The sequence below is a fragment of the Anopheles funestus genome, chromosome X (genome assembly GCF_943734845.2).
Source record: "Anopheles funestus chromosome X, idAnoFuneDA-416_04, whole genome shotgun sequence".
Classification (NCBI taxonomy): Eukaryota; Metazoa; Arthropoda; class Insecta; order Diptera; family Culicidae; genus Anopheles; species Anopheles funestus.
This window is the reverse complement of record NC_064597.1, coordinates 13,393,346-13,496,622: the sequence shown is the minus strand read 5'-3', so window position 1 is coordinate 13,496,622 and position 103,277 is coordinate 13,393,346. Positions and strand designations below refer to the sequence as shown.

General features: G+C 43.6%; 9 protein-coding genes across 24 annotated transcripts; 7 read left to right on the top strand and 2 right to left on the bottom strand.

Moving 5' to 3' along the window:
- Positions 1-2,321: 2,321 nt before the first annotated feature.
- On the bottom strand, positions 2,322-32,934 carry LOC125766404 (uncharacterized). 7 transcript variants are annotated; one of them, XM_049432341.1, is made up of 6 exons: positions 32,230-32,934; positions 19,676-20,863; positions 12,593-12,807; positions 11,841-12,515; positions 5,562-5,700; positions 2,322-4,946 (listed from the first exon to the last, which is right to left on the bottom strand). In XM_049432341.1, the coding sequence occupies exons 2-6, from the start codon at positions 19,731-19,733 to the stop codon at positions 4,702-4,704; spliced, it is 1,332 nt and encodes a 443-aa protein (XP_049288298.1). In that variant the 5' UTR covers positions 19,734-20,863; positions 32,230-32,934; the 3' UTR covers positions 2,322-4,701. The 7 variants fall into 7 exon arrangements, with proteins under 7 accessions (XP_049288298.1, XP_049288317.1, XP_049288309.1 ...); XM_049432360.1 differs by having other exon boundaries at positions 32,343-32,934; XM_049432352.1 differs by having other exon boundaries at positions 32,380-32,933.
- A 12,187-nt stretch (positions 32,935-45,121) lies between these two features.
- On the top strand, positions 45,122-48,111 carry LOC125766461 (ATP synthase lipid-binding protein, mitochondrial). Its single transcript, XM_049432445.1, has 4 exons — positions 45,122-45,275; positions 45,930-46,022; positions 46,346-46,550; positions 46,695-48,111. The coding sequence occupies exons 1-4, from the start codon at positions 45,141-45,143 to the stop codon at positions 46,856-46,858; spliced, it is 597 nt and encodes a 198-aa protein (XP_049288402.1). The 5' UTR covers positions 45,122-45,140; the 3' UTR covers positions 46,859-48,111.
- A 1,176-nt stretch (positions 48,112-49,287) lies between these two features.
- LOC125766366 (eukaryotic translation initiation factor 4B) lies at positions 49,288-55,855 on the top strand. Of its 5 annotated transcripts, none has more exons than XM_049432247.1 (5): positions 49,288-49,417; positions 50,518-51,927; positions 53,464-53,542; positions 54,455-54,635; positions 54,724-55,855. In XM_049432247.1, the coding sequence occupies exons 1-5, from the start codon at positions 49,402-49,404 to the stop codon at positions 54,778-54,780; spliced, it is 1,743 nt and encodes a 580-aa protein (XP_049288204.1). In that variant the 5' UTR covers positions 49,288-49,401; the 3' UTR covers positions 54,781-55,855. The 5 variants fall into 5 exon arrangements, with proteins under 5 accessions (XP_049288204.1, XP_049288196.1, XP_049288231.1 ...); XM_049432239.1 differs by having other exon boundaries at positions 53,461-53,542; XM_049432264.1 differs by having other exon boundaries at positions 49,289-49,417; positions 50,518-51,843.
- Positions 55,856-57,040: 1,185 nt separating this feature from the next.
- On the top strand, positions 57,041-62,903 carry LOC125766324 (serine-rich adhesin for platelets-like). Of its 2 annotated transcripts, none has more exons than XM_049432180.1 (4): positions 57,041-57,357; positions 58,994-59,076; positions 59,220-61,601; positions 61,692-62,903. In XM_049432180.1, exons 3-4 carry the CDS (start codon positions 59,541-59,543, stop codon positions 62,358-62,360), a joined length of 2,730 nt encoding a protein of 909 aa, XP_049288137.1. In that variant the 5' UTR covers positions 57,041-57,357; positions 58,994-59,076; positions 59,220-59,540; the 3' UTR covers positions 62,361-62,903. The 2 variants fall into 2 exon arrangements, with proteins under 2 accessions (XP_049288137.1, XP_049288129.1); XM_049432172.1 differs by having other exon boundaries at positions 57,041-57,361.
- Positions 62,904-63,359: 456 nt separating this feature from the next.
- On the bottom strand, positions 63,360-67,489 carry LOC125766337 (vacuolar protein sorting-associated protein 16 homolog). Its single transcript, XM_049432193.1, has 8 exons — positions 67,029-67,489; positions 66,754-66,949; positions 66,400-66,667; positions 65,517-66,336; positions 65,269-65,417; positions 65,066-65,190; positions 64,239-64,990; positions 63,360-64,161 (listed from the first exon to the last, which is right to left on the bottom strand). Exons 1-8 carry the CDS (start codon positions 67,085-67,087, stop codon positions 64,023-64,025), a joined length of 2,508 nt encoding a protein of 835 aa, XP_049288150.1. The 5' UTR covers positions 67,088-67,489; the 3' UTR covers positions 63,360-64,022.
- A 5-nt stretch (positions 67,490-67,494) lies between these two features.
- LOC125766434 (Werner Syndrome-like exonuclease) lies at positions 67,495-68,877 on the top strand. Its single transcript, XM_049432408.1, has 3 exons — positions 67,495-67,609; positions 67,674-68,489; positions 68,689-68,877. Exons 2-3 carry the CDS (start codon positions 67,737-67,739, stop codon positions 68,875-68,877), a joined length of 942 nt encoding a protein of 313 aa, XP_049288365.1. The 5' UTR covers positions 67,495-67,609; positions 67,674-67,736.
- A 21-nt stretch (positions 68,878-68,898) lies between these two features.
- LOC125766453 (putative lipoyltransferase 2, mitochondrial) lies at positions 68,899-69,731 on the top strand. The gene has a single exon (XM_049432431.1). It carries the CDS (start codon positions 68,899-68,901, stop codon positions 69,619-69,621), a length of 723 nt encoding a protein of 240 aa, XP_049288388.1. The 3' UTR covers positions 69,622-69,731.
- A 148-nt stretch (positions 69,732-69,879) lies between these two features.
- LOC125766308 (histone deacetylase 6) lies at positions 69,880-79,015 on the top strand. Of its 4 annotated transcripts, none has more exons than XM_049432149.1 (10): positions 69,880-70,433; positions 70,626-70,963; positions 72,042-72,623; positions 72,709-72,980; positions 73,073-73,265; positions 73,525-73,584; positions 74,325-74,602; positions 74,673-76,203; positions 76,283-76,370; positions 76,456-79,015. In XM_049432149.1, the coding sequence occupies exons 3-10, from the start codon at positions 72,183-72,185 to the stop codon at positions 76,797-76,799; spliced, it is 3,207 nt and encodes a 1,068-aa protein (XP_049288106.1). In that variant the 5' UTR covers positions 69,880-70,433; positions 70,626-70,963; positions 72,042-72,182; the 3' UTR covers positions 76,800-79,015. The 4 variants fall into 4 exon arrangements, with proteins under 4 accessions (XP_049288106.1, XP_049288097.1, XP_049288088.1 ...); XM_049432140.1 differs by lacking the exon at positions 73,525-73,584 and adding an exon at positions 73,733-73,792 and having other exon boundaries at positions 69,894-70,433; positions 72,063-72,623; XM_049432131.1 differs by having other exon boundaries at positions 69,897-70,433; positions 72,063-72,623.
- A 504-nt stretch (positions 79,016-79,519) lies between these two features.
- LOC125766350 (homeobox protein Wariai-like) lies at positions 79,520-101,459 on the top strand. Of its 2 annotated transcripts, XM_049432227.1 has the most exons (3): positions 79,520-82,783; positions 90,775-92,047; positions 92,306-101,459. In XM_049432227.1, exons 2-3 carry the CDS (start codon positions 90,982-90,984, stop codon positions 92,809-92,811), a joined length of 1,572 nt encoding a protein of 523 aa, XP_049288184.1. In that variant the 5' UTR covers positions 79,520-82,783; positions 90,775-90,981; the 3' UTR covers positions 92,812-101,459. The 2 variants fall into 2 exon arrangements, with proteins under 2 accessions (XP_049288184.1, XP_049288175.1); XM_049432218.1 differs by having other exon boundaries at positions 90,775-101,459.
- The last annotated feature ends 1,818 nt before the right edge of the window (positions 101,460-103,277 follow it).

The window sequence follows — 103,277 nt, the reverse complement described above, 5'->3', positions numbered from 1 at the left end:
TGAATATTCCACCAGCTTTTTGCTCGCCTGTCCGACGTTCGGGCCGTTTGCTCAGTTGAATGAGCTTGAGTAGGGTCGTCGCAAAGTCATTGTTCGACCTGCTACCGCTTTACCGTCCGGAGGATGAGCTCAATATTCCGAAAGGTGCTCCGGCCTTTTTTGCGGGACAGCGGCCGGTGAGTGTGTGGGCTATACAAAAATTTCGACATCCATATTCACCCCGCTCCGCATCCTTAAGCGGACGGAACGGACTGTTAAAGTTTTTTTTCTTTTCTTTTACTTCTTCATTCCACCGGGCGATATTCTTCTGCGGGAGCAGTCAGCAAGCAACCTTCCGTTTCGGATGGTCCGGTGTAGATCTTCTGATGGAAACCAATTTTGAGGATTAGTATCAGCATGCTCTGAATTGGAAATTTATCTCCCGAAAAAAGGATCCGCCCCTATACCGGCAGCTCCCGGAAACTCCACCATTTTACGGGAAGATTGGGTTACCCCAACTCAACTCTCACTTCATGCACCACTTAGACTTTACATATATTCTCAATTTTCGCTACACTTCACACACACGGCGTCCCTCTTCCAACCATTTGGAACGTTGGACACATTCCAATCCTACCCCGAGCTTGGACACTGTTTTCGTACAAAACTTCACCAGACGCAACCAGGCAGTGACAAACATCAAACTAGCTGGCGTTGATATTCCTTCTTTTTTTTTTAAATGTCACCCCGTAAATTTGATTTAGAAAGTTTTACCCACGGCACAGACAGTCACCGACTGGGTACGAACGTCCGGGCCGGGTCAGGCAGGTCGGAAGCACGGGTGCGGGGTGTGACCGTGTCAGTTACTTCTCGGAATCTCAAAATGACAATGGGACTTTTTGGAGAAGTTAAAAGGCAGCGCGCAACAGGACCTTCGGTTCATACCCAGCGCAACCACTTGCAATGAATGCGAAAGTTTCGCAACACCACAGACTACCGCAAAACTTTACCCTAACGTCTCACAGGCAATGTCATCTTGGGCAGCATCTTCGACACAGAGAACGTTCGGTATGCGCCCCCATAAAAAAAAAAAACAGTATGATGATTGCGCGAAGTGGTTTGTGTGTGAAGAGTGAAGTCATTTCGTAACAGCATCCTGCGGTCAGGTTACGGGCGTTGATGGATTGGCAAAAGGCTATGACATTTGCTTATGGAATAAATTTTACCCCTCCTTCCCACCGCCCCCCCACCACCCACCTTACCAAATCTGCTAAGCTCGTTGGTTTGGCTTGCCAGGCTGCCATTAATTCACCGTTCGCGTCAAATCACGGTCACCACGGGTGACGTATGTTTATTTTTTCTTTGGAGAGAGAAACCGCCTCGTGCCGCGGCAACGAAACGGACCCACATAAATTTACTCGCCGACTATATATCTTCCAATCCGACCTGAACAAAACAACAACAAAAAAGCCCCGAGGCACCATCCTTCATGAACCGTCGTCTGTGTGACGTCCGATGAGGTTGCCACTTTAGCAAAACTGCCCCCCAAAAACCTCCGTCCACACACCACAAAACACCCTTTTTCCCCGGGAAAAATCGTTAGCGCTTGTATCGATAGTACGGTTGAGCAAATACGCCCACACACACACACACGCAAACCTCCCAATACCGGGAATACTCCCAGACCGACAGGAGAAACAGTATCGAAGGCGCAAAAGTCCCGCCAGGCGATGGTGAAGATAGGCGACCGACGAAGAAGCTGTTGTGCGAATAAGGACGCAATAAGGAAACCATCTTCCAGTGCCGGTGCTACTCCACCAGCCGGTTGCCGGAATGAAGTGGATTCGATAGCTCACCCACACACCAATCGACAGTGAGCATCCCCTAGGCAAGCCTCAAGCAAGGGGTGGGTGAACGAATTTCATTGATTTCGATATTGCCGGATGTCCATTTGCTGTCATCGGTATTCGTTTCCGTCGCGGGTTACGTACGACACACCCGCAAGCTCCTGTTCTCGTGTCGTACGAAAACCCACCGGATGTCTAGCGTATCGTGCCGTCTTCGGCACGGGGCGTTAGGAATGCACTTTTAATGTGTCGTTTATCCTCTCTCGAAATGAAACGCTCGGCGAAACTTGGAACACACTTTTGATTCGATTTTGGGCACCAAAGAAACAAAACAAGAAAGAAGTATCATCCTCTGTGAGCTTGGTATGCAAACTAGATTATTCAGTATGTCAAACTATGAACAAACCCTTTATACTTACTGTTTCTACTTCAAAAGTTTCCTAAAGAACTTTTTTCTTTCTTTCCATATTCCAACAATTTGCAGCTACAATGTGGTTTTGTTTTATAGAAAACATAATAGCCTTATCATGGCTCGATTTTTATTTGTAGTTTTTTTTGTTGTTGTCTTTGGATAGGACACGCACAAATACGCACGCACTTCTCACTTGTGCGTGATTTGGTGGTTTAAGGGAAAGGGAATGAACTGGGTGGGAGCAGTAGCTCTTTAGTTCTTCTATATATGTGTGTGTGTGTTTTTGGGGTTTTTTTACTTCCTTTGTCTTTACATGTAAACTCTTAACGCTTCGCTTTGTTTGAGTGTGTGATTTTTGTTTTCTTCTTGCATCTTACATTCTATTCCTCCTTCCTAACTACTGCTTACCGAATCCTTTGGATCCTCTCGCTCTCGCTCTCATCCTTGAAATACACCGTTTCAGCTGCACCTCAATCTTCCTTACTATCTTAATTTTTCTTTTAATTTATTCTAATTTACTATACTACAGTATGTGGCACCATTACAACAGAAAAAAACGAACGGAGTTTTGTATTAAATTCGACTCTCAAGTGTGTATCTTGCCAGGAATTCAAAAGATGCTTTTGTAGTTTGTGAATCGCATGCATCACAGTAGCCGAAGAGTGTGCTTTACCCACAAAACTCATATACGGCCGAAGGTATGCAATATTGAATGTCCAGCCAACATTCTCCCGACAGGTAGAATCTCGAACAAACAAAAAAGCCGCTTTCAAATGACTGTTGCATAGTTTCAGGCGTCATAACTCTGTGGGATACAAATGCAGAGCAAATTCTTCCGCTCAGCTTGGGAACAAATATGCACTGTATGATTTCAGCCCGACGGTATGCAAACACGCATAACAGAACTTACTTTCTAAACCCTTCTGAACTGCAACATTCGCCCCGCACAGCATGTGTGCCCCCTAAACTTATACATGTGATTGATTTTAGAAAAAAGAAAAACAAAATCTTCTCTTCGTGCGAAGATCGTTCAGCTATGTATGTGGAATGAATCGGTATTTAAGTGCCACACACTGTACCTGTTACCTTCCTCTGCTTCGTTGCTTATTTTACTTCGTTTGTTTTTCTGCCAGATTGGGAAAATCACGGTAGGGAATCCGCTTTATACAATGCAGCACCCAAACCCTCCCAAAAGAAACAGAGGACAAGGGGACATGGAGTGAGAGAGTTATAGGGAAGGGAAGGTGGATCGACAGGAGAATGAGCATGGGGTAGAGCGATTTAGTTGCATTTGCTAACATTATTTAAATTACAACATGATTTAAACAGGGAGCATTCCTTCTAACACGAAACGTGCGTGTCTTACTCCCATCCCCTCCCTCCCTTCTCCCCTACTCGGGCTTGCAACACACATCCTAGCACACAGATACACTCACTCATACTCGACAAAAACAAAATCCAACACACTCACTCAGTCGTTTGAGTTTGGGGGAGGGGGTGGGGACAGAAGGTTATGCTAGTGGAGGGTTGAAAGCGGGCAATATGAATTTAATTTATGCTCTTCTCCGTTCATTTCGTTCGCTTCCCTATTGGAAGCGGTTTGGAAAAGCTTTAGCTTGCTTGCTTGCTTTATCGCTCGATTTAATATTTTACCTCCGGAGCATTTTGCTGTGTCACGCTAGGTGTGGGAGGGATGTGGAAGGAAAGGTGAAGGAAGTGGAGCATGTTGGGAAAAAAGGGCGGAAGGGAAGGGGGAGCAGGAATCGGACGAACAAACTCGGCCTTCTCCGGTACCCGGAACTAATTGCTTCGAACCGAGCCGTCGAAACGTCGAACATGAATCACACACAACCAAACCAGTCGATAACGAGTAGTATACACACTAAATAATGTTTGCCAGAGACCTGAACTAGCGTCTTCCGTTGCCTTCGAAAACGCTGCTTTGATTGCTCCCCCCCCCCCCCCCCCTTGTCTCGTACCGTTTCACTCATACACGTTTCTACCTATTCGTTTGTCACATAACCGGGATTAGGTAACTATTTAACCAGACAAGAATTTCTGTGAATCGCTTTTCACTTCGATGCTGTTTTTTTTTTTTGTCATTTATGTTTGGTGAGGCATGGAATGGGAAGGGAAGGAATGCGGAAAAGTGACGGATCGTACCCGATCAAACAGTAAGAAGTGGTTTGAAGCTGTGACATGACCTACTACATAGCTATACAGTAGCATTACACACTGTTGCACGTCCAAGGCGTACGCGTTGGGTGCGAATAAATTCGTTTAGCAATTCGTTGGCAAACTTTGGAATGATTTCGTTTCTGCTGGATTGGAAGGGATAGGAATGGAGCGGACCGTTGTGTGAGGGTGGAAGAATGAAAGCATAAACGTACAACACGGGACGTACTGGACGTTTGCAACGTTGCTTCGTGCAGTGTCTACCCGTGGTGCCTAGTGAAGAACTGCCTAAAAGAACTGCCACAGCGAACTGAACCAGCCAACGCCCATCAGCAGCGCATACGGAATGATGCCACCGATTGGATCGAATCCAGCCATCTGTCCAGTGTCCACAATCGCTATCGCGTCACCGTGCATCGTCGTGGTGTATAGTGGTAACGTTCCAAATAACCATCTACCGGCAGCATCGAACAGACGTACCAGCTTCCCAGGATGAAACGCCAACAGCGAAGGTGGAGAAGCCGAAGATGATGCTATAAATAACACATAGAAAGCGAGAGAGAGAGAGAGAGAGATGGAGTGGAAACACAAATATTAGACGTGCACCGTACACTTATTGAATCTTGTTTGCCAAAAATGGAGAAGCTCGTTCCAACAACTTGGTTTTACCGATCGAAGGTTGTGTGCTCGAGAAAGAAACACTTTCAATGCTAATGAGATAAACGGAGGGACATTGATGAGACTCGTAAGCATCCGGGGTCGGGTTACACATTCCACCTGATGCCAGACCGGACGAACGACTCGGCCAAATCCATCCAAATCCATGCACTCCATCCATTATAGCCATTCACGATTGGTGTATGGTCGTGCGCCTGAAAGGTAGGCACAACGCACCCGCACCAGACACTCTCCACGTCCTTTTGTTTTGTGGTGGCGATGTTGGTTGTGGTTGTTCGCCGCTTCAGGTGGGAATTCGTCAGCTGAGAAACCGGCATCCCGTTGCAAACCAATCGAACCCAACCCAAGCTCAAAAACCCTCCACATACAAACACACACACACACATGTAGGTGTTATTGCAGGGCGCAGAAGGATAATAATAACATCCTCGATGATGGATGATGGAAAACCGCACCGCGCACCGGCTTACCTTCGTCCTTGTCGCTCATGAAGGAAAAGTGTACACCATTATCGCTGTTGGAAAGCACGCGCACCTGGGGATAGTTCTCGTCCGCCATCGCTACCGTCGAGTGCCGGTACAGGTCGAAGATATGGGCAGCACACTCCACCTAAAATCACACAAACGTACATACACACACACACACACACACAAAGAGAAAACAAACACGTTAGTATGAAGGTGAAATGTACGGCACACTTTAAACAGCGTCTTGAATAGGGGAACGATACCAGTTTGAGGCCGATCGTACACTGGCCGCTTAGTGGTGCGGTATGGAATAAGTGCCACCAATTATCGATATATCGATGGGCTTATTGCTCTCCTGTGTGCGCTTCCATCGTACCGGTATCGTGTTAGTTAGCCGGAAGACGTGATTAGCAATCCATCAAATCAATAATGTACATCCCATACAGACACCAGACGGTGCGGCCCTATTGAAGGTGTTATAAACTCTTCACATTCTCTTAGCATAAGAGAAATGTAACACTAGATCGTAGTGTTGGTTACTATTTTCTGCTTTAGTTAACTACTTTATATTTATTATTTCAATGCATTTCAAATCAATTCAAATTTATTGTTCACCACAAGGGTTTTACTTACTTATAACTAACCTAACTACTAAAAATAATGCAAATTTTTATCATTGCATACATCTAGGCGATACGTTTACCTATTTACAACTAACCTAACTTAATGTATAACTAAAAACATTGAAGTGGAGACGATCACTTGAGAAAAGTAAAAAAAATAGGAACTAATAAAGATCAAGTTGTGAGCATTGCATACATCTAGGCGGTTTTGTAGCTACTTGTCAGGCTACATATCAGGCGCTACAACTTGCTTTGCGGTCTTGGTCTACTACAGGAGTCCTCTAATCCGCTTACGGACGAGCGCTATCGTGATTCAATCTATTATCCTGGCCTTTCTGGCAGATGTATCAAACTCAGGCCTATCACGTCTCCTTTGTCCATATGGACGACCTAAAAGGGCTTCTGTACAAAGGACGAGTTGGGTCGTCCGGTGTCATTCGAATGGCATCATAGACAACATCATAGAGGAGACACAATGGAGGAGATTGTCATTTCATACATATGGGGTGAAAAATCCTTCTGAGTATCTTCCTTTCGAAAGCGGCTAAGGTTTCGTCAGTTTTAAACAACGTCCACATCTCAGAGGCGTATGTGAGTACTCGAACTATGTAGGTTCTAAACACTCACACCTTCAGTTTTTATAGTGAAGAAGTTTCCTCATTCTTGCAACCAGCACCCATCTAGATTGCTACTTTTGAGTTATATTCAACAAAGAAATCGATCCATTTACTATCTGTTTCAAAACAAATTTCTCTTGATTTTTTTCTACAACAAGCAATACCCTTTCGTCGCTATTTCAGTCCAACCAACAAGAAAACACAATTTAATCTCGTCGCTGCAGCGATCGAAGCGATCCAATACAGTACGTGCATACGGCGCCGGTAAGAGCTTCTGCCGCTTCGCATATGGTTTGTAATAAATTCAAACCCAAATCCTAGCCCCGTTTTTTGACAGCAAAATCGAATACCGACCTTCATCGGCAGCGATGGTTCAAAGTGCTTTGCCAAACCCCTTTTACATTCACCCGGTGTTTTTCCATTTATATCTTGTCGGAAGTGGATCTCGGGCAGAGCAAGCAGAAATGTTGCGCCAACTGGCCAACTGGCGGGAAAGTGAGAAAAAGCAACATCACCACTTAGTGTACTGGAACTTTCACCGCCCCCCCGGGCCCCAATTGTAGAGCCCAGTGTGGTAAGATGACGCAAGGCGAGTGAATGAAATGTGTGCCGAATGAAACTGGCAGCCTCGCGGCTCGTCATCTGCGATACAATTGACAGTAATTTCCGGTGCGGTGGTTCAGGGGCACGGTGCGGGATTTTGCGGAACCGTATCGAACCGTTGCAAAATCAACTCACGCCAAAAATTCAAATCGCACCCTTCCAGCCACATTTCCGATCGTCACGCTTGTACCGGCCTCCCCGTGTCGCCCCAGGTACGGAACGGCGTTTGTATCAACCTTTTCGCGAAAAAGAAGCTTCCGTCCGGTGGGCTTCATTATCAAAACGTCACTTGTCGTTTCCCGATATTCACCGTTGTTCGATTTTTCTCTTGCTTTTTTTAAACTTTATTCCTCCCCAGCCATTTCCTCCCATTTCCCAAATGCAGTTTTGTGCTGCGGTGAACCTTCTTCCGCCGGTACGACAAAGCAATGTGCGGTGTATGCATACATGCAGGCGGCATGAAGGAAACGGTGACGAAAATAAAAAAAGCTTTTCCGTGTTCCCGACACCCCGAAGTACGACGATTCCAATAACAAAAACCCACCCATGAGTTGCGATGGTTTTGTGTGTAAAAACTCGAATCGATCAAAATGTGTGACCTACAGTCGTCAACCTTTTCTCCCACCTTCTTTGCTACTACTGTTTATTTTTGTGTGTGTTTTTTTTTGCTCCCTTTTAGCCTTACCGTGACCGCACGGTGGCATTCAGCGCCTGCATCTCTGCAACGCGCTAGGGGCTTCCGTGCCCGAGTGCACGGACTTGTTGATGGAAGAACCGTTCTTGCTCAGCTCAACCAATCACCCATCCTTCACTTCTCCCACGACTGCATCACTTCCTCCTCCCCTCTCCCCGGCTTTGCACACCATCCCTGCCTTCCCCCTTCTCCTCACTCCTCCGCCACCCTTTTGGTAACACGACGAATGCAGCTATGCTTCGACATGCTTGTTTTGCGTCCCTCCCGCTTTCGTTCTTCATCAAAAACCCACCCGCCCCTATCACCGGAAACGTGCACCTGCATAAAGCCAGATCTCGTCGACAGCACGATTCCCGCGCGCCCATACACCTTCCGTCCCGCATTCATTTATTGTTATGTTTGCCCTTTGTTTGCCCTCCCTTGTCTAGCAACTTTTCACCCCCTCGTCCCATCCGTCCGCTTGCCCACGATTCTTGTTTACTAGTCACATTTTCTCCCTTCTGCTCTAAACACGGAACTGCACGGTAAGCGGACGGCTGCACTATGGCTTAAGCTGAAAGCAAAATCCATCCCCAAACCTCACCCCGGAGGTAACGCCAGGATTGGAAACTTTTATTTTGTACTATTCCCCCATCGCTTCCACAACCGTTTCACCGTGGCCGTGCCATCGTATCGAAATCGAAAACTCGAAACAATTCTGATTGATCGATCCGCCACAATCCTCACCGCCTCTGCATCCACGCTGGCTTTGGGTGTGCGCCTGGCTGGGTAGGCAATGCGCACCGCTACGGCTGAATAAAGGGAACGCACATCGTGTGATCGGGCCGAACAGCGAAAACAGTGAGAGAGGAAAAAAAAACCTTCGGTACGCATTTTGCTGAATGATTTTCAAATAAAATTCCAATAATTCATTTCCTGTTGATCAACCACACGGCACAGAAGGAGCCGTGGCTGGAAAAAAGGGGGAAATAGAGGAGTTTCTTTCCACTTTTTTTTCGTGTTTGTTGCTTTGTTTCTTCCCCTACACATTCCCCTAACATCCCATATCTGTATGGTCAGGCCGTGTGGCCGCAGGATAAAAAAGCAAACAGTAGGAACAGTTTTGTGAAAATGTTTGCAACTCGCTTCGGTGCACATTTATAGAAATAAATTTTCATCCCACGCTTCCTACCCGCTTCTCGCAACATTCCCCGCATCGGATAGCACCGGCAGCACCGCAGGAGGAACAAAAGGTAGAAGAATGAAAATAAAAACGGGAGAGAAGAAACGAAAAATGTGGCACCACGGGAAAACTAGCCGTGGAAAAGCTTAGCTCAGGTGGGCTGGAATGAAGAGAATTTTTTCTTTTTTTTTTTGCTACAGAACAGAACTGCTAACCGCCCGTCCATTCCTCGTCTTTTACCCTGTGCTGTCGCTTCCGGGACCGCTTCACGCACACGGATCTAACTTTATTCGCTTTTCGCCTCCCGTGTACTGTTTCGCTTTTTTCTCTCTCTCTCTTTCTCTCTCTCTCTTTCCCCGTTTTTCTTCTTCTTCTATTTCAAAATTTCATTTCTACTTTCCCGCCATGTTTATGCTCACTTTTCCAATCAAAGAAAACATACCACTCACACTGCACCCCAACGGCGAAACGAAGGGTGGCTGGTGGAAAGGGAAGAGAAGCTGAAGGGAGGAAGCGCTTTCGGCTCATAAATCATTCATGCGTCCGATGTTGCTTGAGTGCGCGTTATTCTTCTTCACATTGCTGCGCTACGGGAAATTTTCTTCATTTTCCTGGTTCGGTTTTTTAGAACGAAGTATTTTATGTTTCTCTTTTCCTTGATGTTGTTTTTTTTTGTTTTCAGTTTTGGTTCCCTTTTTATTTTGTGATTTAATTTACTTTTAGAGCGGGTGCTCCATTTTATTGTACCACACTACTCCGGCAATGAGTCAGACACGAGCACATTCACCCATGTGACAATTTTTTTTTTATCACAGATTAGAAAGATGTCGACAACGTATCAGAACGGAGTAGTTTTGTCTGGTGAATTGCATAGCTACAGGCGCTCTGTCACACCATTTGCTTGAAGCGACTTTGTCAATCAGAACAGCAAACACGCCCTTAACTTATACGATGCGCATGGAGACGCAAAAAACAAAACAAAACAAAAAAACTTAACACAACGCTCTTCATATCCTTGTCAACAGCTTGTTTATCACTTTTGGCACGAGTGTTTGCCTATGCCATTTCCCACCATTTACCCTAGCCGGTATGTTGCGCTTTCCATCAGCGCACGGTGTCATCTGGTCGTGCTGCCCGGGCACCGCGAAATCACGAACGTGCTAAACATGATAATTTTCCGGAAACCCGGGACGGCTGAACCCGGAGCTGGGACGCCCGGCGACCGGTTCGAACGGCCGCGGGAAAGTTAGTGATGAAATTAATGCATTTAATTTTCGGATAACAAGACATCAATCAGCCCACCGGGACACCGGATGGTGGGCTTCGTGATCGTGGGTGGCCTTAATCGTGCGAACGAGCGAACAAAACCAGTACCGGGCCGGTTCCAAACAAAAAAAATAACGCGACTAGCATAAAAAAAACCAGCACTGGCCAACCAGCCCTACAAGTACGCATCCAACGGTGCAGGCTAGTAAATAAAGCATTCGCTTTAATCAAGGAAAAATCTTGCACCGAGCGTACCGAGGGGTCGGGTGGTGTCGCGGGTGGCGAAAGGCAAAATGTTTAGTTTTTCGATGAAAAATATCCAATTAGTGAATGCGAAAACATTCAATTAGCCAGAGAGGGAGAAAGATAAATCGAACGCGTAACTTCATACCTGCCATATGCCATACAGATGGCATACATTTAGGCGCTTCAGTTAAGATGAAAGATTTTTTTTCTCCGTATGTTACACTTTCTTCGTTGTTTGTGATGTGAGTGTGGAGGTAGATGAGGCCATTTTTCGGCTGGAAAGTTTTCATGTTTCTGTTTTTAGGTTTTATTTTAAATTCGACAGTGACATCCCCAAAATATGTCACCAGAAGGACTGAAGTTCGGCATTTTCCAGACCTCTGCATATGTTTATTCTTTGTAAGCTCTCGCCATACATCGCCCATTCCGTTCTGTAACTGTTCTTTGCATTGCTAATGAGCTGTTCGACGAGCATAATGATGCCTGCCGGCAAAAACAAAAGCAAACCAAGGGGAAACTGCTCGACTTTACACAGACGCGAGTGTATCAATGTCTTTAAAAAAAACTATTTTCTTCTCCTAACTCGCGCGTGTAGTTTATCCGCACTATACGCCGCCGTGTTATTCGAATCAATTTGAAGTAGTTTTTTTTTATATTTAGAAGAACCCCTAAAAGCGACGTTAAAATCTTGTGAACCATGTACACAAGCATCCGCTTCCGTTTTAGTAAACCACCATCGACGACGGTGACGCAGGGGCAAAATAAAATAAAAGAAAGTTAATAATGATGATCCCCATAAGAAGGGAAAAACCATAACAACGGAAAGAGCGGCATGGCACAAAAAAAACTTGCACCGGAACTTGCCAGTAACAGAGACACGAAGAAAATCCAAACCAAACAACAACTAAACACAAACAAAGACAGAACAAAAACGAAGCATCACAAAATTTCCACTTCCGGCTGCGCCGAGCCGCTGAAAAGAATGCGCGCCCGGAAAAATACAACCTCTCACCCTACTTCCCCCCCCCCCCTCCCGCTTCCTCCTTCCTTCCTCTTCCCTTCCCTTCTTACCTTTAGCTTGCCGTTGCGGAAGTGTCCGTGCTCGAGCAGCAACTTCAACCGGGACACGGATAGCTCGTAGCGACTGTTGGTGGCGCCTTTCCGGTGTTCAGCGGATGTACTACTGTTGGCCGTTGGTTCCTGGACGATGCTAACGGCCGCCGGTAGTGGCCGACTGGTAGACGCACCCGTTCCAGTGCGCACCGTTCCCTCCTCTAGGTCGTTTTCGCGCGACTCCAGTTCGGAGATCGTCGGTACCGTCGGTGCGTACAAGGAAGACTTGGCTGATTGTTTTTTCCTACTGCTACTGCGGTCGCTAGGTTTGCTACTGCTAGTGCTGGCGAAGCTGGCAGTACCGGGAAGGACGGGTTGGGCCGCATACTCCAACCGTGACGGTAGCTGCAGCGGTTGGCGTAGTGGCAGATCGTTCACGTACCATTCCAGCTTCGGTGCCGGTAGGGACGGTCCGGCACGGCACTCAACCTCCAGGAACTCCTCCGCACCGTAGAACGACTTCATGTCCACGATCTGCGGTTCACCGATCGGCAGAGCGACCACGTTCATGGTGCGCGTGGCTATCTTCGTGTGGAAGGATGGTGCCGCCTCCGTAATTTCGCAACTATACTTGCCACTGCTCTGCGGTTCCAGGTTCATCAGCACCAGATGGCTCGCGTTCGATAGATTCACCTGGCGGATGAAAGTAGCATGCGTCGTAGCATCATCTCTAACGCAATAAACTCACCGGAGAATAAAAAAATACTTACATTTACACTGATGCCCGCCTTTGGGAAGATTTTAATCGACGGTATCTCTTTGGAGGTGTAGCGAAAAAACTCGTGCTTGCCTTTGTACCACTTGACCGAGTAGAGATCCTCGTCCGGCAGATCGCACTCACAGATGAGCGTTGCACTCGTACCGACCAGTACCGCAACCGGTACCTGTATGTGAACACTCTCCAGCCCGAGCACGCTGTGGGACACTGTGTGAACGATAGAAGAAGCAGTACAGAGCGTTAAGGCGTTACGGTTGGAATAATGGCAAAAGTGATACGATTAGTATCCATCTAACCTTCCCCAATCTACAACGCAACGCAAGCAGCTCGATTACGATTTAACTCAGGATGGGTTTTTTTTTTGTTGTTGCGGGCTTAAACAAGAACCTTATTTGATTAGCATAAACAATGGGGCCCCATACGATGGTTTGCAAGCGATTTGGACACTCCCTTTCTTAACGCAAACCACACTGTGTAGCAGCTCAGGAAATCGTACCGGATCTTAACAACCCCCGGGGGGAGAAACACAATTGCGAAATATTTGATCTCTGCACTGATGTGCTTCAGCTAGCGGTTTACCCAGTATATCCCCGAAAGCACAGTGTATACGGACCGGGCGAAGCGTAACGTACGCCTTCGTACATCTTCATTGTTAAATATTAACCAATACACCACACGCCCCGCACCCGAATGGTAGACAAATGTTACCGTCTCACATTTGCCAACAACCCGGGAAACCACTTCTGATAATCTAATTCTCCTTCCTACCAACCCCCCCCCCCCTCTCCCCCCAAAAAAAACGGTACGGTACAACACCCTTCAAGTCTCGCATTCGGAGTCCATTTTTAATCAATAACGTAACAGCTACCATGTACGTTAGCGCCTATGAGTTGCAATTTTCTACCACTCTCGCCTATTGTCTGTCCGGTTGTGTTGTGGTGCCGTATTTTAAGGGTGTGCTGGTAAGTATTGATGTTAAGCATTTCTGGTCGATGGTGTTGGCAAACTTTATTAATGTTTTCATTAGTTGTTTGCCACTTGATGTCTCTTTCGACAGCGCAACCATTATGCGCCTAAAGTTAGACTCCTAACTTCTTTAGAACCTCCTAAATGTCTACTTCCCGCACAACACAAGTGACTTTTTTATCTTTGCTAATGGTATAAAAGATGGTTCAGCAACAGGAAACCTGAAATTTATATTCTGAATAAATTAAAGTAAGCTAACCAAAAAAAAAGATAAATAAAATGTTAAAACTATCATCGTAAGAACACGCTGGACATGCATATACTTTCCAATACACCCTCTAGCTATCTTTACCATCGACTTCAGCTAGCAGACAGCATCTGGCAGACAGCCTACAGCATAGCAAACCATCACCAAGCGCCATGACCGGAATGATTTTCTAACTCCAACATAATCCAGCACAGCACAGTTATGAAGCATCGAGCAGGAGAGGAGAATGGTAACGCGCGTCACCACCCTTCCCACCTTCCCTTCAGTTTGCCGGTTTGCCTAGACCGGTCATCAGAGCATCACGAGATGTCTCGCACCGTGGGGGGATGATATACGAAATAATCCGCACAAAAATCAATCATCCACCAAGCAAAACTAACAGCTTCACGGGGATGAGTTTGTCCATTTTTGGCGGGGTTCATTAAAACAAGTGCACGCCGGCGTGCCGGTGTTGCAAAACTGTTACATCATCATCGCGCACGTTGATTGTTAATTACGTTACAATTAATTTTAATATAAGCCTACCGGATCGGTTCGCCGTAACCTGGGACCGGTACGCTCTAACCCGGTGGCCGGTGAATATCCCTTCATTAGCACGCCACACTGCCCAAGGTTTGGTCGGCGATGGTTGATAGGAAGGCAGCATTGAAGTTCCGAGACAAGCTAGCGGGCATAGTTCAACAAAAATTCCAGGTAAAGGTGTGGAATTAAAGCAGGGCAGCCTTTTAGCGTGCCGCTGGTACCACGAATAGTCTAATAAGCCTCATTAGCGTACTCGCACCGCGTACGGTTTGCAACCGTCGTCCGAAGGTAAATCGAGTGCACTTTCCAGTGACTAGTGGTACCCACTACCGCCACTTCAGTGCGCACAAGTACGGCAGCTGTCCAGCAGTCATTCACGGCAATTCGCACGCTCGCGGTTATCTGTCTGACGAACGGGGCCACCACGGGGTGATGTAGTTTTTTTTTTTCTTGCCGCGCACTATCTCTCGCGTGAGTATCCTCTCGAGTGAAGATTCTCCTTAGCTACGACCACGAACCAGTGCGCCAAACCATTTTATCCCATTTGATGTACGACCGTTTTACCAAGAAGCGGGTTTTGTGAAGTAAACCACCAACAGGCCAACATTCCCGACCGCTAAATATGTCTCCGCCTGGCAATGCAATGGAACGTGTGCAGCCGAACGAACGTGTACATTGCCGCTAACGACGTCGAAACGATGATAGGCATGTAACATCAACACCTCGCAGGGTGGTAAAAACCTGGGAATGCCGTGCCCGGCGAGCGCTTCTTTTATTCAGCGCCACACTGTTATACCCGCGAGTCACAACAGCCGGCATACGGCGGCAGCAGTTCGACGGCCATTTGCCCGAGCCCGGGGGGGGTGCTCGGGGTGAGAAAAATAATACTCTCAATGACAGCTTCTTGCCGGAAGCCACAAAGGCTCACGGATAACGAGGCATCGCCCATACACCACCAACGTCCAATTCGGTGGGTTTGTTGTCTTTATAGCCTGGTGTTTTGTTTTTTTTTTTGAAAACCTCGCGTACGGCTACAATATGGAAACATGGTGGGAACGCAGAATGTTTAATTCGGTATATTATTACAATATATCCTCCCCACCCTCAAAAAACCCATCCTTGCAACTGAAACGCAAGCACGATACTTTCTTTTGCAGTTTTGCTAACCTTGTTTTCCTTCCCCTGTGTATCCTTTTTTCTCCTAATATGCTTCACGCTCTGCCCGTTTCCCACACTCGCACACACACACACATACAAGTCAGCAAACTGTCGAAATGGTATGGGCAAATGCAAACAACACGGCCATATTCGTTCCATCCCACACCTTTCATCCCTCGCTTCATTACTTACAAGGCAACTTACATTGGCAAACATAGCCGACTCAGCAGGGAACATTCTACCATCGCTCAGCGCTCTGTTTGGGAAGCAAATACGGACCCAACCAGCAGCAGTAACAACAAAATATACGCACACACACACACATACAGGGAAATATGGAGAACACGTACTGCTGCCGGGTGACTGTGCCTGCTGGTTTGTCTGCATGGTTTCGTACACGGGAAGGACGTGATTGCACCACTCGTACCTACCCCGCCGCCATGGGTGAAGTGGGCGTCATGAGTCAAACTTTTTCCCGGTAAGTTATATTACTATTGAAGCTTGTGCAGGGAGATGTTATTCAATTACGATCTAATTACTGTGCTTTAGATTTGTTTTCTGCCGTACCGTCCAAAAAATGGCCCCGTGTGTGCTTGTGAAAACTGAGAAAGAAGAGTGTGGTGTGCATATATATGTACAATTTAAATACTTCTGGGTTTTAAAATTGATCAGTAAGTGTGTTTTAAAGTATGCCTTGCCTTCTTATTTAATATTTTTTACTAAAATTTGAGATGAAATGAAATGAACCTAAAACACGTTTCTTCTCAGGCAATGGAGACGCCCAGTACTTTATAGGTGCTGGGCAACGAGCGCTGACAAAAAGGTGAAAAATTTGTCAAAACGGAGCTTTTGTCACTTTTTTGAGCTTTTGACAAAATTTTATTTTGTGGAAAATTCACGAAAAATGTTGACAAGAATGGTGACAAAAAGTTGACAAAATTTTGACGTTCGCTCAAAACGTAAACAAGCGCGCTTTAAAGATAGTATATCGTGAATTGCTGACCATTGCGGTGTTTTCATTTGTTGAATTAACTGTATTTCATCCCTGCAAGGACACAGACCATCCTAATTAATATATTTAAAGCCTAAATTACTGTAAAACTGCTTCCATCGCGTTGAATTTTCGTGTACATTGAAGATGATGAAGATTTTGTCAATCATGGGTTGCTATGTTTTGACAAAGTGTACAAATGTGTGCACGGCCACGAAAAAAACTATTTTTCGCAGTTGACAAGCTGTTTTTGTCACTTGAAAAATTTGTCATCTTTTTGTCAGCGCTCGTTGCCCAGCACCTTATGAAAATATTTCAAATTACAGTTGATGTGGAAAAAACTAGAAACATTGAATGTTATCCTCTTTTATTCCTGTAGAACAGCCATTGACATTGATCGGACACTGACAAATGTTATCCTTTTGATATTATTTAATAATAAGTTCCACTCTCACCCTCATAATTCAAGGAATCAATTTTTTTAGCATTAAAAAGTTAACGCCTAATGTTAGTAATTATTTCCCTAACCAACGTGAGAAGGGTTTCATTCGCTTCTGATTGGATTACTGTAAAGAACTTCTTTTGACAGCCCTAGCTTGTCATACCTTAGTATCAATGGCCGCGGGGTCCATGACGGTTTAGGGTTGTTTCAGAACTCTAATTCTCAGGCTTTGCAGAAAGCCTGCCACATCGACAAAAATATGTTTTAATAACGAAAATCATAAATTCTGCAAGTAAAATACATTTTACGGTTAGTTCCAAAACTCTACTACACTTTTAATTCAAAATCTTGATGAAAACTTCACAGGCAAGCAAAACGATCATGAACACACTCATTTAATGGGCTTTATATTTTCAGTACAACAGCACAACAGATGGTAGATATTATCACTACTTAGTCTATAATTTTCTCAAGAACAAGGAAGCACAATACACAGTATTGTACAGCATTCTGTACAGTTAGATCCCTTTCTAACAAAACGTTAGATATCTTCCCTTTGATCACTATCCTTTCCACTGCATGATGAGCTACGTCTTGAAGCTTTGCATTGGCTTGCATTTACTGATGAATTCATCTCGTAGTGAAGCCATTTTCTTTAAAGTCGTTATGCAACCTTAGGAAAGCAGGTGTTCTTGAAGGCTTCATAAGTATTCACATATTGAGACTTGGAAAATCCATTGTCTATAAAATCGTGCTAACCGCTTCTTTAGCAACAACAGTTGATTAATTTACATCAAAAGCATTCAAAAGAAGTTTAGGCAGTTGCCAATTTATTTTTCAATCTCAATCAAAATCCATTGAAAGAAATAATTTCATATGGAGACGCCTAGTACTTTATGAAACTGTTTCAAGTGAGAGTTTTTTTTGCTCGCTTAGAACGGCCTGGCCGTATCAAGACTTATTTTACCACGTAGCAGGATAGTCAGTCCTTGCTACGGGGAGACGGTTCGGATGGGATTTGTACCCCAGTCCTGCCGCGTGGGTCGGTGCCGTTTATCACGTACACCACCGGGCCGCCCCAAATCAAGTAACAGTTGATTTAAAACAACATGAACAAAAAACACGTTTGCAATCATTCACAAAATCTGTTGTCATTACAGGATAGTAAGGATAGTAGGAATCTCAATCAAAATCCATTTCAGATAAAAACAATTTGCTATGGAGACGCCTAGCACTTTATGAAACTGTTTTAACTGAGAGTTGATGTGTAAAAAAAATCTAAATAAAAATCAAGTTCGCAATCATTCGCCACACCCGTATCAATAATAAGATAGTAAGAACAGTAGAAATCTCAATCGCAATCCACTTCAAATAAAAACAATCTGTTATGGAGACGCCTAGTACTTTATGAAACTGTTTCAAGCGAGAGTTGATGTGAAAAAAACACTTGAACAAAAGACACGTTCGCAATCATTCGCAACTCCTGTTGCCATAGTAAGGATAGTAAGAATAGTAGAAATCTCAATCGAAATCTGTTTCAAATAAAAACAATTTATAAATGGAGACGCCTAGTACTTTATGAATCTACATATATCAAATAATAATTGATGTGAAAAAACTTGAATAAAAAATACGTTCGTGATCTTTCGCAAATCCTGTTTTCATAGAAGGATAATACATACGTTGCAGTATTATGTAATACATATAAGACGACGCCACTCTACGTCTCTTCCATTATGACTATCCTGAATTTCACAGCTGCAATCTTCGCAACCAGCTGAAATGCGGACTCAATATTTTGAAAATTCGACTTCACACCAAGAACATTTAGAAAGTGGTTACCTTATAGAGGTTCAGTCTGATGAGTTTCTGAATAATGAAAACAAACGATTCTTCCATATTTAACATCATAAAACTCAATGTGCAAAACAATAAAAAAAAACTCTAGAACTCACCAAACGTTTAGCAACAAAATCAAACCACACCGGTCAGCAAATAAGCTTCAAAGCGCACAACCAATCATACACCACCATAATGAATAGCCATTCCTGTTCGTATCATTGTCAGACAAAACTATTTGCACCATTGCTAAAGGATTGAGTGAAAAACAAAACTTTCCCCCACGGGCAAGATCTGTTTCACCGTACAATCGGGTAATGTACACACAGGGCAGGGAAACATTTCTCTTTTCCATTTGAACCCTCTCAGTTTGCCGGGGTTGAATCGTGCAGGGAAAGTTAAATTCACGAAAAACTTCTCATCCGTAAAGTTTTGTGCCCGTAACTTCAGAAGCAGCAGCATCATCCCAAGGCAAAGCACACACACACACACACAATCAAACCAAAGATGCAACAAAAAACAACGATCTGATGCACTCGAAATCGAGAAGTGACACTCGGGTGCTTTTTTTTTTGGAGGGAGAATTTTTCTTCCTAAAGTGTTGTACGGCACGGTTGAAAAGACGTCGGTACCAGTCGTCCAAAAAAAAGGAAGGTAAAAAAAAACAACCGAATGGGTCCGAAAACGATGGCCTAATAAATCGAAAACGATGTGCAGTGTGTGCAGGCTGCAACAAAAAGCTACCCCGGTGCAACCGATTTGCGTCAGTCATAGCCTATGCGCCGCCGGTATGGCAGAAGCAAATCGTAACATTCCGCAAGACGGGGGGGGGGGGGGGGGTGAACGGAATGGAACCATTGCTGGTCAACCTTTTGCCAGCTCAACTTACCTTTCATTGCCAGCAGCTGTATAAGGCAAAGGATGATTTTAAACCGAGCACATAACATTTTCACTTCTGCTCACGTCGCTCCGTGTCGCCCGTGTAATAGGAATTGTGCCCTCCCAAAATGTACGGAATTATGATGGGTTGGGGGTTTCGTTTTTCTTTACGTCTCCTGCTGTTGGCTGTTGCTTGCTGGATCGTTTCACTGCTACTGGGTTTTTCACGTGCCTTAGATTTCAATCACTTGCCACCAGAGTCGATCCAGCGCGTGTGCGCTTACGGTATGGTACCAGTTTCACAGCACCACACCACTTAATGCATGTTCACTGTAGATTGCTTGCTGGGGTAAGTTTTCGTTCTTTTTTTTCTTCCTCCAGTCCGTTTCGTTGCTTCGTGATCGACACGCTGACCCTTAGCCGAGTCGCCCGTCGCCCGGGCATGGTGAGCGTCGGGTCAGGAGGACGTTTTTTTTTTTGTTTTAACTCAAACCAGGGTTGGATTGTACGTGCCGGTACTGGAAGCACGACCGTGGCAAACTGTTTCCGCTTTTGGGTGCGAGATCCGGTGCGAGAACGCCCGAATTGCTGCAACCCGCCCAGCCCCGGATGCTTTACGCTACGAAACACAAACGCACACACACACACACACACTAAAGCGCACGAGGTCGCTGGCGAAGGGTAAATATTTGTTCTTGTCCTCTAGATGATAGAAACACTTTCACCACCATCACCATCACATACGTCGATTTGCCACCCACTAACTGTACGGTTCGGCAAGGGCAATGCGTCGTATGGGATGGCACTCATTGCCCCCTTCCCCCAAACCCGTTGCACATCTACATCGAGAGCGTACACGACAACTGGACAGTACGGCACTTTTGGAACGCCGTTTCCCAAACAGCAAGCCAACTCAACGACTCAACAGTTTACCACCGATTTTCCGAACCGAACTACACCGTACCTAGCACCGTACACATGTTTATGGTGGTGTGTATGTGAGAGATTTTACTCTTTCTTTTTGTTTTTTTTCTTCTTGCCTTGTTTTTTGCCACTTCAGTTTGTCGTTCAATTTTCGTGCTGGGCCAGGATCACGGCAGGCCTTTACCGATCGGAGGTCATAACAGACGGCCGTGTCACACCGTAGCCAATGTGACCTTTACCCCTCTTTGGTGCAGCGAAACGTCAGGCTTTGATCCTGCAAAGTAGAACACAAACAGTAGCCGAAGGCGTATGTAAGTAACGTACTGTGCAGACAGAGCTATACCGGTGCACTCATCATGCACCGACACCTTCATCTCGTTTGGTTTATGAATAAAATCAAAGGCTTTATAAATAATGAATCCCATGAATCACTCGTCGTACACAAACACACACACACACCGATGGAAGCTGTCTGTACACATCGATGTCGCTTTTAACACACAAAATGGAGAAAATTTTGTTTCCACTGGTAGATGGAAAAATTAAATGCTCACATCTATCATTGTTTGTATCACTAATAATAAAAGTTCACCTTTCGCAACCGACAAAAACCCCCTTTTGTGAGCGGTGACCTTTTTCTTTTTCGTTCGGTTTTATGAAGCAACGCTTAACTTAAACACTAGACAAAGACAGAGCGGGTAACAAAAACGGCTCCGTTGGGCCAGTGTTTTGCCAGCAGTTGGCATGAATAATGAATTGAACAAGAGTGGAAGAGAACAAAACATAAAAAAAACGCACCCACACACACACAGACACATCCCATGCATTCCCACAAACTGTAGAATCAAATGAAACTCTTGATAATTAATTTGATCTTAATTGAACTACCAGCTCGCCCAGGGAGGGTTGGTCGATTGTGTTTTTATTGGATTGGAGCCAACCGTTTTGTGTGCTCCTGGGTGGAGCGTGGAAAGGGAGCGTGAGTGTGGAAGTGGTAAATATGAATGTAAGGTGAGTAAGTGGAGAATAAACATGTGCCAAGCGAGAAACAAAAACACAATACAAAAATGAAACGATTAATTGGCTAGTTGTTGAACCAAACGGATTTTTTTTGTCTGATGTTTTACTGTCAACTCTATGCATGTGTGTGTGTGTGTTAAAACGATGTTTTAAGCTTTGATCTGAATGAAATTGAAGCTGATAGGTTGTAATTAAGTTTCTTTTCTTTTTTTGTAGTTGTTGTAACCACCCCACACACGCTCGTTACAATATCTAATTTCAATATTTTAATTAATGTAAATAAAGAAGCCCTATGGAAGTCAATGCTATCTACTGGTATTCCCCGATATACGCCATATTCGATATACGCGATTTTTTCGAAACTGACATTTAACTTCGTTTACTGCAACTGGTTGAATTCTTCCTGACGACGTTTGTCATACTTCCATGTATGAGTTTGCAAATCATGAAGTATTCAACATGCTGGTGTAAATTTGAATAATCGAACACCACTTGAACATACAAAGAAACAAATTCAAGGAATATTTCTTCAAAGCCTGTCGTAAAGAGTTTCATTCTAGCAGTAACAACAACTTTACAGTTACAGTGTTGCGCCGATCATCCGGGTATGTTGGGACTCAATGGTGGCCGGATAATCGTTTAAAATAATCGAACACGGATAAAAGGTTCACAAGGTTTAGTTGACAGGTATGCGTTTATATAGTACATTTTAATATTTGCTCTTATTTTTCCTACGTTTAAATACCTGTCCTTGCTGTCCATGATTTCTAACAACTCATCAGCATACGATTTTGCAGAGTTGAAATCTATCGGGTTTTTCAGTCACTCATCTTCTGATTCTGAATTAGATTCATCGTCCGTATTGCATCTTGGTTCTATAACAATAACTGTGTCGCTTTTTAATTCGTATCCAGGATAATTAGTATCCACTTCTCTGCGCTTTTATCGCCCACACGCTACAAACATGATAGTTTTTAAAGATGCTTCCGATCTTTAGTTTATACAATCCTTCAATTTCTGAAGTTTCCAGACTAAAAACAAAAAACATGGCTGGATTCGATATGAAGCTGTCATTTAAGAAACTGCACGGAGAATGAGACAGCCGGATAAAACGTACCCGGATAATCGGCGCTCCACTGTATATGGAAAGAAGAAAGGTTCAGTAATGTAAGTCATAATATCCGCAAAGAGATGGCGGATTTAATTCATAATTCATTTAAAATTAAATTCATTTAAATTATGAATTAAAATGTTTTTTGTTCCTATGCTATTGATTCGACTCTGAAACATTTAGCTATAAACGAAAGGTAACCAAGAATTCGAAATACGCAATTGATTCCAGTCCGCATTGATAGCGTATATCGGAGAATACCTGTACTCAGTATTTAACATTTGACAGCTAGTAGAGGTCCCCCCAAAAAATACTTAAAATAGTGCAACATTTAGACACAAATATTAGCTACAGAAACTTTTCTCTTTCCATATGCTAAACTGAACTATTTTTAGGCACAAAAATCACAACAAATCACTTTTCCCTCGGACACTGGAGGAAATGCTTCCATAATGGCTTTTTATTGCGGAACTTTGCGTAAGGTAGAAAGACATTCATTTAATCCGTAAATGCATGCCGGACTACATTGCACTCGAGACTTTTTTACTTCTCCAAAATGAAAACCAAAAACCGAGAAAAAAAAACGAACAAAGCATCCTCAAAACCAAGAGGATGTATTGTCAAGACTCGAGCAGAGACCAATGAACAATGTTGAAACATCCGACACATACACACGTCACGGTGCTACGGTGTGATACAGACGCTACCGGCTCAGAAATACAGACATTACTCAGAAACCCTATTAGTTGACCATCGTTAGATGGCCACCAGTGGTGTCTTTGTCGTGGCCATACCGAACACACAAGCGCACATCGATACGTTTCCAAGAATCATTTGTCCCATTTCGTTGCCGTTTAGCTTATGGTTCTGTTTCGGCATTCGGTTTTTTTTTCTTCATCTTCCCCTTCTTCCTTCCCCCTCCCTCACCCCCTCCCACTCATTAATGCGCGTCTTGCGTCCGTACCGGGTCCGGGGTGGTGACTTCTGCCACCATCACCATCACCATTGCCCCGGGAGTGATCCAATTAAGAGCTGCAAAAAGTCCCGCACAGCTCTTTCCATTAGCTCTAATTTAACAATTTGAGCAGTTTATGTGCTCGCTTAAGCGCAGGTTAAGTGGTGACCGAGTTTCCGGTTCACCGTTCCACACCGGCCTTTTCGGTCGCGCGAATTTTCCGTGTTTTTTTTCGGACGTCTCAATTTCGGCAATACTTTGTGTGGCCGTGCTTGAGGGCTGGACAAGTTGTGACCGTCTGATCTAATGTGGTTTTTCGGGGAGGGGGAGTGATTTAATTTACCCACGCCCCACGACCCGGCAATCGGTGTTGCGCTCGGTGCTAAAACAGTGAACCAATTTGAATGCGATACGAATGGCCTACAGTGGGGGGGGGGGAGGTTGTTAGATTTTTATTCTAATGTCACCATTTTTATGTGACGGTGTGTTTTGTCAATCCACTGACTTCCACACGCGGTTTTGCGACAGTGCTGAAAACCCCGTTTGCATAAAGGGGACACGAAATGGGAAAAAACCCGTCGGCACCATTTTCTTCGAATCCGCTTCATACATATGCGAGCGAAAGATGGAAAACCATTATTACACTCTAGTCTATATTTGTCGGCAAATGTCTGGCATGGTTGCGAATCGCTTTTCCGATACGATATTTGCATTACAACAACTTGCGTCCGTGCACCCACACCGAAAACAAAACCTCCACCCACCCCCCGGTTTTTGCAAAAACGGAAGGGAAAAACTGCCCGCAGTGGTTGCCCGTAGGGATGGCTGCCAAGCCCAAGCAGGGCAAAGTAGATGAATTTCCATCGGAATGGCACAGCGAATGCATACATCAACGAGCAGCAGCCTGCCGGCAGTATGTAGCGAGTATCTTCTCAGTACCCCGGAGGGGGTGGGGGGAGGGGGGGGGGCGTACCCGTTCTATCCCCTCCCCCCTTCTCCCTTCCCCCGCATACCCCTGCAATCTCTCATTCCTTCGCTTTGTTCTTTATTTCTCCAGCATCTACTTTCTGCGAGCGCAGCGAAAACCAGCATCCAGCACCGTCGTCCATTGAAATGGATGAATAAATAAAAGCGTGCAGGAGACAAAAGCCGGAGCGACTGACAGGCAGCGATACAATTTGCCCTAAGTGAATTATTGATGTGCCCGTACCATCTGAAGTTCGTAAACATGTCGGCAGAGGTCGGCCATCTTCTTGCAGTTGCACACCGCACACGCTTCAAAACCTTCCCCCCACTCCCCCCCCCCCCCCCTCCTCAACACCCCTTTTTTCTTCCACCCTTTCCTCTTTTTTCTCTTGAGACCGTGTGCTTGATCTGCATACATACTGGAAGTGTCTGGCGAAGGGAAAAGGGGCAGGTGAGGGTGAGGGTACCAAACATGATGACAACCGAACGAGAGGCAGGGAAAAAACGGAACGGTGTCCGGAGACCGATCCCAAAACTGGTCATCCATCAAATGGACTCGTTTGACAGTTATTGAAATCATTTTGCACAAATCAACATCCCGTAACGCCCACGCCCACCATACTTCTATTCCCCCACCCTTCCCGCTGTCCGCCACAATCGTATCGATCGTATCGGCCGGTTTTTGCCTTACTGCCATTTTCGATTTGCTCGAGAAATCTCCACCTCCCCCACGGCCCTGGGGCCGTTCGCTTCATTTGACAAATATATGGATGGCATCCAGCAGGGGGCATCCGTTTTCTCCCTTCCCTTTCTTCCACACGCACCTGCCACCAACCTGGTGGCTTGGGTTTACACTAACTCAGCCTACAAATCAATCATCCACAGACGATACGACGAATACCTGGCGGAGGTGAGGAGGGCGAAGTTCGAAGGGGGAGATGCTTTTCCTGGGAAGAATTTTTTTTTCTATTGATGCTGCAGAGCTTCTGAATGTGTGGGTGCCACGCGGGTATTTGACTCGGAATATTTCGCACAAAAGCTTAATAGGCAAATCAATCAATGCTGCCCCGTTGCTGGAAGGCAATCACGGCGCACAAGAGAGAGAGAGAGAGATATTGCACGATTCATCGTTGCAGCCCTGAAATCGAATCGGTTAGACAGTAAATCCGCTAACTAGCAGTCATTTTTATCTTGCCAGTTACTGACAGATCGTTTTGTTTGCCAGACACCTGTCTGGGTGTGTTTAATATCTGTTGCATGTTTTCCTAAGGAAATGGAGGGGAGGAAAACAGATGGAAAACACCTTTTCCAGGTAAAAGCGTTCCGTTCAATTTGTCTCCTTAGGGGCAAGAGAGGAGTGGGGGGGGGGGGGTAATGATTTAAAAAAAAAACAATCGAAATTTCTACAATCTTTTGTTGTTAAGATGGTTGTGGAAACTTTTTAAATTCTAAGAAAGCAAACTTCCATACATTAAGCGTGGTTGATTCTTCATCAATGTTAGCACACAAAGTCTTCTAAGAACCGCTGGCGACCAGACCGGACCATGAGCTTTTTCTTGAGCTTACCTTCAGCATTGCTGTTACACGGATTGATGCTTCCCTTTCTGGTTGGAGGTGTGCGTGTGCTGCTTTTTGCTATATTACCAGCACTCCTTTCTTTTTACTACATCAACCCGTTTTTCCAACTACTTCTTCTCCACCTCCTCCTCGTCCTTTCTACCTTTCCTTCTCTAGAGTCTTTGCTACCATATCTTTTCTACCATAAAATACCGCAAACCATCTCAGGGGAACTGTACCGTCCACTCCAAACCACTGCTTTCATCTCCTCACCTTGTCCCTACCCCCCCCCCCCATCCTCCTCCCACTTGCTTCCTTCGGTGTGGGGGAACGTTTTTCCGGCTGACAGCGGTACAGGTTAGAAGCACTCGGTAGGGTTCCCTATAATTGGCGACGGGCTGCTTTTTGGCTGGGGTTTTTTTTTTTGCTGGTCACAGTGTTTTTACGACCGTGTGTAATCGATAAATCGATCCACTGAGTAGCTTAGTAACATCTCCGAGATTGTCAGCCGAGGGTCAAACCGAACACGGTAGGAACAGCCGGTATGGATGTGGTTTTTTTCTTTTTTCTTTTTTTTTTCGGGGAAGCTTTTCCTCTCCTTTTTCCTCTTGCCGCCCACCAGCTTCAGCTGCTGCGCTTCCCGGTGCGACACGGTACGACATCTATGGTTCGGTTCGGCATAACTTCCCGACCACTTGTTTGCCATTATCGCCGTTGGGGAGAGAAAAAAAAATCGGCTCGTTCCCAATATAAAGCACATCCGGGGCAATTAGGGGGCCGAACCTCGAGTCCTCGAGGCAGACTGGATCGAATATCCGGAGTCGCTTTACCTTTTTTTTTTTGTTGCCCAAAATGCTTTCCCTCCCAAATCATGTTGTTTTTGCCTTGCGTTCAATTTTTACCTTTCCTTTTGGTTCCCCCCCCCCCCCCCATCCCCCTCCTCCTTCCCCTTCTTTCTCCTATTTTTCTCCAACGATTGCATCACGCCCTTTTTCGGGCCGATTAGATCATGCCCTTGCCTCTTAAGATTTTATCGCTCCATCGAACACGTGTACGTATGTGCAGTACGTGCTTCCCATTCCGTTGTATCGCACTGTACTTGGTTTGGAATTTCGCTTCGGCAGGATTTCCCAATTGTCTCCTTCTCCAACTCCCCGTCCCCACAAAGCGTTCCACATCGGTAGCAAGACATTTCCAAGCTTCCGGGCGGTGCCGCGTGCCACAACCGGGTCCGCATGACCGAAAAAAACCCCCCTGAACAATAAAAAAGCGATGCAATAAAGCAGCTCAGCTCAAGCTTACGACGATGGAGCGGATTTCGCTAAGCCGTAGCAGTGCGTCTACCGGTAGGCACCGTGCAATGATGCAGGTAAGCATTTAAAAGCCAGCCAACCGCCGCCACAGGACCAGCCCAGTTGTAGAATGTGTAAAGCAAAACCGCGTTAGGATTCCGCCCACGCTCCAACGGTTTTCGGTTCCGTTTTCTTTACGCCCACACCGCGGCACAGCACACCGGATTGTGGTTTGCCGGTCGGGGGTTGACTTCAAACGCGACTACACATACACGGTTGCCCGGAAGCTTCGAAATGTTGCTAATGGCAGCATTATTAATCCCATTTCTTTTCGGGCATTAATCATTATCAATTCCGATTGGTACACCCGGGGCCCCACGGATGGAAAGGTTAATGCTTTTCGCTGTTGGCAAAATTCTCATTCTCAAATCGACAAACGGTGGCAAAGCACACGGTACGTTTGTTGGTTGGGTGTTTTGCGGTAGAAAACGCCACTGGATTTCGATTATAGATGGATTAGCAAATGAATTCTCACCTTGTTTGAGTGTGTGCGTGTGTGTGTGTGTATAGTGAATGTAAAAAATACGCACAAAAAATTAATAAAGATAAAAATACTTTTAACAAGAAGATACGGCTATTGCCGTAATAATAAAAGATTGAGTTACGCTTGAAATGAATGGATAAGCGCCTGTAAGTATGCAATCCACATGACATAATAGGCTAATACAATTTTCCTTTGTAACGTTTTAATTTGTACTGTATTTTCAGAAAAGCAGATCAAATAATCTCTTCTCTACAAATTTATGGAAAAATAATTATATTTTATAAAAAAAATCCTGCAATAAAAGTCCATTGTTGAGCACCATTTGCATTACGCTTTGTTCAAATTATTACCAAAAAAAATTTTTTTTTTTATTTCACCCTATCTCATCAAAACTTTATCGTACACCTAACAACTTCCATTTTCACGGTTTCTTCCTTTCGAAATCAGCATGTCGATCAGCAATCGTATTGGTAGATTTTTCACATCACTACCAAGTTGCGGTTTGCAGCACCTCGTAATACTGTTTCTGCCAAAACCTGCCGCCTCTCCCCTTTCCTTTCAAATGAAAATCCATGCCCCCCCCCCTCCACTCCCCCCAGGGGTTTTCCTTTTGTTGTGCTTTTGGTAGACTTCAATTTTGTACCTCGTAAAAGCAGAAAAAGAAAAAGAAAACCTCCGTTGATGATGATTAGTTTCCATTTGAATAAAAATTTAGGAGACTATAAAAGCATCAAAATGGAAGATTGATGATTTCTCTGCGTGGGGTTTTGTTCTTGCACGGTGGTGTGTGAGTTTTTTGTTCTGTTTTTTTTTTGTTTTTCTTACCAGGCAAATACGCACCCAGCAAATCGGTCAATCGAACATTTATGACGCTGGCGAATAGCGTTTCGGTACGCTAGCCCGTTGTTTTTTTTTGGGACGAGGTTCGCTCTGATTGCTGCAACGAACAAATCAAATCAAACCATCGTGCGGTGGGAGGTTTTTACTGATATGTCTCAACGATTTTTTTACGGCATTTCACACAGTAAAAGGGCACCGTTTTTTTTTTTGCTTGGTTTCATTTCTTTACCATAATCTAGCAGGTTTTTGGGTGTAAAATATGTTGACGAGACTTTCACTCGCTGCCTTTTTTGTTGCCTTTTCCCCGTAATCCATCAAATCAGCCATTTTGCTTGTTAACATGTATGATTTGTACGGAAACGGATCTATTCATTGGCGTGGTGATAATTTTATGGAAATTATTTACCCTGTGTGCGAAGGGGAGGAAGTGCGAGAGGAAACAACAATAAAAAAAAACAATTCCCCATCCAATTTGTGGTAAAACAAGTTATTCTAATGATTCACCTCCTACATCAAAGTAAACACTGCCAACGGTTGTTATCGGTTGTTTAAAAACAATTATCAAACAACCCACCCCAGCAGAAAACAACTTTCCCGCAAAGAACAAAAAAAAAGAAGGGAAATAAAGTAGACACATTTATAGCTCAATTCCGATGATTGAACGGTCACACCGATACATTAAGTTATTTTATTCATTAAAACAGTGCCCCATTTTGCATTTTTATCTACCCATTTTCCTAGAGCGCTTGTGGTCGTTACGCTCGCTGCTTTACGATGTGCCCGATCGGTTGTAGCCGTTCATCCACGTGAGATGGGAAACGCGCATCAAATGGATCATTTCAAACCTGTGCAATGGAATGTGCACAACCATTGCATATTAATATAATCCTCCTAATAGTATGCCATTTTGCTAGACCATCATTATTTATCTCTGTTTCACCCACCGTATTAACCGGTTGCATGGTGAAGCTGTATCGGGGTTTTTTTTTGTTCATCCTCGCATTAAAATGATTGAAAAAAAACGTGTTGCATGATGAGATGTACCATATTTGTTGCCCTCCAGACAATACGATGTTCAATTTGTTCGACACACAGAAGAAAAAAAAACAATCAATAATTGTATTAACCAGAGGTGATAATAAAAACCACACTACCACACTGTAAACGATCCCATGTGACAGTTATGGTATTTTTGCTATGCAAAATTGCATAATTAGACAAACTCTAGCAAAGCTGTACGTCAAAAAGTTCAAACATTATACACTAGCCACGATAAGTACACATTGTAAACAAAAACTGATCCAAACAGCTCTGAAAAAACGCCTAAAGTTATGCAATGCGCATAGCATAATCGGCTAATGGGTATTGTTTTATGTCTATTTACACTAAATACTTCATTTTGTAAAGGTCTAACTATTATTTAAGATTTAACGTTTAACTATTGTTTATTATTTCTATTTAAGAATTTTTCTATATTTTTTTTCTAACTAAAAAAATCTCTTCCTGAAAGATTGTAAGCATCGTTGCGAGTTGGACAACATCCAGCTTCATTACAATCACGTTGCTTTTTTTTGTATGCTTGTATGGTTTGCTTGTGATGACATGCAGCCACGCAATCTCGTAGCCACGGTGTTTCAACCGTGGCACCAGTGTATCATCCATCGACGAACGTATCGTTTTTTTTTTTTTGCTACAGCGAAAGCGCATGCAGGAAGAAAACATGTTCCATCGAACGCTTCATCCTAATAACGTCATTTAGATTCGGCAATCAAACCCCATCCGCAGGAAACCGGGAAACGACTAGCAGCTGACGCACCGAAACACGGCAACTATACGATGAAAAAAAAATCATACCAACCGAGCAAACTGTGTCAAGTAACACGACACGCTGTCTAACCGCACACATTCGGTTTTGCTACGGTTTTTGATTCATAATTAAAGTTTGCTTTGAATTTGTAGTGCTCAGCGAGAGCTCTTACGTGCAATTAAGAAAGCTGAAAGTGGAGTGATAAAATAAATGTGCATTAATTAGCAAACTACGAGAAATACACATCTGTGCTAGTGGTATGACATACTTTACCATTCGAGATGTGATGTTCTTAATTACGACAGCAACAAAAATTAAAAAATAATAATTAAAATATTTATAAATACATGTTACATCGTCAAGAAAGTGCACGATACACGAAGGATGAAAACCACAAAAAGCTAATGAAATCACATGAGCTTAAAGTGTGAAGTCATCTGAATAATAATAATTGCAATCTATAGACAAACTTCTACGTGTAAGTGAAATACCGATATAACTAATAATCGTAAATAACTGAATGCTGGTGATTAAAGTTTTACACGCTTCAAGTGGCAAAGTATTGGTTGGATAAGGTTCACATCACATGGTCTCATTCCACCAGCTTCACGGAACACTCGTAGCAACGTTGGTAAAGGTAAAGTGATACTCGGTATTAATCAGCCAGCTTACAGACGGATACACGATAAACCCGATCCCGGACGAAACGAATGCGACTGCTCGCAAGGAGCAAACTGTTACACGACCCCGAAGGCATCTTGGGCGCTTCACCACCATCAAGCATTCCGTTACGCTCCGTTTGGAACTCCTTTATATATGTGTGTGTGTGTGTGTGTGTGTGTGTGCGTTTTTTTTGGAAAATGGTTTGAAAACGGCGATGCAATCAAGCGGTGCTCGGAACAGAACTAAACCCTTCTTCACCACAAGGGGTAAACGGCAAAAAAAGGGGATTCACCGTTTACCACGGTTGATTGCAGGCTTGATTTGATTGATTGCGGAACCGTGTAAGTCGTGTCTCGATTCAATCCGCACCCAATGCTTCCAATGGATACGGCGGTGCGTAGGTTACTACAGTTTTCGCTGTTGTTTGCTCCGTTTCTGCTGAAGCGCCTAGCGCAACGACGAACCTTGTAGACTGGAAGGCGCAGAACGCAGAGGTACCGTGTGGGTGGATTGCAAATATTCAATCAGATCCAGCTGGTGAAATGTAGTTACGCTGTGTAACTGCACTGTGAGAAAGTTGCTAGACGCCAGTACGGTAATAGTTATCTCCCTTGTTTGGTAAGAATTTTCAACTAAAAACACTTCAACTAGAAGGGAGATGTCTGTTTTCGACATGAAACTGAGCACATTCACACAAACACATTTTAGAGATATTTTTTGTTTCGCCGAATAAACTATTGATTGTTGCTTATCTTCAAGACACATAAAGCTAGTAACTCAATTTCTGAGGATCTTCTTGATTCGTTCGTGTCGGCGAAACGCATATCTGCACACTGCAAGCCGAGTTAAGCTTGCTTGATCACAGCTAGATCATGATCGACTCACGCTCAACTTCGTTCCACAGGACGGTAATATTCACAAACGTATCACAAAACACTCCCGACAACACACAACAAGACCCTTACATGCCGAACCACAAGTCTTTTGTGACCACCCACCAAACAGGCTAATATGCATGGAAGAATGCGGACGTACAATATCAACCGAATGGCAGTGGAAAACAAACAACCAACCACTAACGGTACGCGACAGCAAACCGAAACTACTTGCCAAACCGTCGTTGGCGACCGTCGGAAATCGACTGACGGGTACGCGTCAGCTTCGTCTCGTGCGTTCTTTATTTTTTTCCGGGCAGCAAAGCAAAACGAAACAGCAGTCGCAACCGTTCTGTACGAGCCGCCGGAGCACTATGCTGCCAGTGCACTTGTGTACCGTTACAGACTCCATGCATGCACTGCCAGTCCGATGTTGGATGGTGACGCATGCGCCCATCAGTAAAACCGAACAGTCGCCAGCGTCAAGCCGTTGTTTGGCGGGAGAATTGCACGATGAGGTACTTTGCGCGTTGAGACACAGTGTCCCGTTTGGTGTTTTTGAAGCTTTTTGCTGAAAAACAAGCCTGCTGATTGAGGAAGAATGAGGAAGGGTGAGAATATGCAGAAGTTCTTGAGATGATTCCCGATTCTTGACCTTGCCTCCTCGGCAAATCCAAACTTCGTGGAAGGCGAACCCATGGGTAATGTTATGTGTTTTGGGAAGGGTAAAGCATATGAAGATGCATCTTGTCCCTCGTGGCATTACGTACTGTTGTTACGATCTCCAACTGTCTTCCACTTCCAAATTATGTTGGTCGTCTAACAGAACCAGTATGAAGTTATTGCATGGATGTAATAAACATTTCCAGAACTTCCTCTCAATAACAATTGTTGCTCGCAGCTGCATTCTGTGATGTATTCCATTTATTTCTGCTTCAAGCTTCATGCTACAAGTGAATATCTTAGAGTCCCGGAGATCTCAGTGCCGAAGACTTAGAATGCCGGATACTCAGGATATCAATATAAGTACTCTTACCAACAATTCTGATTGTTTTTTATCAGCATCCTTTACAGCCAAACAATATCTTTACGGGTCAACCGTAAAACCCACTACTACGGAAAGGTTTCCCACATTGCCCAATGTTTCATCAATCAAAGCCAAAACGCCAAACGAAAACGAAATGGCACGATTAGACATTCGCATATGAACGTCAAATAACCTTTCCACCAAACTGCTTCAAAAAGCTAGAACACATCCGTGCACCGGTAAGACAATTATACTTAGCATACCAATTCAAGTTTGGTCAATCAAATCGACCAAGCTCCAATCGACGACCTGCCGCACTGTCATCCCTTGTCACACAAAACGCCTAGACACTAGCCGGTCCCTAGTAGCCGATATTTGCCGTTTGTGCAGTTATCCGTGTTGTAACTCTTCCCCTTCCCGGGGGAGAGTCCCCACCCTTTTTTTTATTCCTTCGTTCAAATCAATTTGATTTTTCCCCCCACCGTCTACCCACTCGCACTGGTTCCCCCTATCCCACCAACATTCCTGGCGCATATGTAGCAAGAGGCGTACCGTCGCTCGTACAAGAAACGTGCAGCAAAAGGACAAACCAATTGCTTGCTGGCCAGGCAACCAGTATCCCGCTGCGTTACCTCTGATCTCTGGCAACCAAAATGGCTCGTCCACTAAGAAGAAAGCGATAAGTTGCGAGAAGGAGGTGGCAACGGGAGGAAGGGGAAAATTGATTCCCGCCCGAGTTTCCCGAGACTCGCCTTTTTAGCTTTCGCACGCTGCACTGTAAAACCCACTGTTCGGTCCCAAAAACCTGGAGCACACCAATTGAAACGAGTTGTTCTTTCATTTGCTTGTATTTTGGTTCCTTCTTTCTCAACGTTGCCTTCCCTTACGTTATACACTCGGGAAACCATACATACCGTCCTGTTTGTTCGTTGTCAATTTGCCAATGGCGAATGATTCCAGCTGCAATGGAATTTATCTACATGTGTGTGTGTGTGTGTGTGTGTCTCTAGTATTTCTACTACAGCTACTGCTAGCAGCATAAAACCGGATTCAAAATGGGGAACGTTTGCGGTCTCAATGTGTTCCAGACGCTGGCCACCAGGCCAGAAGGATTATTGCCCACCCGGCTCACCATCCCTTACCCACCTAAAAGAAACCGATATCGAACCGTGCCAGATTTGCTGATCCACAAATTTTGCACCCGACGGGGGGGGGGGGGGGGGGGGGGGGTAGCGGGTCCGCTTTCCTCCTGTCCCACCCATTGTTCGCAACATGGCTGCCGTACGGGTCGTCTAAGGTTCCTTCACCCTTTTCCACCAGAAGTATATGTATGGTAAACGACTTTACCCCCCAAAACCCCCCTCGTTTTTCCATTCGGTACCACTACACGATAAAAAGTGGCAATAAAGGTCCTTGTGTCCATTCTATTCTTTGGTTCATTAATGGGCTTTCACCGGGTGGACAGCGCCATGGCAAGGGCATGGCGAATGGTAGTTGTGGTCCCAGCTGGCCCAATCCTGCCGGATTGCAATAGCCGGCGTACCCGAAGCACTCAACCTACCGGAAGTAAAACACTCAAACCACTGGGTGGGTGAACTGAAATGAGGATTAAAACGACACCCCGTGTACTTGTTTTTGGGGGGGGGGGGGGGGCGCAATGGATGCATTGATCTGAAAATGTGTCCCCTCGGGCGTAAGGTGAAAGCACAAAGACACCCAGAAGTTTGGCCGAGAAAAGCATCTGGTTGGGCCGTTGGGCAAAGGCTTATCTTACACCATCCATGTATGGACGCTCAACATTGGACCAAGGATTAACAATTAAATCTCACCGTGTGTATGCGCCCGGAACCTAACCAAATGGTGGTTTTCGTTTGTAATCTTTTGGTTAGATTTTTTTTTATACAGTACCGTACCACGTAGCAGGTAGGTTGGAAAAGATTTGCTTTAAATGGAAGGTAAAATTGCAAACGCAACAGTTTTTCACACAATGCTGTTCAATAAAATGACGTGCCACGGCGTTGGAAGGTTAGTATAAGCCATCAAAGCAAAAATAAGCGTTACCGGTAACGCTTAACGTAACGCACGTCACGTACTGTCAACACATCTGCTAAGAAAAGAACTAGAAATAGCGATAGCGAGAGAGAGGGAGAGAGAAAGTGCAAAAGATGAAAAGAAAAGGAGGAAAAAAAGGTACAGAAAGAGAATACAATGAGAATACAACATTATAGCTGTGGTACTTATCGCTGCCACTATCTCACTAAGTGTGATAACTACCTGTGTTAGTAGTTATCACCGTTACCGGTTCCCCTTTTGTAACCACCGTATCGCTGTGACTCATACGAGCCGACACGTAAAAAGTAAATGCAAAAAGCAAAAAGGCATGGCCACAGCACATTGTTCGACACATTCGAGCCTAACCCTATCTGGCGATAAGTTGCCGTCTGTCAGTTTTATCTGTTTCTTTTGGATGAGATAGGTGAGATCTCGAAAGCGGAACCGGACACTTACTATTTTGAGGTTAGAATTGTATCAATGAAGTAGATGCCGAGGAGGGGGAGGGGGAGCAAACATTCCATCGCTTAAATCTCGCCCCTGTCTGACCCAGTTACGGTCATTCCGGGTGTGAATGTTCAGGTTGTACCAGGCAGACGGGTCAAGATACCGGACGTCCTAGGGTGTGTACGCTACGTATCGATAATGGCGGTATCGACAGTTCTGCTAGTTTCGGTTACTCGGAACACTCATATGAAATGTACCCCCGGGGGTTGGGAAAAAAACTCCAAAAAAAAAACGAAGCAAAGTTAAAAAAAGAAAAAAAAGAACCAAACGGAACCCGTCCGAGAATCACACAAATCCGCAAACGTCATCCGTGGCTTCACTCGCCTATTACCTTTTTACCTTTCTTTTCTTCCTTTTCTCTTCGCCCTTTATGCACACACACACACACGTACGTGCACATATGTGTGTTTAACCGACATTTGCCACCAAACAAGCCTCCGAACCGCCGGCGGGCGTAAATGGAACGTGAAAGTTTTTCAATTTCCCTTGATAGGAAAATAATATCCACATAACCCACCCAACGAAAAATCCCGCCGCGTCCATCGGTACGTCCGTGTCCGCCACCATACAGTTTGATCCCGTGCGGATGTGTGGGTCGGTGGCCCGTTTCTGTCGATATGCTTTTTTTTTGTTTGCAATCGGTTCGATTGATGACCATACTTCCCAACCACCCCTCTCTCTCCCTGGCATTCCACTATTCCGCGACTTTCCCACCTTACCCACCATGCCCTACACCCTTTTCGGTGGGTGACTTTCATTTCAAAAGGCTCACCAAAAATTACCCCCGCCAAAAAAAAACCTGCTGCAGAAGGCGCTGCCGCTGGGTCCGAAACGAAACCGGAAAGGGATTGAACTTTTCGTCCGCAACACACAAAACCCGTCCCGTCCCATCCACCGGTCCAATTCTGGTCAACAATATGCGGCCCCGCCGCTCGCTACTATGTAGTTTTCGGTGCTCGTATTTCAAACAAATAGCATCGATTCTATCGCAGTCCAATAAAAGTACTAAATATATATTCTTTTTTTTTTGCAATCTTTCAACATGCGAACATTAAATCGCTTGCGGGCTAAAGGAGTAGGGCAATAAGGGGACGAAGAAGGGAAAGGGCTAGAGATTTAAGGAGGAGGATTGGGGCACTTGCTTTACCTTCTTCCCTTTACGCTACTGTTTAAAACTCTTCCTCCAGTTCTAATCATCTGAAGTGAAGTACTGAACAACGGGTTATAGTGTCGGGGTAGTGAACGTTAGTGTGAAAAATGTCAAAAATTCCACACACATACATACACATACATATATATGTATGTACACCACCAGACCAGTGCCGGTAAACGTCCGGCAGCACACTGTTCGACTTTAGTTTGATTGGGCTGAGCATCGGTTTCACCCGCGTAAGAAAGGTACCTCCGTTGGGGTTCCGTTTTTGCTGCTTGAGGTTTGGTTCGTTTCCAACCAAGCAGGAATTGTGAGCAGCAGCCACCACCGCACACAAAGTGCCCGGTGGTTTTGTTTGCTCTCTTCGCTAGGATAATATGATACCAGGTCAAACCGACCCGACCCAGGGCCAGAAGACGTCACGGAAAAATCAAACATGCGGTTTGGCTAATAAAAAAAAACAGTCCCCCCCAACACCACCCACAGTGCTTCCGTCCATCTTCCAACAGCAACCGCAACCAATTCCGTTGCATGAGTGTAATTTCGAAAGTTAGTCTTCTACGCTCGATGATCGAAACACTGGTTTTGCGTGATTCGAAACCCCCTTCCCTCTCGTGTGCCAAAACACTGCGCGGCCATATTGATTGCACCGGTTTGTGTATCGACCGGCTACAGACTACACCGGCCGGGCGAATGCTACTCAATGGTTCTCTGCTTGGAAAAAGGGGCAAACTAATAAGCTCTCAAATTTAGCGAACATTTATCGAAAACATATGAGTTTTGATTTTCTTTGCAGCAGGCACGTAAATTAGACGAGAGCCCGTAACACCCGTGGAAGCAGACGTTCGTATGGGTTTAATAACATTACATGCACGGTACATTACACGGATCCTTACTGAGGGAATGCTAATTTTATCGCTTAATCCTGTTATGGATACATTGAAGTTCCGGGAACATCACAAGCTCAAATATTGAAACATTCTATCAAACAGCAATTAGTTTCATTTATTGCTCCCCTTTCCGTTTGTTGGAATTCTTGAGAAGCTACATCTTCAATGTTCACTTTACTTGATGTTTGCTGGTAACATTAGTTTAACGTTTTAACGAGAACGGAACGCTATCCAAGTGAACATAAACTTACAGGAAGTAATTCATGGTTAGTAAATATTTCATCTATGGGTATCTTCATCTATATAGACTGTACAGTTTCTAAAGCCTGTTCGACTCTCGGTTTTTTGAAGCGCGTAGCACGTGACTTCACCAACCTGGCTTGCCTCAAGACCCTGTTTTGTGCTCTGGTCAGATCTGTGCTCGAGTACTGTTCGGTTATCTGGTCTCCTTCTGCTAGGACGCATATAGACCGCATTGAGCGTGTGCAGAGATCGTTCACCAGGTTCGCCTTAGGGAATGCTCTTGGTGTTCGATCCTCTGAGATGCCGTCATATGAGGAAAGTTGTCGACTCCTAAACCTCGAGTCTCTAGAACTTAGACGTTCTAGAGCTCAATCATCAAATGTGGCTGCCATCCTTCTGAACGAACTCGATGCCCCTGCGTTGCGCTCTGCGATCTCACTCTACGTCCCTTCCCGCTCTCTCCGTTCCCGACCACCACTATATATTCATCCCTGTCGCACTGCAGCATTTCGCAGGGATCCACCGATTCGTGCCTGCTCTATCTTCAACTCCACGTCCCATCTGTTTGATTTCCATCTATCTTTATCATCTTTTCGTTCCCGTCTATCTTCCCTTGACCCCCTCCTCAGCATAGGTTAGCTGATTGTTTAGGCTATATTGTCCCCTAGATTAGGTTTAAGTTTGTAATGTAGGTTAAGTTATTTCTTTGTTAAGCCGCGTGGCGAACAAATTGCGAATAAATTATGAAATTATGAAATCTTATAGGTTACAGTAATTGCAGATAACCAGCGTTGAGCGTTTTGTCGATTTTATGTCTGCAGCTGCACCTACCCAATTTTTTTAAAATTCTGATTTTACTTCTCCTTTTTCTGCACCACAAGAAGATCTGTGGTGTAATGGAATTGAGTAGTTCTGATTCTCAATGTTTCAATTAAGGTCTGTAGGCAAAAGTAAAAACGTCCGGTCATGTACATAGGACTTCAGGGTAATAGAACTCCTCCAGTAAGACCTCCAGCGGTAGGAAAGTCTGGATTAGAGATGTGCACACTGAGTAAGAGTGAGTGAGTGAGTTTAATCGTGCAAAAGTGTTTATGGTTTCAACTCAGCCTAAAGAGTTTTTATGACTCTTTTACTTACTCCTTCACGTTTTCTGTGCCGACTCTGTGCCGACTAATGAATAACAATTTAAATCCAAAAGGAGTAACAATTCAATAACCCAAAAAGAGTACCAAAAACACTTACTCACTCTTATTGCGTGAGTTGAAACGCCAAGCAGTGAGTCATTAGTCGGCAGTGAGAGTGAGTGAGTAAAAACCCCAAGAAGTGAGTCATTAGTCGGCAGAGTGAGTGAGAGAGTAAAAACGACAAGGAGTGCATCATTAGTCGGCAGAGTGAGTGAGTGAATATAAACACTAAGGAGTAATAAAAGGATTAGTTTAGAGTAATATTTGTATGACTCTCAAAAGTAAAAAAATAAAGTAAAAGATTCAAATCCTTATAATCACACTTTCACCGTGTTTCAACTCTCTGAAAAGAGTGAGTATTCTCATCTCTAGTCCGGATGCTGCATCAAGTTGTACATCCTGGTTAACGATATAAGCATTATCACTGTGGCTATGTACTTATTCTGGGAGTGCTTCTATTGTTTGAACGTGTTTCTCGAGTCCTGTTTAATTTTCTCTGTATGCAAATTTTAACTTAAGAAGCATTAATTATGGTTTAATAGACAGGTGGTAGAAGATACCAACTTGCACCTAAACATTGCATACCTTTTAGGCGCGAAACCCACCCAAAAGGACAGGCCATCGAAATTTTTATTCTACCGTTTAACGTCACATTAACCTCACATACATTAACTTTTGCCATTATTCAATATTTTTTTCTTTTTTTTTGGGTTGGGAGAGGGTCAATCGTACAATGAAATATAGTACTAGTTTAATGTTTTCACTTTTTACACTAATCTGCGCGTGAAGAATTACATGTGTGACGCACATTCTGCTGAAAAGTTCACTGCAAATCTACTTTCAAAAGGAAAAAAAGGAACAAAAAATGGCGCTTTAATCCAAACGCATAACATGTTTCAACCGGCGGCACCATCAAAACGGCTTTTAGATTGTATCTTTAGATCATTTACTTTGAATCTTGGGTGGGATTCTTTTTTTTTCTTTTTTTTTTTTGCACATCCAAATGGTGAATGCGGGTGTGCCACATCGTACAGCATTAAAAAGTTTTACCAATCCTCGTTAAGCTGATTAAGAATCTTCACTCCGGGGGAAAAGCTTTTTGCTTTATCCCAACCATTGACACACACTTGGCGTACGGAGTCCATTACGAGCTCGGTGCCATCGTGTACAGAATTGACGAATCATTTCACAGCGTGCGATATGCATCAAACAACAGCGACGTGAAGAGGAGGGATAGAACTTAGGAAACCGAGCACGTGGATGAGTGGTGACAATTTTTCAGTGAAGTTAATTTAGTTGATTTCTCTCTCTTTCTTTCTTTCGCCGTCCTTTCGCCGGATGAAGCACATGCACACAAACGTGCACACAAACACATACGACCACTGTCCGAAAGATGAGGATCCGTGGATAAAAACGCACCCTCCACGATAGTGCTTTCATCCAGACGAATGGACGTGTGTATGGGGTTTTTTTCTCTCACCATTTGTAACCACCCTAACGCCGGAACGTGACCAATGATTCACCAGTTTCCCATGCAAGCAGGTCGTAAAGATTGTACAACTCGAGCACTTGACCGTGAGTATGTGTTCGGTTGCGAATGGCCGGATGTAGGTGCAGGAAAATGAAAGTCATTAACTGACCCGTGTTACCGGACGGAACCATCACCAGCTTAGGAGTTCGTTGCTTGTTTAAGGACATTCTAACACCGATATGTACGAGAACAGTAAAAAGGCCATCGCATATAGGCCATAGATAACTAATCAAGAAAGAGTGGGAAAAACATTTAACTCAATGATATTTACAACTATTGCGATTGTCATAAATAAATAAAACATAAATAAAAGAAATCAACGTTGACAAGAAAGAAAAAGTGTAAATAAAACAGTTAAGAATTTTAAAAGTAATAAAGAAAATATAAAAATATGCAAACGACAAAAGAAAACACATAAAGCAATCAAAATGTAACCAAAAAAAAAATGAAAAAAAAGAAAAAAAATGAGAAAAAAACAATATAATTCATATGAAACAACACAGCTAAGAAAATACAAATAAAATAAAAAAATGTGCAACTATCATTTATCAATAAAACAGCAATCTGCATTGTACCTTTCCACAGATGAAATATTTCAATAAACTTCTACTGCTGCTCCCCTTGCTCCACTTCTCCCCACAACCATGTGCAGAAGCAATTGATTGGAAATTAATGCTCGTTCCATGACTAGTTTGTTTGGTGGTTTGAAGTACACTTTCGCTCACTTTTTTTCTTTTTTTTTGTTTTTTGGACCCCATTTCAACTGATAAAAGTTAGCAAAAGCTGACAGGCATGATTTGCTCGAGTTAGAATAGTAATGATAATAAATGCAAAATAAACAGGAAAAAGGAAAACGATTTCCAACGGTCCAGCAGCGTCAAGCGGCATATGCTTATTCGATTTTCTTTGCTTTGTTTTTGGGTACGGTTGCTGAAATTGTTTGACGGGGAAATAGGACTAGCAAAACTTTACAGCTTGAACACCGAGCGAGTGGAAAGGAAGCCGATTCAATTGGAAAGAATACTTGTGGAATGATTCACCGCGTCATGGTTTCGTGTAAGACGAAATTACTTTTTTCTTTTCTTTCTATCCTAGTTTCTATCTACTGTGGACATAAAAGCGGAAGCATTTTGTGCAAATATTCCTAGGCTTAGTTGTTTCAAAAGCGTTGCTAAACGGTGACTTAGCAGATGTAAGTTCTCTGCTTCTAATTTACATACAGTTTGTAACAGAACTGTAAGATATCTTTTTTTAGATTGGAATAAAAAGTGAAAATTTTAGATAAAAACAATAGTCTACCAAGTTACAAATATATTTTGTATTAAATTTTAAAATGTTACCACGCTTCTGTTACGATGAAAGGGTGGGGGAGGTGAGTGGGGAATGTCGTAATAAATTCGAAGAAAGCCAAAAATGGCAAGTCAAAACCTCTCCTGAGGCCGTAGTGTCACATAAGAAGAAGAAGAGTTACCAGAATATAAAATAAAATGAAAAATAAATAAACAAATCTTTGTACCTTGAAAAGTATCGCCATTTATCAACAAATTAGCACCAACTTATAATCTACATTTTAAAAAGCATCTTTACAACAGTCAAATCAAACATGTTCTCCTGTACCCGTTGACGTTTTGTGTTCGTGTACTTCCACAACAAACGGCTCTATAAATATTGGCACATGCTCTATAGACACCAACCACATGGTTGCTTGACGGTTAACATCATCAGGTGCTTGTTTTAATTTCTTTATTATTAAATGCTAATAATTATATAAATAATAGACAACATAACATTCCATTGGAACAAGACAATCTAACGTTAGTTAAAAACAACTTGTATTACATATAATTTACACTGCAATTTGATTATTTTCAACGCAAGAATGTCACTTAAGCTTAACGTTTCATGACAACTGTACCGAAGCCTTGCCATGACAGTTCATTTTGCCGAACAAAACAAAACACAGATGTTGTTTTTCTTTTCAGCTATTAATTTTATTTTGTCTCGAATACGTAACATCGCTACATCTTTTTACTTTTCGTTTTTATCTTTTTGAAGGCAAGGCAAATTCGCACAGACATTGTTCAAGATTAAATGACGCTGCTGCCAACTGAGAGGCTGTAGTCACGTGATCAACTATTTGATCTTTGCTGTTGCCCTTGTCATTTTAGTTCTTATCTGTGCGTATTATATTGATATTAGAGGACGGTATCAAAGGGTTGAAGATACCTAAATAAAACATTATTTCTGCAGAGATAAAGGGATCCCTTCTGAGATAAAGAGATGAAGGGAAGATGAAGCTCTACAATTTAAATAAACTCATAACTGTTTTCGTCACGTAAACGATAGAATTATACATTCAGTATCCCTTTTTTTTAATTAATCTAGTACCAAGTTGCATAATTCAATTCAATGGGGAGTTTATTACCTTCTGAATCTGCTCTTTGAGCAACAGTAAGTTGCATAATAAAAATAATATACCATTTTGCATATAGCTTCAAAATCGTTTGAAGGCACGCATTCCTCTTAAACATTTGCTATAGACACGATAGTAATTACTCAAGCGATAATGTGAAATATGCATTCATCCAATTTATATACATAATCAATTGGAACGCATTCATTGAAGAACGTCAGTTGCATTTCGCTTGCATACTACTGTTTTTAAATCGCATACAAGCCATTGAACCGATTCACACATTGACGCTTTTGTTTGAAACGATTCGCGGTATTACATTTTCTTATCCCATGCTAGAGCGGCTTAATGATTTCCACGCTAGCATAGATTATGTAACAACATTTTATGGTATATTTTGTGTTGCCAAACTTGAACATACACACTTAACAAATATTGCAATTCACAGCAGCATAGGCATTTTCTACACTGTGCAACCGCACTAGCAGGTGAATCGACATTGTGTTTGCTTCCGATCGATGTAGTTTAACTGGCATGCTCAAAGCTCAAAGAAAACTACACTCTACATAATTCTCCCGCAACTAAATTAATTCAGCAACGGTGAGTTTAGTGCACATGTTTTCATATTTTCACACATATTCTTCTTTCTAATTCAATAAATTGGTATTTTTATGCGTTTAATTAGACCTTTTTTTTCAACGAAAAGAATCAATTCCTATGACGCAATGCACATTTTTGAATGACGTTTAATGCAACCTCCGGTTTTTGTTCCGTTTATAGTTGTTTGGGTAAAAAGTTCAAGCGTGTACCTATTGTTAGCAAACCAAAATCGATTTTTCCCCTGTGTATAGGCTGTATTTAGTACATGTCCATATAACAGGAGCAATTTTCAACACATGTTTGTATTAATTTAATAATATAACTTGATTGGTTATGCACGAGAATTGATCCTCCTTAAAAACATACGCATGCTGTCAGTAGAAGCGCATGCTGTCAGTAAAAGTGCATACTGTCAGTAAAAGTGCATGCTGGCAGTAGAGGTGCACGCTGCTGAAAATTCAATCCTGTGTACGTAGAACCGGTACAGACGGGGTTTGGTACAAGTCCTATCATGTGAAAGAACGGGACCAATACCCCATACCACCGTTTCGACCTTTCTTTAATGAACTTTGCCATAAATTTGGAATTTGTGTGTACAATCGTAATGCAAACATCCTTAGCCTTAGTTAGACAAGGTAAACTAATAATAAATGAAAAAATACAATATTATATAACAGCACTCAAGTATAAAGCCGTAAAAATTCTTCAATTGAATTAAATTGAAAAACCAATCCATATGTTTATGCTTAAATCTTTAATGAAAAGATGCAGCATTTTTATGCAGGTTCATTTTTGGTAAATTCGAAAAACTATCTTACCTATTACGTAGTTGATCACCTTCGGGACCAATACCGTGGTGAACATTTGTACTGATATCAATTTGGTTAAAATTGTTAAAATCGTTGCCAAACGATGTATTTAAAATGATTTTACTATACGTTCTAAACTTTAATTGTTATTTGATAATAATTAGCTTGATCCAGAATAATTTTTAGCATCAAAAGGATCACCATAGTATAGTATATAGACGCTTTATACGCTTTGTCTAGATTTATAAATGACCTTGATAATTAAGGGACTATTATCCGTGGAAATCGATTAACCGGCATCAGTCCGGTCTCGAGCACTCCCGATAATCAACGTTCTATTGTATTTCCAAGCTCTAGATGTTGAGACACGTCTCGCGTACAATCTCGTGTTGTGTATGTACTCCTTAATGCTGTCAGTTTGACAGCTGCCACTGTGACAGCACACTGACTTTATGCGCAAGATCCGCGAACCGACCACTTCCGCTGGCAGTTTGCGTAACGGGTATCCCGGTATGCGTGCGATCGCACGTATACGAGCGGTATGTACGCACACCAACAACAATTTTCACTGCACCCGAGGGTTCGAGGCAACGAAAATTTCTACCAACGTTCACTGTTCTTCGATAAGTTGTCGACCGCGTTTTGAAGTGAGTAGAGCTCCCAGCTAGAGTGCCGGGATTGTCTGTACCCAGGGTCACATTACCACATAGGAAGAGCATAGAACTAGCCCCAGTGTGAACAGTGATTGTTTTTCCAAGGAAAAAGTTTTCCACAACTCAAAACCAGCAATCAAACAACATAACTGACCGGCAGTTCCGTTTTTGTTTCTCACTGATTGGAATCCCGAGGTAGCGAGGGTGTCGGCCATATTTTTCTGCTCAAAATCGGCAATCGGCAACGTTTTGCTTTATCAGTTCGAATAGTTTTATGTAACCGGGTTTTTTTTTCGGAAGATGATTGTGTAACCCATCCATATAAAACCGAAATTCTAAAAGACAGTTTTAAGTGCAAAAATTGAAACACGGTGTGAAATTATCGAACCGCAATGGAGGAAACTGACTTACGTAACGCACGCATACATACCCGTACAGGCTTAGGAGTTTTTTTTTATTTGATGAAAGTTCTCAGTGTACTTGGTAGCGTGAAGAACAGCAAGATTTGGAACTGTTAGGGAAGCTTACAAAAAGGGAAACAATTTCCATTACGGCACAGTGCTTTAAATTGTGACACGAAATTGCAATAAGCAAAAACTAACCTCAACTAACCGGATTGCAATCTTTTTACCAACTCTTCTCCTTCAGGTCCTTCAGGTACCAGTAAAACCTAAACTCAAAAACAACATCATCATGTTCGTCTCGTCGGCTGCCCGCATTGCCCCAGTTGCCCGAAGCCTGGTAAGTAAATCCGGAAGCTTGGTGCTGTTACCGACCGGCGATACATCCTAAAATACATCGTTACATAATCGCTCGCTATAGAGAGAGTGCTTCTAGTAGTAGTACTTCTGTTGCAAAGAAGAGCACAGGTCACGGCGTTAGTTACATAATTGGAAATCATCGTTTCCCACCGGTGAAATCATTGGTTGTGACAATTTTCCATTTCGTACCAGTTTTTCGCCGTGCCAAATGACAAAATTGCAAACCACAGTAGGTTTGCTTTACCGCAAAAGTTTCATGAACATTTTCTGTGTTTTCTTCGCGCGCGCACCCGTAAATCGTAGGTCCTCAACGGAACCAAGGCGTACATCCGACCGATCAGCAGCGCCGTCATCTCCCAGAGCCAGACTCTTGCTGCCCAGAACACAGCTCCAGTTGCTCTGTTGCCACAGGTCCGGTCATTCCAGACTACCCCGGTCACCCGTGACATTGATTCTGCTGCCAAGTTCATCGGAGCCGGTGCAGCCACGGTTGGTGTTGCCGGATCTGGTACGTATTAGCGAACATTCGTAATGGAAAGAAAACCCCCATCTTCCCACCGTTACACTGCTGACAGTGGACTGATGATATGTTTCGAACGTTTTTTTTCTTCTTTATTCCCTTTTCCCTCATGAAATACCCGTTGCAATACAGGTGCCGGAATCGGAACAGTATTCGGATCGCTGATTATCGGTTACGCAAGAAATCCGTCGCTGAAACAGCAGCTGTTCTCCTATGCTATCCTGGGTTTCGCCCTGTCTGAAGCCATGGGTCTGTTCTGTCTTATGATGGCTTTCCTGCTGCTGTTCGCTTTCTAAACTACTTATCTCCCTACATAATCGGACGCAAACCCCGGTACTCTTATGTGTAAAGGAGAAGCGAAGGAGAAACAAACATCCTGCCCCCCCGTCAAACTCAAACCCATAACACACACACACACCCCCAACACGAACGAACCATTTTACATCAACAATCCCCGCGTCGTTCCCACTCTGTATTAGGGTACCTTTTTGTTCGAATCGTGTCGACTAGATAGTTTCGGAGTAGAAAAGGGAAATAGCGCGAAAAGAAGGAGGAAGTTACATTCCTGCCTTCGGAAAAGTCTAAGTCTAAGAGGAAAAGTTCAAATTATGCATTCTTAGGGTGGAATAAAACAATCCAAAACACATATTATACCAGGTGCCGCTCCTGAGCTTTTCGAAATCGATACGCAACACAAAACACACTATCGGAAGGGAGAGGATACACGATATAACAGTGGGACACTGGCACACGGCGGAACACACAGATACGCAACCTTCTGTTTAAGCGAAGCATTACAAACAAACAAAAGAATAACGAGACTAACAACCAAAAAAAAAAAAACAAAGGGTACATACAAATGCTCTTCCGGATCGTGTCTGTGGTCCGTTTGCCGCAGTTCAGAATTGCGCCAAACGCATCACCCATGACCGCGGAAGTAAGCCTGAAGGATCTCGGAACAACGATTATGACCGCTTCAAAGGGCAGTCACCAGGGAAAGTGTTAGAAGAACGACATAAACCGACACGCCCCTCCGGCCATCGATACCACCATCACAGACAAATAAGAAGTCGCAACACATCATTCCGGATTTTCCCCGGCATCCCTCCCACTCCATCCGGAAACCTACTTCCCGTATCCCTATTTGGCCCGTGTTTGGTTTGAAATTTATTTTACAAATTTCACAACACGTGTGCGCGCGGTGCTTTGTGTGCATTTTTGGGAGGATTTGTACGCAAACACAGCAACACACAATGCACGGGTACGGCAGGGTGAAGTAGGGCATCCCTTTGAGGGCGGCCGAACAGATTCTCGGATAGTCCGCGGTATGATGAATGGTGCGAACAAGGAGTGCCACTTGCATAACCAGGGCCCGGAGGGTGTCTCTTTCCCTTGGTTTTTGAGAACATCCACAAAACATCGGACATTTTTGCCGTTGTAAGAAAATCATGAAACGCGCACGTTAGAGAGAGAAGCAGAAAGCAGTGAGTGGTGATCCAAACGTAAATAAAGAATGAGACTAGTTACTGGTACAAAACTGAAGAGAAAATGGGTATTCTTTTCTTTTTCATTTCTTTTGTTTGCCGAAATTATGAAAGACGGGAAAGCAGCAATTACGCTCGTAACAGCTGACCGCGTTAAGAATTGGGTCAGCGAACAGTGAATAACTTCTAAACACAATTGATTGAAGAAGACGTTGTTCGATAACTAGGTCATGTGATCAATAAAGTTTTCATGCAATTTAACAAACAATGCGTTATGTATAATGTTGAAAAATTACGCTAAAATTATGTTTTCAGTGAAAACAGAGTATACCATCTCTGTTCATAGCGAGCTATGGAAAAGGATTGTTACATCGTTGGTTATTTGCTGTTCAATGAATACTTGATTTCTGCCTGTGGTTTCTTTATTCAAGTGAAGTAATTGGTCAAAGCAACACTTCATCTAAACAAGACCATCTCGTTTTAAGCATAATTACGATACATGTCCTGTTTTTTTTCCTTTTGAGAAAACATCTATATCCTCTACAAGTAGTCGTGTGTACTTGGAAAAATGGGTTTGCATTAGATCGTTACATGAAACATTCGATACGGTTTCCTGTTCTAAATTCTATTTAAAAAACATAAATTCCACAAAAACAATTTCATTCTTCAATTTTCATTCAGAATATGTTGCACAAATGCGACATATTTTTATATGCTACATTCACATACCAGATGAGAAAGGGAAATATCATGAAGGGATCTTCTTTCTCGCTTCCACTTCGAACGGGAAGCCGTTTGACATTTGACCATCGTGGCCCATGCAGCAATGAAAACAACAACACGAGTCCGTTGCTGTAATGTCAGGCATTCTTCTCAATACGTTAAAAACAAATATTTGCCAATAAAATGAAACGCATAAAAAGTATTGTTTCCTTTTAATCTCATCTATCAACATGTAGCTAATGATTTAGGAAAAATATGTAGACAGCATAGTTTTGCTGCACTGGCACACACAATCTTTCTCCTGATTATATCACAAAAGAAAATGGTGTAATTTAATCTAATATTATCAACAAAAATATTCATTTGCCCTTTGTTTCCCAATCGGAATACATATTCGACCCCAGAAGCTCGTTAAAATGTAAAAACAAGAAACAAAAAAATAAAAAAAATCTTCCATTTTCCAAATGCTGCTGCACGGTTCCCACCAATCATGTCACGTAGGCAAAATCCGTGCAGCCGCGCTGTCAAGCTGCATCCCACCACATTGACAGCCAGCTGTCACGCACTGTGCTTTGTTCGTGGTAGACGAGAATCGCCCTTTCATTATCGCTTCGCTGCGGAAGGCAGTCATTATGGCTACCGTAACAGGTAAAAAAAAGTGAAAATTTCCATACATTTCCCAACAGGAGCGTATGAGCGTATTTTCCCGCACCATCCGAGGAGCGAAGCCGTGCAACGGCCTTGCGGATAAACCTTTGTAACGTGGCACAACAGTTGGTGTGTGTGTGGGAGGAAAATGGTGGCGCGAAAAAGGGTGCTACTGCTGAGTTGAAAACGGGATTCCCCACCCCCCTCCCTCCTTCTGAGGGTGAGTGTGCCTGGAGTTTTCCCTGCTGCCTGCCTGGAAACGGGGTTTAAGGGGGTGGCGGGAGTGGGGTGCACGGATGCAATAGTTTCCCAAATTTCCACGGTTCGATCCAATGGTGTTACGGGTGAAACGCATATTTTACCGCGTGGCTAAATGACAAATCGCAATTGAAATTGGTATCTCGTGTTTAGGAACGAGCGTGTGTGTGTATGTTTGTGTATGTGCGATCAGGAAGAGTGGGCCCATGTGTTACCCCGTGCGTGTGTGTATGTAGGCTAGTTGTATGTTATGCCCAATCGAGTCTACCGTTTCCGTGTTCGTCATCCATCAGGATTTGCCAACAGAAATGACCATTCGAACCACCTGTTATTGATGAACGCAGTGGAATTAATGCGGAAAGGAAAGTGCGTACAAGACGCAATATGGAAAGTCTGTGATTTTGTTGCATCAGGTTAATGTGGAGTAGGGATGAGAGTGCAAACGTATGTACAATGGAAGCAAACAGATGCTACGTGCCTAGGTGTCCTGAACTAGAAACATGAACCCTGAACAATGTAACAGATTAATAGGTGTTGCTTTATGTAATTATCAAGCATACAACGAACTGTAAAAGAAACCCACCGACAAGGACGTTTGGTGTTTGCGTATGTGTATGGAAGGGAGATCGAGTTGTCGCTTCAATAATTGTACTACAATCAAAGCAGCACAATGGTGGTTTATCAAGGCCAGCCAATCTCTTGCAATCATCCGACAGCATTTCGGGAACCACTAGCTAATGCGCACATCCCCGTTATGGTTGTTTTGACGCATTCCTTCGAAGATGGTAGTGGCTAACGTGGACTGGCAAAAACTAACTTACCGTATTCTCTTTCCTTCGTAGGAAAAAAAGGAAAGAAAGCGAAAAAAAATAACAAGCTGTCCCTGGGTGAGTTTCTTACCGATGGGAACACGGCCGATCGGAACCAGGTACAGGTAGCGGTGCCAGTAAAGCTGGACTGGGGTGACGATTGTGATGACGATGATGATGATCGGGTGGTCCGGACGCAGGTGATCGCCCTGCCGACGGCACCCCGTGCGAGCCGCATCTTGAATGATGACTCGATTCCACAAAACCCTCCGTACTCGATCTACGTGTCCAACCTTCCGTACGACATCAACGAGAACGATCTGTACGAAATCTTCGATCACGTGGAGATCGTCGCGATGACGTTGCCGCGGGACGATAGCGAAACCTGGCGACTGCGCGGCTTCGGTAACATCGAATTTGCCACCCGAAACGATCTGATGTCGGTGCTGGCGATGCCGGAACCGATGGTACACAACAGGCGCATTCGTATCGGGCTGTACAATGAGAACGATACGAAGCGTCGCAATAATCGGTACGATAACTTCTCCGGCGACAGCGAGCGTCCGTCGTCCGGCGGGAACTGGCGCGACCGGCCGGAATCGGCATCGCGACCGATGATGGACCGTGACCGTGATGGGGGCGGTATGCGCCGTCCGTACAGCAGTGGTGGATATGGACGTGATCGGGAGGACCGTGACCGTCCGTCTGGCGATTCCGGCGGTGGTAACTGGCGCACGACTGACAGACCGGCACCGCAATCACCGCGTGCACCCCGTAACTACGACCGTGACCGTGATCGTGACCGTGACAGTAGCAATGGTTTCCGTCGCGGACCGGACAGTCGCGGTACCGTCGGTAACGGTGGTATGCGCCGGGAACAGGAGGTACCGATGGAGCGACCGAAGCTGGTGTTGCAACCGCGCACCCTGCCCCTGCCAGAGCTGCCGAAACCGCGCGCCACCGATTCGGACGATGAGTCCGAGCGGCACGCGGGCAATAATGGTAAGTATGAGGAGCCGGTGGAGGAACCGCCGAAACCGAAACCGACTCCCGTACCGGCTGCCAAGGTGTTCGGCGATGCGAAACCGGTCGATACTGCGGCACGCGAGCGGGAAATTGAGGAACGATTGCAGCAGGAAGAGTTGCTGCGGCGCAAAAAGGAGGAAGCGGCTGCCGCGGAGGAAAAGATTAAACGGGACGCGGAAAATCTAGACACGACCACGGACGACGGTGGCGATAATAAGCCGGCTGCTAGCACCAGACCGGGAAGCGCCAGCCGTAGCAGCACCGAGCAACAGCAGCAGCAGCAGCAACCGATCGCCAACTGGCGCGTACGCAGTGGCACCGAGGAGGAGAAAGGTAAAGCTAGCGAAGAGCGTATCCTTTCGCCCTCGCGGAGGTTTAGTCCTAGCGGAAGGTATAACAGTAACAGACGCACTGCGGGTATGTACTGCGAACGGTTTTGCATTCAGGCATATTGTTTTATTCACCTCGCTCACCTTTTCTACACATATCTCAGCAAAAGCGTGTGCTTGAGCGTGATTATTTGTTTTCGTTTTGTTGTGTGATATTTATTTGAACTTTTGTTTTTTTCCACTTTCAGTGTTTCTTTTTTAATCTTTCTAACCATTTACGCCACAACATCAACTTCTTTTTTACACAACTAGCTGTTTTTGTACTGCTGGTATTAACACTAAAAATTATTTCTTGCTCTCTGCATATTCTATCCGTCCGTTTAGGACGAAACGCAATCTATTCAAGATTAATCTAGTCTAGATTTATCGTAAATCTTTGTGCAGAAATCGCAATAATTGTGCGTGAAACATGCATATTTTACTGGAAAATTAACGTTAAAAGAGGGAGTTATGATCATAAAAATCCTCATAAGTAATTAAATCAACTCGGGGGGGATAAAGGGCCCCGGCCCACTCGGCAGGACTGGGGTTCAAATCCCATCCGGACCGTCTCCCCGTAGCAATAGCTGACTATCCTGCTACGTGGTAAAATAAGTCTTGATACGGCCAGGCCGTTCTAATCGAGCAAAAACAATTAAATCAATCCTACTATCCCGCCTAAATCGGGTTGATTTATTTCAACATACAGTGGAACGCCGATTATCCGAGCTCGTCTGGACTAAGCCCCTGCCGGATATGCGAATAACACGGATAATAGGCACAACTCTTTTTATTGATAAATATTAGTGTTTAGTGTGTAATGGCTGAACTTTTTTCTTTTAAAGCCGGGCATAGAGCCGCCACGGGCACAGATCTTGGCAGTAGTAGCTGCACATCTTGCACAAAGCAATATGTTAATTTTCTTATTTGCATTTTGCAAAAGAAATCTGTTCCATTTGGTCGAATTCTATCATTTCCTATTGGGGCTTTTATTTCCTGCAATCAGCGGTTTGCAATTAATATGTCAATTCGCCTTTGGAACAGTCATTTCCGAGCCGCACGGATAAAAGGTACACGGCGCTCCACTGTATTTACTAATGCAAGAAAAAATATTGATTCACTACGATTGCGATTTTTTATACGCCTTTGAGGTAAAAAAATCATTTTGACAAAAATAAAAGATGTTCTTATTTCGACGTAAAGATTTATAATAAGTCCCTTATACTGCGTGTTCGAGCGTTTTTTGTTGCATTAGTTCGCTGTGTGAATTAGTGATTTCCAATTAGAAATATTATTATTACCATTATCCTGCTATTAACCAGCTTGTTTCTCATACCTTTGTGTCGAGCGAAACTATACTTTACATTTGTCGTGCTGCTGACCGTTCATTGCATTTCCTGAGTTTGTTTTTTTTTCAAAATGCGTTGTTATGCGAATGTTACTGAGTTGCCGTACGGCCATCGTCTCATTTTTGCACCAAAAACAAAAAAAAAGTATCCATCATTAAATACTGTTTATTCTGTTTTTCTTTCCATTTTACTTATTTGCTTTTTGTTTTACTTTTGCACACCGTGACCCTCAGAAGATCGTCGAACAGACAATCGTGATCAGCGGGATAATCGTGGTATGAATCGCCCAACATATAGTAATGGAGTTCACAATCGGTAAGTATGTAATGTTAACAATCGTTTGTGGTTTCTTTTGTTTTCCCCAACAACTCCATTACTGCATTATTGTGTACAATCTGTTTCAGTCGTTGAGTACAGGGCACTCGCTGCTACTAATGTACATTATGATACTTCACTTGCTACTTCTGCAGGCATATGGGAATCCTTAAAAAGAAAGTTTACAACTTACGTGTATCTTTTTGGTTAACCAAAAGCGACATGAATTCACAAGCTTTATTTTTACGGTGAGGCCCTTAAAAAAAGCTTTATTTTGTACTGTTTCTTCCCAAGTTTTAATCACGCACTTTGGGGAGACAACGGCTGGTGCGCAAGTGCGTATGAAATTAAGGGGAACGGTCCGGTGGTGTATGTGTTAAACGGCGCCCGTTTCACGCGACAGGACCGTGTATCAAATCCCATCCGGACCGTCCCCCCGTAGCAAGGAGTGACTTTCCGACTATATGGTAAAATAAGTCTAGTAAGCCAGAAATGGCCGGCGTGACCTGTAAGGTCGTTAAGCCATGCATCATTGTTACGTTGTTTAGATAGCCTGTGTCTAGGCGTGCGGCGTTCGGTCTAGGCATCGGATGTGGAAAATTACGCTTGGGAGGTTCATCAACGGTAATGCGAAAATAAAATATATTAAAATATGAACCACTACCATTCTACAATTTTTTTCTCCTGCAGAACCCAAAATAGGGAGAATGGGGTGGGGTTGGGGGGTCTCATATAAAGGGAATTTTTTTTTAAATGATGTGGAAAATTTAAGAACAGAAAACAGATAAACAAATGTTTATATAATGAATTTTATTAAGTAGAAGTTGTAATCATAACGTCCTTCGGTTGGTTTTATTTAGAGTGCGTAAAATTTTAATGAGGTTCACCCTCGATTCGTTTAATTAATTTCAGCGATCATGATCGGATGGATCGTGGTGGTGGACGTGATCGCACCCAGCCGTCCCGTGACATATATCGCAATGGGGAAACGAAGGATCGCCGCGATGCCCCGAAAACGGCCGAAAAGGAAAAGGAACGCGAGCCGAAAATATTAGAAGAACGTATGCCGAAATTTCAAGAACCAACCGGACCGGTAAGTGATTGCTGTCCAGCACGAACGCACTCTCAAATTACCTGTTACATGTTTCAATGGTTTTTTTTGCTTTTCACTTACTTTGCAGAACGTACAAGTCAAGAACACCTTTGAAGGGTTATCAGCGGACGAAATTGATGACTGAAACAATACCAAAACCACCACAACCATCACTAGTTGACCTCCCGCTGAAGGAAGAAGAGCTACTAGCTAAAGGAAAACGAAGATTTTGCAACTGCAAAACAAACACACATACACACACACACATAAACGCGCGCGCGTACATTCAGTCTGGGTGGATCGTTGGATTGGATCTGATGGGAAGCGCCTTCCGGCTGGGCTTTCTATTACTCTTTTTTATTGTTTGGATATATTAGAGCATCCGTGGTAGTGTTTTTTCTTTTCTTCCTCCGCCCCCCTCCCTTTCTCTCTCTCTCTCTCTCTTTCTCTCTCTCGTATGAGCTAACGTGGTGGGCATTGTTGCATTTCTTCCCTCTCTCCACCACCCAACCCTCCCTCCCGTACTCCCCATGACGGGATTCATCTATTATAACAAAAGAGCGAAGAAGAAAAAAAAACATAAGGTTACACAATTAGTTATGAAACACTTACATGCGTACAGGAAATGCGATTTAATGAACATTCTGCTTTATAAGGAAACGAAAATTAATAAATGTCAGGACACTTTCTCCGCAAAACAAACAAACAAACAAGACAAAAAAAACAAACGAAAACACCCCGGAGAGGGCTAAGACTGATGGCGTGGAATTGCTGTACAATGGTGCGCACGCGGTGGGGTGACGGCAACCGAAGGAAAACTCATCAGAACTCAGCAGAGAGTAAGCGGGCGAACGAGTAGGGAGGGAGGGAGAGAAAGAGAGAGAGAGAAAGAGGGAGGGGATAGAAAAGATTAGCTAAAATACAGTAAAAGGGTGCGCCTTAAAACGCTTTAGTGTAGGACAATTTGAATAACCGATAAAAACCGGAAGGCGCTCAAACTCTATCTCTCTCCCCTCCCCCCCCCCATCTCCTCCCATCCTACTTCCCTTCTTCACGCTGAGCATTCCCAATTTATGTCAATCCCATTAAAACAAACAAAGTGAAGAGAAGAAGCAGATGAAAAGAACAATACGCTACTCAAAAAATGTTCATTAGTAATTATTTGTTTGATATTTAACACCAACAACATAAAAAAAAAGTATGTCCGCCTGTAAAAGTTACACTTTGTTTGTTTTATTTTTCATTCTTTCTTTTTTTGTATTCATGTATTGTTGAACTGTGAAGCAATATTAGCAGGCAGATGGGTTCGGTTTGTTCCCACCAAGGGCACTAGTGCGAGCAAAATGGGATATGCGGATAACGTGTTCAATAGATTATGTTACCGATTTCATGGTAAACATAGTTTGTTCATATTTATCTCATTTTCCGATTAACTTCTTCCCTTCTTGCTCGTTCTCCATCCATTCCCCACAATCGTTTAATAGTGCAGTAGAGTAAATGCGTGCGAAAATCATTTTCAATGTACTTTTTGCTTCATGTAAACGCTCCGTTTTTGTTTTTCGAAATAAAATAACCTGCGATGCGTATCCGCATGCAGAATGGAGTAAATTTGGTTTAAAAGAGTTTTCTTGTGTAATAAAAGTAAAGGATTTTTTTTCCCATCAGGATGCGGCATACGGCTTTTACGTAATGAAATCGCGGTCTAGCTGACCTTTGGCACAAAAAAAGGCACGATTTCAAACTGACCGTTACGAAGCATGGAAAACAGCAGAACTGCATGGCAAAAAGAGATTGAGGGTTATGTGCGAAACAGCATCATTTAGGGAGGAATATATTAATTATTAAAATAATAATATTAAATCATAAGGAAGTAACAAAACAGACGGGGGGGGGGGGGGGGGGAGGGGGAGTGTAATTTAAAATACGCATGTGGTGACCATATGACAATTAGCAGTACTAGAGTGACACGTCGCCGTGTTGATGCATGTGAAATATGTCAAACTGGAATATGGGGTGGATTATTTCATAAAATATTTTAAAATTATTGCCAATGTACCAACACAATCTTATATGCGATGGTCAAGAAAAGAACACCCCCACAAATGAAGTGATCCGGTCGTAGGTGTGCGTTAAATTGGCAGAATGTAAAAATTGTAACATATATTTTGGTTTAATTTGCAACCCTCAAAACGTGGTACTAGAGTATAGTCCGACATGTCAAAACAGCCCTTAACAGTTCGCGGTTCGCATCAGGGGGGTTTGGGGAACAAAAAAAAACACACATCAACCAATCCGAACGCACTATGACGTGACGTAGCGACGGCAGCCAGCCAATCGGAACGCTCAGATGTTGCACAACTAAAATACTTCTTTCCAAACGTATGACGGGTTCGCCCTGGGACCTATGCTCAATGGCAAGACCCCGTTCATTAACGTTTGTGAACAGTTGGTGAAAGGACCGCGCGCGACTCGGCACTCTGCCAAGAAGTGTTTTTTTCTACTTTAATTGTGTGTGTGTGTGTGATTGTGCTCAATTGAATTTTCTGGTGTGAATACACCTACCAAGCAAACGGAAAGCTTCCGGTGCCCAGATATTTGGGGCAGTCTTCTATCAAAAAAAAAACGCCACCACACCGGAAACCACCTACAGTATCAAATTTTTGCCAACTAGGCAGTACGCTACTTCCGGTTGAAATAGACGACAGCGAGCAAAGCTACATCGGTGGGTAAGTGGTGCTCACCTTGTTGGACATTCCGGACGCGGAGCTATTGCGATGTTGTGTCGGGTTTGAATGTGACTCAAAGGTTGCTGCTGAAACCTCGGTACTTAGTGGTTCGATACCTTGTAGCGATGCACAACTGTATGCGTGCGTGCCTTTTCTTCCTTCGAGAAGATTCCACAATCCGTACATGGCTGATAGAGAGCATGACACATCATTCTTTGCAAGGCGAAATCATATTTCCCGGCACAAATAAATGCGCACAAACAGCAACCCATCTTGGAAGAAGGGGGTGGGGAAAACGTATTCCCAAATATACGTATCGAAAGCCACCGTGCCATCCCATTGTACACCCGGGGTGTGTTAAAATGTCTGACGCCATTACTACAATTAATGGCGCATCTTGTTCTCGCAGCTCACCAGGATCGGGAAACGAATGGGAATGGGGGCAGGGGCATTACAGTCTTTCTAGAAATTTCGGCAGCTTTCCTATCTCGCTTTCGCGCATATGCTATGCGTTCCCGTACTTTTCTTCGTTTTTTTTCCATGTTTTTTCCCCCATTCGTTCACCAACGCTCTAACTATGTGCCTGCAAATGGTGTTGAGGTCCTTGGCATGCAAGGGGACGGGCGACATCACTGTATCGGCTGTGTCGGTATTTGCCGCGTGTATGTATTTTGAGCTGGCTGGCAGAAGTAAATGTATTAATGAACATCACCATACGTATTTCGAACCCATCAATGAGGCGTCATCATTCGTGCACCACAACATCGCACGAACGTTACTTCATTTTGTTTTTTTTTTTGGGGTGGGGGGGGGGTTGTGTTGAAGATCTTTCTGGAACATTTCCAACAAAAAAAAGGAGAGAGGGAGAGTAGATGGTATGCTGTTCCCAATTTGATGGTGGTTAGCATATTTCTTGTTTTTTCTTCTGGTCAAGTTGATTATTTTGTTTCTCACCGTCTCCACCCTCCCCCCATTGCCTTCGCTTGAAGCTGTTTTGGCGTGTTTCGAGGTTTACCACCTCCTTCGCTTCGTAACCCCTTTGAAAACAGGGTGGGCAGAAAGCTGCGACATTAAGAAAAAATAAATGTAAAAATATGTCTGACGCAAGATTGCTGTTCTAGAAACGTTGAGACACGCACGTATCGAAGAATAGTTTTAGTGTGTGTATGTGCGTATGAAGGGGGATTTTTTTTCTCTTTTCATGATTGTTTTTGCTAGTTTTAATGGTCTAGTCACTACAATGATGGGACCGGTGATTTATGTGTCTGTTACGAGATGCGCAAAGGGCTTACTTCCGGGGGGGCTTATCTTATCTTGTTACGACGCAACATGGTAATATCAGTTAGTACCACTGCATGACAGTTTTGCTGTTCATGCGAGAGCTATAGGAAATTCCCAGCACTCCATTTTGCACGGTTTGCGATAAGATGGGGGTACGTGCGACGGCACCATCAATAAGCGGAACATCTGCAGTACACCTAGCGAAATGTGCACAAATAGTTGTTTCAATAAAAATTACATTTGCACGAAAGAAAGCCATCTGGTTTGTGTGTTTTGCAAAGATAAGGGCACTGGAGACGTTGTATACCGGTAACTAACTGCAACTGCTTCTTCTTTCCTCTTTCGTTTCAGGTTGAGGGCTGGCAACTCTCAACTCGATTCGGGGCGTTATCTAAAGCGTTAAAATTTCATTAGAATTAAACGGTGAATTTATCGTAAGTATCTGAAGCTGGTAGCTGTGGAGTTCGGTGGCTTCATCACCTACTCTACCGTACAATAAAAAAAAAACTGTGGAAGCGTCGCAACCATGCTAACCGACATCTTCCTGTTCGACAATGCTCTTCAACTTTCCAAACAGTCACTATCCCGATGGCACAAACAACTGAGTTCGTCAACGAATGCCGTTCATGGCGAGAAATTCTATCGGCGAAGTCGTCCGTCGGCCGCGGTGCCGTCGGACGACCAGCGGGGGGAAGAAACGATTTGCTTTTACGGAGGCCTAGTTCACCGAAGCAATCGGAACAACTTGTCGTCGCTGGAGGAGTCACCGCTCGATTTGCTGTCACCGGCGCACACGCCGGACGGCGATCTCGGGAAAGAGCTGCTGTTACCGGCGGTCGGTACGGCCGTACCGGAGCTGGTGGATACGCTCGCGGACGACGAAACGGCGACGTCCTGGATGAATACGACCACGATGCTGGAGAGCTGTTCGCCCACACCGTCCGGACCACCGGTGGAACACGCGCCCTGGTGGTCGGCACACAGCGACAGCCTGTTTCCGGAGGTGGAGGAGGACGATTGCGACGTGCGGGCGCTGGTGCCCGGGAAGGGCCGGGTGGACGTGGAGCGGAACCGCGCTACAACAGGTGAACGGTTCCTGGGGGATGCGCGAAAAACAGCAGCGGATGCCTGCCGGATTGAATTTGACACAACTGCAAGTTTCAGTGGTGCAGAAGAAAGCGTAACTGTACACGACGTATGTAATAAGACCATCAGAAGCAGCAGCAGCAGCAGCAGAAACGACAGTAACCGCGGCTGCAGCGGCCAGTTTTCTAGCGGAGCACGAAGCCATGTGGCCTCGGGTAGCTGCAACGGTAGTGGGACCGTTGCAGCCGCTTCTTCCTCCGGTGCGACTGTTGCTATCCTCGGGCAGCAACAGCAGCAACACCAGACAAACTCCTCCAAGAAACCGTGTGACTACAGTAGCATTAGCGTTAGCAGTAGCAGTAATAGTAATAGAGGTGGGCCCGGCATTAACAGCGCGTCCGGTAGCAGGCCATTCGTGGCCCCCATCTCACCAACACTAGCGGCAGCAGGCACAGGTGACCACGCGATGGTCACCGCACCGACGTCAGCCCTACCGGACATTGACTGGACGAACGAGACCTGTCTTGCGGGCGGACTCGACTTTACCAACACCATCGTAGACGATCCGCGCCACCTGTGGCTAAACTCACCGACCACCAGCAGCAGCGGTAGCAACATCACCGATACCGAGCTCGAGCGCAGCCTGGACGAGTATCACCGTACCGCCAGGGGACAGTCGAAACCGATCGAGACGAGCATTGACTGTGCGAACCTGCTCGACGAACTGCACGTGGAACTCTCCGAACCGCCCGTCACAATCAGCCCGACCGTTTCGCTACACGAAGAGATCGAACAGCTATCCAGTGCGTTCGACTGTGACGCATCCAACCATCTTGTGTCGACCACAGTACCGGCGATCGCCACGCTACCATTCCTTGGGCTGCCCGTCGACGGTACCGAACCGATACCGCTCAACTTTTTCAAGTGGCTACAGGAAGACATATCATCCATCAACGTACCGGCACGCCCGGAACTTCGTTCCGCCTCGTCAGAAGTTATCGAAAGTCTACTCACCGGTACCAGTGATGCGACCGCACACTTCTACAAACCTGGACAAGAAATCTCAACCACCGCACATAGTACGAGCGATAGCTCGTTCGAGCAGAGTCTCGATCAGATACACAACATCAACGGTTTGACGCGCGATGTCAGTAGCAAAACGACGACAATAACGGGCAGACGACACGGTAATTGCACTACTGCAACCGCTAGCTCTACTACTACTGCAACAACGACGACGACGACAACAACTTTAACGATACCTAACACGGCAAATCATTCACAACGCGATCACAACTACTACGCCATGAAGCGACGCATGCAGGAAGAAGACATTGGCCAGGAGGGTACACCTACGAAAGTGTCCAAACTGAATCAACCCATCGGCAATAGCTGGACAATGCATGATGAGAAATTCTCAACACCTTCCACACCCGGTCAACCGGCTACAGCAAGCAGCAGTGACAGTTGCAAACAACACTCGCACACCAAACAGCCTGCTGTCAATACAACTACTGCTGTTGGCAGGATGGAAAGAAAGCTTTCCCTTGCCAGTCGCAAAGCACCAACACTTGCTGTAAATGTAACACCGAGGATAAACCTGCCTGCCGCTGCTTCATTGGGAGTAGTAGGACAGCATCAACCATCGTCCACCATTAGTGGACAGACTTTAGCAGCAGCAGCAGCACTGCTGCCAGCCAACATTCTGACCAGTACAGCAACAACTACTACTACGTCAACGACCACCACTACCCACGAGCCGCTACGCATACCATCGCAGGCAGCCACACTCAACACACCGGACCTGACTAACGACATTTTGGATTTGGAAGATGAAAAGTTTGATCTTCTGTCATTCATCGACACCAATGACGTAAGTACTTTGCCACTGACAGTTAATCATTATCCGTGTACTAACTATACCTGTTCCCGTCACATTGCTTCGTCTTGTTTTGATCTGCAGGAAGCGTTAGGATTTAGCTCTTACCCTGCAACGGTAGAGGAGAAACCCACATTAGATCTACTACCTTCCCCGTCCGCCACATACACGGAACGTCACAAGACATCCGCAGACCATGGCGAACGGTCACGTACCTTGTCCTCCTCCACGAGAGCAACACCCGGCACCAGCAGTAGCAAGGGTGATACCAAGAAGCAAATCTACCAGCTGCTAACACTGGACAACCTTTGTCAGCTGACGAGCGATTCAGACGACAGCAGGTCCCGTGCCGCCACCACTACCGGTGGTCGGCGCACCAACACTAGCAGCGCATGCAGTATCGGGTCCCGCTCGTCCGCATCGTCCGTGTGCGGTGACTCCAGCTCGGATATATCGTCCGGCAACAAGGCACCGAAGCGCCGTGGTCGTCCACCGAAGGTGGCCGGTACGGTGCGCGATCGCTCCCAGTACCAGCATCTGAGCGAGGCCGACTGGCGTTACCGTGAGCAGCGCGATAAGAACAACGAAGCGTCACGGAAATCCCGCATCAACCGGAAGGACCGCGAGATGAAGCTCGAGATGGAGGCGGACCAGTTGAGCGCCCAGCATCAAAAGCTCTCATACGAGGAGCGTCGCCTGCAGCAGGACTGCCAACGGTGGCGCAAGGCGGTAATGAAACTGGCACTGCTGTAAACATCCCCATGCTCTCCCCTTACTCCTCTACCCCTCTACCCACGTTGACTTGCTAGGCGCGTAGAGTGTTTTAGTGTGTAAGACATTTTGTGGATTTTATGTAACTACTGCTGATTTTAACACTAACCTTAGGACGAACACATGTATGTGTTTATAGCGATATATAACTGCACACTATATATTCGAGCGAGCATGATGATACACTCTATAAATGTTGATTTCTAAGCTGCTCAGAATGCAGACTTCGGTCGATATCGACATTCGTATCGATGTGACTACAATTTCTTCTTCTAGGCGTAACGACCAACTAGGTCATGCCTGCTATAACTGGCTAAATTAGACTTAACAAAACTTGTTCGTGTTCAGCCACCCTCACCGAAGCGAAGTTTTTATAACAAATTTTATTCTTTTGTTTCTCCCGTACTCATTGGAGGATTGGAGACCAATCTGTTGTACTGTCGAAAACAAAACTATGTGTTGATTAATATTATATACGTTATTACATTATCATTGCAATTGCGATTTTAAACATTGATTTCTTTTTTTAAAAAAATAATGTCGGTGATGGTTTTTAATATGTACTCCGGTGTCCACAATGCACTTACACTCATTGTACGTAGTGCGACGCAACTGCAAACTTTACTAACTCTAGCTGTTTTCAAAAAAAAAAAAAAGAAGTTTGAAATAACAACAAACATTGATACAATTACTAGATACTTGTATTGTTAAAAGCGGCAACAGCCAATGCATATATGTGCAACACTATTTTTAATTCTTGATATCAATAAAAAGGTAGTTCTGCTGCCAAGAAAAAGAAAAAAAATCCTATTTTTTCTTTTAGATACTAGTGGATTGATGTGCGATGAAATGAGTAAATGTAACAAGAATTCTTAATAGAAAAGCACACCTGGTAAGCTTACTAATAAGCAACAAGGTTTAATGTTGGTAGGTGGATAAACTTGAAAAATTACATCCATATTAATGCCAACTTCCACAATGTACTGGGCGTCTCCACCGCATTGAAGCATTGTCCTTGCTTATTTTATTTTATTTTTTAATTTTGCATTACATGCTTAGAATAAAGAAAGTTACAAAATGTTCTTCGCTTTCAAGTTTATTGAACTGTAAAAAGGAAAAATTACATCCATATTAATGCCTACATCCACAATATACTGGGCGTCTCCACCGAAACTTTCATGATTTAACCTCAAACGATCAGCAATGGATTTTGTTTGCAACTCGTTTTGTACAATCAAAACGCATTACTTTTTAATAAAAAAAATTTCTCACATCCATTATTATATTTTAATCTTTCATCTTTTGACGCATTAAATAAAATTTAGAAGGGCAAATAAAGGACAGAAATAATTCAATGGCTGATAACACTTTAAGGGGGCGTATAGTAAAGTTCAAGCTACACAATCACAGTTGTATTCTTATTTCTTCCACGTAAAAAAAACGATGCTCTAGCTTCCTATTTTTGCCATAATTTGTAAAAGGATTTTTTTTATACTGTAATATACTGTAATAAATTGTATTCATCTTTAGCGTCAACCATATAGTAAACGAAATCGTACTTCTTCCTATTGCTGTAACGCCCGTTATTTAGCAACACGATTTTCAGCAACACTGCTCTTTCCTTTGCCTTCTTATTTTCACCAATCATTTCTTGCTCGATAATTGCCCGATCATGTTTTCGACCGTTGCCATCAGGGCGGAATCATTGCAGTGGTCGTGTATTTTCAGCAGACTATCGATGTCCTTCTGCATAAACGCAATGGTAGCTGCATCAGCATAGCAACTGTGTGAGGAAAACAGGCAAACGGAAAATGATTGTTTTACTAATGTGTAACACAACCCACCGAAGTTCAACCTTACCTGGCTCGCAAATACCATTTCAGTTTGTTTTCCTCGCTACACCGTGGCAAATATTTTTTCGCCTCCGTTACGTTCATCTTCGACAGGCACACCTCGACGAACGGTTCGTATCCGATCACACTTTTCTTCGCTTTGGAAAACTTCTCCAGCTCGTCCCATTGGTAGTTGTCGGCGTACGTTTGCACCCGTACCCACCAGTACCGCCGGTCGGACATCTTAAATTCGCTCTTTAGCTTTTCGGCGTACCGCTGATCGCCGAGCTGTAGCAACTTGCGAACCATCGCGTGTAACGCCAGCCCGAAGAAATCCTTCTGATACTTGTCCTGCAACAGCTTCTGGTGCCGGATCAGCTTCTTCGTTTCATCCGCCAAATCGGCCTCGATCGCTTTGCCCGCCTTTCGATAGTTGCCACTAATGTCCGGTATCGATGCGTCCAGATTACCGACCTGCAGTGCTTCCCGTAGCGCCAGTTCCGCCTGCGACAGAAAATCATCCTCCTGCGAATGTATGTCCTTTAGCGTGGACAGACTGTTCAGCTGGCAGTACTTTTTGTACAGATTTTGTGCCAACGGGTAGCGCCGGATTGTCATGTGGAACTTGGCCAGTGCGGACGTATTTTTCATCTCCAGTATCGCCATATAGATGAGATCGATATCACCGGACTGGGTGGCGGCGATTAGTGCTTTCTCGCTTGCGCCAAGCTTCAGCAGTAACGGTACCTGTAGCTTCTTTTTCGTCTCCAGTTCGAGTAGCTAATAGGTAAAATAACAAAACAGGTTAATGTAAAAACGTAACAAATTTTGTGAAGCTTCCAAAACGAAACAAACCGTAATAGCAAGCTTAGTTTTACCGATCTGTTGCGCTTTATCTGCCACGTTAGCGTACGACATCGGTTCCCGGAGATCGGCACTGGAAAATTTTGCTGCTATTTTACGTGCTACCTCATCGTCGTCTGCAAAAACAGAACGAAGGTTTAAAAATCCGCATACTTCTGGTTAAAAAATTTTCTATCATCGTACGATGCACGTACTTTTATCGTGGATTATTTTCTGGAACGCCCAATGCTCTAAAATGCGGGTTTCCTGTAGCTTCAAATATTTTGCAATGTGAATGGATAAACCGTAGTACTTTCGAAATACTAAACGATCCAAAATAACAACCGGTTGTAGATGATTGAATCTGTGAGGAAAAATAAACATTCATCCATCCTTTTACTTACTCCGATACACATTGCGCAAACATGCTGGTACTACTGCAACAAAAAAATAAACTACTTACTGCTGAATGGTGATCGGAATGCCAACGTTACGGTCACGCAACACGTTCAGTACCTTTAGCGTTTTGCACATCGTAATGTAATCGGTGCAGTTGTATCCCGAGATGAAGCTTTTGCCAAAGTATGCCGCCCGGATGAGACTTTTCTGCGTGTTGGGATCGAACTCATGACCGGCCGCCTCTATACAGTCCGCGACCGCTGCCGGTAGCTTGTTCTGGATCAAGCACAAATACTCATCCGACTGATGACTGCGGTCCTGGAACTTTCGATGGGCCTCGAACAGAAAACTCGCCGGTTCGGAGATGTTGATGCCGAATATTTTGCTCGTGCTGGGCGGTACCTTCTGAACGAGCTCATGATAGTAGTTCGTCAGCACTCGCACACAGTCCATCTCCGGGATGAGCGTCATCGGTGAGTCGTACGTGTACACGCTCGACTCACCAGTCGCACCAACGATCAGTATCAGGTTCATGTAGCTCACAATTACCGCCTGCGATTCGTACTTCGTGCTACCGTCGATACACCAAACAAGCTGGTTCGCTTTTTCCTGCCGGCCCGTTACAAACTCACAATATTTGTGCTTCAGATCCCACGAACCCATCCACAGGCAGCCGGTATTGGTAAGCAAAGCGACATGTTCGTGGTCAAACGAAACGGACAGCAAGCTTATCGACTGAAAGTCGTTCCTCATCGTTAGTGTGTGGTTGGTGAAAACATTGTCCCCGTGACGGACGATGGTAATTTCATTCCCAACAGCTAGCAAACAGCTCGTGGTTCGATCTTTGCATACCATTTCCCAGCACGTAAGGTTACTTGTAAGATCTGCAACGATAAAAAAGTAAGAAATAAAACAATTCTGCTTAAACCATACACTAATAACATTACTCAGTAGCTCAGACAGCGGGCGTGATTTCGGATCCTTAATGTTGTTCAGGATGTAAATTTTAAAACCCGATGTCATGACAGCCACACCCGTGCCGGACGCGGAGGTGAATATTTTTGCATCCGCCACATCCGTTACATCCTTGCCAACGCTGAACTTGTGCACAAAGTTTCCAAACATGTCGTGTATGAAGATGGTACCGTCATCCTGCACGCCAATCAATTCTTCCGAGTCAGACCAGCCCAGAGCGACGAGATTACCGCAATCCCACTTTAAAACAAAAGGTACAAGCAAAACATTTAGCATCCAATGAAGCTGGGCCGCGAATTGCTTTTTTCCCATATCTTGAAAATTACATTGATTGATGATATTAGTTTGCCGACACAATTAAACACTCTAATAATGGGTCTAGTGCTAGTGCCACCATCTAATTTGATAAACAGCTTTGGATCTTTGACGACAGCAATCGGGCCTCCGTAGGGAGCCGCATGAATCACCATGTTTTCCAGATTAATACTCGCAGGCCATTCCATATTGTAAATTTCCATTTTCCTGTAGTTGGTTGTAGATTTGGTTAGTATTATGCGTCCCAATCACAAATTATGGTAGCTGGTTGTTGGATATACATTACCTGAAGGCATTTCCCTGTCCTAATGTAAACCAATCACCAGTATTGCATAGCAGCGACATTTTCAAACTGTACACAACTCTCCACAATATCTACAGGAACTTATTAAACTCCTAGCAGCTCTGAAGATGTTCTAATTCTTATCAATCTGGGAAGAGCTGATTCACAACACAACAAAGCCTCCCAGCTGGATCTGTCATCTGTTGTATATTTTCATCACAAATGCACGGACCACACAACCATAAAACTTTATACAAATATTTGTTTTATATAAATTCACTACTAAATTATGTTTCTCTTTGCACAAAAATTGTTTAGGATATTAACTCATAGCGAGAACTGTTGTTCTTAAAAAAAACTGCATAAAGAACTGCTGTTCTTCTCCAAGTTTACACATACTGGATGTTTCGTGTAAACGGTCCACATGCAGGATCTGCCATTTGTCTGTTGACAGTTTCAACTGTCAAAGGTGGCAGCTTCAGTCGCGTGGAATTCACGTCGTAACTTTGCCGCTAAAATATGAACTATATATTTTAACGATATTTAGAAGCTCGGAGTGACGCCGACGCCAATAATATAGAAAGGTTAGGTAACAATATAACCTCTTACCACAGCGCTTTTATGCATGTTGTTCGCTCGTTATTTTAGTGAGAACATACATAAGTAACTGTAGTAAGGAAGGTAAAAAAAAAACAAACAGATTTGGCGAAAATGTCGCGCAGAAAGTTACCACTTTGGATGTGTCCCCCGGCCGAGAAGTGTCAGCGAATGGATGAATGCACGGAGAAATTAGAAGTTCCAAGTGCATCTATAATCCAAAGCGTCGATCCACCGGTACGACGCTTACGAAGTAATTACGTTTTTCCATCGGAGGAGAAGAAAGAAGCTAAAGTCCAGATTGAATATTTACCATTCATCGATTACACTGGAGCGATCGAATATTACACCACCCTGCCGGACATGGCGTTCAGGTGCAATGAATTGATGGAGCAGCTTTTGCAGCAACCGCAAACAATCGACCAAGACATCCCGATAGCATTCGATTTGGAATGGAGTTTCAGCTTTAAGACTGGGCCAAAACCGACAGCTTTAATGCAGCTCTGTGCTACGACGGATCGCTGTCTGTTGCTGCAAGTTTCCTGCTTAAAGCGATTGCCTGCCGCTCTGTTGCAGCTGCTGTATCATCCGCGCGTAGTACTGCACGGCGTCAATATCAAGAACGATTTTCGCAAGCTGGCGCGAGACTTTCCCGAGGTGGACGCCGATCGATTGATAGAACGATGCGTCGAGCTGGGTCAGTGGTACAATCAACTAAATGGTTCAACCGTTCGCTGGAGTTTGGCCGGGCTGGTGGAGCAAGTGTTAAAACAGCGGATGAATAAGGACAAAAAAGTGCGAATGAGCAAATGGGACGTATTACCACTCTCTGACGACCAGAAACTTTACGCAGCCATCGATGTTTACGTATGTTTCGTAGCTTCGTTGTAGATTTGATTTTTTTTAAATAATTATTTTAATCAGCCTGTAATCGCTCCTACATTCCATTAATGCCGATTGCGGAGCAACCGAAATGTCACAAATGACGCAATTAAGCGTCGGCAGCTGTTTTGAACAGCAGTTTCATGTTATCTCGTTTGTTTTCGTTTTCTCGTTGCGATTACAGATAGGCCAGAAGCTGTACATGAATCTCGCGGAAAAGGAACGCCAACAAGAGAATAGTAATAACTACGTACTGGAAGCAGACGAAGCGACAGTAGGGTCGAAAAACGTGTATCAACAAACGGCAGTCGTCTTCGAGACACTACCGCTGTCTAACAGCAACACCACCAAACAGTCACCGGCTATTCTCTAGCCAACTACACACACATTCACCATGTCTCGTTTGGTGCACATCCTGCGGGCCGGTAGACTTCCTTACAAGCGAGCCTTAAAACTTCAGCAAACCATCGCAAACCAATTACTCCAGCAGGCAAACCATGCACAAGACACCAACGTTCAAATGCCACCCTATCGCAATGTTCTTATTCTAACCGAGCATGATCCGGTGTACACCATCGGTATAAGGACCCGGGGATACGACGAATTGGAGGAACAACGGTTACGCACACTTGGCGCCGATTTTGTGCGCACAAATCGTGGCGGACTAATAACGTTCCACGGTCCTGGACAGCTGGTTGCTTATCCCATTCTCGACCTGAAACACTTTCAACCAAGCGTCCGCTGGTATGTCTGTCATCTCGAGCAAACTATTATCGAGCTGTGCAGGCGGTACGGCTTGCGGGCCCAAACCACTGCCGACACAGGCGTATGGATCGAGGACAGGAAGATTTGTGCGTTGGGAATCCACGCCAGCCGGTACGTAACAACGCACGGACTCGCATTAAACTGCAACATCGATCTAAGCTGGTTCCGGCACATCATACCGTGTGGATTAGTCGGCAAATCGGTCACTTCGTTAGCGCAGGAACTAAACCGTCCGGAGTTGAATGTTGAGAGCGTTACAGGTGAATTTCTCGACTGTTTTCGGCACAAGCTTGAATGTGATTTAATCCCGCTAGAGGAAGAGTGCAGAAAGAAACTAATCGATGGACTTTAAGGCGTTCATCAGCTATTTTTGACTCAGGCATTCGTTTAATTAAAAGATATATTTAATTATTGCTGTATGTTTTAGCGTTAATAAATTGTACACATCATCATTGATAATAATGCTAGTATGATTTAATAATTATTATAATTATTCGAAAATTTGTGAAATTACTCGATACAGTTGTTGCTAATTTCGTTAGTAGGTTTTTAGAAAATATGCTGGGAAAGAATTGTGTAAAATAAGAAATAGAGTAAGTTTTAACGACATTTTTCGTGGTAGAAAACAAAATTTAAATTGTGACAAGCAGCTATCCAATATGGCCACCCAAAGAAATTCACCTTTTTTTATCGTGGTGTTGGTTAAAGGTCGTGCTATTCGAGCACTTGCACTGCTCGACTTGGTCCGTTCGGTTGTTTATATCCTTTCTTCATTCGCTTTTAGTTTCCCGCTAGGCAGCACGTTATTGCGTTCGGTGGTTTGAGAAAAGCAATTTTACACTGACTTATAATTGCCGACTGTAACTTATATGTTATGGAACAACATCCACTACAATGGTACAACATCCAATGTAAAAACAACTTATTTACAATCGAATCGTGCTGCGCGTGAATGTGCGTTTGCGTGTGTGTAGGCCCCTTAAGAACGGTGGTGTTTAGGTTGCTTGAGCTAATCTCGTTGGCCTACTAAAACCAGGAAGTGTCAACTAAAAAGGACTAAAATATCGCTAGTAATCGATCCAGTTACGGTTGTAGGCGCCTGCTTGCCGATTTGTTTCCATAATGCCAAGAAAACCGTCCAGCTGCCGCGTGAATGTTTCATAGGTAAGTGGGTTTACGCTTCTGGTTTTTGGTGCGTTCGTTTTGCGTGGGTTTTCCGCCGGGTGCGACATATTTAGCAATGCGTTCGGAACCAACTTCACCCACCGGACGGGCAAAGCGCCAGGCTTACATAAAAGGAAACGATGAAGTAATCGCTCTCCGGTGGCGGGGGTTTTTTATTTTCCTTTGTTCTAGCGGCCATCGTAGCCCAAAAGCAGGAAGACAGACCTAGAGAAGGCACCCATCCGAGAGTGTGAAGTTGAACGCACAAGCAGTTGTAAGCCACAAGTTTCGTAAAGTTGTGGTGAATGAAGCAAAGAGAACGAACATCGACCTGTTTGCTGCTTAGTTACGATACAGTAAGATTATTCGCTAAACGTACTGTGTAACAATCAACAATCAAAACAGTGCTGAAACGTGTAGGAAAACACAAACTATTAAAAACAGCTCAAAGCGAAATAGTGCGGAAAACATTCAGCTATCCACGATCGTCAACCAGCAATCAATTTGTGAAGCAACGCGATAAAGAAATGGTAAGTAAGGAAAGCTAAAAAGTGACGATATAAAGCGACACACTCTCGTACGATTGTTGTTACAGCAAGCGTAAAGTTTTATGATTAACTCCTGATCTCGTTATAACTCGTTTCGAAGGTGGTTTTTTATTTTATTTGGCACCTACAAAATCAATGCAGTGTGTCACTTTTAGCGCTACAATCGATAGAGTTATAATGATTATAAGCTGTTAATGAGCAGAATACATGAATAATATCGAATTCGTTCGGTAATTGGCCTTCGTACGTAAAGTAGGACAATGTTGTATGTTCAGTTTGTCCCACTTAAAACGTACGAAAGGGACATTGTACATTCCCGCCCGAATTTTCTATCGCGGTCCAATAAAAGAATACTCGAACCAAAACATTGTGCTGTCCGTCAAGGCCTATTTTATTCGCTTCTCGACAGTGGTACAGCACAATATCACAGCACCGCACAGTACCAAACACTAAGGATATCTAGCTTTCGTTTAATTTTAGAACTAGAATGTAAATATTTAATGGTTTTTTGTCCATGTGTATATTTTTTTTTATTCGTTTTCGCAATTCTACCCTAAACATGGTGAAATATGTAGAGAATCCACTCAGTAAAAAGCCTGCAGATAACATATGGACATGTAGCACTATACTTGACACCGTTTTGTTTTGGAGCTGTTAGAGTTGAAAAGCACTGGTTTAAATCGATTAGCAGATCATTCTGGGCGCGCACTGTCTCCTGCAAAAAGACGGGAGCGAGCACGTAATCGGCGGGGGGACAGCGGAGTAGCGGATCGTCTTATCAGACAGCTGTCCAAATTAAATACGCTTCGTAGCAGTACGAATAAAATCAATACGCTTTAATAGCTCGGCGAGAAACCATCGAAATACGCGGTGCTGTGTGACAACTTGTGAGGTGTGTTTGTGAATATTTTTTTTGGACACCATTTACTGGTGCTGGTGCTTTGGATAAATATTGTTTGTGTTGATTTTTTATTTGTTGTTCTTCTTTCAAAAAGAAAAAAACATTCTATCCCCCTGACTATAGAAGCTTTTAAGCATGAAAACAACAAAATAATAATAGTCTGTTGACGATTTCTTTTAGAACCCGAACGTGGTAACACGCAACAGCGCTAAACAGTCGAAGATACGGACACGTGCGCAACAAGCAGCATTCGAGACGGAGAAGGAAGAACGCAGGGTCAAGTTTTTCGGTGGCTATCGGATGACCGGCAAAGGTAGTATAGCGGAAGCGAAAAAACAGGGCAAACTGAGGATGTCCGCCAACGATACCGAGCAGCGAAAAAGCTCCGACTTTACCGATGTGCAGCTGAAGGACATCTTTCACAATGCGCAGAGCGTGTGTAATGTTGAGCGCGGTACAACCGGCATCCTGTACGACGATCGTTTCGCACTGCATCGCTGTCTGTGGGATAGCAACTATCCGGAATGTCCCGAACGGTATCTGCGCGTCATGGAACGGTTCGCGATGGTACAGCTGGTGGAACGGTGCCAGTTCCTAGCAACGCGGCTAGCCACGAAGGCAGAGATTCTGATGAAGCATACGGAGGAACAGATAGCGATTCTAGCGAAAACGCACGGCTCGCAGGATGAGACAGAGCTAGAGCGATTAAGCTCACAGTACGATGCAATCTTCATCCATCCGGTAAGTGTTTTTTGGGGGTGAAACCGGCTTCGGACGATTATCGATAAGCACCGGGTTGAATGTTATTTTCTCTCTCGCTCCGTAGACGTCATACGAGACGAGCCTGTTAGCGGTAGGAAGCACGATAGAGCTCGTCGATAGCGTATGGAATGGTACGGTGCAGAACGGAATGGCCATACTGCGACCACCGGGACATCACGCAATGACGGCAGAATATAATGGCTACTGCTTCTTCAACAATGTTGCCATTGCGGCCCAGCACGCACTGGACAATCTCGGCGCGCGTAAGATACTGATCGTTGACTGGGACGTTCATCACGGTCAGGGTACGCAACGGATGTTTTATTCCGATCCGAGGTTTGTGTGTAGCGGGTTAAAAACGGGAGTGATTAGATTTTTGTGTTTTTTTTTCTTAAAATTGTCTATAATAATATAAATATTATTTTTAGAGTGTTGTACTTTTCAATTCATCGCTACGAGCATGGTACATTTTGGCCCAATCTGCGCGAATCCGATTTCGACTACATCGGTGAGGGTAAGGGTGAGGGATACAATTTTAACGTACCGCTTAATAAGACCGGCATGACGAATGGTGATTATCTTGCGATCTGGCAGCAAATTCTACTACCAGTAGCAGCAGAGGTAAATATTTTAACCAAAACGACCAAAGCACAATCAACATTCAAGCAGAGAAAGCAACACTTTAAGGAATGACAAACTTCCCTCAGTGAAGTACCGATCTGGCTGTGTCCTAATCTACATTACAGCATTACGGTGCAGAAATTTAAAACATTATCACTAAAGTGTCTCCCCGGTGCCATAAACACTTTTGTTGTTGTTGTTGTTGCTGGTTCTATTTGAATCATAAATTTCTTTCTCTTTCCATCGTCATCACTTCCAGTTCCAACCGGAGCTGATAATAGTATCAGCCGGCTACGACGCTGCGTACGGATGTCCAGAGGTGTGTTTCCCGTTCTATTGATCTGTTAGCTAATCGTTTTTTTTTTCATTTCTTTTCTTCTCTTTTTTCCTTTTTTCCCCCTGTTCGTATCTGTCCTGTGCTTTTGTGTTCCTCCTTTTTTTTGCTGTCACTTTTATTACGCTCGCAGTTCAATCCCGAACTGATTATCGTGTCGGCTGGTTATGATTCTGCGCTGGGCGATGAAAAGGTAGCGCTTGCCATGGTTGTCGACAAACAGACATATTGTGTTTCATTGTCGTATCGTTTCTATCATACGATAACATACACCGATACAAACCATTACGGCTGGCACGATAATAATCATTTGATAATAACATGATTGCATTATACTTAAATAACTAAGTAACTAAAACGCATCACTTGCAAAAATTAATTTTACTCTTCATGTTCACCTTTATTCGGCTGCTAAATAATTAAAATTATCTCTTGTCAAATGAAACATCTATAAGTTTGAAGAAATCGATGATTATTGCATTCTTTCGAAGCTTCATTACTTAGGCATAAAAAAAAGGTTTAATAAAGTCATATCGGTTATAACAACATTTAAAAACATTCGCAACCTAACTTAGTGGAATCATAATCACATTAGCATTTTTGTTTTATTCTGTAATCCTAAATTCGTCCATGTTCCTTTTAACCCAAATCATGTTTCCTGCCTGCTGCAGCTAAACCTGAAAACCGCTGACAATTTCTAACGAATGTTGCACTCTATTTCGTAGGGCTGTATGGAAATAACGCCAGCATTCTACTCACACCTGCTAAGTCCGTTGCTCTCACTAGCTCAGGGACGCGTGGCGGTCGTGATGGAGGGTGGCTACTGTCTTGAATCACTGGCCGAAGGATGTACACTCACCCTCAAGACACTGCTGGGCGATCCGTGTCCCAGGCTGGTGGAAAAGCTACAACCACCATCGGAAAGCATGCAAGCGTCCATCCTGAACTGCATATACAGCCACCGGAAGCACTGGAAGTGTCTTCAGTTTTATGAACTATACGAGTAAGTAATGCGGAAAATCGTTCGTTTTTCGGTTTGCATATTTTAATTTTAATCTCCTTCCAAATTACAGCTTGGAAGACTACAACAACACGAATCCGCAAGATAACTTCCACAAGGTGATCAAACACTACATTCCACCGGAACCACCTGCCCAGCCGGGGCTGTACGAAACGCGCAACTGCTATCCGGTACAGTCGGACGGCGAGCGCACACGCATCCGGGAGCATCTGCAGCGGTTGCGCTTCAACACGGATCTGACCGTGCCACCGAGCCGCGTATGCTTCGTCTACGACGAGCTAATGCTGGAACATCAGAACAGCCAGGAAAAGTGGCACCCGGAGCAACCGGAACGTATCGCAAAGATAATGCAGCGTGTATCGATCGATTATGAGCTGGCAAAGCGGATGCAGCGGGTAGCAGGACGGCTTGCCACGACGGAGGAACTGTGCCTGGTGCACGATCCGAAACATGTGCAGCTGATCGAGCAGCTGTCCACGGACACGTTGAAGCAAACGGCCGACCAGTACAACTCGATCTACTTCCATCCGAGCACGAACGCTAGCGCCCGAATGGCGGCCGGTTCCGTGCTGGAGGTGGTGTCGGAGGTACTCAGTGGCCGCGTCCGATCCGGCGTGTGTATCGTACGTCCGCCCGGGCATCATGCAGAATCGGACACACCGCACGGTTTTTGCATCTTCAACAATATTGCCGTGGCAGCGCGACAAGCAGTGGAACATTATGGATTGCGCCGGGTGCTGATCGTTGACTGGGACGTACATCATGGCAACGGGACGCAGCACATCTTCGAGAATGATCCGCGCGTGCTGTACATTTCCGTGCACCGGTACGACAATGGTTCGTTCTTCCCGAACAGTACCGATGCGAACTACACCGTCGTCGGTAGTGGACCGGGCGAAGGTTTTAACGTAAACATTCCCTGGAACCGGAAGGGTATGGGCGATCAGGAGTACGTCGCAGCGTTCCATTCGATCATTCTCCCGATAGCGTACGAGTTCGATCCGGAGCTGGTGCTTGTGTCGGCCGGTTTCGATGCGGCCATCGGTGATCCGCTCGGTGGTTGCCGCGTTACACCGGAAGCGTACGGCCACTTTACCCACTGGCTGTCCGCACTGGCAGGTGGCCGGATAGTGGTTTGTCTCGAGGGTGGTTACAACGTTAACTCCATCTCACACGCGATGGCAATGTGCACGAAGGCACTGCTCGGCGATCCGTTACCGATGTTGTTAGCGGGTAGTTCCCGTACCACCACCGGTCCGAATGGGTCCTGCTTCGAAACGCTGCGAAGTGTACTAACGGTGCAGCAAAAGTATTGGCGTTCGCTGTGCTTCAACAAGAAGCTACCGAGCTGTCAACCGCTCTCGGACGGTGCGCAAACGGGCGAATTGATTGCCGCTCTCGACACGATGAGTCTGAACGATCCGGAATCTTCCAAACAATCACCACAATCCGCCACCACGCCTTCGTCATCATCCACGTCCGATGCGGTCGGATCATGCAGCGACGAACCGTCCAGCTCATCATCTGGTGCGTCCCGCAAACAAGGACCAACGTTAACGGAATTTTTAGAAGCTAATCTAGAGGTAGGGTGACATTCGTATAAGAGTCCTTTTTTCCCATTGCCACGCATCTTAACTAAGCTGTCTCTCTTTTGTACTGCAGGCATTACAAAATGAAGAAATGTTCGCTGTTGTACCGCGCAGAAACTGTCCACACCTGAAGCTACTTCGTCCGGAAAGGGCGCCGTCTTGTAAGAGCTATAAATATCCTTTTGTTTTTACTTTATTTCTTACGGTGAGTTAATTTTTCTGCTCCCTTTTCTACACCCCAATTAGCCATCGACACACAAACGCCGTGCAGTGAGTGTGGCGCAGAGGTGGAAAATTGGATCTGCTTACTGTGCTACGGCGTGTACTGTGGACGGTACGTCCAGGAGCATATGTTGCGGCACGGTACCGAAACGGTGGACCATCCGCTAGCGCTTAGCTTTACCGATCTGTCCGTCTGGTGCTACGGTTGCGATGCGTACATCGATCATCCGGCTTTGCATCATTTCAAGAATTTGGTGCATCTAGACAAATTTCAGGAACCGCTCGTATGGTCGTACGGTAGCGATCTGGTGCTGGATGTGGTCAATGCCGGCGCAGGCAGCAGCAACCAAAGCCGGAAGGGTGACTGATATTGGCCGGACATCTCGAAGATTATCTTTCGAGTGCTCGTGCTGTTCTTGCTGAAACACATTCTCGTTGGATATTTCAAGTAGCATGCGTAAGGGGCGCGTAGACCGTGCCGTGCGCAGTCAAATTAGAGGATAGCAAGCCGGAAGGCAGTTCTTGTCATGTATAGTTTTTAATTTATAACAGGTTTTTTTCTAATTGTGGTTAGGTGTAATACCCTTTCTTATACAGGGTTTACAGGGTTTTCGATGGTTATATTGATATGCTCTTTGAAATGTTTTGTTCAGTTGCTAATGAATTGTACAGAAGATGGCGATTGGCTTGTTCAACAAATTTAAAAAAGCACAGCAGCATTGAATCCTCAATAGATTTTGTTGAACATATCAACACCTTCTTCCGTACAATTTAAAAAACTCGCTAAAAGAGTTTATTTTATGCTCGAATAAAACAACAACTCGGTCAGCGTGTCAATCATACCATCGAAATCCTACAGTTCCGTTGAGTACCAAATGCCCCCAAAAATAATTTTAAAGATACATCCTTGAGAGAGGAACAACTATTTATCTATTAACATCGTGCAGTGAGGAATCGATTTTTTGTTTTCCAATTTCCAAAAGCTATGGATCGGAATTTCCAATGATCCAACATCGGTATACATTTGTTGGGGTTTTCCACCCCGTTACACATCTGCACAGTTTGCTATTCTACTTCGAAATTAGATCAGGGATTAACATTATTATAAAAAGAAAAATATCATAAGTGTTACAGAGCTGTTCAGTGATGGGGCTTGGCTATCCGTTTGTTTCGGGAACGTTCGTGTCGGTTGCAAACAGTTATTTTACGTTCATTTTTGATTCAATTTCGCGTCCTAGGATAGTGAATTGAAAATGAGTTATCACGTTGACTTTTTTTTTGCCCTGCACAATAATTTTATGAATGTAAAAGCTTTTTAATTCAGTATTGAAGGATCCTAATCAATTTTTTAAATGAATGTTTTTGAGTAGTTTTGCTATTTATTTCGAGTTTTTGGATTTGTTTTTAAGGTGTATGCATGTTTTGAATTGTTACTAAATGACAACGAAAGCAACAAGATTTAAGTAACATTTCATTTTTCAACTCATGGGTCAGAAGCAATATAAATTAGGATTTTATATTTGTTTTTTTTTCTTTTTTAAATTTTGTTTAAATAACATTGTGCGTGAGAGCTAGATTAATGGTTAAAGAAGGACGAGGAAAACAAAAGAGAGCAGAAAGGAAATGATTAAACTATTTGCTATTAATTTATTTTGAAGTGATCAACGAACGTACCTGAAACGAACGAAACCAAGCATACCTCTGATTAAGCTATATTAACAATATTAATACACAACAAGTACCGATAGCGTAGGATGAGATAGTAAAGTAGAGAAAGCAAATCGTAAATAATGTTATGCTGTTGTACAAATCAATCTTATAATAATGGGGCAACTTTTAAACAATTCAATCTTAATGTGTGCTTTTCGAGTTACAAAAATCTTTCACCTTCTCCGGAGATCATGCAAACCTACCATTAGGGTGGATAACTGTGTAGTGTTCGTAATAGGTTGGACGCATTGTATTTTGTGTACCATTTGTGCCTCTCCATCACAGACAGCACCGTTCAGTTGATCTACCCATAATGACAGATTTCATGCGTGATATCTATGCTGCTACAGTACTATTATTTCGGTGCTCAGTAAAAGCCGGATAGAGTTAACACATTAGGCTATTAGAGATGTCCAACAATCGAACACACTGTTGTGGACACGTGTTTGCTCCTTTATGCCACAGTTAATTTCAGTACAACGCTCTGTTTTTACCAGTAAAATGTTCGAACCAATTTATGTACAATACGATATCTAGCTGAAGGCACGAAAGGAAAGCGTTCTAGCGTTCTAGAGCAGAAGAAGAAAGTGAATGTGAGTAATAGTTATCCCTCAGGCCATTCCATGTTCGCTATTTAGCAGTGTACTAGAATTTAGATGATTGATGCGTTTGATCTACATGTTTGTTTTGCGTAGTTTTTTTTTGTTCTGTTAAAATTCGTGTTGAAACTATGAGCTAGAAGCAGGTGTGTTAGGTTTCGCGACGATGCTAGGTTTTCGTAAAGGATAACGCAACCGTGAACAGAAGACGGAAAGGTAGTTAAAGATATGTATGTTGATTGTATACAATATTAACACAAGGCAACTAATCAAAAGATTTGAGCTTATATACTAACCCATCCGAATTTTATACATTTTTTTGTCAGTAGCTGGTTAATAATGGCATCAGTTTTGAAGTTTTAACGAAATGAGGACTTAGACAAAGAACACCATTACTCCGTCTGTTGCTCCACATTGCTCTAAAAGTCGTCAGACCAGAGGTCTCCAAACTATGGCCCGCGAGGCCCTCCCGAGAGATTCCGAGGTTGGCCCTCAGCTGTGTCTATTCCACTCAAAGCGGTCCGCCATCTAAAAAGTTTGGAGCTCCCTGTTCTGGACGATTCCATACCTTGGTTTCATTGCGGAAGACTTTTTGAATGTCCTATAGTGACGTGATCAAGTAGACTACAAAGAGAAATCAACCATGGGCACATAAAAAAATTCTATAATGTACTTCTGTTGACAATTTCCTTTCTTCACTCGTAGTTAGACAAAGCGAAGTGTTAAAACCATTCTAGATTATTCCTTCCCCATTCTAGATGATCTCTTCAAAGCAGTTTTTCACCTAGACATTGCCGTGTTGTGCATTCTTGGCGTATTTACATGCACCCGGAAGTATATGGATGGATGCAGTTATCGGGTTTGTTATGAAACAACGGATATAAGATGCATTAGAGAACCTCCATTTTGCCAGCAACCTAGTTATAGTTCGCCCTCATGTGACATCCATCCTCAGGCCTTACGGTGCCGGATCTGCTCTTTGTTTATTTGGGGTTTTCGGCTCGAAGAATGGAGCCGAGAATATGGGGTTGGCGATTACTCCCTATCACGCACACTCACAACTTGGTGAGCAGGGAAAATATTTTTTTTTTCTGGTCGATTTTTCCCATCGCGTACATTCACACACTCACACAGAGACGGGATTCCACACTTGAGTATGCGGGAACTAGCACGTATACCGGTACTGTGCTCGTCCCTGGACTTGGAGCAAAATCGCGGTACGGCTGCGTATGCATGTGTGTTTGTGTAGTGCGTGGTGTGCCACTACCATAAAGCTGTTGTTAATGTTTGGGGCTGGGTCATTGAACACATAGAACACAACGTATACTGACAGATTCGCAGTCCCCACAAGTCAGGCGATCCTTTCCATCCTCCGCGCATCCTTTTTCCCAAGCCCAAGCAAGCGCGGTTCGGTGCATATTTCAGGCGAAGGCACCCAGCATCGGCAAGGTGGCGAGCGAATTGTGTACGGGTAGACATAAACAATACCTGCCGCCATTTGCCGTTGGCGGATATTGTGATTGTACAGGTGTGTTGGCAGTTTCTGGACGATCTTTTGGGGTATAGTTATGCACCTGATACTAAGACACGTTTGCTTTACCAAATAGGGCTCTTTAACGTTTCATAACATAAAGTGCTTTATTTTTTTTATATCATGCCATGGAGCACACAAATGGAAACCACTGTGGATAGTGACCTTTTTTTCCATTCTTGGTAAAGTGGTAAAGTGTGCTGACGCGCACGCCCCAAAACAGTACCAGCCCACCCTAGCGAACCCCCTTAGAAAAATGCTCCCCAGTTAAATAATTATTTTGACGGTCTAGCCAAGAGTGAGAGGTGTCTGTGTTTAACACCGACCATAAATGGTTAAATTATTATACGCACAACGACAGAAGAGATGGATTGGGGGAAATAAAATGGACGCTAACGTACATGGCAACACGATGTTACACATCTGCCAAAGTTTGTCTGGATACAGTTTTCTAGATTGTTCCAGGATTCTGGGGATATACTGAAGTAACTAACTGAAGATTCTAGTTAATGAATATTTTTGAGCTAGCAAACTAAAATCAGAGCATCATCTAGAATATAATGGATCGAAGTTGTGATTGTGACGAATTTACTATCTTCGGTTTCATTTCCAGGCTCTTGAGATTGTTTGTGCAACACTATTAGCATAAATCGTAGCAATAGTATATCCCGGGAGCAGATTGGCGTAATGTACGCTAAAGAGTCCCCCTCCCCCATAATCCCCGCATATCATTGCCGGCAAACATTGGGAGTGTCAGCGAAACCTGTCCCGTCGGCTCGCCCAAGTCCTTTTCCTAGCGAATTTGCGCTAGTGTTGGTAGATTGTCTGACCGCGTTTTTTGAGTTGCGCTTGTAGTAGTGAGCGGTTGTATTCCCGGTTAATGCAATTTTGCCGTACAGGTAAAGGGATGTAGAGGTATTTTTTGGATAATCAAGGAGTGGTATAAAACCGTCGAAAAGCCCAAAAAGAGTTGCATCACTCGCGATGGTTTTAACGAGCAATCAGACAAAAAGTTTTAATGATGTATAGGCAAATGGCATGGTTTTGATCGAAGAATTAAATAAATATATCAAAATATTAATTAAAGAAAAAAGAAATCTCACCCTGCCATAAAAATGGTTATGTGAGAGGAGGTTAGCTACAACAAAGAGAGAGAGAGAGAGAGAGAGAGAGAGAGAGAGAGAGAGAGAGAGAGAGAGGGAGAGAAGGTAAAAAAGAGAGACAAATGTAATATCCTTCTGGTAGCATGGTTTCGCATGCCTTCACAACATTCTTCTGCATGTAAAGACACACCAATTTCTTCAACAACTTCCGGGTGTTGAGAGTATCTCGTTGCTATCCACAGCGTACTCGCAGCTTCCGGTTTCTGGTCACGCTTATCAATGTATGACACCAAAAGAACCAACCCAATACACACACGCACGCACACACACACAGACGCAGTACCAACCATGTAAAGTACGCAGGAATCTTTTAGCTGACATATTTTGCACCGTACCGGTGCGCTGGTGTTTGCGTGTATTGTGTCGGCTCCAATCACCACACGCGCAGTTCGCGCGTGTGTGCGAGATCGAACGTGCTAGACGGTAAAATAGGAGTTCGCGCTCGCCCAAAGAATGCCGGCAGGAGCAGTTCGTTCGCACACATTGAAAGGGGAGCAGCAGCAGCAGCAGCAGCAACGGACAAGAGCGCGCGCACTCGTACGGCACATTGGCGACGACGCTTCCCGGAGTCAGAGTAGCACACACGCTTGTTCGCCGCGGTACGTTTATTTTACGCGAACGACGGTACAGTGCGAAGCGAAGAAGGATCCTCAGGACACGTACAGTGTGCGGTTTGTTTTTTTTTGTGCTCAATCCGGATCCACACACCGCACCAGGCGAAGGTGTCCGGCTTTAGCTTAGGGGTGCCGTTACGTTGTTTTGTTGGTTTAATCGTCCGGTCGTGGTCTGCTAGAACGGAAGTCGCGTTTTTTGGATGTGAATTTACGTGTGTCGGTGTACGCGTTTTGGGTTTTTTTTTTGGTTTTAACTACGCTACGACTGTGCACAAAGTGAGCGTGCATGTGCATATGGGCTCTTGTACTTGTGGTGCGAAAATATAGTGTGCCCCCGTGACGGTGAAAAGTGTGTTTTTCTTTTCGCGGTACCTGCGGTTTCCCTGCGAGCAGCAACAACGGTGCTATTGCTCCGTAACATTATACGTCGCCCGAGGTCCGGCACGCATCCCAACCAAATAGTGTAAATAAGTGTGTGCAAGTCCCCCAGTTGCCTGCAATCAACCTGTCCGGGACGGCGATCCTCCTGCGGGGGAAGTTTTTTTTTTCCTGTACAAGGCACACCGCCAAGCCGTACTACCGGAGGATTTGTCTGTTCTTCTTCTTTTTGTTGTTGCTGTTGTTGTTGGAAGAACAGAAACTGTATCCACCGGCCAATCCCCCTATCAACCAAGAAAAAAAAGCAGGCGAACAACAAGGACGCAAAGAACTCCAGAATTGCTCAGGAAAATATCGGTAAGTGGAAAGACTCCCCCAGAATCAGACACACGCACACAACACACACATACACGTACACAATAATCGTTGTATGGGTGTTTGTGTATGTGTGTGCACGTGTGTGCCCTCCAGTACCTAGTAAAATGCTCCTTTTTGCCGGCGACGTGGGCAGGGTTTTTGTTTTACCGGTATCCATAGCACAGTGCCGTGAAACAGTGTGAGTGTGAGAGAGTACGGCCAGGAGAGAGACGTCCCCAGGTATCGTGAGTCGTCCATCGGCACCGGACAAACTAGCAAAGCCCCCTTGTAGACTAGACGGGCGCGCCCGTATTCCTTATGCGAGCCGGGGAGGGGAGAACGAACGAATGAGTCGATACAACAAGCTTTCCATCTTTACGCATCACATACACACACACAAACAGGCCCGCTAGGACGAGCTACATCCTTTGTCCCCATTCCTGTCTACTACACTACTACTAGTACTACTAGTACTACTACACACAGCTCCTTGCTTGCGGGTGAAAAACTGTGCAAACCCGGAGCCGTGGCGTCTGCGCACACACACGCACCCACACCCAAGTACACTAGGACGGGGGAGTAAATACGCGGAAGCGAAGTAGTGTGTACGTTTACTGCTGCTTGCTGCTGTGGCTCTATACACGGTGTATGTAACTTTTTATGTATAGAAATTTACGTCGAAATTAAGGAAAATATAAACTGCCCTGTTCGGTTCCTAGTATATCGCCGGAGGCATTTTTACTATGGCACAATCCAGACTTGTGCACTTTCCTACCCTGCTACCTTCTTATCCATTTTCTATAGGTTAAGATTTTCACGGAACGTTGTCCTCATTTCTACGATTTTGGGTCTCTGCCTCGAAAACAGATAAACTTCATGTTTGTTTTATATATTTACCAAGTAACCCGTTTGCGGTATTAAAAACACTATTGTAACACGCATCAAAGTTTGTGATACGTGTATAATATATTACTAGTAGTAAAAAGAGATCAGTAGACATCGTCGTCCAACAAATTTTCAGGAATTTGCGCGCCTAATAAAAAGCAACTCCCATTCTACATTGTCTCTCGCCCTGTCTTTCGTATTCTACACCAACTCTAGTAGAAAGTTTAATGTTTGTTTTGGTGTGTTTCTTTTTGTTGGCAAAAAAAACCGGCATATAATTGTGTACTACTTGGAAAGCCGTGTCTTGGACGTACCGGTGCACCTCGTATTTCTTGGGATTCTCAAGCGAGTGATAGAAAGTGGTAGTAGACGGTATTTGCTATTCGTTTTCGTACTCCCAGCGGTATCGAGATCATAACTTTAGTAATCTTTCAACCTGGTATGACAACTCAGCTATAATTACTTCATCATCCAATCACTTCCAAGGTGTAGTTTAACTCCTCGTTTATGTCCCATTGCATTACCATTTCTTAAACCTTGAAAACGGCCAAAATAGTTATAATGTGTTCGAAGACGAGCGATCCCCTTCTAGATTCCCTTTTTCTTCCCATTCGTCCCGGATAAGAGAAGAACTTCTTCCCAGCTTAATGCAGGGAGTGCAGTGCAAGCTAAACTATGCACCTAACGCAAATTGACATTTGCAACTTATTTTTAGCATGGCACAAAAAAGGAAATGTAAAACCATTTGCACCGATGGCTTGGGCGTGCGTCTTCCCATCGAGGGAACAGAGATTTTGTCATGTTCGCGTGCGTGTGCCGCGGGAGTACACGGCAAGCATTGTGCGATGCTGTGAGTTTGATCTTATTTGGATGCTGATTCGCTACCACGAGTGGCGAGTCGGGGTTTCGATGCCGTCCCATCGATAGTTGGTGCGGTAACTACCGCAACTGAAACAACAATAAGTGCTATTTGTTGAACTCCACAGACAGCAAGTCTCAAGAGTGGGTGCGTTAAAGCTTTTGAAGTGATGTTCTGCAACTTACCGGGAAATTGTACTTTCCTGCTTTCTGGATAGTAAAAACTACTTCAATTCAGATACAAACAGAGTAGGCAAACAGACTCAGCAATATTCTACGTCGGAAATCCACCACTGAGGAGGACAAATCAACACATCCTTGGTATCCTCTGTATACCGACTTGCGGTCGGAAATCACAATCACAGACTGCTGGGCTGTGGATGGCTGGGACAGACAACAAAGACGCTCAACTTCCTGGATACCCAACCCCACTATCTGGGTCCACTATCGCGATATGGAAACATTGAAATTGATGATGTCGTCCATCAAAAGATTTAAACTCCGTCGTTCGTCTGCTATGCAATGCCTTTCTCCATCTCCCCCCCTCCACATTACATAGTTCTAATTCTGATCTCTACCTTCTGAAGAAAAAGGGATCCAATCCTTCCGAATTGCATGGATAAAGAAACAAAAGGGGGGGAGAAAACATGAAAAATGCCAAAAGTGCTGTACGCGCATACACACTCTTTTTGTTGTTAGTACAAATGTTAAGCAATACAGAACAGCCGCACTTCTTCGCAACTCTGCTTTGTTGTCGGTCTTTCCTTGTTTTTTTTTTCTTCAAAAAAAAGGGGGCAAACGTAACAGCAGCTGCTTTTTGGAAGTACAGCGTGTTTCTTCCTTACTTCCTACCGTGCGCCATGTGTGCGCACACTTTCGTTTAGCAACATGCCAGTTGCTCAACTACCTGTGATGAAGCCTTCAACTCAAGAAAAAGTGTGTAGCCTGCTGCTACGCCACAAACGCAACGAATGATCGGTAATGAATGTTTCAGAAATGAAGTTGCACCCGGACGTTTGTACCGGGTGGTTGCATACCTTCGCAAGCAGAAGGACGAAGAAAGGGCCGGCTGACTGTGTGTGTTTGTGTGTGTGTGTGTGTGTTATAAGAAAGGTGTTGTGCAGCTTTCCCCGATCCGAAGCTGATCTCGTTGCCGGTAACTGCCACACATCTGTTCGCGCGACAATCAGCATCGTCCTTCTTCACGCTGCCCTTTCTGCCGCAGGCCGTGGTCCTCGGACGTGTGCGTGTGTGTGTTTTTAGGACACAGGAAACAGGATACCGTGCAGAAAAAAAAGGTTATTGCCTAGTTGCGAAAGGTGAGAGACAGCTGAGAGCGGCAGAGCGAGCGCGCAAGCGATTGTTTGTAATGTGTGCGTGCGTTTGCAAGGATAAATGCCTTACCTGGGGTCTTCACTGCGTTTGATTTCTGATAAAAAAAAAGGAAGCAGTTAACCCCCGGCAATGTAAGGGAACCGTCTTGCCGTGCCGCTTGGGCTTAGGCAGACGCAGGTAGAGTTGGGAAATTATTACAACAAGGGGTCCCTTTGTTATTGTATCGCCGTTTTGCATCTGCTCCGGTACACTGTGTGGCCCGAATATTTGTCGCTTGATGGGTTTTTTTTTCTTTCTTTTTTTTGTTGTTGATCGGAACCGGCATCTTCAGACAGGACAGCAAGGACAACCCGCTTAAAACGGATGGGATAAGGCATGGTAAACTCCAACGAGAGAGTGTTGCCCCTTGGGGTATCTATGTATGGGAAGAGTATGAAACTATTTGCATCATACCAGACGTCCATGTTGGATTGGTCTAATTATAATGTTCCAACCCTAAGGAAGGCGTTTGTGTTTGGTATAGCCAGCGTTCCTTAACTAGCTTATCCGTGTAACGATTCTAGCCAGATAAATAGAGAGTAAGGTGTGCCTTTTTTTACCTGCGTTATTCAAACTTATTTTTCTTGATTTTAAAATATTCATTCTAGTGTGAAGCAGAACGTTCAAGATCTGGGGTTTGAATCAATTCTGCTATAGATGTCTTCAATCCTTTTTTTTTGGGTACCATGCCATTTTAGAACCAATTAGCTGAGCGATACGCACACATGTGTGTGATGCGGTAGCGTTTGTCAGGCAAGACGCGCTTAGTTAAGATTTACAGTGAATCAAAATGATAACTGCACAAGTTACAATTTTCGTGGTCATTTTCTAACTAAATGGTTGGATCTGTTCGATCGTTGAATGTAACATTGGTTGCAGAACTATGCCTGATGAAGTCCTTTTTGTCGTCCTCCTTTCAGTGAGATTGTTACCTTTGTTATAAACAAAGCAACCTAGAGTTCTAGATCTAACAACTCGTATGTCGAGCGCATGTACGAGACCCTCTTTGTTTGAAGGCACCATTTAGGGATCATTCAACTATGACGTAACAAGTAGGGAGCTCGGTGGTGGGGGGTCAGATTCAGGTATTGAATTCAGATTCAACTGGAGCATATGCCATGTATAGGACATGATATTTGAAATATTATTTTCTTTTAAAATAAAACTGTTCGATGTTACCTTTACTTCCCTGTAACTCTCAATGGATCCACAATAATTGTAAAGGCCACGAGAGACTGAAACAAAAAACAAACTAATTCGATCCCGTTCAATCCACACTCTTTTCATCTCCTTTTGCCATTTCCCCCCCCCCCCCCCCCTCCCCCCCACCGAAAAGGAACGTTCGCGGGGATCTTTCGATCTCTTTTGGGTATAGAACAGCCGAACCGGCATCAAATCCAGCACAAGAGGGCTTTTTTTATTCAAGTGATGTGTGTGCATGCATGGAGTTGCAAAAAAAACAACAAATCGAAATGCTATAAAATTCGACCTTTTTTCCAATTCCTTTCACAATACTCACTCAGATTGCGGTTCTTCAGCGAATAAGACGTGCGAGGTAGCAGTTCTTTTAAAATTGCATTTTAATCCGCACATTTCTTCCATCTTGCAACTCTAGGGAGGTTCGTTGCTTGTTGCTGCGTGCTGTCTCATTCACACGGAAGGGACCGTATTCGGCATAGTTCTTCGTTTTTTCATTGCACTGTTTTGTACACACCCCTGTGTCGGTAAACGTGTGCATGCCGGATCGGCTAAAAACATGGTACGGGTTGAGAATGCTCTGGCATTACTGGCAAATTCTCACATCTATCGGCCGGATCTGGGGTTTCACCGGGGGGATTCTTGCTTTGATGCCAAAAACCTAAAAGTGAGAGTGAATTCAACACGCGAAAGCGAACAGAAGGTGTAGAAAGAAACAAGGGAAACAGAGAGAACAGAGTAAGATCTTTTTTTTCTTTTTTTTCTCGTAAGAAACTCAAATTAAATTTTACAAAAGAAACGCGAAAAAAGCTACTCCTATAAAGGATGTTGTTAATATGGCCTTCGCCATAACAATAAAAAGGCAGTACTTTGCAGATATAAGTGCAAAACTGACTAAATCATGTTATGCTACTTAAGGTGCTTGATGTAAATCCTTATCTTGTGAGAATCAAATAATGTGAGATGTTCAAGATTAAAGAAGAGTAGAGAGAGAGAGAAACATTGTAATCATTGTTCTTCAGTGTTTTTCGATCTGTATTTTAATATTTTAGATTATTAACCAAATTTAAGCCACTACGCTCGGTGTCACTGTCCCATGAACCTAACGTCTTGGCCATGTACTACTCTGTAGTACTCTACATACATAATGCTGTTCCTATTAATTTGTTTGAATATTTGAAGATACTCTGCACGCAAAAAAATACAATAGGTTAAGATACCATGTTGGACGACTCTCTTCAATGTCGTCTATCATCATTTCCTTTATCCGTAGCTATCTTATTCCTTCCTCACATCGCTTTATGTGCTTGTTCTTGTTTTTTTTTCCTTGGGAAACGTATGAAAAGAAGCAAAGAACGAAAAATGAAACGATAACACAAAAAAATCTACTGAACAAAGCAACTGAGAAAAAAAGAAACGCACCAGAGATGAAACAAAAGGGATAGACAGAAACGGGAAAAAAACCACGTGCTTTTCAGACGAACGAAGAGCCCCTTTGGCGATTCTGCCCTAACAAACGGCTGTTCCACCATTACCCACCAGTTCTACCACAATCGCCGCCAGAGTACGATGCGTTCTCAAGGCGAAATGGAGAGTTGCATTAGCATTTTGCAGGGTTTGTGCGATTCGTGAGGTTTTGTGTGGAAGGCTGCGTTAAAAAGCCGTTTTGGGCGAATATCTTTGCACAGGTAATGTACATGAATTACTACTAGAGAAAGTTAAGTAGCGTGCGAACGTTTGTGGCATTTTAAGCAGAAATAAGATTATCTTTTAAAGTTCTTCAATAGATGAGGCATTTCAATAGAGGAAAAAAGTATTGGGAAGTACTTAAGTACTTTAAATCATAGCCTGCTAGTGGGACAGTTGCACTAGACAACGGCTGGTAGGCAAGGACTTACCTTTAGAAACCCTGGATCCTGGCAGAGATGATCCACATTGCATGTGCGTAAGAGCGAGTTAAATATCTAATTATCCACGTCGTGTTCCTCCTTCTTCGCAATGTTCCCAGCGCACACCAGCTGCTTCTCTGTCGGATGGAAGAGGAGGGCTACCGCCAGACGCTCACATGCAATAACACATACACACAGCATTGCCGGGATGCGGACGACGACGACGACGTATGGTCTGATTTGCGGAGACCTCGTCTGGATGTTGTGTGTTGAGGTTTCTTGGTTTGTCCGCGCGCGTTCTCTGCTACCGGCAACGCATTCGTACGCGGCTACGGTCCATCGTCCACGGGTGTCGTTCACTTGTACAATGGCTGTCAAGGCGTGCGGATCACCGTTTTACCTCCATAGTGTATAGTGCGTGCGGTGTTGAGTGTTTCGGTTATTTTTTTTTTGTTTCTTGTGCGTTGTATTCACACATGCGTACTTTCCTTAGCGTGGCTTCTAACGCACCGAGGTGCTGCGCGTATTGCCGGTATAGAAGGTGACAGATGCTCGGTGGAGCAGTGGCGATAGCAGAACAAGTTGTAGACGTGCTGAGGTGTGGCAGAAATCCACCCGGTACCGGCCGGTAGTCAATGTGTGGATTGTGGATTGATCGGCTGAAGGAAGTAAAACAAAGAAGCAAATGAAAGAACCGTGAGAGGTTCTCCCTTGCCGTGCGCGCCTCTATTCTGCATGGTTAGTTTCGTGGTTGTCTAATTTTGATTCCTTGTCCTTAAATGCGAGGCGACGCTTGCAACCTTGCTTCATAGTGTACCTTGATATGTGTTTGGTTGTGTGCATGTGTTGAGGAATGTTCCATACCTTATTGTTGGGACATTTTAAAAGAATTCATCGCTGTTTGCCTGCTAATAACTGCACTGGACATCATCCAGACCTCAGGAGGCTATTAGGTGTTTTCAATTAATGATCTCTCAATCTTGGTGGTTTCGCGATCATCGATTCGAAGATTTCCAATTGTCTTATCAAATCCTAAGATATCCTGAACCTGAGATCCCGATCACCTATCAACCAACCACACACCAGCCCAATCAACGTAGCGAATATCTTGCCAAAAGTGTACCGGCACTGCATATGGATAGCATGTGAATGGAACAGAATAAAGATCATTAAATAGTGCAAATAGACGTGGAGCGACATTTCTCACCGCGACTTTTCTCGTCAATATTCGATGAAATGCGATGAAAAGTCCATATATAAAAAAACAGCACCTAAACGTCGTGGGCATAGAAACACATAGAATTATTTCATCACAGTAGCCACAGAAATGTCTCGCCCAGCGATTTTCCTTTGTTTGCTAAATTGAACTACTTTGCTAAATATCTCACTGAGAAATATCGCTCCAGGCCTACTTGCACGGTTAGAGTTGCCCTTCTACCAAACAAATATTAAGAAGCTGACGGTGTGTTCTGGTATGGTTCGCTGAAGCTATGCATCAGAATCTTCACCATTTTTGTTGGAAGTGCCTAGCGATTCTAGAAAGTTTGCCCCGAAAGAGTGAAGTAGATCTTGTGCTAGTGAGGCTAGTGAAACATCCTTCTTATTCCTTCCAGGATTCTTCCTTCCAACGTCCGACCGATTCACGATAAGACCGGTACCAAATCCCATCCGGACCTGTCTCATTGAACACTTCCAGACATTATTTATATCTCAACATTCCATAACATACCTGTTTTGTCAACAAAAATGTACTAATAGCATTGCATTTTCTCTTCTTCTTTTTTTTAGGTGTACATCAGTAAACAATAAATTAGGATATAAAAATCCGTCGGACTATATTAGTGGCTACTCGTACGGGTACAAAGAGCAATAGCATTTCTATCATACAAGCTGATATATCGGAAAGCATTTTTAAACTGTACGTGTGTTGCGGCATACTTCAACTACCCAATATATTGCCCGTTGCGCGGCAAACCCGGATCGTAGTGTGCGAGAATGGATGATTTTTCGCTAGCCTTCGATGACAATCGCCAGTCACTGTCGGTGGCAACGGCGGCCACCACGCTGGCACAGCTAACGTCGCAGTTCGACGATCTGCATCTTGGGAATGGCGATACGACGGCGGCCAGCCTACTGAACGGATTGGTCGGCGGTGGGCTCAGTAGCATCGGTGGCCTGCACAGTCATCATCATCACACGCTCGCATCGCTAGCCGGCGCGGACAGTGGATTGCTCGAACGACATCACCATCTGAACGGTGGTCTAGGCAATGGTTGCAGTAATGGTGGTACCGGAACAGGTGGCCAAGGGGCCAACGCAACCAATGTTCTCGACACGTTCGTGGCGATGGTTAGTGGGCTGACCGGTGTGTGTGCGAATGGGGCTACCAATGGCGGTGGTAATGGCGGTATAACGCAGCAGGGCGGTGGTGGCAACAACACCACCAACACCAACACCTCCCTAAACAGCACCAACAGCAAGCTCGAGGAGCGCCCGGTCAAGTATAAGTCGCATACCGAGTGCGTTCCGGTACCGTCGTCCGAGCACGTGGCGGAAATTGTTGGCCGGCAGGGCTGCAAGATAAAGGCACTGCGGGCGAAAACGAACACCTTCATCAAGACGCCGATCCGGGGCGAGGAACCGATATTTGTCATCACCGGCACAAAGGAGGATGTGACGCGCGCCAAGCAGGAGATCCTATCAGCGGCGGACCATTTCAGCACGCTGCGCTCGTCGAAGAAGCAGGCGATTGCACTGCTGGCGGAAAGTCGCAACATGCTCGGGTACAGCATGCCGGACGAGATCACGATCCAGATTCGGGTGCCGCAGAAGGTGGTCGGGTTAGTCGTCGGTCCGAAGGGTGCCACGATCAAGAACATACAGCTCAAAACGAACACCTACATCATCACACCGAAGCGCAACCAGGAGTCGGTGTTCGAGATCACTGGGCTGCCGACGAACGTGCACACGGCACGGCAGCTGATCGAGGAGCACATTGCAACGCGTGCCGGCACAACGTCGGCAACTGCCGGTGGTGGTGGCGGCAGCAACGGTGGCGGTGGTGGTGGCGGCAGTAGTGCTGGCAGTGGTAGTAGCAGCAGTAGCAGCAGTAGCAGCACTACCAGCTCCAGCGGATCGTCCTCCTCATCCGGGCACGGTATCGGTGCGGGCGGTTTAAGCAGATCGGGTTCCTCCAGTGTGGCCAGCAATGGGAATGGTCCGAACCTGGGCTGTCTGTCCGGTAGCGTAACCGGTAGTGCGGGCTCACTCATCAGTGGCTTTCTCGGTGGTGGCGGTGGAGTAGGTGGCGGAGGCGGAGGCGGAGGAGGAAATGGTCTGCTTAATGGGAACCAATACCATCACCCTCATCATCATCTGCAGGAGCAACATCCGCATCATCAGCAACATCACCATAATCATCATCATCATCACCATCAGGGGACACTACTGAACAGTGGTCTGTCGAGTGCCTTGAACGACGGTGGTAGTAACGGTGGGGGCGGTGGCCTGCTCGGTGGTATTGGCGAGCACGATTTCGAGGGCAATCAGTTCATCATCGAGAATCTGCTCGAGTACTTCAACAACATGTCCGGCACGAACGCTTACAGCTCGCCGACGTCGATGGGCGGTGGTGGACCGGGTGCTATGACCGGTGCGGGCACGGAACACATTCCGGACTTCCGCAGCATCTGGGAGAATTTGAGCGAAAGCCAAACATCCGTCACGACCACCGATACGGACAATTCGTCGCTCGTCTGGACGCTGCCGTCATCGCCACGGAACTCCGTGTCGTACAGCCCGGACGACTTTATCTTTCAACGATAATTTCGGCACTGCCAAGGTGTGGGGCGGTGTGGGTCATTATTTATTATAATTATTATCTTTTTTGCACAAAACGTACAGATGAGTGGTGGCGCTAGTTTCACCAAAGGCAGGATGATGTACAAGCAATAACACGAATCGTTTGCTTAACGTGCATACGCAAAACATCATAAAAAAGAAACTAAGTAAGCCAGTGCAGTTGTTTGCACTCAAGAAAGCACGAAGAAGAATGGAATCGATAGAAGGTTTTTGAGGCATGCGTGGTACGAGCGGCTAAAGATCCGCTCAAAAACCGTTCAGATCATGATGAAAACGAATGGTTAACGCGCAAAGTGTACATATAGAAATTTACATTCACACTAATTTGTAAGCTTGTTTGCATATGTACCCCAGTTGTTAATCGATTTGATCTGTGAGGTTATTAGATTTTCTTTACATCCCGTTTCGAGTTATTCTATTTTATTACGATTTTTAAATACTTTGTTCGTATGTTTATTTTCTTTTTTTTTATTTGAAGCTTATTGTTCCGATCAATTATGTTATGTGCAAGTTTTATACTACGAACGAGAATTTACGCTTTCATAGAGAAGAATAATTGTGCATTTTGTTTAGGTAAAAGATTTAGCCACCACAACCAAAAGGGATATTGGTCGGATTGATACCAGTGTATGCCGGTTAGATTGTAACAGCTACTGTTATTGTAGAGGAAGACAATTTATAGCACGGCACAGATCGTTTTATGTGAGTTATATGAATAAGTTTGATTCTTTTAATATAGTACACACTGTACCGGTCAAAAGAAATGTTATCAATCGTCAACAGTAAAGCCACTCTAACACTCAAAACACACACTCAACAGCGAGTGGTATGCAGAGAGAGAGAGACGGAGAGAGAAAGAGAGAAAGAGAATATGTTTGGATAGAAAATGATAAGAGGCATTAAATCTTTTGAATCATATCTACTCTTATAGTAAAGAGTATCAGAATATTCGCATAATTATCAAAAAACGTCAAACATGCTACTGTGCAAGATAATTCTCATGTCGATGTATCATACATTATTGTTTTTTTTATTGCTGTTTTATCAATCCTGGTATGATTTGATAACAGCGATCATAGCATTTTAGAACACATCGTTTATTTAAATTCAAATTTAAATGTTTGTGTAAATTATTTTACAGGGAAAACATCATTATGATACGATTTTTATTGTGGATTTTAAACAAATTTAGTATAATCTTCAAAAATCAGGAAGTTCACCCAAATTGAATCAAATTAATCCCAAATCCCAAAGTATTGTATATTATTTGCTTATCGTCACTTTCAGCCATGATGTTCAAATCTCTTTCTCTCTTCGTAAATTTCTTTGGCGTTGTGTATTAGTGCGGTACGGTGCGTAAATAAAAAACCGGATAATATTTACCATTGTCTGATAAGAATTAAAAATGAAGCAACAGGGAATAAAGGAGCGGATTATGTACCCCAGGCGCGCAGAGGATAAAACGATTAGAAACGATAATTTTTACAATGATAAAATCGAATACGAATCGCGATGATTGGGTTTGGCAATGTGGTAATCCATGTGGACTCATGGTTTCCGTTCATAATATATCGTAATACATCGCGCACACACATTACGTAACAAGATGAGAATGAATCAGCGAACAATTAGGGGAAGGTGAAAACTATCGTGTTGTATATGTATCATTGTAAACGGAAAATGTAGCAAGAACAATTCATTAACTTCTCACTCATGAACACAACATCCCTCGAAACGGTTTAGTACGGAAAGCGGATTTCTTATAAGTAATGAATAACGATACTCTAATGCAGTGAGTGCAAAGAAAAGGAATGGAGAAGTGCAAAACGGTGCATAGAAGAAATATTTAAAATTAATATATAGATGCATAATACAGAAGTAATATGAAGGCAACCGAATGAAACAGGGGACATGAACAGTTGATTGATGAATAGAGAGAGAAAGTGAGAAAGAAAGAGATGTAGAGAGATAAAGAATAGCCGAAGTTTGATGTTTGTTAGGTTATCTTTATGTTCTATTAGGCCCTTGCATCGGCAACGTGTTGTGGCGTGAGAGGAAATGTTATAGCTTATCCAATTTCGTTTATTTTTGTTTTCTCTCTTTTGTACTCGATCCTAGTGCGTACTAAACCATTCAAAGTTAGGCAATGAAGAGCCAGCATCAAGATGGCGTCGGAGGATAATAGTAGCGCTACCGAGCGCCATTTTAATGATAGGTATGTATCGTTAGAATGTGGTGCATATTTTTTCTTTGTTGGTGAATGTTCGCTCTTCCCTGTTTTGATTTTTTTTTACACACGGACGAAAGTCAACGACAAAGATGAAATTTTTCTCTAGTGGACAGGATTCGGTATGCGTTCATTAATTTTTCTAATCGTGGGTGCAACGGTGTAATGGTTAATTTATTTTCTGCATAGTTTATTTTATTATTCGGAGAGTATTTATACATCGGTATCGGATGGGTGCAACGCAGACACATTTGTGCCGTGGGTTGCGGTTTGGTGGTGAAGTGCTTAAATAGCCGAGATAGATAGATAGTTACATAGTTAGTGAGGGAGGCAAACCGATACAGAAGAAGAAGAAGAAGTAAGGGTAATTATACCCCATTAACACATACACAGAGTATGAGATATTAGTCCAGAGGATTATATAAAGCCTAGTGGGAAACGGAGAGAAAGAAACCATTTGCCAAGGCACTTAAACTAATCAAACATTTAGAGAGGAGTGGTGTAATCGAGATAACAATGGAAAAAAGAGTGAAAATATTATTATTATAAAATATATATATATATATGTATATATGTTAATCTACATCAATTCCGTTAACGGTGCTCAATTTTAGACGGCGGGAAAACAGTTTCAATTTTAACATCTGGCAAAATGATTATTGCCTCTATCAAACATTGATACAATTAATTTTATTTTAATTTGGCTTCATATATGCCATCGTAACCGGTTTACAAGGAATTATGTTTACCACAGAGCCCAGCACTAAGTGACCTCCCCGTGCATCTACGTTGCAATATCAACATTTCTAACTCGATTCACGGTTTAAAAACACTAGCGTTAAAATTAACACTGTAACATTTAGTTGCTGTAGCTCCCGTCGTCTAAAGGAGGAGTCCTTGAACGAGAACTGGAAAGAAGGAACGATTTTGGGCGCGAAAATCCAAACTCTTAAGAAAACGAATAATTATTACCCAGCTTAAGGAAGGCACAGTGTGGAGTAAACATATTCAATAAAGAGAAGATCGGATAGTTGCATTTGGGCGCGTGTGAATGTGTGTATGTAGTAGGTGATAAAAAAACGTACGGATCGAGTGTTTGATACAACACGAGAAACAAACTATATTGTGCGAAACACGGTGGAAAAGATGAAAACTGACTAAAAGCGTAGCCGTAAGGGTGAACCTTACCTTAAGGAAGGTAATACATTGATGTAATATTTCATACAATCGCAGTGAAAACGTACACCATTATACATGCATAATACAGACGTACACGTACAGAAAAGCTGTTTATTTTTATAGTAACAAAAAAAAACATCTAAATCATATATAACGCAATTTAACATGACACGGTAACGAATTGGGCTAAACGAAGGTGAAAACAAAGCATCAATACAATATAACTAAAATTGGCTCTTCCGGTACGGGGGTAGGTAGGGTAGGTGACCGAACACACGAAAATACGATGGAGCAAAATTAGTGAAAGTGAAAAAGGGTTAACGCGCTCCTCTGCCACCGGTAGTACTGTGTTCCATTATCTCTGGGAAATTGCCGAGGTAAAGAGAGAAGCAGAAAAAGGAGAAGAAAAAAAACAAAACAAGGAGAAGTAATAAGAGAATATAAAACAGATATTGAATATTCCTATACAGATATATATAGATATATATATAGTATATAAATATATTTATGTACAGATATACCGCGTAGGCTGTAGTGAAAGAGAGGTTGCGTTTCAATGTTTTATGCTCCTATTTTTTTTGTTTGTGTTTTTCGCTCCCGTTTTGATGAAAGATGTGAAGGAAGCAAGCAAAAGAAGCAGTGACAACAAAGGGCAAACCAAATCGTATTATGGAACAGCGCAATATAAAACAGTCACTTTCGCCTAGTGAGAAAAGATGGTAGAAATTCTATGCCACACGATCACATGTGGTTGTTTCCGTTGAAAGATTCCTAGTCGCTCGACACAGACACACACACATAGGAGAGAGGATACTACGGTTTAGGCAGATTTTAAAATTTATACCACAAAAAGAAACGAAACAGATACTGCCCCACTCGTTTCCTCATTTCCCTGTAAATCCCGTTCTTACCTGTGCGCTGTGTAGAAGAAATCTACTAATGTCCAATTTAAACACTTTCTAGAGGCTTCTACGGTTGCCAGTAGATGGCGCTTACAGATGTCATTGCAGGTTTTATTAATTCTTTCACTTCTTCCTTACATTTTACTGGTAATTGCTATAGAATATAACCATTTAATGATTGCTGCAATCTTATAAAAATTTCACACCACTCACAAACATTAATACATATGGAACAGCAGCATTCGTATTGGATTCTGCAGGCGCAATTGGTCAACACTGACAGCAATCAAAGCAGATCAAACTGAGCTATATAGGAGGACTGACGTATGAAGCGAGTGAGAGAAAGTAGGAGAGGTACAAGATGGCGATAAAAAAAAGGCAAACATATGATAATATACCATAATTACTAGTAGGGATATCACCTTATAGATTTGTTGTCTGTGTCAATAAGTTTTATAATGTTTCTTTGTATTTATATGGAGTTTATGACGAGCGTAGCAATTACACAAGTCCAGATCGTTTTCTCAATGGTTCATACATATATCCTAACCTAACTAATCTGTGGAATATGCATCGGTACTGCTAGTGTGAAGAATATCATTTGTATGTATTATGCAATGGGGCTACTTAAGACACGATTTCCGTACATTCTCTAGCCATATGAATGCCGCTGTCCTTCCAGAAACCATGTACATGTGCTATAACTGATATCCTGATAGATGTCTAGTATTATGTCTAACGTGACCAAAATGTGACACGGCACTTTATGGCAAAGGAACCCTTCAAGGCAGACTAATAATACCTCACTGGTCCGGTTACTACAATGAGTGTGACGGGGATTACTCCATCTTCACCCCTCTACACCCCTTTGCATCGCTAGTAGTTTAATTGAATGTGCAATTATTGTCATGGTAACATACCGACATGATAAAATGGCCAGCCAGTATGTCCTGTTTTTGGGCGATAATCTGACACTACTGCTACTAATATCGCGTTTTAGCACTATTCTCTTCGTTTGTTGCTGCTAATCATGCATCATGAACTTCGATTCACACACAGCCCAACATTCTGCGTATTATCCAAGACGATAGGCAAGGTGGTGTGTTTCTTCAGTATCGCTGGTAGCAAAGAAAAGATTTATAGTTACGAAAGTGATGAACGTTCTTGAGTCAAACCAAAACATCTATATAAAACAAATAATTTCAGAAAGGATGAAAAGAAGATCTATCTATGAGGGTGCCGATGCGTGTATTTGTCTGACAGATTATGGCATGAACTGACACTTTAACAGTATACAGTTTCATCTTAGTAGCATGGTGTAGTGTGGGTAGTATTCAGCTCCTGTTGGATTGACAGCTGGAATGGTAATTGAAAGGTAATGTTTACGTGTTTCTTTGCCATTTAGGACTCGTTACTTTGTGTATGCATGCCTGTGACGGATAGGATCAACGATTACGTACATAAACAAAAAAAAATCTTCCAACATTCGGTACACATTTACAGCAAAAGTGTGGAACGTATTTAAAAAAAAAACATCCCTGTTTCTTTGATTTGTTTGGTACATTGTATTGAAACATAAAAGTCTGACAATGGTTATTGCTTAGGTTAGGACAACTTAAGACAGAAAAAGAGTATTATAGAGAGAAGAAAACAAAACAGAACGACTAACAAGCAAACTCAATGTTGAAGCAAATGAGACACACTAAAGTTTAACCCCGAAAAAAAAGGCAAAAAAGGAAATGCATTGTGAAGTGAAAAATAACATAACAAAAATTTGCAAATAACGAAACATTCAGGTTTGTGAGAAATTCTACATCTACTAACTGAGCCGCCATGTTGTACGATGAGAAGTTAGATAAAACCAACCTTTCAAACGAATGGTATAATAATCCTAATTAAGGATTTGCACACAAGAAACATATTATTATCTTATAATTATACCCGTAACTAATCCAATAATATTACGACTGTAATGTTTTCTTTTTATTATATATTTCTCTCGATTCCCAGCTATATACAGACACAGAACACACACACACATACAGTAGGAAAAATACACGCAAAAACCCACGTACCACACGCATATGCCGGTGGGCAAAGGTTGCGAGACGAATGCAGTGTAAGAAAACAAAGAAACCATACAAAAAAAGAAAACGGAACAAAAACTGTTCATTTTAACAGGTGCACGCTCGTATACAGCTAAATAATGAGAGCATTAAATATATACAACAACATCAAAACACACACACACAGAAAAGAAAAACAAATCTGCGTTAAAATAATAAAAAAGGACGATGATGAAGAATAAGAAAGAGGTAAAACATTATCGATAAACGATAAGAGCTCAATTTTATATCGAAAAATTTATATACATACTTGATAGATAAAAGAAAAACAAACTGTAAGAATTAGAACGATAAAGCAATAGACGATGATGGCAAACAAGCGTTAAACAAAAAAGAAGCAAACAAAAAGCAAATGCAAACACAATACTTAAGGAAGAACGCAAACAAAAAGAAAATACAATCCAAATGATGTTTCTTGGCACAATTTGGTGTTCTTGTTATTCGGGCAAGTTTTGTTTGAAAACTGTCGTTTCGTTGTTCGATTAATTGCATTCGTTTTGCCTTCCCTCGTTTATCTCTTGTGCGATATAATTGTGTTTTTAGTCCAATTGAGCTTTACCACTAATTTTAGAACGAGTTTTATAAACTCTTATCTGTGTACTAATATCATCTTCATATCTTCTAAGCAATCGAAGTTAAAACAAGACGTTCATTAACTGCCCCTTTTGCTGCGCTGGTTTGGGGGTGCTAATTTTCTTTTTCGTTTGTGTTTTTCATTTTTACGAAATGCAAAAACTGAATTACATTTCACGCGATCGTATCACAAATGCAGCAAACGTCAAGTCGGAAAGCGTTATATGTAAAGGGCAGATCAAATTCCCCTCCCATATACGTGGTTGCAGTGCCTGACAAGTAACAGAAACAAAGAAACACACGAAAAATAAAATAATGAAATGCAGTGCACATATAACAAACTTGGCGGATAAACTCTATCATGCATTCTATGACGTATTGTATTGAAAATTGGTGAGACATACGAACTTCGAACGAACTTCGAAGTTGGACAAGGGTGATGAAAAATATGGTGGTGGTTGTCATATACAACCGCTGCGAAACACTATCGCGAACCCATTCTTTTTATTTTTACTACTAAAAGCTAACCAACACCCCCAAAGAGGAAGCGCGAACGCCATCGAACCCCATTTCTGCTCTGCCCTAGCTAAGTAGTAGAACTACACTACTGACTATCTCTTTGCTTTCACGTCTAACCTTTCTATCGAAACACGGAATAGTAATGTGCGAAACGAACCAGTGAACGAAAGCAGAAAAAGAGATAATAAATGCATTAATGTTTAAATATTTGCAAGCAAATACTTATAAAAGGTGACACTTATAACAAGACAGCCGTTTTGTACGAATAGTAAATCAAATTAGTAATGAAGAGGGAGAAAGAAAGAGCGAAACGAAAGAGAGAGAGAGAGAGAGAAAGAGATAAAGAGTGTGTGTGAAATAATCTACTCAGCAGGAGGAATAAACCATGTAGAGAGACGGCGGTATCGAGAGATCTATAGTTTTTAGTATACAATATACCAATCATGAAGCAATGCCCTCGTAATCTGATGACTGGATAGAAAAATATATAATTATACATAAGATTAAAAAAATACTACTCGGTGAACGATCATCACATACACCCTCATACTCACATACACGATATAACGCGCAAATAGATGCGCCGCACAGCGATTTCAATGCGTGTTAGGAGGAAACCCCTCCGGGAATGCGGAATCAGAATTTCTGACCGGAAGTTACTTTTACAAGATGGCCGGAAATGGATATATCCCTCCCTCTATCCAACACACACACACACACACACATATACACACAACTATACCTGCCAGGAGTGCGGCCAGTTACAATGTCATTAACCAAAACACGTACATTATAGTACACCGGAGGGTACATTCATACAGCGAATACAGCGGGGCGGGAAGAAAGCGAAATAAAGAAAGATGTGACGCAAGGTATTGACCAAAGGCAGTTCCCATTAACAAACACAAAAAAAAATAAAACAAAACAAAAAAAGTACAGACAAACACAGTGAAGGAAATGGCGGGAGAGTCGTACAAGACGAAGAAGACTGTAATGCACTACTCCTAAAATGTTGTATGGGAAGTATTTAGAACAAGTGAACGCGTGAAACAGATATCTAATAAAAATCTTATAATTAGATCCAAAGTACGTTTTGAGTTCATTGCTGTATCTATTATCACAAAACCGTAAGTAGTAAAGAGGGTAGGCCCCATTGGCGGTCGCCTAGGACTCCAGGAATGACTCCGACAGAAGAGGGCGAGGGGGGGGGGAGGGTAGGAGTGGATCGACTCCTGTAAAATTTTAAATTTACCCATCACTAATCGGACTCCATCGGACTCATCCGGAATCGATCGAACTGGTGTAGAATCTTTGAACATGAATGAATGATTCTGAATCTTTATTGTTTAATTGTTTATTGTTTAAGAGTTTCGGGATAGGGCGATCATTTATGATGGTCCCTCAACTCCCCGGTTAGTAGTAAGTATCGCTCAGCATTTTTAATGTACATTAGTAGGCAAGGAATAATAAAAGATTCATGAATTTGTCACGATTCATTTCAATTTATGCAATTAACAAATGTTCTGGGAACCGGCTCACGAATCACGAAGATTCATAAGAATGACTCATTTCAAAAGATTCAATAAGCACAACACAACACACAAGGACCCATTCGGGCTCGATCAAACTCTCGGAGTCGACCGGACTCGCCGGAGTGAATTTTGGTTTTTACTTGGAGTCGGAATCATTTTTTTCATACGCGGAGTTGGAGTAGATCCACGGTTCCACTCCGGATTACACATCACTACTGTAAATGGGAATGAATGTTGGTAGCGGAAGAAAACCCTTACTAAAAGGGGTTCCATGTTCTAAAACTAATTAATTGCCGCACGGTTGAACCAATATTCCCCTTTAAAGCGTTTCCCTACTAATTACAAAAAAAGTGTTTTATTTTATTAAAGTGTATTTTTGCTTCTTAAGAACCGCCAGTCTGTATGAAAACATTTGTTATCACATAGCAGTTTGTTGTGCTTATAGAATTTGTTTAAAAGAGTATGAATCAAAGATTCAGTGAAGAGTCATTCAAATCATCATTCGACTTAATCAATTTTCATGAATCATGAAATATTATTCTGAATCTTTTAGGATTCCCTGGTAACAAACTTAAATTAAAAGTGCTGATCGTGGGGAGGGGAAGGGTGGGGGGAGGTGGCAATTTGCTGCACTTATTCCAAAAGTGCTGACATCCACATAAATGATGCTGGCTGTCCCAAAACTTTAAGGCTTATAATTCAATGAGAATTCGTGAATGTTCAGAACAGAGATTCATTCATTCAGTTCAAAGATTCATTCAGATTCATGACTCTGACTCAGATTCACCCATCACTACATAAGCAGGATAGTCAGTCCTTGCTACGAGGGGACGGTCCGGATGGGATTTTATATACCCAGTCCTGTTGTGTGGAACCAGCGCCATTTATCACTTACACTACCGGACCGCTCCTATTAACAAGAGTTAGTAAAAAAATGTGTTTAAAATTAAACAAAATATGTTATTAACATAAATTCCATCCCATAAATGAAAGAACGGATTTTATCGAGAGTTGCGAAGAGTTGTTGAATTATTTTTTTACTAGGTTTTTCTTATTCATCTCTCAATGAGAGATTTCACAATGAGAGCGTTGAAAAGGACCCAAGAGGTCCAAAAGTCTCTCTAATTCTGCAAACTACCCAACCACCTCTCTCACCGAAGAGCGAAGTGCGTGCGAAAAAATGAGAGAAACTGTGATCCAGCCACTTCGCCAAATACAGTTGTGTAGGTGTGCAGCCGAAGAGATAACGATAATGGAGATAAGGAGAAATTGCGATCAGTAGCGATCGGGCAGTTATGCGTTAAACTTCTAAAACAAAAGCTTTCGGTAAAGTGCGGCAAGCGGCGGCTTCGTTTGTGGGATAAAATTTATT

What these genes read in the sequence shown, in the direction of transcription:
- LOC125766434 (XM_049432408.1), top strand. Translation starts at nt 67,737, where the DNA reads ATGTCGCGCAGAAAGTTACCACTTTGGATGTGTCCCCCGGCCGAGAAG. An exon ending in ACGCAGCCATCGATGTTTAC is followed by an intron (nt 68,490 to 68,688) that starts GTATGTTTCGTA and finishes TTGCGATTACAG; the next exon opens with ATAGGCCAGAAGCTGTACAT.
- LOC125766366 (XM_049432239.1), top strand. An exon ending in AGTAATGGAGTTCACAATCG is followed by an intron (nt 53,543 to 54,454) that starts GTAAGTATGTAA and finishes AATTAATTTCAG; the next exon opens with CGATCATGATCGGATGGATC. An exon ending in TTCAAGAACCAACCGGACCG is followed by an intron (nt 54,636 to 54,723) that starts GTAAGTGATTGC and finishes CTTACTTTGCAG; the next exon opens with AACGTACAAGTCAAGAACAC.
- LOC125766453 (XM_049432431.1), top strand. Translation starts at nt 68,899, where the DNA reads ATGTCTCGTTTGGTGCACATCCTGCGGGCCGGTAGACTTCCTTACAAG.
- LOC125766461 (XM_049432445.1), top strand. Translation starts at nt 45,141, where the DNA reads ATGCGTGCGATCGCACGTATACGAGCGGTATGTACGCACACCAACAAC. An exon ending in GTTGTCGACCGCGTTTTGAA is followed by an intron (nt 45,276 to 45,929) that starts GTGAGTAGAGCT and finishes CTTCTCCTTCAG; the next exon opens with GTCCTTCAGGTACCAGTAAA. An exon ending in CCCCAGTTGCCCGAAGCCTG is followed by an intron (nt 46,023 to 46,345) that starts GTAAGTAAATCC and finishes CGTAAATCGTAG; the next exon opens with GTCCTCAACGGAACCAAGGC.
- LOC125766324 (XM_049432180.1), top strand. Translation starts at nt 59,541, where the DNA reads ATGAATACGACCACGATGCTGGAGAGCTGTTCGCCCACACCGTCCGGA. An exon ending in CATTCATCGACACCAATGAC is followed by an intron (nt 61,602 to 61,691) that starts GTAAGTACTTTG and finishes TTTGATCTGCAG; the next exon opens with GAAGCGTTAGGATTTAGCTC.
- LOC125766337 (XM_049432193.1), bottom strand. Translation starts at nt 67,087, where the DNA reads ATGTCGCTGCTATGCAATACTGGTGATTGGTTTACATTAGGACAGGGA. An exon ending in GGACAGGGAAATGCCTTCAG is followed by an intron (nt 66,950 to 67,028) that starts GTAATGTATATC and finishes AACCAACTACAG; the next exon opens with GAAAATGGAAATTTACAATA. An exon ending in AACTAATATCATCAATCAAT is followed by an intron (nt 66,668 to 66,753) that starts GTAATTTTCAAG and finishes TTTGTTTTAAAG; the next exon opens with TGGGATTGCGGTAATCTCGT.
- LOC125766404 (XM_049432341.1), bottom strand. Translation starts at nt 19,733, where the DNA reads ATGTTATGTGCTCGGTTTAAAATCATCCTTTGCCTTATACAGCTGCTG. An exon ending in ACAGCTGCTGGCAATGAAAG is followed by an intron (nt 12,808 to 19,675) that starts GTAAGTTGAGCT and finishes TCGTTCACACAG; the next exon opens with TGTCCCACAGCGTGCTCGGG. An exon ending in AGGCGGGCATCAGTGTAAAT is followed by an intron (nt 12,516 to 12,592) that starts GTAAGTATTTTT and finishes TTCATCCGCCAG; the next exon opens with GTGAATCTATCGAACGCGAG.
- LOC125766308 (XM_049432140.1), top strand. An exon ending in TACTACCAGTAGCAGCAGAG is followed by an intron (nt 73,266 to 73,732) that starts GTAAATATTTTA and finishes TTACGCTCGCAG; the next exon opens with TTCAATCCCGAACTGATTAT. An exon ending in TTTTAGAAGCTAATCTAGAG is followed by an intron (nt 76,204 to 76,282) that starts GTAGGGTGACAT and finishes TTTGTACTGCAG; the next exon opens with GCATTACAAAATGAAGAAAT.
- LOC125766350 (XM_049432218.1), top strand. Translation starts at nt 90,982, where the DNA reads ATGGATGATTTTTCGCTAGCCTTCGATGACAATCGCCAGTCACTGTCG.